This window comes from Mixophyes fleayi, chromosome 1 (assembly GCF_038048845.1).
Source record: "Mixophyes fleayi isolate aMixFle1 chromosome 1, aMixFle1.hap1, whole genome shotgun sequence".
Taxonomy (NCBI): Eukaryota; Metazoa; Chordata; class Amphibia; order Anura; family Limnodynastidae; genus Mixophyes; species Mixophyes fleayi.
In genome coordinates, this window is record NC_134402.1 from 244,667,602 (window position 1) to 244,811,780 (window position 144,179).

General features: G+C 41.0%; 1 long non-coding RNA gene across 1 annotated transcript; it reads left to right on the forward strand.

The window, feature by feature from the left end:
• Positions 1–31,339: 31,339 nt before the first annotated feature.
• LOC142107727 (uncharacterized) lies at positions 31,340–89,744 on the forward strand. The gene is made up of 4 exons (XR_012680005.1): positions 31,340–31,636; positions 42,219–42,324; positions 44,774–44,975; positions 89,644–89,744. It is a non-coding gene; the product is annotated as an uncharacterized LOC142107727 (long non-coding RNA).
• The last annotated feature ends 54,435 nt before the right edge of the window (positions 89,745–144,179 follow it).

Below are 144,179 nucleotides of genomic sequence, written 5' to 3' on the forward strand. Positions count from 1 at the left end.
AGACTCAAGCAGCCCTGCAAAAAATTAGGTCCCAGGTTCATTGGACCCTTTGTTGTTACTAAGCAGATTAATCCGGTGGCTTTTAGACTGAATCTTTCTTCTTCTCTCAGGATTCCCAGGACATTTCATTGTTCGTTGCTCAAACCCGTTATTTGGTCTCAAAAATTTAGGCCGCATCAAGCCCGCAAGCCTCATTCTGTTACAGTCAAGGGACACCAGGAATTCATAATCAAAAAAATTCTCGACTCCAAAAAGTTCCAAAGACAAATCCACTTTCTGGTCCATTGGAAGGGCTATGGCCCAGAGGAACGTTCTTGGGTGCCACAAAGACATCTACATGCTGACAAATTACTAAAGGAATTTTTCAAACGGTTCCCTGGCAAACCAGGTTGTCGGGGTTCCTTGACCCCTCCTCAAGGGGGGGGTACTGTTACGAGCCGCGGCGGTAAGTCGCATCCTGGTGTGAGGTAGCAGCCGAGCACGTGCATTAGTTTCAATGCACTGTTATATTTGTAGAGGTTGTAGGGACATCCTCCAACTCCAGGGGGAGCTCTTGCATGATTATATTGTCATTCATACATGTTCCTGGTTGTAATATGTCCTATGCTAGTTCCCAGCTAGTAATTAATCAGCAGCCTCCTGAGGCTGATTATCAGCCTGTGCTCCTCCTTTCTGATTTGACCATCATAGTATTTAAGGCAGTGAGGACTGGGCCTCACCGCTGGTTATAGTTCCTGCTCCAGTGCTGCAGCCTGCTCACTCTCTGCACCTGCTTATCCTTGATCCTGTTTACCGTTGCCGAACCTTGCTTGAATATTTGACTACGCTTGTCTGCCTGTGCCCCTTGATTTATTGCCTGGACTCTGATGCTGCCATTTCGCCTGTGACCTCTGACCTCAGCTAGTCTACTGGATACTCTGTTTGCTGCCGTTCCTCGACCCTTGCTTGGACTTCACTCTGCTGGTTACTCCTATACTCTATCGCTGGGTTCTCCCCAGTCAGTGCACAACTCACGACCCTCTGTTGTCTGCGGCCAAGTCTGTCCCCACCACTAGGGGCTCCAGCGAACACCAGACTTCAGAGCAGACTCCAGGTGTTGATGTACTGGCTGGAGGGGTTCCTAACACTGGTACTGGATTCTTGTATGAATCCTGGAATGTTGGGACCTGTTTGGAAAATGTATAGGTACATGAAATATGGAAAGCAGAGCAATAAGTGAGAACATAAAATATAGAAAATAATGAAAACACCCTTGTGACCACCACACAATACAGAGGGCACCCTTGTGACTGTCACACAATACAGGGGCACCCATGTGACCGCCACATAATACAGAAAGAACCCTTGTGACCGACACACAATATAGAGGGCACCCTTGTGACTGCCACACAATACAGAGGGGACCCTTGTGACCACCAACTCAAGTACTTAAAACCAGATCCAGATAAAATTGCGGCAATAGATCATGAGATTACGTGGAATAAATAATTTGGCATGTTGAAGGTATATTGCTGTTTGTAAAGAAAGTCTCTGACTTTCAACAGGGGTTTCAGCAGAATGAGCCATAGTTTGTTTTTTTTTCAACTTTTTTTTTACTGGATTTCTAGCCCTATCTATCCACAGTCAAATGGATAGATTGAGAAAATCACCATAGTGGAATACAGAAATACAGCTGATCGCACTGTATGCTGTCAATTACAACTAAAATGGATTCTATCCTTCACATCCCACCATGCCATATACATACATACACACAATACATATACATACACAATGTCATATACATACACACACGCACAATGCCATAAGCATACACACGCGCACAATGTCATATACATACACATGCACAGTGCCATATACTAACACATGCTCACAATGCCATATACATACATAATGCCATACACATACAAAATGTCACACATACATAATGCCATACACATACATAATGCCATATACACACACATACTGCCATATACATACATGCAGACACAATTCCATATACTTGCCTTCTGACCAGGGCCGCTGAGAGGGGGGGGGCGGGTAGTAATTACCCACGCCCGGGCATGTCAGGGGGCCCAGCCCGGGCCCTTGCGCTGCTGCTTCTTTTTTTTTTTTACTTTTTTTTTCTTTCTTTCTTTTTTTTTTTGCGGGGGGGGCTCGGTCGTTTGTGGGGGGAGCAGGCTAGTTTTAAAGAAAAAAAAAAACATACTCACCTGATCGCGGTGCCGGCATCCCTCCTCTCTGCTGCTCTGTGCTCCATTCAGACTGTCTGAATGCCGGGTGTGATGTCATCATGTCATGCCCAGCATTTAGTCAGTCTGGAGCAATGGATCACAGAGCAGCAGAGAAGACCAAGAAAGGAGAAAAGGTAAGTGCATGGAGGAAAACGAGGGGGGGGCACGGAGGAGTTAAAAAACGAGGGGGGGCATAGAGGGGTTAAAAACGGGGGGAGGGGGCAGCATGACAGAGAAGTTAAAAAATGAGGGGGGGCAGCATGACAGGGGTTAAAAAACGAGGGGGGGGGCACAGAGGGGTTAAAAAATGGGGCAGCATGGCACAGTGGGGTTAAAAAACAGGGGTCAGCATGGCACAGTGGGGTTAAAAAAGGGTGGGCAGCATGGCACAGTGGGGTTCAAAAGGGGGGGAGGCATGGCACAGTGGGATTGAAAAAGGGGAGGGGAGCAGCATAGTATAGTGTGATGAAGGGGAGCCAGATGAAGGGGGCAAAAGCAGCATGGAGGGCGCAGTGTGATCATAAGGCATGGCGATGATGAAGGGGCACATTATTGTAATATTGGAGCTGGAGGAAGGCCTAATTATTAATCGTGGATGGTATTAATTTAACGCCAGGGCTGTTTGGAATTATCTAAATGTAGCTATTTTTTCCCAAATAGGGCCCCCAGCATTCCAGGATCCAGACAAGCCACAACTAAAGAAACATGCAGCAACAGGTGGTGAAAGTGAGAAGAACAGGTAGGAGAGAGCAGGACAGTATGTGAAATGCTGTGATTCTAGTAGGGACAATGTAAATTTTTGGTGAGTGTTGTGCCCAATGTAAGGTGGAGGCCAAGACTGAACTCTTTGTGTACACACTGCATTTTTTCTATACTACACTTTGGTGCTAGATGTCCTGAAAGCCAGGAGTGCTTGGACATATGTGACGCTCGTGCAAATTGAGAGCCTAGTGATTTTGATGTGTTAGCCATGCCCCAATGGCGAATTTGCCACACCCCCAAATGCACGACCACAACCCCGAAAAATTTTGCGCCACCGTAAGGCGGCGCAATTTTTTTTACCATGCTCAGATATGAGGGGGGCCCCATGAATTTGTTGTACTGGGGCCCTGAATTCCTCTTGGCAGCCCTGCTTCTGACATACGCTGGTGAAACTTGCAGAAACAGGAAAAGAGGCCTCATCTCCAGGCTAATAGCTCTGCGGCCACGCTCTGAAATGACAGGCAGCCTGGCAGCAGTCTGATATGTTGCCTGGCTGCCTAGCTCCAGGAGTTCACTAACAAGGCTGCCCTGATTAACCCCTTCCCCTCATGGCCGGTTGAATGGAAAATAAATAAATAAATAAGTTTGTGGTCTGCAGTGCAAGCTCGGGCCCCGGTAATTAGTACCCGCTCCGCCCCCCTCTCTTGGTGCACCTCACTGTATCCAATAGTCACAAGGTTCCAATAACAAAGCTATTGCTTGGGTCGAAAGCATAAAATAAATGCTGGGCTCACTTTTAGTTGTGGGGTGCAGTGTATATACTGTGCAGACACATTACTACTGTTTTGTGTTTAAATGGTACTCTAATGCAGGCTGAGTCTTGTAATCCTACAAATTCAAATAAAGCTGTGACAGAAAATTCAGTCCCTACGCCAAATAAAATGTCTTATCCTTGATGCTGCTTTCACTGGGCCTGAGACATCAAGGAGAGAAAAGCATAAAAAAGGAGTAACTTTGCACTTGGGCAAAACCATGTTGCATTGGAGGGGGAGGTACATTTAAATTGTGGGAATAGATTTATAGTTGAGATAGGGCATGAACTAGATCAAATTTAAATCTCAGTGTAAAAATAAAGCTATCAATTATTTATGTGCTAATTGAAAAAAACAGCCAGCAATTTCCTTATGTGCAAAATAAGAACTACTTTGCACCCCTTGCATTGTAACATGGTTTGTCCAGGAGCAAATGTAGTCCTTTATGACTCAAGCACAGGGAGTGGAGCTTTTAAAGTGACAGTAACTGATCTGACCAATTGTTGGTATATAGATTCAGGAGCGGCAAGTCACGTGACAAATGACCAAGATTACTTTACTGAACTTGATATGACTCATAAAGAAGTAATCTATCTCACAGATGGGACCAGTATCACTGTGGAAGGTATAGGGCATGGCATGCTCTTTTACTGATAAAAGATGTATTATATATTCCCAGATTGGAAGGCAGACTATTGTCTGTAAGGTGCATGGCAGCTAAAAGACTGACTATTAAATTATCTAGAATGGAAGAAAAGCATTAGCCACAGCCAAAACAGAAGAACACCTGGGTCGCTTTGACACTCAACACAAGAGGTGAGATTAAGCAGGATTACAGGAGTATGTAACAATGACTAGAAATACATTTCAAAGATATCTACTTGCATTTCGTAGCGATAATGACTGTAATTTCTCAGGATACAAAGTAGAACGTTTCCTAAGACAACCTGGCGTAGAGCAACATAAGACAGCACCCTACACACCAGAGCAAAACCAAGTCTAACATTAAATTAATAACATTTACCCCCCTCCCCCCACAAACCAGCCCCGACATTCAATTACGTAGTAAGAGTGGGTACGTTATTATTTGCCCCTCTAGTTAATTCACAGACAGATGTACGTTTGAGTATGTTATGCATTTATATTGCTGATTGACAGTAGAACTCACAGACATGTTCCTTCCTTACAGTCATGTTTTATTATCATAGTTACTATCATAATTTCATATTAGCCCTGCTTATTAGGCCTTTCTATGATGTTGTATGTATGCTGTTTAATTGATATTGCCTGATATAAATAAAGCATATGTAATGTTAGTGGGAGAATGACTGTGCTGCCGAATACTGTGTGGGGATTAAGGATGTTCACTGACCCCCGTGTTTTGGTTTTGGATCTGTATTAACTTCGTGTTTTGGTTTTGGTTTTGGCAAAATCGCCTTCCCGTGTTTTGGTTTGGATCTGTATTTTTTTTTTTCAAAAATTGCTAAAAAATGCTAAAATCACATAATTTGGCTATTTTTGGTTCTTAGGTTATTATTAAACTCAATAACATTAATTTCCAGTCATTTCCAGTGAATTTTGACCACCTCACAGGGCACAATATTATTTTCATCCAGTTTAGGTCAAAGACTGCAGCGAGCTGGCTGGTTACTGGACGACAGAGCAACGACACAAACACATGGCAGTTTATAGCACAGCTAGGAAACATTGTCACACAGCAGTGGCAGAAAAGAAAAGTGGTGCAGGATGGAATTGTTCCTTTTTTTCCTCCCAGTATGTAAAGGGACAGTCTGATGTGTCTATTTGTATGCTGGCATTAAAATAATCCTCCATCATCCTTTGGATGTTGATAGTGGGATCAGGTGGAGTTAAGGCAGAGATGTCACGATTTTAGGACATTTAGTTTAGACGAGACCAGATATCAAAATGTCGTGCTAACTCATCTGCCTCATCCCTGAGTCTTTTGGAAAAGCTAAGTTTTTCCTAGTAGCAGTTGCCTGAAAAACTGAAGGAGGAGATGTTGTCATGTCATGTACCACTTGAGCTGTCAACTTGCTCATCAAATGTAGTAATCGGATTTCAAGATGTTGATAACTCTTGGATCCTGGCAAAGTGAATACTTGATATACAAGTCCAACATACTTAGCGGAATTGCTTTATTTCATCTCCTCCTTCAATTTCTCAAGGTGATTTTCCAAAAGTCTAATTAAGGGAATCACTTGACTCAAGTCAAAAGTGTTTGCTCTCACTTCACAGGTGACTACTTCAAATGGTTTCAGCACCTTGCACAACACAGAAAGTATTCTCCACTGCGCTGAACCAAAGTAAATTCCCCCTCCTTTTCGCTCTTCCTACACCTTCTGAAGCATAAAGGGTGGAATTCCACCTTGAACCACCTCTTGCTTCAGTTGGTGGCAGGACAAATTAAATTATTCTTGCAGCTGCTCCAATCTCCCACATTGTAAGGAATTACTTTGACATTTGCACCTCCGACCACTAGAGGTCTCTGTATTTGCAAACTTGCCCTTAGATTTGCCCTTATCCAAGATGGCCGGTTTGGAATCAAAGAGAAACCATCTTGGATCCTGTTTCTTGTTTGGGCCTATAAATGGCACTTCCTGGTTCAGACATATGCTTGAGTATTCTGCTTGCTCAGCTCCTGCTCCCTGCTCCTCTACCTTGCATATGTGACTACCTGCTTGTGTACCAACCCGGAAAACGTCTGACTACCCTCTTGTGTGCCGACCCAGCAAACGTCTGACCATCCGCTTGTGTACCGACCCGGCAAACGTCTGATCACCCGCTTGTGTACCGACTCGGCAAACGTCTGACTACCCGCTTGTGTGCTGACCCGGCAAATGTCTGACTACCCGCATGTGTACTGACCCGGCAAATGTCTGACTACTCTCTGGATATCTACTTGGCTATTGGGCTTCAGATAATACCACCGGTATCGTTACAGGATACTCAAGCCTTGAAATGGATCCCGCCGAAGATATACCTATTAAGCGGCGCGTGGCAGGTTTAACCACCATGCAAATTGAATGACAGGCGAAGCTGAAATTCCTGAAGGACAGTTTTGTGGCTCTCGAGTTTCAAGTTATCTCACAAAAAACTCGCGACGCACATTCTAATTAGACTGTCTCAACATGAGGAACGTATTTCAGGGTTGGAGAAGGGGTCACCACAAGTGCCTGTATCGGCACCATCCCCTGCTGCTCTCCCTCTCCCACCAGCCCGGTTTGGAAGAGACCCTCAAAAGTTTCGCAGATTTATAAATCAATGCCAGCTGCAATTCCAACTGTATGAGTCCCATTTCCAGTCTGAAAAGTCAAAAGTGCGGTGTATGCTTTTGCTACCGCCCTTGCATGGGCTTCTCCTTATATCGAAACTTCTAGTCCAATATTAGAGAAATTTGATGACTTCCTCAAAGTAATGAAACAAACCTTTGATGATCCGAACCGGAAAGATACTGCTGAAAAAACATTATTGAAATTACGTCAGGGGAGACGCTCAGTTGTGGAATATACTGCAGATTTTCGAAGATGGGTCCTTGACACTACTTGGAATTCTGAGGCACAGCTGTCTGTCTACCGTAGGGGACTTTCTGAGACCATAAAAGATGAATTATCCCCAGCAGAGGCACCAACTGAACTTGAGCCTTTCATTAACCATTGCATTCGAATTGATGCTCGACTGATTGAGAGACGACAAGAAAGGAGGCCTTAACCTGGACATACCCCAGTTATCGAGAACCCACAACTTCAAACTATTATGGGAATTCTGAGGTAAAATCCACTAAGGAATTTGAGTCTGAACCCATGCAAGTAGACACACTCCACAAACATACTTCCAAGGAGAGAAGGGAGCAACGACGTTAAGAGAATTTGTGTCTTTATTGTGGCAAACCAGGACATTATGTCTCAAATTGTCCTAGAAGACCTCTGAAGACAGTGGCTAGTTTAGCAGATGCAGACTTTTCAGATCAGGAGTCTGTGATTTCCGACATTCCTCAGCATGTCCTCCTTTTCCTCCCCAAGTTTACCATCACTATCCTCCACAAGTTTACCCAGTAGCCTCACTGCCATCTCTATCCCCACTGCCCTCTGCTGCCCCACTGCCCTTTGTTGCCCAACTACGCTCCATTGCCCCACTGCTTTCTGTTTTTCCACTGCCCTCTGTTACCCCTCCACCCTCTGCTGCCCCACTGCCCTCTGTTTCTCTACCACTGTTGCAATCCACCGTAACCAGTAGTCAAGGCAAGGCAACTACAGCTCCAAATGTTGGCTAAGGGGGAAGCTTGGCCATTAAAAAAAATTGTTTACTTTGTTATTTATAATTGCACGTGTGGTTTTGTTCTTCACTTTTTGCTGTTTTTTGTTTTTTTATGCAATAATACACAAATTTGTGGAAAAAATAGTTTTTTGTTTTTTTTCCCTTGCTATTTTGTGAATTTACTTTAAGCATTAAATTTGAAGCAAAACCCAAAAGATACATGTAAAGCATAATGAAATGCCATATTCTTTATAGCTGGAATAGTCTTGCGAAACCCATAAAGAGTGCAAGAAGGAAAAAGAAATTAGTGGTAATGAACTAAACATACAAACAATTAGGGAGGTATTTTGACATGGTGCTATTGTAATGCTACTATATTTGACAATTGATTCTACAAGTAAACCATAATGCAAAGTGTTAATATTTTGCAAAGGTGATAGACCGACCATTTATAAGTACAGAGTATACCAATGTATTTAGGACAGCAAATGGTTACTTGTAAATAATAATGTGAAAATAGCAGCTAATAGCTTTGCTTCTGTTGCAATCTGCGCTACATGCCTTACAGATTTTGTATCCTCCTTGTACATTATATTGTATAGCCATAACTACAACTAGCATAGATCTATTAATGCTCATCCCCAAGTTTCTGTAAAATAGTCGAAAAAATTAGAAAGGTAAGCATGACATGAAATTTAAAAAACATGACAATTTCATTACATTATTAAAAAAACAACCCTATCATATGTATGGTACTAAAAATCATAGAAAATAGATTACACAGATACATTTTTTAAAGCTTTTAAAGCACAGAAGCACAATGCACATGTATGCAAGCCAGTACATTCATGGCCAAAAGTTTGGAGAATTACACAAATATTATTTTTCACAAGGTCTGCTGCCTCAGTTTTTATGATGACAATTTGCATATAGTCCAGAATGTCATGAAGAGTAATCAGGTGAATTGCAATTAATTGCAAGTCCCTCTTTGCCATGACAATGAGTTTTATCCCAAAATCAACATTTCCACTGCATTTCAGCCCTGCCTCAAAAGGACCAGCTGACATCAGGTCAGTGATTCTCTTGTTAACACAGGAGAGAGTGTTGACAAGGACTAGGCTGGAGATCACTCTGTCATGCTGATTGATTTACAAAAACATACTGGAAGCTTTAAAAGGAAGATGGTGCTTGAAATAATTGTTATTCCTCTGTTAACCATGGTTATTTGCAAGGAAACACGTGCAGCCATCATTGCTTTGCACAAAAAAGGGCTTCACAGGCAAGGATATTGCTGCTAGTAAGATTGCACCTTGTCATAAACTTACCTGTCCACACTACAGCAGTCCACACTCTGCTGTCGGAAGCCGTGCTTCTGGGTATTGGTGGTTACATGATCGCAAACTCAGGGCAGGGAGTTTGAACTTGCTGGGCTATTTAAACTTCCCTCTGACACTCGATGAGTGTCAGAGCAACTTGTATGCTTCCTGGTTCCAGATTCTTCCTAAATCCTTGTGCTGTTATGTTTCCTGATATGATTCCCGTGTACCAGTCCTGTCTGTCTGACTACTCTGATTCCCCTGCGTTTGTGAACCGACCCAGCTTGCTAACGATCCTCTGCTGATATCTTATGCTCTCGACCCGGTTTGTCTGACCTTGTATCTGTCTTCTGTTTTGTGCTTCTGCCATTCGATCGTGTACTGAACCCAGGAATCCCTTCACCCTGAGAACGCCTCCTGATTCTGTACCGTGCTGCCCGATTGTGTACCAGATCCGGTTGTGTGCCCTACTCTCTACCTTCTATTCCTATTTGTTCATCTCATCCGCAAGTGCTACATCCAGAGGCAGGACCTGAGAGCTGCGAGCTCCTGGCAGCTAAGTCCATCCCGCCTTGCGGAAGTTCTTGGTGATCATCAGATTATTTGGGGCATCTGGAAAAACGCTTGCCCGGCGAAGGAAAGATGAGCGCTACCATCAGTCCTGTGTTATGCCAACAGTAAAGCATCCTGAGACCATTCATGTGTGGGGTTGCTTCTCAGCCAAGGGAATGGGCTCACTCACAATTTTGCCTAAGAACACAGCCATGAATAAAGAACGGTACCAAAGCATCCTCCAAGAGCAACTTCTCCCAACCATCCAAGAACAGTTTGGTGACAAACAATGCCTTTTCCAGCATGATAGACCACCTTGTCATAAGGCAAAAGTGATAACTAAGTGGCTCGGGGATCAAAACATCGAAATTTTGGGTCCATGGCCAGAAAACTTCCCAGACCTTAATTCCATTGAGAACTTGTGGTCAATCCTCAAGAGGCGAGTGAACAAACAAAAACCCACAAATTATGACAAACTCCAAGCTTGGATTAGGCAAAACTGGGCTGCCATCTGTCAGTATGCGGCCCAGAAGTTGATTTATAGCATACCAGGACGAATTGCAAAGGTCTTCAAAAAGAAGGGTCAACACTGCAAATATTGACTCTTTGCATAAACTTAATGTATTAGTCAATAAAAGCCTTTGACACTTATGAAATGCTTGTAATTTTACTTCAGTATACCATAGCAACATATGACAAAATGGTCTAAAAACACTGAAACATCAAGCTTTGTAAAAAACCAATACTTGTGTCATTCTCAAAAGTTTTGGCCATGACTGTAGGAAATATGCACCATGCACATAACATTTAAAAACAGACAAGCATTGGTAATGTTCAGCTTACTTCTGAGTACATTGACTATGTGCATACGTCCCTTCCCCACCTCGTTCCGCCCTTTAAATTGTAAGCTGCGCATGAAGATTAATCGGAAGCTGCTGCATTCTGTGGCGTATGGACTAACTCTGGGCATGTGCAGACTAATTGTACGCATTAAACGCAACATATCGCCATTTGCACTCCTTCATGAATCAGACCCATAAGCTTCAGTAATTTAACTAGCACAACCTGTCAGCCTATCTTGAAGGTAATGACAATCCTTTAAATACACAGAAAAGATAACAAGAAAGGATAGTGCCTGGCAGTGCTTTATATATTTTAATATTAACCAAAATAATGCAATATACCAAAATGAACTAGATGTAATAAAACATTTTGATATAAAAGTCATATAATATCATAATTCATAAGCAAAGAAATGGCTCCACATCAACAAAATTATCAAAAAAATCTTTCTTTAAATGTACATAACAATGAAAACTTAAAACCACTGATAAATGACTAAACAACTATATAAAGCCAGATAATAAAATTATATGGGGAGTATGAGAAAGTACATATATAAAGTGTATATATAAATTAAAATGTGGTAAGAAAGTTTTGAAGCTGCACCAAAGGAGTCTGGAAGGCATTACACTGAAAATTTGCAGACTTCAGCTGTTCTTATACAGTTTTAAAGGTGTGTCATAATTACTTGAAATTACTAGGGATTAAAGTAATTTCTTTACAATGAAATTTCAATAAGCATGTTAATGTTTTATTTATTAATACATTAGGCAAAGAATTTTTTTTGCAGCGTCATACACTCAGAATATATAAAACGCAGTTACCCTGCCAAGTAGGGCTTACAATGCAGTTTTGGTGTCTGGGAGCTCATCCTCTAGAATTTGAAACAGGTACAGCACATCTCACTGTTATTCAGTGCCCATAACTGCTTAACTGAACATGTCTAGCATGCTGTACTTTGTATTTTAGACAAAGCAGCCATTCTTTAGAAAGTGGCGCTTCTTCGTTTTACAGCAGTGCAAAGGCAGAGGGAGATTGGTTTGCAAGTCTCAAATGTAAAAGAAATAGAAGTACTGGCAGCAGTTTGGTAAATTCATACGCAAGGCAGGGCCAGTTATTTCACAGCAAGCATAACTGATATGCCATGCTTTACATTATAACATATCTTTGTATGCCCTGTGTAAGATCCTGTCAGGACAATCTTCCAAAGCTCTGGGTTGAGCAGGCTGACACTACCTTTAGGCCATCCCTGATAGTTATCTAGGGCGACAATAGTTATGGAGCTCCAAAAACACTGTAAAAGTGACATAATATCACTCACCCAGTGTTTTTAATGCCCCAGCAGAATTTCCACATGGAGAGCCAGTCGCTGACATGATTGAGAAGCATCCAGCATCCTTCTGGTCAGTGTTACGCTAGGGGATATATTTACTAAACCGAGGGTTTAAAAAAGTGGAGATGTTCCTATAGCAACCAATCACATTCTAGCTATCATTTATTCAGTACATGCTAGAATCTGATTGGTTGCTATAGGCAACATCTCCACTTTTTCAAACCAAACTGATGTCAAAGCCAAGTGCTATACTCCCAGACTGAGAGCCCAGAATGCAACTCCACCTCCCATCTGCTATAAAGCATGCAAGGGGGAGTTTGTGGGCCAACGCATAAGGAGGCACCATTTCAGTGTACGGTGGGAGCATCTCCTACAGTACCGCCAAGGCTTGTGCCAGCTATGGGGGTGTGCCTTTATCTGTCTGTAATTGAAGGAGGACCAATTGCTCAATCTCACTTCATGCTACATATATTTAAATGCAACTGTCCTTTAGTGTCCTGCCTATAAAATGCTGCCATCCTGATATTTTTTTTATTTCAATAGGTAACTTTTATTGTGGTCCTTTCTCTTCCCCATTAACACAGAGCTTCTCTCATTTACACATATGGGATGAACTGGTTATATTTATACAGAGCTGCATGGATTAAAGAAATTTGTTTTTGTTTATAAAATTTATCATTTAGATATAAATGTTATTTTTCACTGCAAATTTGTTCTTGTATCCCTGCTACTGGATACATGGTACCACAGTCTACCAATTACAGGAAATGTATACACAGGGAAACTTGAACACTCCATATAATAGTTTTTATTGTAATCTGACTGCATTTATTCACACTGAACTATCTTCTCCATGTCCTCTGCTTTCAAAAGTGCAAAATATGTGTTCATTCTTCTACAGCACACCCAATACACTCAACAGCAATTATTATTACATTAATGACAAGACACAGCAAATGTAAAGTTGTCTATGATACCTTGACAGCATTTATTCTTGGTTTAGAATGTAAAACGCTATATAAATGCTCTTTTGTTCTTTCTACCTACATACAAGCTCTCTCATCCCCCAGCTAATACATAAGTACTAGCAAAAAGGTGTTTCCATGTAGTTGGCAAACAGCATTCGTGCTAGTTGTGAATTTCAGCAGAAGATCTATGTCAGACATAAATCCTTGTAAACACAATCCACTTAAACAGAGGCTTAAAATGTACAATATTCCCTCAGGCCTTTTGTATCCTAATAGAATTTGATTTCCTTTGCTAAGAACATGGTAATGCTAAAGCAGAAAGTGATGTCCTCATGAAACCTCAATGACTTCTATAAGACAGCCTCTGTGTATTTGCATCATCTGTCACACTAAGAAAACAGTGTTTAACAGGACAGGCCCATTGGAGCCTGTTGGTCACTTACATGGACAGCTTACACCCTCAATACAGTTGCTCAGGATATATAGCCCAACCCCCTAAATGTCCCTGTATGGATGTAAAATAGGTATAAATGGAGAACTCTGCCAATACCATCTAGTTGTTGGACTACAGTTCCCTAAAAAAGGAATATCCTTAGTTATATTATATTAAAACACATACGTTATACACTGTATGCTAAATGACCCAATATAGTGATGAGGTTCAGCACAATACTAATATTTTAAAAAGAGATTAATTTCAGAAGGCAATATGTGTGTAGCTGGAGTGTTCCTCTGAAGGAACTTCTATATCTTTATGGCAAAATAAGGAAAATATGTGTGATCTATTACATCCATGTATATGCAAATGCAGGGGAATCAATTGCCTGGAATCCTTCTTCTATAGCTGTTAAAAAAATGAAAAAGCTGTACAACTGACAGTGTTAATTGTCGTCTTTCAATTTTTTATACATACTGTGTTTAGGATTCATCTGCATGAACTGTTATGTATCTGCATACATAGAATAATAACATTTTTGCAAAGGCAAAGATGGAATCCCACTCTCCAAATTATACACTTACCCTAGCCATGGATAGGAACATAGAAATCATAAGGACTTGACATAGATTAAAACAAATGTTTTAGAGACAAAAATAAGACTAAATAAGTTGGGCAGCACGGTGGCTAAGTGGTTAGCACTTCTGCCTCACAGAACTGGGGTCTTGAGTTCAATTCCCGATCATGACCTTATCTGTGTGGAGTTTGCATGTTCTCCCTGTGTTTGCGTGGGTTTCCTCCGGGTGCTCCGGTTTCCCACACTCCCAAAAAAACATACTGGTAGGTTAATTGGCTGCTATCAAAATTGACCATAGTCTCTCTCTCTGTCTGTCTGTGTGTTAGGCAATTTAGACTGTAAGTGCTATATAAATAAATGGTGATGATGATCTCAATAATGTATTAGAAAAGAAACTAATATGATGATGCCATAGATAGACAGCTAAACGCCATAGTGAAGCTAATGAAAAAACTTGAAATAGAATAGTCTTAATAAGCTTCATATAATACATTCACTAACTAATTTCAATGTTTTAAAAAATCTATTGAATTTCTGTGTCATTAGCACCATTGTAGGTAAAGTTACTGCAAACTCCTGGATATACAATTTGTATTATCTTCTAGAGATACTTGAACTGTTTTAAAAGTAGTTTTTGAACCAGTTCATTGACCATATTTTAATGTAAAGGCTACAATTAATAGCATTTATATGTTTTCCATGTAGACGGCAAACCTTGAACTTGAATATAGTAATGTTTGTTGTTCAATATAAAAAAATCTGATACAATACCATAAAATGTAGCCATTTAAATTTGACCAGGCGACTTTTTTATTTTAACATTTTTAAGAACTGTGTTTATAAGCCACAAACTTCAAACAGCAAACTCATATCAGGTCAATTTCCCAATTGAGCCATAAACAAATTGGAGGCACACAAACTGGCCAAGTTCAATTGAATTTCGTGCTGTTTCAATTTCTCAAGCTTTTTTATTCTCTTCCCTTTCCTTGGCTGCTTTTAGTATATAGAAAATGTTATTGTAAAGCATATTTTCTTTATGTTGGGGAAAATATTTCCTATTTAACTTTTTAGTTATTATTTTGCTTAAATGACCTAAAAGCTGCACAATTAAATGAAATGCCTTAATCGCTGTATTTAAATACATTGATAGAAATCTTTTTGCCAAAATAAGTTAGTAACAAACGTAAATAAAGTAAATCTGAGAAAAAGTCAAATTTTATCTTTATTATAAAGCAGATAAACAGAGATGGTGCCTGTTGGATCAGAATTCCGCCCAGTCTCTTTCTGAAAGACAACCAACAGTTTATTACTACTCTATGTAGTCTAACATTTATATTACCATTCTCATATCTAAACATTTACTAAAACACATGCTATATTTCAAGCATTTTACAGAGCACAATGCTATAAAGTGAAATTTATAATGGGGCTATTAAAATGTTGAATTCATTTTAATTTATTATATTACTGTATAACCTAAGCTGTATAACCTAACATAATCTCATTGTTTTTTTAATATATATTGTGAATAAGCACCTTACTTTGGGTCATGTTTTGTCTTGGGATCTACACACAGTCCTTAGATTGATAAAAGATGACTTGCATATTCCATTAGATTCATCTGGCTTCAGGCTGTTTTATTATACCCAGTGAAACCCAACAAACTATACAGCACAGAAGTAATCACAACATCTTAGCTCTGTAAGGCCCTTAATACTTGTCCCCGGGTTCCAATAACAGCACTCTGCAACAAAATACATAATACATTTAGCTACAATCTGAGGCTTTTCATTTTCAACTAGTAGGAGTAAAAGCTAGACAATATTGTTGGTCCAAAATATCTTCCTTCCACTATATATTTAAATATTTACAACACAAGTCAAGACGCTGACAACATTGCCCTGAAATTTTGTAAAAATAAATTTAAAATAAATAATAGCATGGTAGCAAGAGAACACAAGGATTAGTGGCAAGAATAAATATGAGGAATAGAAAATAGAAAAATGAATAACAAAAATATCTCTAGTTTGCATTAACAAAAGTCTTTTTGTCTAACATAATATCACGGGGTAGTAAAAGAAAAACAGGTGGCATATTCCAAATTATGTTTTTAAAGAAAGAAAAGTATGTTTGCCTAAACCTGCCATGGGAAAAAGACCAATGACATTGTTGAACATAATGTTCTGCCATGAGATTAACTGAATTTAGTATCTGCATATAGGAGTTTGTTGCGTTGTTGTTGGTCTACAGCTGCAGAGCAAAGCTTTTTGGATTTTGCTGCTTAGATATGTAGGGAGCCTGGGTCAGAACTTATGTGGTGTGGTTAAAGTAATTAAAACCTGAACTAAAAACTTGGACGTGTGCTGTGGTGAAAAGACATTTCCTTTGTATAGCATATGCGGTTAAGTGCCGTTGGAGCAATGCATGCTGTGTAAGTCAGTAGACAGAGCCAATTCCGGTATGCCAGCAAAACATTATTGGCTATACTACAGAGACTTCTCAGTTTTTCTGATAGCCAGCTGTGCTGACAATAGAATCTAAAAAATGTTATTTCAATTGCCTTTCCTTAAGTATGAAAATAGTGTAGCTTTGCCAAATCTTTTTTTTTCTTGCATTGTGGCAATCCATGCTGATATTTAATATTACACAAAAGCAGATTTGTCATCCTGTCAGTTGCCAGAAAAAAAGACAGTTGTATTAAACTATTAACATATGTATTTGTTGAATATTTTACATATTACTCTTCAAATGTTAATGCAGAATACATTATAAGCTTTGGGAAACAAAATTCTCTCCATGTGTAAAGCAACGGTCAAGATTTTAGACCACTCTTAGGTGACAGACATGACCTGAGTTAACAGCCACACACGGCAAATATATTAGCCAGTGCAACTAATTCAGATTAAATTGGTCCAAAACTGCTACATGTCTGAGGCTCCAATGACCACCAAAGATAGCCAAAACAACTGCAATATTTTTAGCCAGTGGACTGTACAAATGAAGCCCCATGGATCAAGCCTCCTATGGCCAAATTGGACACAAATATAGTTTTTCAAGAATCAGGCTGAGCACCTGGTTCTTAATGTATGTTGTCAGCTTTAATGCTGCCATTGGTATTGCCTATTACATGGAGTTTACTAGACCCAGACTGAGAATTTACAAGAAAGATAGAGTCTATGGCCTAAGTGACATAATTTGGCACTATGCTCCAACTCTCATTTGCTCACTTTTTGTAAATGAGGTAGGCCCAGTGATATTTTTTGAACTTTAACGTCCCAACTTGTAAACAATAAAGTTTCATCTCAGATTTCACAGAAACTGACTGATTGATCATTTGCACCTGTAGCTTTCTCCTGACCGACCAAGCGTTTGTTCAGTTTCTCTAAGGCCTTGTCTGTGCTATATGTTTCCTTGCTGGGCAATTGAACTTTAAACATTTACTAACCTGTCCTCCTGGATATTGGCTTTGACTGTTTTGACTTAGTTTCTCTGCTGCCTACTCCTAACCTTCCTGGATTCCCACTCTCGTATCTCATTTTTCTAATATCAGCAGTCTCCTGGTCAAGGGCACCCATGAGAGAGCAGTGTACACACAAAATGCCTCCCTTGGGGGCCTGGTAGTGACAATTGTGGTGAAGGCGAATCATGTTCTGGCCCCATGCTTAGATCATAGGCAAAGGAACATGACAGAATGGACCAATAGCTTCCTATTGTTCCACGTGGTCACATAGCTGTGTTTACAGCCTAAGAGAGGCCCACAGGATCACACTCCCATAGCCTGTGCATGCAGTATGATGGGTAGGGTCCAAAAGGTGGCCACACTGGGACCCAGAATTTCTCTCTGTGACCCTGTTGCTGGTAAGACTCCTTTGGAGGTAATGATCTGTGGTCATCTGGTAGTAGTCCATTTATCCTTGTGGGGTCCTTTGGTGTAGATCGAGAAGGCCATTAGATCCCTACACACCAAATGAGCCAGTGTTAATTATCCGAGGGACAGGAGGTCCACATACTATCCCTGCCCTTACAATCACCAAAGAATTTTATGACAATGTAAACACCATATTGTGTGTCTGTCACTATGTGTTTCCCTACTGTCACCTTCAGATGCATCAGAGCTTGTGCAAAGATGTCCTGTATCTATATATAGATCTTACAAGTTAAACCAAACAGTGCTCCAACCGTTCTACAGACCTCTGATTACATGCTGCACTGCAAACATTCCTACAAGTGTTCTCCAAATAAATATGTTAAAGAATGTGTAGGGATAAGTGAAGAAGTTGCAGGAGCTCATTTCCACTAGAGCTGGCGTTAGATACGAGCGTTGTATGCTAGCACTTTTCCAGCAACTATATCTGCAGAGCTCTCATGTGACAGCGGGGACATTCTCCTTTTAATTCAATGTGTCAACATCAGAGCAACTCACAATGAATGCCAGCACTTTTCTAGCTGTTAAAAATCTGCCAGACATCACTCTAATTTAATTAATCCAGGTGTATCACAAGACAGAAAACAAGCATTCCAAATAAAAGATTTCCAGAGACACAAACAAGAACAGATTGAAGCCGTAGATGTGTGTAAGAAATGCATAATGTTTCCTTGTCTGGTGTATGTTTTGGTTACATAAGCAACAATAAATAATATTTATTCCAAAACGTTATTTATCTCAAGATTATTTTCTACAAACACATACATAATCCAAACCAATGAGTCAGTGTTATGTTCTGCAAAAATGCCTTCAGGTAAAAGCATGACGTTACATTGACTTTACTCATTTCTTACATCTACCGCCAAAGTTATATTTTCAATGTCATCAGCCAGGAAGACTTTACATGAAATCTTTTAATACTGCATTAACACCTTTGATGTATTTGCAATTTTATTGGAGAGATAGTTGGTGGATGCCTCTGCTACCATTATTGAACAATGTAATCAATGTATTATATAAGGTTGGTAATACAAATAAAGGAAGTCTTATGCCCTTGCCTTCTCTTTCTTAGTTCTTATAATAATATGGTTGAGAAAATGAGAAATATTTAGGGTCAGAATTAATCTATAATTTTAGACTTTTCCTGCATTGTAGGTCCTCAATTGTAGGTCCCTTCTATCCTAAAGCCCTTCCGACATACAGCATGACTAGATATAGTGCCAGCTGCTGATTGACAGTGTTAGTTCCAAGACTCATGGACTTAGCTGTATGAGTGATGTACCCGAGGGCCAGAAGTAGTCTGAGTTCTTAGAAGGAGGCTCCAAAAACCTACAAGTGGCAGAGAGGAGTTTGTGATGCTGCTGTAATTAAGAGTAAAAGCTCAAAAGTACAGCCAAGCGCCAAACCAGGTGCTATCAGCCCAATTTGCCAAAGAACCAGGAATTAGGAGCTTGGATGTCCACTCTAAAAGGCATCCTGAGAGGAGACTGTGTGAAGACCACCTCTTGATTACCAAGTGCGGAAGGATACAAAGGCTTACAGGAAAGAGATACTCAGTAGTGAGGTGAGAGTGTTAAGGGCAGAGTAGCATATAATCCTCAAGTGCTAGAACCGCTACATGAGATGTTCACTTTTAGAAGCCCCCTTTCCGAGAACTTGTTACGTTCCACAGTACTCAGTTGCCCCCCAGACCTTAGGCTTGTAACGGCGCTTACCGATGTCAGCGCCGATTCCGGGTAGGTTCCGGCGGCAGGTCAGCTGATCTGGGCGGGGAATTCAAAAATCCTATTTCAGGGCTGCTCTGACACACTGTCTGTGTCAGAGCAACGTGTTACCTGTATCTGGTTGTATCTCCTGTGCTTTGGTCTCCCTGGTGTTCTCCCTTGTTTCTTCTGATTCCTGTGTACCGAACTGGCTATATCCAAAACCATTCTCCTGCTTTATCCCTGGTACTGCACAAATGGACGGATCTCTGTGTACCGAACCGGCTATACTCCAGACTACTCTTCTGCCTTATCCCTGATACTGCATAACGGACAGATATCTGTGTACCGAACCGGCTATACTCTGGCTATACTCCAGACTACTCTTCTGCCTTATCCCTGGTACTGCATAACGGACGGATCTCTGTGTACCGAACCGGCTATTCTGGACTACGCTTCTGTTCCTGGGGCTGAACAGCAGATTGATACCTGCACTCCACCAGTTTCTACTCCAGACTACTACCTTCTGAATATACGGTTAGTGATTCCACTTATCAATTTCCCTGTGGATCTGACCATGCCTCTACATGTCCATCTCATAGAACTCTTTCCTTACGTCAGTAGGCTAAACCTGGGGGCCGCGACTTGCGGTTCTCCGGCAGCAAAACCCACCCTGCCTTGAGGCGGTTCTTGGAGAAGATCGGGAGGGCCGTTAGACTCCGCGCCCTAGGAAGGCCGGCGTAAATACTGACTAAGGTAATCTTGAAACCTAACAGTTTGCTCTAACCCCCAACATATCTATCTGATGGACGGATCCGGGAACCCCTCTGCTGGGGAGTTATTGGAACATTTAGCTGCCCGGGTAGAGGAACAGGAAAAGAACCAGGCACAGTTACTTCAGTTTTTTCAGAGCATGTCTGCTCGCTTGGACACACTTCAGGGTGCGGTGTCAGCTCAGGCAATCCAGGCAGCGGTACCTGATCCGCTACCTAATCCCCCTCAACCTGCTCCTGCTCAGGAGGGTGGTGCCGCTCCTCTCCCGGCAAATTCCCAACTTCGCATCCCTAACCCTCCAAAATTCGATGGGGATCCCAAGGCCTGCCGTGGATTTTTAAATCAGTGTGATATCCAGTTCGAACTCCAGCCAGGGAACTTCCCTACAGAAAAAGCTAAAGTAGCATACATTATTTCTTTACTTACCGGTCAAGCTCTTGCCTGGGCATCCCCCCTATGGGAACACAATGATCCTTCGCTACATAACTGCTCCACCTTCCTGGAGGCTTTCAGACATGTCTTCGATGAACCAGGAAGAGTTTCCAGCGCTGCTTCTGGCATCCTTCGTCTGCGCCAAGGCTCTATGACCATAGGCCAGTATGCTCTCCAATTTCGTACTATGGCGGCTGAGTTACATTGGAATAATGAGGCCTTGGTAGCCACCTTCTGGCAGGGTTTGACAGACCGCATTAAAGACGAACTAGCAGGTCGTGAACTCCCAACTTCTCTGGATGCTTTGGTCTCTTTATGTAACCAGATTGACATCAGATTCCGTGAGCGCTCTCAGGAGAAGGGGAGTTCCCGTCGTTCTCCTTTTCGTCTGGCTCCACCTTTTCAAAGTCCGGTGATGTCTGAGGAGAAGCCAATGCAGTTGGGAAGAGCTCGGCTCTCTCAGGAAGAGAGAGAGAGACGATTCAAAAATCGGTTATGTCTTTATTGCGGAGAACCTGGTCATTTGTTAAACAATTGTCTTAAGCGTCCGGGAAACGATCGAACCTAACTTATGATGGAGAGGCCAAGTTAGGTGTATGTATTCCCTCTCCTGTTGATTCTAGTTTTTCTATTCAAGTTCTGTTACAATCCGTTGACAAACAGCTTTCTCTTCCAGCACTCATTGATTCCGGAGCAGCAGGGAACTTTATAAGAGCCGATTTAGGGGAAAAGTTGTCTGTACCTACTCTTCTGTTGGATCCCCCAATTGCTACCACAGCCATCGATGGAAACCGCATCAGTGGAGGATCACTCAAGAAACGTACCATCAAGCTCTCTCTCCGTATAGGAGCCCTGCATACTGAATCCATTTCCTTGTTGGTCATCCCGGAGGCTATTAATCCTCTCATTCTTGGTCTTCCGTGGCTCCACTCCCCTACATTGGACTGGCGCACGCCAGAAGTTCTGGCCTGGGGCCCGGCTTGTCATTCTCGCTGCCTTCCCAGGATCAATAAACTCACCACTAACGAAACCTCATCACTATATACGTCCACTGGTATTCCTCCTCAATACAGTTCATTTTCGGATGTGTTCTGCGAAAAAGAAGCCTCCAAACTACCTCCCCATAGGCCTTGGGATTGTTCTATTGAGCTGTTACCAGACAAAATACCACCCAGAGGACGTGTTTTTTCTTTATCATTGCCAAAATCCAATTCCGTGTATAAATACATAGAAGAAAATCTTGAAAGGGGCTTTATTCGGACGTCATCCTCCCCTGCAGGGGCCGGTTTTTTCTTTGTTAAAAAAAAAAAAGACGGGGGGTTACGCCCATGTATAGATTATCGTGGGCTGAATGCCATTACTGTGAAAAACAAGTACCCGTTACCATTGATCTCAGAGCTATTTAATAGAATAAAAGGGGCTGTTATTTTTTCCAAACTGGACCTGAAGGGTGCCTACAATTTGATCCGTGTTAAATAAGGGGATGAATGGAAAACTGCGTTCAATACCCATGATGGACACTTTGAATATTTAGTTATGCCCTTTGGGTTATGCAATGCCCCCGCAGTGTTTCAAAACTTCATCAACGAAATTTTTCAAGATTTTCTCTACCACTTCGTGGTGATTTACCTGGATGATATCCGGATATTCTCTCCTGACATCGTATTGCATTGCCATCATTTTTCCTTGGTGCTTGAACGCCTTCGTTTACATCAGCTGTTCTGTAATTTGGATAAATGTATCTTCGAAAAAGATCATCTTCCCTTTATTGGACACGTGATCTCTGGGTTTGGACTGTGCATGGATTCCGAGAAAGTAAAGGCGGTTTCCGAATGGCCTCAGCCGATAGGTCTGAAAGTGATCCAATGTTTCATAGGCTTCGCCAATTATTATCGGCATTTCATCAAAGGCTTTTCTTCAGTGATCGCACCCATTACTGCTCTAACTAAGAAAGCTATCAAAATTAAACTTTGGCCTCCTGAGGCAGAAAAGGCCTTCTCTTCCCTAAAGGAAGCATTCACGACAGCTCCTATCCTTCATCAACCGAATCCTACCTTTCCTTTTTTTCTTGAGGTCGATGCATCCTCTGTGGGAGTGGGGGCTATCTTGTCACAGAAGGACTCCTCTGGAAGATTGTCTCCGTGTGGTTTTTTTTCCCGTAAACTTTCTGTTGCTGAGAAAAATTATGGCATCGGAGATAGGGAACTCCTAGCCATCAAATTAGCCTTAGGAGCGTGGAGACACCATTTGGAAGGTGCTAGATTTCCTATCACGGTTTTTACAGATCACAAGAACCTTCTATATTTGCAAACGGCTTCTTGTTTAAACCCTCGGCAAGCCAAATGGTCCTTGTTTTTCTCCCGTTTTGATATGATCATCACCTTTAGACCAGGATCAAAGAATAAGAAAGCGGATGCTCTTTCGCGATCCTTTGATGCCACGGATGCTGTAGAGGATATTCCTAGACCCATCTTGGGTCCAAAATGTATACTGGCCACCACCCCTGCTCATCTAGTGATTCCTCATGGAAAGACCTTTGTTTCTCCTCATCTTCGGTCCAGACTCCTCAAGTGAGCTCACGCCTCTCGGTTTTCTGGTCATGCCGGGATCAAGAAGACTTTGGATTTCGTTTCCCGTAATTAATGGTGGCCATCTATCCACTCTGATGTTCTGGAGTTTGTTACGGCTTGTTCCACCTGTACTCAGAATAAGGTGCCTCGACAAGCCTCCTTTACCCATTCCGGACCGTCCTTGGAGTCATCTCTCCATGGACTTTATCACTGATTTATCCCCTTCAAGAGGTTTTTCCGTGGTTTGGGTAGTTACAGATCGTTTCTCTCGGCCTGCTCATTTCGTACCTTTAAAAGGCCTCCCATCTGCTCCGGTGCTGGCACAACTTTTTGTAAGGGAAATATTCCGCCTCCATGGTTGCCCAGAGGTCATCATTTCAGACCGTGGAACCCAGTTTGTTGCAAGATTTTGGAGAGCCTTTTCGCGTGTTTGTGGAATCAAACTGAATTTTTCCTCTGCATATCACCCCCAAAGTAATGGTCTCACGGAGAGGACTAATCAAGAGCTTGAAAAATTCCTCAGATGCTTCATTTCAGCTAAACATGACGACTGGGTTGATTTGTTACCTTGGGCAGAATTTGCTCACAATAATAATTCTCATGACTCTACATCAGTTTCCCCCTTTTTTGCTCTCCAAGGGTTTAATCCAAGAGTTCCTCCTTTTAATGATTTGCCTACATCCGGAATTCCTGCTGTAGATTCCATGTGGTCAAACTTCTCGTCCAGGTGGGATATGATCAAACGTAACCTGCTTCACGCCACTGCCATCAGCAAAAAGGTGTTTGATAAGAGAAGAAGACCTTCCCCATTACTCTCTCCTGGCAATAAGGTATGGCTATCTACGCGGAACCTTTGCCTGTTGGTTCCTTCTAGGAAATTCGCTCCCTGTTTTATTGGACCCTTCAAGATCTTGGAAATTATCAATCCAGTAGCTTTTAGATTAAAATTGCCTCCTACCTTGAAGATTCCAAACGTATTTCACATTTCCCTCCTCAAGCCACTTGTCATTATTACATTTTCCTCTTCCAAGAGACCTCCTGCCGCTGTCTCTACACAAGATCATGAATTTGAGGTTAAGGAAATCTTAAATTCTCGCATTTCCAGAGGTTCTCTACAATTTCTGGTTGACTGGAAAGGTTATGGACCAGAGGAGAGTTCATGGATTCCGGCACGTGATCTACATGCTCCAGTACTGTTAAAGAGGTTCCATACCAAATTTCCTCAGAAACCTTATAGGCTGTCCGGTGGCCATCCTTAATGGGGGGGGGGTACTGTAACAGCGCTTACCGATGTCAGCGCCGATTCTCCGCTCTGTGCTGCCGCACTTCCGGGTAGGTCCCGGCGGCAGGTCAGCTGATCTGGGCGGGGAATTCAAAAATCCTATTTCAGGGCTGCTCTGACACACTGTCTGTGTCAGAGCAACGTGTTACCTGTATCTGGTTGCATCTCCTGTGCTTTGGTCTCCCTGGTGTTCTCCCTTGTTTCTTCTGATTCCTGTGTACCTGAACTGGCTATACCCAAGACCATTCTCCTGCTTTATCCATGGTACTGCACAAACGGACGGATCTCTGTGTACCGAACCGACTATACTCCGGATATACTCCAGACTACTCTTCTGCCTTATCCCTGGTACTGCATAACGGACGGATCTCTGTGTACCGAACCGGCTATACTCCGGCTATACTCCAGACTACTCTTCTGCCTTATCCCTGGTACTGCATAACGGACGGATCTCTGTGTACCGAACCGGCTATTCTGGACTACGCTTCTGTTCCTGGGGCTGAACAGCGGATTGATTCCTGCACTCCACCAGTTTCTACTCCAGACTACTACCTTCTGAATATACGGTTAGTGATTCCACTTATCAATTTCCCTGTGGATCTGACCATGCCTCTACATGTCCATCTCATAGAACTCTTTCCTTACGTCAGTAGGCTAAACCTGGGGGCCGCGACCTGCGGTTCTCCGGCAGCAAACCCCACCCTGCCTTGCGGCGGTTCTTGGAGAAGACCGGGAGGGCCGTTAGACTCCGCGCCCTAGGAAGGCCGGCGTAAATACTGACTAAGGTAATCTTGAAACCTAACAAGGCTCTTGTAGTAGCAGTGTCAGAATCACTAGGTGGAATTGATGATACCTGCCAGCAGTTGGCGCTACTGAGTACTGAGGCGCGGAGTCTAACACGCCCCTGGTTTTCACCAGGAACCCCCGCAAGGAGGTATGGACTTTGCTGCAAGGACGTGCAGGTCTCGGCCCTCAGTATCAGTCAGCTGGTGAGGTAACAATTGAGGCAGCGGTGAGAGCCCACCAGGATGCAGGATAGAAGAGTAGTCAGCAAGCCGGGTCAAAACCAGAGGAATGGATATAGCCAAATCAGAAGCAGGAGAATGGTCAGGAAGCCGGGTCAATACCAAATATCACTCTAAGCCAGAATCAGGAACCAAAGGAGAAGTCAAGAACAAGCGGGGGTCAGAATCCAAATAACAGCAACACAGGAACAAACGCTGGAGCAAGGCTGAAGACCAATTACTCTGGCACTAGACATGTGTCAGAGGCTGCTTTATATACCCTAAGGTGCCCCCTGATAGGGTTAGGGAGATTTTGGCGGTAAAACTTGCTGGCTGCAGACAGGTGAGCAGAGATAGCATCCCGCTGCTAGGCAACAGGACGTGGTTGCTGAGAAGGTGCAGGCGTCCGTCTCCTGCGCCAAGTGTCAGTGTGGAGATGGCGCCTGACAAGCAGTTGTTGATCAAGCACCTGCCCGGTGGAGAGGACAGAACACAGTAGGAGGTAATGACCAACCAGGATATATTGGCAAGCGTTAATGTGAAGTACAATAAATTAAAGAAGAGAGCATAATTTATCCATCTTATGTTAAATTATAACCATCAAAGTTACCACCATCACTCACATAAATAGATATAAATAAATCCCAGTAAAATGCTAATATAATATTGATAACAACAACAGATGGCATTAACACCAAGAACATATAAAAACAGAAACAGAAATAAATATAATAGTAATAATAATAATAATAATGATAATAATAATTGTAGTCGAGGGTACACACCTAATATCCCAATATAACTTATTGCTAAATTATGTTATAGGAATTGGCTTCCTGAGAAACCGAATGGCTTCTTCAGATGTAATTGGACTGGTTGTAATATGAAATAAAAGATTTCCTAAATTGTCAATGAACCTTTATTTTCTATATAATAGAATGTATTTGTGGATTACAATATGTAGGCCATACTACTACAACATTGAAGGCCTGATTCATTAAAGAAAGTAAAGCAAAAAAATTAGTAACTTTGAACCTTGACAAAACCATGTTACAATACAAAGGGGTATATTTACTAAACTGCGGGTTTGAACAAGTGGAGATGTTGCCTATAGCAACCAATCAGATTCTAGCTATCACTTATTTAGTACATTCTACAAAATGACAGCTAGAATCTGATTGGTTGCTATAGGCAACATCTCCACTTTTTCAAACCCACAGTTTAGTAACTCTAGCCCAAAGGGTGCAAATGAGTTTATTATTTTACACATAAGGAAAATACTGGCTGTTATTTCATGTAGAATGCAAATACTTGATAGCTTTATTTTAACACTGACATTAAAAGTTTATCTAGGACATACCCTATCCCAACTATAAATCTGTCTTCACATTTTAAATTTACCTCCTCCTCCAATACTATATGGTTTTACCAAGGTTCAAAGTTACTCATGTTTTTTGCTTTCCTATCCTTAATGAATCAGGCCCTGAATGCTTGCTTTTTAGAACTTAGAAGAAATATCCTTAAAGGTAACAGGGCTGAAGGTTTTAAAATATTTGCGATTGAACATATTAAACCTACCATTAGAGCGGGCGACAGCTTTGGAAAACTTTGTAGAAGGGAAGCTTTTTGGATATTATCATTGAGATCCCTTTTTCGTGGGTGTCTCAATGAAAATATAGAATTGAACACGGTTTTAAGGAAGCAATTGTTTTATTGTACTAAGTATTATTAAAACCACTATCCCAAAGACTTCAACTGTGGATGCAGGTTCTGTTCCCCTAATAGATGAAATACTTATTCTGATTTTATGAAAGTTTTCATTTTATTTAGTCTATATTGGTTATATTAATAATATTATTTTAATTGAGAACTGAAGGTAATTGTTGACTTGTTTACTTTCCAAGTTGCCACATTGATTTTATAGAATGTAGTACAAATGTTGTTATTGAAGTTTAAAATAATCTGTAGTTAATTAAAATCCATGAAACCCAAATGGATCAATTTTGTTTAAAAGGGACAACATGGATAATTGACTTCTAATCTCTGAGGAAACTACACTAAAGAAGAAACGCATAAAAGAAGTCTATTGTTTGAAAGAGGAATTGATCACCATACTATCTATGATATACAAGGATCAAAGCTTTTTATGGGACATTTTTGCTGCCAATATGAGGAATTTGATGATTGTCTTGCTCGGTCTCGCCTGTTAAACAGCTGTAACTGAGCAACAGTATAAACAAGGTCAGAGATCTTCATTTCGGGATGTTCGTGTGATTACACAGGGACCAAAAGAAGGAGGCAGTGACCATTAACTATATCCCTGCAAGAGCCGACTTTTGCATATATTAATTCTGGCAGCTCTATGCTTATAAATCCTGTGATCCTATATATATCTTCTATATATCTGTGAAGATATTAAAGAAATTTGACTATTGTGATACTACAACTGGTACCCTTTATAGTTGAAAAGAAATATCCCCATATGGTGGTGAAATTTGGGAAATGGAGATTCTTTAATTACACATAATTATGTGAACTTAAGGGTATTTTATGCATATAAATCAAAAGACAGTGGCCGTGTAATTATAAAATAATTTAGCAACAATTTATATTGGGGTTTGAGTAGTGCACGACCCGCTACAATATTATTAATTATTATTTATTAATTTTATTATTACTTCTGTTTTTATGTGTTCTTGGTGATAATTCTATTTGTTGTTGTAATCATTATTATATAAGTATGTTACTGGGTTGGGGTTGATATTTGTACACTTTATTAGGTCAATAAATTTAAATCTATTTATGTGAGTGATGGTGGTAACTTGGATGATCATAATTTAATTTAGGAGGGATAATTTATGCTCTCTTTTTTCATTTATTGTATTCTGTTAATTATGTTATAAGATTATTGCATTATAATCCAACAAAAACAGCAGTTACAGTCCCTGCTACGAGGTGTGAATAATCTAATACATGTACAAATTGTTGAAGTGATAATCTCAATATATGACTTTTAATAATTACTGGATATAAAAGTGATAATCTTAAGAGTTTACTCTTATTTGGTGCCCGATCATTGTCCTTATAGATAATAATCGTTGTAGAGCTGATGGATGGGACTGCTCACAGTAACAGGTCGTGAGCAGCTAAAATGTATTTGTCAGAACTCAGAGTCAGACAGGCAGGGTTCAGGAGTAGAGAAGACAGCGGAATCCTTTAAACAAGCTAGGGGTCAGGACAGGTAGAGAAATGAGAGCAAACTAGTTTAACTAAGCCAAGAGTCAAAAGTGGAGAAGACAGCAATTCCTGATAGCAGAACAGATCAGGATACAAAGCACACTAGGTCAAGCAGGAACTATCACCAGCATTGGTATGTTGCCAGAAAGAGGTTTATAAAGGCAGCAGCACCAATCAGAACTGAAGGATGATTAGCTGCATGAGTGTGGTAGATGATTGCACACCTGAGGCTGCCAGACTGAGAGCTGAATGAAACTTGGAAATTATTTGCTTAGCAACTAGCTGAATCAGTGAACTGCAGGAATGATCCTACACATAGTAGTAGCAGTAATTGCACAGATGATAGATTAAAACAAACAGGAGAGCTCCTATTTGTTAACAGAGAGTAGGGGAAGTACAATGGCCCTGGTAATGCTGAGACTGAAGAAAGAAAGAGAGGCAGTCCCAACCAAAGAGATTAAAAGAACTGGAAAAAACTGTGTGGTGTGATTATGCAAGAGAGAACTGTGCAAGTGGAAAAGATGTAATAAAAGTGATTCTTTATTTCATTAGAGAGATTGTCTGGCACCCATCCAATCATTTGTCCAACTGTAATTGTTCTGCACTACCATGACAGTTTCAACTCCACATCTAACTTTCTTGTCAATAAACCGATAAGTGCAGGGACACCTATATGTGTACACTGTATCCTCAGAAGAAGAGGACTGAGGCAGGCCTGGGGGTATGAAGTAGGTGCCAGACCACTGTGAAGAGCGGTGGGTGCAGGCTCGCACCATCGGCAATTTCCATTCCTCTCCGCCTTACTATGGATACTTCGGAGTGGCCAGGCAGCTAGTTTGAAATGCTATCACATGATCACCTACACAGTGCCGACAGCTGTGCTCCTCACTGCCCATTATAGGTGCAGTGTACCTAGTCACTGTGGGTTCCTGTTCAGTATTCCTTCAAATCCTGGCCTATGTTCTTGCCTGAGCTCTGCCTAGTCACTGACTACTCTATAGATTGTCACATGTCCGGACCTCTGCCTGGACACTGTCCACTCTATTGATTGTTACCTGTTCTGAACTCTGCCTAGACACTGACTACTCTATAGATTGTCACATGTCCTGACCTCTGCCTGGACACTGTCAACTCTATTGATTGTTACCTGTTCTGAACTCTACCATGACACTGACCAATCGTTTTCTGATTATTCCTGCTAGTCACCTTCCTTACCATCTGCCTGGATCTTGGTAAAAGCATCTGCATATCTGCCTGTATGCATAATTCTTTGTATATGTTTTTGTTAATGTTACCTCTGGACCAACATTCTGGCTGTTGTACCTTCAATATTTTCCTGTGCAAATCAGACTACTAAAACCTATATTACCATGTGCACAAGACCTTGTGGATACCAAGAATCGATGAGCACAATCAGGTCTATGGGAAAAGGGCTGCTAAAGACGAAGACCACAATTAGCTAGTTCTAGAGGCTCATTTTGAAGGTTGTTGTGTTTTGACCTCACACCCACAGATGGACAGTGGGGTTTACTTACAAAACATATTTTATTTAGTTGCGCTTAATCCTTTGTATTAATTCTGCTTCTATGTAATTATTCTGTGTGTGACTGATTAAAACACATATTTATGTAGATTTTAATATTTATACACACTCAAATGCAAGAATATCGGTTGATGGATAGAATTACCCATACATTTAAATTAACAAATGAATGCATCAAAAGTTAAATAACACAATATATGCATTTTTGTTTATCATATTATAATAATGTTCATGAGAGTTGTGAATATTTGTAAAATCCACTGAAAAATATTCTTACAATACACAAGTGATATTGATATGTTGTATGTAATATATCCTGTAGATAGAACCTTACATTTGGAGAGTAGTGATGTCTCTTTTATCAAATTACTTACTTTGAAAGTGTTATATGGGGAATTTTATAACTTCCAGTGGAGGCAAAACACCGTAATATGTGGGTCAAACAAAACTTGGTCTGTTTCAAACTGAAACTTGTGTAATATACAAAGAAGCGTGGCTCCTATTGTAAAATAATAAAGAATTCATCTCAGAGTTTCTTGACATTTAAATAGTCATGGACCTGCTCAATGGCTTCTAATATTCCTCTATTTTATGGTATATTATTCATAATATAATACAGTAGTAACAGAAATATATAAAAATGTTAGAGTGTAAAATATAACTTCATCAATGCAGGATCATTGCTTTTAGATGATCACAAAACTCCTCAATGGCTATTACTGTCCTTAAATTTTGGTATTTGCCGAAGTCACCATTTTATATTTGCTTCTTAGTGATCACATATAGTGACAAAGATAATGTATTTTACATTGTTTCAGGAATAGTTCAACTCTGTGAAAGGACTGACACACTACAGAAGGCTTTTAATGCTGGTTGACCCTGCAGCAGGATGGAGGATATTTCACACGGATCAACAACAGTAAAGCTCTGTCATCACTCAACCATGTCCAGCAAAGGTAGAGAGGAAAAAGGGTCAAGGAAAGCTTCCAAACCACAAGTGGGTGGCCACAAAAAAGGAGGCGGGAGGTAGGCCGCAGGTGAAGTGGATGGCCGGGCACTGCCTGGCAAGCTTAATGAAGGTGCTCATGGATTGGGAGTCAGCACTATCTGGAATCTAGGTGAGCAACAGGTGGAGGTGCCTCTAGAGATGTTCAGAGAAGACATACACTACAACATCAAGTGGCTAAAGGAAGCCTGGTGAGGGCCCAGTGTGCAGTCGCTAGGCCAGCAGCCGAGTCCGGGAGGCTGGAGGTTCCCAGATGGTGATGACCATAAAGGTTGTTTTGCAAATATAACCACCATATTATGTCTAGTCATTTGCTCAATGTACCCTCCAGTAGAGTGTATCTAACATTTAACTTTCATGCAGACTCTCAATCTTTGGGGGACTAGGCTTATGCAGTTGTCTGTTTATGTTCAGCCTCCAGCAGTGTCTCATAAACTTGGCATCCTAGCCAGTGTCAGAGATAGCCTCTTTTGGGTCCTTTCTCTCGAGCCCTGGCACCTGTCTTAAGTGGGTATCGATCGATAGAGAGACAGACAAAGTTCAGTTGTAAGGCTGAAACTCGATCTGGTTCTGACCAGCCCCCAGTCAGAGTAGCTTTATTTATACACAGAAGATGGCATAAAAAGATGTATGGTTACACAACAAAACAGCAGTTTGACATTTAGGATCAGCAGATGTTCTTGTTTCAGTCGCGCAAGCCAGTGGCAGAAATAGCTGCGGTTTCAAAGGTGCGAGGTTTCTACAGGAAACTGTCAGTTGTGCAGAATTCTCAGAATATGTGAAGCAAACAGAAAAACAAAAAGTCAAGTATCGGTTACATGGTAATAGTCTGCAGAGCCCTGCAGACTATTGCTCAAACATTAATTATACAAAATGTATTATTCTTCAGAAACTGATTAAATGGATATCTCTCACATAAACCCCTCTTTTTATCATTTTTATAATTATCCTGCCTATCCTTTTGGTGTGCACAAAGTATTCCTGCACCTGACCTACTTCATTCAATTCAATGGAACCCCTAGCAGGCCCTTAGAGGATGGTAAATGTACATTTAGCCAGGTCTATAGTTTATGTACACCTGGGTTCTTGAAAATAATAAAACATAAGGGAGAACCTTTTTAAGTATGTAACTTATTCAGAGTCTAGTGAGAGCGAGTTGGACCTGGGTTTCTGGATCGGACTTTAGATGTTTCTTAAGTGACCTTTTTATCTTGATATCTTTTTTGCATCTTTTCAAACAGCATTGGAAAAAACATAAGCTTAGTTTAAAAGCAACATATAGTATCAATATTGAAATGCATATCTTGGCTATCCATATTGAAACATACATTTATAGTTATTGCAAAACACAGAATGAACACACCCTTCATGATTGATCCTGAGCCACCGTGGCCTTTTTACAGTGGCTGGCGTGGATCCAAGGATCTTTCCCCTCTAGTTTCACTGAAGTGGGTGTGGTCAGCAGGACTTGGTATGGTCCTTCAAATCGTGGTTCCAGAGCCCTCCTGACGTGTCTCTTCACAACAACGTAGTCTCCTGGTACTAAGACATGTGTTCCAACACAATCCTCTGGATCTGGGATAGAAGAGAAAACTCGAGAATGTGTATTAGTGAGGGACTTCTGCAATTCTTTCACATAATTAGTCAGTTCACCTTGGTGTTTTACCATAGATTGAGGAAAATAACACCCTGTTTTTGGCGGCCCCCCAAATAATATCTCATAGGGGCTTAGCCTGTGTTTTTTGTTTGGTGTCGTCCTGACTGAGTATAGGGCAAGGGGGAGGCACTGTAACCAGGGCATTCCTGTGCTTTTCATGGCTTTTTGTATCTTAAGTTTCAGTGTGCCGTTTAACCTTTCCACCTTGCCACTACTCTGTGGATGGTAGGGGGTATGGAATGCCTGACTGATCCCCAAATCTGACATGATAGTTGTCATTACTTCACCCGTAAAGGTGGTGCCCCTGTCTGATTCTATCACTTCTGGGACACCATATCTGCATACTACTTCTGACAGTAGTTTCTTTGCTGTATTTTTTGCTGTGGCTTTAGCTACTGGCCAGGCCTCCGGCCAGTTTGAGAATAGGTCAATGACCACTAGGACGTATTCATATATCCCACATTTAGGTAACTGTATATAGTCTATTTGTATACGTTGGAATGGGTAGAGAGGTTTTGGGGTTACTCTGAGGGGTACGGTCACTGTGTGACCAGGATTGTTTGTGTTACAGATGGCACAGGCCTTTACCAGATTACTGGCAGCAGTGCTGAAGCCTGGTGCAATCCAGTGTTTAAACACAGAGTTAATTATCCCATCTTTTGAGACATGTGTGGGGCCATGTTCTAGTGTGGCCAGTGTGGGAAAAAGGGCTCTGGGAAGACAGTGTTTGTCTGCTGAACCCCATAATCCCTTTTCAGGTTTTGCTCCTCTCTTTTTCCACTCCTCTTTTTCTGACTCTGTAGCCTGTTTTTGTAAAATTTTAAGCATATCTAGGTCTACAGGGAATGTGAGAGTGGCAGCGGTCAGTAGATAATGTTTGACCAATGGTAAATCTGCTGCTGCCTTAGCAGCTTGGTCTGCCAGTCTGTTTCCTTTTACCTCTAAGGTTTGTTCCCTTGTGTGCGCTTTTATTTTTATGACTGCCACTTCTTCAGGCAGTTCTAAAGCTGTGAACAATCTCAAAATGATGTCTGCATTTTTTATTGGTTTCCCATTGGAGGCCATAAAATGTCTGTTTTTCCAGATGCTTTGATAATCATGTGCTACCCCAAAAGCATACCTGGAATCTGTGTAAATATTAGCTGTTTTCCCTTCTGCATATTGGCATGCACTGATTAGTGCTTCTAGTTCAGCCTGCTGTGCTGAAAAGCTGGGTGGAAGGGATTGCTGAATCAATATTTCAGTTTCAGTTGTGACTGCATACCCCGTTTTAGGGGAACCCTCCTCGTAGTACCTGGACCCGTCTACGAATAGTAGTAGGTCAGGATTTGCTAGTGGTGTTTCTTTTACATTGCCTGGAGGTGTGGTTTCCAAGTCCATTAGGGCTAAGCAGTCATGATCATTAAAACTGTGAAAATTTTTGAGTTGCATTTCCTGCCCTGTCACAGATTGTGCACTCTCTGCGCTGTCACTGTGTGCGCTGTTTGCGCTTACATCAGTGCTTAGGCAGATGCCACTGTCATTAGTGCCCGGGCGGATGTCACCGTCTTTCTTACTGCTACTCCCCTCTTTTATATCCATGCAACTTGGGAGCAATGTTGCTGGATTTAAAACTGTACATCTTTTTAGTGTGACATTCGAGGGTGTGAGAAGTGCCACTTCATATTTGGTTAGTCTGGCTGCAGAAATGTGTTTTGTTCTGGCTTGATTAAGTATTTCCATTACTGAGTGTGGAACCTGAATGGTGAGTGGGTGGTCCAACACTATGTCTGCAACTTTTTGTAGCAGTAACGCAGCCGCAGCTACTGCTTTTATACATGTGGGAGCTGCTGTTATAACAGGGTCTAGCTTTTGAGAGTAGTATGCTAGTGGTCTCTGTTTGCCCCCATGTTCTTGTGTCAGTACCCCGTGTGCATGGCCATTTTGTTCGTGACAAAACATGTTGAAAGGTAGTTCATAGTTAGGGAGGCCAAGAGCCGGGGCACTTGCAATCAATTCCTTTATTATTTCAAAGGCTATTAGTTGTTCACTTGTTAGAGTGATTGGGCCTGTGGCTTTACCCTTAGTTACAGTGTAAAGAGGGTCTAAGAGTTCTGAAGCATTCATTAACCACTCCCGGCAGTAGCCAGCAAGTCCTAAAAAGGCACGTAACTCTCTCACTGTGGTGGGAGGCGGGAACTTTTGTATGGCAGTTACTCTAGAGCTTAACAGATGTTTAGCGCCTGCTGATATGCAGTGACCCAAAAATTGTACTTGAGGTAAAGCACACTGTAATTTTTCTTTTGAGACTTTACATTTTTCTTGTGCTAGAAATTTTAGCAAACTTTTTGTTACCTTTAAGCAAATTGTTTCAGTGTCTGCACAGAGCAGTAAATCATCTACATACTGTATTAGACGTGTATTTTCATGTTCTGGTGCCCATGCAGTTAGGACTGTATGCAGGGCTTCAGAGAAGGCCGATGGAGAAATGGCCGCTCCCTGGGGCAATCTAGTCCAACAATATTGTGCATCATCTACTGTAAACGCAGTGCATTTCTGACTATCTGGGTGTAGTGGTACAGAGAAAAATGCATTTGCTAAATCAATTACAGAAAACCTGGTAGATGATGCTGGAATGTCATTGAGTAATACATGGGGATTTGGGACAATCTCTTTTTCATGTGTCCTGTCTGTTTGCAAAAGAAACATGCTCCGAGGGTTGTGCCACTAGGGTCTCTTGCCCCTCTTTTATCACTGGTAGTTTGGATAATATAAATAGGGGTTTTTTTCTTTTTCTGCTCTTCCCTATCTTTCATTGCCCGTAATATATCAAGTAGGACTTCCATGTCCATACTACCTGCCTCTGGTCTGTTTCTGAATAGAGATTCTCTCATTTCTTGTTTAAGACCCATGAGAAAGGTATTTTTAGTAATTGTACTTCACGGAGTTCAGCAGTGCCGAATCCTCCGTCCGTGTGATTGATTAGGCACCGATCATACCACTTACGGCAGTCTTCCCCGTTATCTTGCTTTAAGGGAGTGCCTACAGGGACTTTACGTTGTTCTGCAGCTGCCCATACATTCATTTTGGCTAAAAAGGTAGTTACAGATTCAGATATTATCTACGGGACATTCTACATTATCTGAGTTTTTAAGGACTGCAGTTCCACTCGGGCCGATTATAATATTGGCTAATTCTTCCAAGTCTGACCATGTACAAGTGTAAATTCTATTCATTCTTCTAAAGTAGGCAAGACACTGGGTGGGATGTTTTCTGGGATCGGGACTCTTATCACAGATATCCCTTGACTCACTCGGGGTCCATGGTCTGTGTTGGACCGTTCTGCGTATTACTGCAGGGGGGTCTGCATTATCTAATGTGGTGGAAGTTCCCAAGGGGAACATATCCGTGGTTAACTGTGGGGGATCACACTTCTCATCAGTGGATTCCTGGGGACGGCCACAGAATGGACAGACTTCTGAATATGGGGGGACACATCTAAAACATTTTTTACAAGTGGTTCCGTAAGGGAGATCACTTTTGACTTTATTGTTGAAAGGTTTCGTATTAGGATTATATGGCGGTGGTCCGGTGACCAGAGGAAACGCCCATTGTCCATAGAAATCGGGCTGTTTTGTGGGTCTTTGTCTTAAATTCAAGTCTGATTGGTTATAAGAGAGAGGGGTCTTAAATCAGGGTACATGATGGGTCCTGATGGGGAGGGTGGATATGGGGGTAGAAATGGATTATTATTATTATTTGGAACACCAGGGACCCCCACCACTGGTGTTTCTTCTTCTGCATCACTTAAATTTGTCAGTTGTAACATATTACTGGGGATATCATCATCTTCTAACTGTTCTGCCAATTTGCACCACATCTGACACCTTTTAAAAATTCCTTTTTCCTTTAAAACTTTCTCATTGTCTTTCACAAACTGTTTCCAGAATGCAACTTTTAATGTGCCCTCTTCAGACAGTCCTACTACTTTAAATAATTTCCTCATTCCCTTAGTGAGGTCTTTACCTCCACGTTTAGACACGTACTGTATTGGACTCAGACCGTCATATATTTCGAGTCTTTGTTGTCCCTTTATGGACCCTTTATTTCCCATTAGGAATTACCTTATGGTCCCTTTATGGACCCTTTATTTCCCATTAGGAATTACCTTATGGTCCCTTTATTTGAATGAGGATTTTTATAACAAATTTACAGGACTTCTGCCTTTTTTAATATTTCTCACAACTTTCAATAAAATCCAACAGAAAAAGACAATTATAAACAATACTGTAACAATTTCTAAAGTGATTTCACTCACTTCTCCTATTTCAGATGTGGTCACATTAGACATTTATCATATAGATGTAATGCAGTAATTTTGTTAAACAAAAAATTCAACCTTTTAATCTACCTTGATACCCTTAATAGTATCTGTTGCCAGAGCTCAGAGATCCCCGTCAATCAGACTGAGGTACCCTCGAACTAAGACACTACCTCCTTATACAGAGACAGCACTGTAAAAGAGTAAAAATAAAGCTTTTTACTCACCAGCTGGATTTTGTTGATGTCTGTCTGTGTACAAAGAAGAGGTCCCAAAGGCGTCGAGAGGTCTGATGTATTGGAGATCCCGGCAAACGAGCCCCCACTGAAACTGTCAGAGATAGCCTCTATTGGGTCCTTTCTCTCGAGCCCTGGCACCTGTCTTAAGTGGGTATCGATCGATAGAGAGACAGACAAAGTTCAGTTGTAAGGCTGAAACTCGATCTGGTTCTGACCAGCCCCCAGTCAGAGTAGCTTTATTTATACACAGAAGATGGCATAAAAAGATGTATGGTTACACAACAAAACAGCAGTTTGACATTTAGGATCAGCAGATGTTCTTGTTTCAGTCGCGCAAGCCAGTGGCAGAAATAGCTGCGGTTTCAAAGGTGCAAGGTTTCTACAGGAAACTGTCAGTTGTGCAGAATTCTCAGAATATGTGAAGCAAACAGAAAAACAAAAAGTCAAGTATCGGTTACATGGTAATAGTCTGCAGAGCCCTGCAGACTATTGCTCAAACATTAATTATACAAAATGTATTATTCTTCAGAAACTGATTAAATGGATATCTCTCACACCAGGCATAGAGAAGACTATATACTGTCAGCTCTCTGAAGATGGATAGTCTACAGAAAAGTACATGATAAATACACCCCACTAGAAAGTGTATTATAGATCCTTAGGGTCTATAATAAACTGCAAAGGTGTGCCTACAGGTTCTCTGCTCCATTATTCCCTGTTATACTGCCTACAATCATATATTACAACATTTTAAAAACAGAATCTGGTCAAAATGAAGCCCCTCCCACTATCCATTGAAGCGACACCCAAATTTGCCAAACCACACCCATGTTATCGTGAGGCCTGAAAATCAGCTCTGTGACTGCTCTCTTTTCTGAAGAAAAAAAAATCCTAACAGCATAAAAACACAATACCAATCATTAAGTATAGAAAAACATAATATTACAGTAGTACAAATATTAAAATGTGTGTTGCTTTAAGATGGCATAGAATTAGTTGCTCATACACTGTACAAACAATACCTGTAGATTTGCTGGTACAGTCCTCACTCCTACATTTTATTTACTGTCAGAGATTAGATTATTTTGCCAACAATACACTGAGGGGTGGTCCTAACAACTATAATTACATATAATTCATCAGCCTTGCCCAGTCTTGTAACACAGATCGGTGGTAGCTCTGTGTCCTGTGGGGAAAAATTTAAAAAGACAAAATTTAATAAAATAGCAACAAAAATACTAAAATATTTGTATTCAAAATGCTTAGAGTGGCAAAATTCACAAATACAGTTTATGGACCACAGTTATGAGCATTAATATTACCGACATCAAAAATGGCGTGGAATCTTGTTTGCTGACTCTGCAGGCGTTGACGTGATATTATCTCTGTCCTGTTCGATCTTCGATTGTTTTCTCTGTTACGGGCAATTTGCTGATAAGTTCTATTTACATGGCGATGACGATCACGTTCGCGTTTTCTTTGCTCATCAGTCATAGTTTGTCGTTAGGCTTTATACTTATCCATCCTCTGTCTGTTTGCTGCTTCTTGCTATGCAGTTACTCCCATAGCACACATTTGAATTTTAGGTGGCATCACAGTTACACTTTTTTGCTTAAAGTAATTAGTATATTCCCATTAATTTAACACTAAGTGCAAATAAAATGAATAGCTAGAAAATGGAGTCAATTTGAAATAGAAAGGTTGTAATTAATTGTAACTGCCCCCTCTCCAACCTAAATAAAGCAAACAAAATAAGCCCAAGAAATTGGGAAAATCTAGTCAGTAGGAATAGTCAAGTACATAAAAGAGTCAATTGCAGACATTTTAACCAATTTGTTTGTGTGTTTTGTCTGTGTATTTATAAAGGTGAGGAGCAGTGTTAACCTTTTAGATAGATAGATAGATAGATAGATAGATAGATAGATAGATAGATAAGCAAGTAATGGTATGGTATATAGGACCCTCAAGGTAAGTTAGTTTTGCCACTGTAAGTCTGAGATTTCAAAAGATTTCAATTAAATTCATATTAAGTGTCAATTACTTTTTAGAATTGGTCATTAAGGCAGAAATAGAAAGAAAGGTATTTAACCTGTGCAGCAGGTATAGCATATTAATTACAGGTTGCGACACTGTTAAAAGTCCTCAGAGTAGAATGACAGATTGGATCCATTTAGGAGACCGTGAGGTGATTGGACAGCCTAAATTAACCTAGTGTCATATATACATTTTGCAATTGAGATTGAAACTTATAAGGGGCTTACACCAATCCCCCAACAGGTAATGCATCCCATTGAAGGGTCAAAGCTACTTAAAGACTTCCCACATGTACGTATCTCAAACAATAGTACAATACTTTAAAATGTACCTCTGCAAACTTTCTTGCTAATTGGGTAAGTTAGACAAATGGCTGAAGAGCACTTGGACTCTGGTGAAGGCTGGGCTAATGAAAATTAATGGGGCCCATGGATTGGCAAACAATGCACTTTGTGCATTAGATCCATTGTATGTCACAATACCAGGTTGAATGTTTCACAATACTTTGACATGCACATGCCATCGAATTGAAAATATGCAACGGTATCACCAAGAAATATTACTGTAACAGTCACCGCCCGGGAAGACAGCAGACATTGTAACTCATTGATTATAATCAATTACCTCAAAACACACTTTACATAGTTAATATTGATATTATTTAAAGGAGTTTACACATCAGTTAACATAATGGGCCTGATTCATGTTCAGACACAACTTGCACGTAAGTTGCGTTTTAAAAAAAGATCACAGAACTTGTCGGAGCATAGTTCCAACTATGTGCAAATCCAAGTGTATGCCAAGATACTTTTCAATTTGAATCTGGATGTAAGAATCTCTGCCTAAATAATACTTGCCAGATGTAGATACACACAGCAGACTGCAGTATACACAGAAGCATCTGTTCAAGAAGAAGTTACATCAGAACACATATAATTTAAAATGATAAAATAAATGAACAACGCTTAATAGTATAATCATTCATAAAAATATGGCTTTCAATTTTCTTTTTGCATTAAGTACATGAATTTTAATGCGTATGGTAAATACAATGCGTTTTTAGAATCTGTCTTCCTTGCATACACATGTTATGTGGCAGCTAGTGGTACACATACTATGAAGACTATGATATATCAATCATCACTATCAGTCGACACTTACACCTGCCCTATAGCTGGTGTAAATTATATGACTGAAAACAGGCATACTGTTATGAATATGATACTAATTTGTACCTCGCCTGCAGTATCTATGCTACCAGTGGTGTTAGTGTTTTCCCATTGGACATTTCCACCTCACCTGCAGGAGTTAACCTTCTTCCCTGATCATCACCTGCACCTGTTCCACTGCCTTATATACCCACCCTAAACATTGTTCCTTACAGTTAATTAATTGTTTGCTACTTCTGGTCCCTGTCAATATACTTGTGAATTGGGCCTTTTGTTCTCCTGATTAACTGACTTTTGCCTGTTCCACCATTTTGCACCATTGTCTATGACCCAGACCCCAGCTTCATTTGACTTTGCTCTTGTTTAGTCCCCAGTATTGTTTTTTGATCTCACGGCTTCTGACCCTGGCTTGCCCTACTCTCCATTTGCCTGATTCTCTGTTGATCATCTGGTACCTCCAGACTTCCAATATCTGCAGTCCACTGTCCAACATCGAAAACCACAGTCTCCAGCTTTTCAGCCTTATCTGGCAATCCAGACATCCAATATCTGCAGTCCACTGTCTGAAAAGGGAGGGTTATGCTAGAAATCTGATCTTAATTTGTATCTGGCCTGCAGTACCTCTATGCTACCAGAGCTGCTGCTGTTTTACCATTGGACTTGTGATGCCTGTAATAACATTAACTGCATTTTGGTATTACCTGTGTGGCTTGTGTTCAAAATAAAGACACTCCGTTTGCAGTAAATACCACTACTTTCCATTGCAGGCTTTAACACAAACTTACAAGAAACCAAGGAATTGAATTGGCTGCATCTGCGTCAGCACACACTTACAGTACATGGCCTATGATATTCCGTCCCTTCCCTCCCCCGTTCTGCCTCACAAGTTATAGGCAGTTATAAGTGTCATTTGCATTCAGACATAAATTGCAGGCAATTGCGTTCTTTAGTATACACTAAGCTACGGCACACAAACTTACTTATGTCCGAACATGAATCACACCCAATGTGTGTATTATACATACTCAGAGACGCTCTAATAGCATCTAATTATTATAAAATAAAAAACAGAACTAGAAGAGTGCTTGAACATGGACAGTTACAGCACATTGTGTCGGATGTCTATATGGGCCAGGGGAGGGTCATTACAATTTAGTGGAGACAACTCTACATGTTCTCTAGCACCTAATAATTTATCTTTCCTACAATTGACTATTGTAAATGCCAGGAGGGGAAGCTTTTAAAAGTAGTCTCCCAGAATCATTCTGTTTTTTTACTCACATCTGTTCCAGTAGCAGTGGCTGACTCTGATACCGCCATATGTCAGATGACATGCAGAGGTTCCAGGCTAGTGACACATCATTTCACCCATAAAGTTATTCACATTAGATTGGACAAGAGGTAAGGTTCGGCATTTTAGATTAAATACCCGAAAAAGCTCATATATGGCTCAACTTTGTTTACTTGTTACCATATAAGTCTCTGCATATTATATTTAGCACCAAGTATGGCTATGCATAGGGCTTATTATACATTTGAGAGCTTGGACACATTTCTAGCGGCTTGCCTATACTTTAAAGGCCCATGGTGCCTGCCCAGCTAGCGGTTTGCAGAATTAGAGCTGAATACAGAAACTGTTGCTCAATGCAGGGCACATTTTATAATTCTTTTATGAGATTAATAAGTGGTATAGACTTTAATTCTGCACAATGATGGGCTGTATTTTGTTTTATTTTTTTCAGCAGACCTTTTTCTCCTTCATGTTATTACTGATTTGAGCATTAACATTGGAGAGCATTGAGAAATGTTCAATATAGTACAAAGGGGCCAGTTCAATTACTAGCGAAGTGCCATGGAGAGCCTCCATAATGGTCACATAGACACTCCGGGACTAAGAAAAACTGCTGATTTTTTCGTGCGCACCTCTGCCATGTTGGTAGTACCAGGAAATGTGCACAGCCAGAAATTAGATGGATGTCTCATAATTGAATCAATCCCTTAGAATGTAGACAATTTTGTGCCTACAGGCTTCGGAAAGGTAAATTCAGCTCTTTGTGTGCCATTCAAATTAACTCACAGTTAGTTACTTGATGCTGCCACAGAAGGACCCTTGTAAATGGGGACAAGATTCACTGCAGCAACAAACAAATCAATGTTAAAAAAGTACAAGCAGCAGAAACTTGCTGATTGTTTTTTTTATGAAGCATAAAAGATATGGAAGACTGCTGGTAGCTATTCAAATTTTCCTTTACTTTAATAAAAGTTTCACCACAGTGTTTCAATATGTGGTTTCAGGTCATTGAAGTAGAATTCCACAGAGATCATGAAATTCTGTACTGTGTGCTAAAATGCTACATTATCAGAACATTTCAGACTAAGAGATTGCTATTGTTCCAGGTCTTGGACAGTGGAACGTGCAGCTGTTTGCACTCTTCTTTATATTACAGCCTGCTGTAAAATGTTTGATTTGACAGAGCCAAGATATCACGCTGTTTAATTAATTACTATGATCTCATTTTAACATGTTTTTGTCAAGGTAGAAAAAAAGTGGCGTCAATTTCATGCACCTAATGCCAAATGTAAAAACGTAAGAATCTTTCACTACCAGGAGGTAATTGTATATATAACAACAGGAGGTAATAGTTTATGTAACAACAAAGCAACCAAGCTGACAGTTTAGCTTCACCACTCTGACAGATTGAAAACAGACGGCCTTCTCCGCACCCAGATAGAATCATTGAGGTTCAAGATCATTGGGACCACTTGCTAAGATTTCAGAACAACACTAGAAAATTGATAGGTTAAATGATGCAAAGATTTTTTTCCATCATTTGAATCAAGTGAACTGTTAGTGACAGAATATTTTTATTGTTATTTGGAAAAGCAACAAACATGACAAAATAATAAAATCTGCAAATCTAAGCAGAATGTAATTTAATAGAATCTCTAAAATGTTCCAAGGTTAGACTCAATTGTGTGCACATAGATTGAAATTGTGGGGTTTTCCTGCTGTTTTTTTTCTAGATGACAGTTAATAATGTTTCATGTCGTACAGTCTGTGCTTTGCCTATAGTGATTTACAGAGTCCCTGCAAGATCATCCTGTGTTAGGGTACTGAATTTAGAACAGCGTATTATTTATTTCTTTTGACAATCATCATCTTCCTACCTACTGCTCTATCTATATATCTATATATCTATCTCTCTCTCTCTTTCTCTCTCTCTCTCTCTATCTCTTTCTCTCTGTATATATATATATATATATATATATATATATATATATATATATATAGTTTTCTATATTAGTTTTTTATTTTGCGCAAAAGTTAAATACAGGCTGCTTTTTCATGTAGCACACAAATACTTGATAGCTTATTTACACATTGAAATTTAAAGTTGATATTTGTGTGCTCAATGAAAAACTGACAATATTTAACTTATGTGCAAAATAGAAAACTAATTTGCACCCCTTGCATTGTAACATGGTTTGTCCAGGAGACTACTTACTCAATTTTTTTACTTAACTTTCCTTATTGAATCAGGCCTTCTGACATTCTTGCTGCTACACATGCTTTTTTATATATTATTAATATAATATAGCATTGACTTTTAGTTGCTCTCATAAACAATCAAATATCAATACAAAACCATTTCTACTAGATTCTATTGCATGGCTACCCTTTATCTTGAGAACTCTATACCAGGAACAAATATTTGTTTCATTTTAATTTTCAGGTAATACTTTAAATACTTTGTTTCTTTTTATTACTTAAGCAGTAACTGCTCTTAATTATTGTACCGTTGTATGACATTTGTTATATACCCTTTCCTGGTGTTCTACTTTCACCTAGAGATGTACAAATTGGTGACTCTCAAGCTTCATTCATACAAATACCTGGGGATCCCTACCAGCTGGATAGATTTGTGACTCAATTGGTCAACCAGACAACAAACTGCAGGATGTATTTCGTCATTCGTCATTTTTCCTTTCTTCGATGGTCATTTAGCCTTATTCTTGTGCCAAAAAGAGCATCTCCCAGCAGGAGCAGTCAGGTGAGATTGAGAGATGGGTGTTACCCACAACCATCTTTAATGATGTATTAATTATTATTATTATTAATTATTATTATTATTATTATTATTATTATTATATTTTTTGGTGACTTGTATCATGTTTGTTACATCTTTAGTAGTTGAACGGCAAAGCATATAGGAAAGAATACTTGTTTTCCTAATATTTATTGCATTGTTACTTATCTGGGGAATATTTTGTTCTACTAAAACTTTAATGTAACCTTTATCAGTATGTAAACATACAGTTATGCAAGTAAAGCTCAAATAGTTGCTTTATTATCACAGTATACTTCTGAAACTGTATTTAGTTTCACTAAGGAGCTATTTCACTAAGTAGCTTGGCTTGGTGAGATGAAAATCATTCACTGAGAACTTCCCTGTGTTTTCCTTGTATTTGATACTTTACACTAACATGAAACCTTAGCAAAGTGCGCTCATGCCGTTCATATTCAGATGCGTGATGCTTGAAATATAATTACCAATAAAGATGCATGTGTTGGTGTCAACTTTCTCAGTTTCTGCAAATTTGCTAAATTATTCACTTTTCCATGTCTATAAAATTCAAGTCAATCACTCCAGTTAAAAACTACTGCATATCACATTATATCAGTGGCCACTTGTCAAATTGCCCTGGACTGGAAACATGTCCCCCCCCCCCTCATATTCCGCTGTAACTAATAGGATTTGGCAAACATATAGAATGGAGTACATGACTAGCATTATACGAAATACGGCCAAATCTTTTAACAAGGTCTGGGACCCCTGGATGTCTTTCTTCCAATACCGCTCCCCCTTTACCTAATCATACCCCCTATCCATTTGTTATCCATTTGCTACCCCTCCCCCCCCCTAACTCACTGCTTCTGATTCAAGACTGATCTCTCCCACACCTCCCCCTCTCCTCCTTCATCTGTCTTTTTCTCACTCTTCTACCTCTTTCTCCTTTTTTTCTTTCCTTACTTCTCTTCTAAATATAAAAATATACTGGTCTTATTTCATAGAATCTGTTCTATTTTCTCTCTGTCACACACAGAGCTTTGCATTATTATTCTAAGCTCTGATTGTACTTTGTTTGAATTTACATGTATTCGTTTTGTTTTGTGAATTCTTTATGACCGTCAATAAAATCTTGGTTTAAAAAAACCCAAAAAACTACTGCATAAACCAGTGTTGTAGGTGAATCTTTTCCAAACAGAATTGATTCATGGGTCTGGAATGACATTTCTGAGTCAATCATTATAAGCCAAGTGATAAGTGTATTTGGGCTATTTTAGTTAGTTGGTTATATTATTCGCTGGTATTGGCACAGGAATGGAGCCAGTGGTGTCAAGATGTGGGGAAGCAGGTGCAAAGCACCGTGGCCTGGGCCTGACTGGGGGCCCTGATCTGCCTGTAGTGGGAAGGAGTCACTAACCTAATAGGTATGGACACACACCCCTCTATGGCTATGGAAGGGGTCCCAAGAAATTACTGTTTCGAGGCCTGAAATTCCTCTTGGTGCCCTTGAATGGAGTCACATTGCAGTGTTCGCTTACAGCTGTGCAGCCCTGGCCATGTAATAGCAGAGTGTCTTATAACTTTGTGCCAAGGAGTTATAACTAATGCTATTAGTTCCTAGCTGATACATGGAGATGGGGCTGTGATTCATTAAGCTTAAAGGGAGGCAGGAGGTTGAGGTGCAGAAGTCAAAGGCTACTGCTTTTACCTGGATGCAATTTTTTGGGTCACTACGGTGACCTTGTTTGGAAGGTGTGACAGCTAACCAGAAGGTGTGACAGCTAACCAGAAGGTGTGACAGCTAACCAGTCATTATGGTGCGACCATTAGGGTTACTGGCTGGACAATGACTTTGCAGATGCATATATTAAGACAGCAACCACTTAACTAACTAAGTAATTAGCTAACACATCTAAGCATAGAGAAGTTCAAATTACTCAATAATCATATTGCCTAAACACAATAAATGGTTCTACGGTTTTGAAAAGCTCCTCATCATACTGTGTAGAATAAAAATAGATTCTTAGGTTTCTATAACTGGGATCCTGACCTAATTAAATACCTTTCACAGGTAAACTAAATACAGGTCTGCTTGTATTTAATTTATGAAAGTTATTAATATATATTTAGGAAGTGTGATTAAGTGGGCAATATAATATTTTCCATAGAACATATTTTCTTAAATTACTGGGTTTTTTTGAGGGGGGGGGTATTTGCTTCTGTGTTAGGTTATTTGTTTTTTGGATTTGTATAAATTCAGGGAAAAGGAATCCTCCCATTTGAAAATTGAATGTGGTCACAGACATCTGTCTTGGAAGAAATGGGATATATATTGAAGTCATACCCCCAACAGTGAGAGTAACCATTATGCTGCCTAAGAAAGCAAGAGCAATAGTGTGATTCATTTTATTTTGTCATCAGTATTAGTACTTGCAAAAAGAGTAGAAACCACTAGTTAAGACATTTTCATTTAATTTGTAAATAATCCATTGTGTGGTATTACCCCTATAATCTGTTGCTTCAAGGTTTCTTATGTTTGTTTGTTTGCTTTAATTTGTTATTGGTCTGATGTAAATTTTGAGGGATGAATATGTAAAATGTTCCTTCTTTATGATTTTTCCTAGATTCTATGATGGTGTAAGTAAGTCTGTTTACAGAGTTCACTAGAAGAGTTGACAAAGTTCAACTTCTCTTTTTTATAATCCAAAATGCTGACTACTCTAACTACAACAAATTTTAGCTAGTCCATAGTAGGACTTTCTGGAAATAGTTTCACAAGAAAATGATAACGCTGGCTATATCTAAAATCAGAGAATCACGCACAGTATTGCATCCAGAAAAGGGAGTCACGGTTTGCAGAGGGCTTTGTTCTGTTGCAGATTCTGTTTGCCCTTTTGTAAGGACATAGGTGCTTGCTGAGCCCCAGCCTGCACAGAAGGATTAAACAAAATTGGTTCCCAGCAAAAGCAATAAATTATGAAATGCATTTTTATTTGCATGAATGTAGATTTATTTACAGTGAAGAGTGAATATAAAGCATATATTTTAAGCAATAAATTATACTCAATAGACATTCCTTAAAATGAATGGACAAAATCTTTTTATAATGTTTTGGTAAATGGAGACTTCCTAAATATATCAATCTGACAAATTATTTTTGATATATTAAATATGCTTGGATGACAATCCATGAAACAATACTGAATTATTTCAAATTACATAAAATGCATTAAATATTATTCTTTTTGCCCTGTCATCCAGTTTCCAAAAATTCACTTATAATCTGTCATATTTTGCAAATTTACAAACAAACTGGTTCCTAAGAAGCTTGGACTGTAGAAGTAACCTGAGACACTAAATTTCTGATTGTGCTTTTAGCTATAATATCAGTGACTTTTTTTTCCACTGTATCTTGCCCCTGTGATATGAATAGCATGATTCTTATATGTTTATGAATATTAAGATACCATAAGAAGTTTATGCTACATTATTATGATATTGGTGATTGTATTGTTATTTATTATTTGTGTTTACTAGATTGGTTTTATTGATCATGAAGCCAGTCTTTTGTGTTAATTCTGACATATTTTATATTAATTATTGGCATTTTTATATAGTGTTCTCTAGGGTTTTGAGTGTTATATAATGAAAAATAGTAAAAATTTGTTTACAAAATTATAGTATTTCCTAAATCCAAAATATGCAGACACATAGTGTATTTAGTTTTATGTGATATTTGACAGCTCTGGGTGCACATAGGTGCAACCCATTTTCAACTTTGGGAAACACTCCCATTGAACTGTTTTGTGCAGCCATTTGCGGGATTACAGACCAGGGGGTAAATGTATGAAGCTCCGGGTTCTTCAACATCCGCGAGTTCGGCGTCTTCAGCGCTTAAATTTAAAGCGGCGCTGCCTTGTAAAGGGAGGCTGTTTAAACACTTAACCTTAGGGGTCCCCACATTGCTGCTATAAATTTCTATTGACAGACATCTCGATGACATCAAGCTGCAGTGCCAAACACTTGTCCAATCGGAATAACTTGCTGTCAGCATGGTGATCCAATTGGAGATCTCCAGTGTCGGCTTCAGGATAAGTCTGTTTATTTTCAAATCAGTTTTGCAGAAATTCGGATTTTATTTGTAGGGCTTGTCGATCTCTGATTTTTCCTCATCGATCAAGCGTATATTGCTGTGAATTTTAGTTAGCGATTAGTCAACTTATTTTTAGATAATTTCGGTTAATCAAAATATTTTGCTTGTGTAGGCTCATACTTTTGTAATAGTCCATAAATAATATATGTTGATTGTTCCCAGTGGAACATATGTTCAATAATACTAGCGATTTATTAAGTGACTATAATAATCTTATTAGCAATAAAAACAAACAAACAATTAAGCGATTAAATATAATAAATATAGCTTCAAACAGTGGTCACAGTAAAGGGAACCCCATTGTCTCATTTTGGACAGAGAGAAGAGTTCTGGAATGTCACTTCCTTGTGAGTCCAGTGTGAGCCCACTCTTTCTTGTTTAACTATTTCTTTCCTCCTGAAGAAGTCTATAACAGACGAAACACATTGAGGCAGAAAGGCCTTCCTCCCCACTGTTGCATCTGTGTCCTGAAAAAGGTTCAATATTAGTATAGCAGGCCCTCGATCTCTGATCTATTGGAGTGGCCAGCAAGGACAGTAATAATCTGCTTGGACTATACCTGGACTACAGATTTTTAACAAGCTTTTGTTTCTATTTTACATTGTGAGTGTGCATTTTATACATGTTGCTAATAAAATTGATTTTAGCATAATAGTACACTATATTTGAATTTTTCACCTTTCTTATAAACATGTTGGATTGTATAAACCAGTGCTGCATCAACAAGAATGCATACAGATTAGTGCTTTATCATTTTTTTGACCTGACTGGAGAGCATCTAAACAGACCCAGCTGTAACCTACATGTGTTGATGTGCCCTTTTGAAACAAAGTCTTGGTACACATTTTATCTACACCTTATTGTTTTTTGGGGAATATTTTCCTAAAGTACTGCACTATCAGGAACTCCTGTGTCTTTCTTTTTGCTTCTTAAATGTATTGCTCATTCGGCTTTACCACCCGAAATGTAAAGGAAGGCTGCCATCTTGTTTGAAGGAAGAGCTTTTGGTGTATATGGACTAATTGTAAATTATAATCTCAGCTCTGAATTGAGCACCAGTATTTATTGTACAGCTGTATACATTAACTATTTCTTTGTTTAACTCATTCTTATATAGATGTTATCTTAATGATGGCTCCCTTGACCGTAACCAAATCAGGTAATAATACAAATGTACATATATGATACGCTTAGCACAGCATACCAGTAATGGTCATTTAAGTAGAAATAGTATACATTGAAGATATATAGTCACATAAAAAATGCTGTTTAACCCTTACAGTTGTTCCTAAATGTTACATTGACACTCATTGCTTGTTCACATTCAGCAGATGACCTACAACTTTTGACGCTAGGGAAAGCAAATGTAGATAACTGATGGTGATTCTGGAATATTGGTTTCTTAATGACTTTTTTGATTACTCTCAGATAAGTTATATGCTGGTATATCTATGAAAAAATGTGATTATTAGGCTTAATATATGTGCCCAGTGCTGGATATATCACACACATATTTACAGTTACTTTTAATTTTTGTTAGTCAATACTACAATCATTTGGATAGTTGAGTTCCATTCTAGGTGGGATAATTATCTACCTTGTACAGATGGACAACATTGCCCAATGCGATTAAACTCCTGGGTGTTTGTATTGTTTCTGTTTATTGTTACTTATTTTTAGGATATTTCTATGTGCACTAATAAAGAGGGTTGTTAAATCACTATGTAAGCCATGTAAGCTATCACTATGTTGTGCCCCTCTCTATTGGCACTGGTGTTACCCCTTTTTTCACTCCCCATCTCCCTTCTTCACTTTCCTTTTACCTCTTTGCCCTGTGCTCATTTCTCTGCCTAGCTGGTAATTATTTATACTTTTTGCACTTTGTTTGCACTGCACTGTGCTTCTGTACTACCCTGTATGCCATGTATCGCTACCCTGTACTGCTTTCCTTTGATCTATGTACGGCACTGTGGACCCTTTGTGGCACCTCACAAATACAAGAAAACAAAAATAACAATAGTAACAATAATAATAATAATAATAATAATAATAATAATAATAAACTGGCAATACACAATGATTTGACAACCCAGTTTATTAGTGCACATATCTAGTGTGCTTGTAGGTTGGTTTCCAAGGTAATAGACAATATTTAAGCAGATTTTTCCATTAATTTCAGTTAAGATGGAATGGTGCTTTACATCAATTAATACTAAATAGTTAAATGGTCCTTTATGAGGTCTGGAGATAAATCAGAGCTTTGAGGGATGATATTGTATTTACGCAAAAATACAAATTTCAAATCTCAGAACCTATTTGTCAAAACAATTAAACATGATACCCTTATTTGCAATGCTACTTAAAAATGCACAAACTGGGATAATTAATTGCTATTAAAACTAGAGATGTTCGCGGCCCCCATGTTTTGACTTTGGTTTTGGTTCATCATGTTTTGATTTTGCCCAAAAATCCTGAAAGGTTTTGGGTCTGGATTTAATTAAAAAATGTGAAAAATAGGTACAATCATGTAAATTTGAGCTGTTTTTGCTCCTGCATTACTATTTATAATATTAATATTCATTTACATTCATTTACAGTCTATTTTCCAATAACTGTCCAAATTTTCACCAACTTTGGCCAAAGGCTGCCGCGAGCTGGCTGGCTAAAATTAGTGACAGAGCAGTGGCACAAATACATGTCAGTTTAATAAAAGATACAATCCTTAGACTAGGAGGCCCGGACAGATGGGAGGGGGGGGTCTGGCCCCTAATGGCGGCCCTGAGTGCAAGACCTGTGCTGTCCTCCTGACAGTACTGAGTGTGGTGAATATACTATGGAGTAATGTGAGAACAGGACAAGTGAAATGACCCTGGTAGCACACAGGCAGGAGAGAGAGAGCAGAGTAACAGTCCCAATCAATTAGAGTGTCAGCTCAGAGGATTTATTTTGTGATACCTCAACTGTGATTGATTCAACCGAGAACTGTGCTGTATGTAATAAAAGTATTTATTTAATCAGAAAGAGATGGTCTGACACCCGTTCATTTGATATTGAGTGTGTATGGGGTGACTAGGCTTATGTCTGCCTAACATCTAACTTTGTTGTTCCTAAACCTGCATGTGCCAGGGCAGTAGTCCAGGTAGACACATACCTTTACCTGGCATGAAGGGGACTGTGTTAGACCTGGCTGATAACTGACAGTTTCTCCAGTGGCACATTGGTCTAAGAGTGCTTTAAAAGACGTAAAGGTGTACCTTGATAGTGTAAAATCAAGTGCCTTTGTTCTAAATATGCCTTCTCCACCCTTTGAATCTCATTTAAGTAATCTCATCCTGCAAAATGAAGTCTTACTTTAACATGTGGGTGTATAAGTATTCAGATTCATGTGCCTATTTAGCACTCAGCAAGGAACGCCTGCTTCTTCCAGCACCTCCCATCAGAAGCAAAATTTAGTATTCTAGCATTTCCACAAAAACAGGCACCAATGGCATTTATACTATGGTACATACATTTTTGTATCCTAGTAAATTTAGCACATATAAAAAAAATACCCAAATGTAAGTTAAGAAAAAAAAAAAATATACATGAATATTATTTGGGGAACAATAATCCTTATATAGATAAGGATCCCTTTGGCTCAACAATCATCTGCACAATACATGTTGAGTATGTATTTATAATATCACTTTACCCAGACTTTGAAACATCTTTGTTCACTTAAATACCACATTAGTATTATGTCATTTTAATATGCTGTATTCTAATTGAGACACTAAATTGTTTGTCTAACAGACACTTCGGGCCTGATTCAATAAAGCACGCAAAATGAAGGGTCTAGGACCGCTCTGGTCTAACATACTATACACTGCAGGATACGTCCAATATGTCACAAAAGAATGCACAGGAAAAAAATATTCAATTAATGTCACCTGTTAATATAATCATTAATGACAAAACATTTAAAAAAAGAAAAAAATGTTTTAATTTTTTTCAATAAAATATATTTATTAGGATGTTATGAATGTCTACTGTACATAAAATGCATTTTTACAGTTGCTCCTGAATGCAAACACATGTTTTAGCAGGCAGACGCGACCACCATCACTAGTAGTCGCCACTTACACCCGATCTGTAGCTGGTGCAAGTGATACCACTGAAAATCACGTATTTTATAAAGTACAGCATTCCAATTGCGATACTAAATTGTCTGTCTTATGAATGACTCTTTGTTACTCATAGAAACATAATGGTTAGTATGATTGAAAACATGAAAAGTCACATCAAATTACATCCTCCAACCATTTTATAACCACTGCTTTAAAGAAAAAAGTTCCTATTTTTTACCTAAAATACAGCTCGGTTTAGTCTTATTTATGGCTAAAATTAATCTAGATAGTAAGGGTACATTCTAACTGTTCTAATTACATGTAGCAATTTTGTGGATACTGAGCTTTTCACTACATTGTTCAGAGTACACCTAGAAATACATGTCCACCAAAATCCGACGGTATCTATAGCTGATTTAGTCATCCGACGCAGCTGTTTTGCGCTTCAGAAATGATCTCCATTGTCAGGGCCTGATCAACCACTAGGCTGATCAGGCTGCAGCCTGGGGCGCTGAGTCCTGGGGGGCGCAGCTCGGAACACTGACAAGCTGTTTTTTGTGTTTTGTTTTTCCTTCAAGTGCCGGTGATCGGCTTCTTTCTCCTCTAATGGAGCCGTCCCTGGCCTCAAGGGGGCGATCCTGCATGTTCCTGTACCCAATCACGCAGATAACAGCATCCGACGCTGTTAGCTGCCCTATCAGTTTATTGCTTAGTGTGGTCACGTGAGATCTCACATATCACGTGACCACACTAATCACACAGACCGTGCCTGCAGCTAACAGCGTCGGATGCTGTTAGCTGCGTGTGAAGATGACAGAAGCGCCGGCGTCTGGTCAGAGGAGAACAGAAGACAGCAAGGTAAGTGCTTGTTAAATATCAGGGGGGTGACACATCGGATGTGGAGGGGGGGGAGATGACTGGGGGGATCTTATAAATTGGATATGGGGGGATTAATGATCTGCTAGTATGGATTGGATAAGGGGGAATTAATGGAGTGAAAATGGGGAGGTAATGAACTGGCTGGAGGGGGGGCTTATGAATTGGATGGGGGGGATTAATGAAGTGAAAATGGGGATTAATGAACTGGCTAGAGGGGGGGGCTTATGAATTGGATAGAGGGGGCATATCAATTGGATGGGGGGTGTTAATGAAATGGCTAGAGGGGGGGATTAATGAAGTGAAAATGGGGAGGTAATGAACTGCCTAGAGGGGGGGTTAATGAATTGGATAGGGGGGGTCATAAACTGTCTGGTGCGGGTTGATAAAAATGACAGGGGGGATGAATTGGTGGGGAGGTGATGAAATAGCTTGTTGGGGCAGGATTTCTGTATTGTGTGGCGGTGATGTTGATGCTGATTGTGGTTTCAGCGGTCACTAGAATACTAAATACTAGATAGACAGGGCTGGTAGATGTTACTATAGGAGTGTAAATAATTTTCATATATTTTATTGTCTGTCTGTACTAGGGGGTTGTTTTGTATCATTCAGGGTTTGTTAAAATTGTGCACTAGAATACAATTTTTGCAATTTTTTTAAATACAGGGCTCCCAAGTTTCCAGAAGCCAACGGACAGCACTCCCAAGAACAAGCAAAAGAGAACACCAGGTAGTCTACACTGCAAGATCAGGTAAGAGAGGAAGTGCATAATGAAGTGTGTTTTATGTATTAATGTTTTACAATTTTATTTACGGATATATATATATATATATATATATATATATATATATATATATATATATATATAAACATTTTTTTTATTTACACACACACTGGGGGGGGGGGGGCAACTAGTGTAGTAGCCTGGGTGGCTGTGACCCTTCATCAGGCCCTGTCCATTGTATTCCCAAACAAGAGTTGAAAGATTTTGTGATGTCATTGGGCCTATATCCACTTCAGCATTTTGCGTTTGAACATTATCTGGTGTATAAATTCTACTAAAAGTACAAAGGAGTTTGTATCTATCTTTAAAACAATACTAGTAGTCAAGTTATAAACTGTATAAGACGCATAAAGCTAAGTGTAAAGGACATTTGTCAGAGATATGGGATAAACACTATTGTTTTCAACACCTGCTTGCAAATCTCAACACATTATATTTGCTACTACCTAAAGTCTTGTATCTATTATAAACATGCAAATAAACCTTTTTTCTCTGAAGCACCAATTTGTTTTCACTGAAAAACTATTAATAACCTATAGTAAAGGATAGGGAATGTGCAAATTTTGCTGGATGAAAAACTAACAAATGACGATGTTCTGTCTCCTTCACGCTCGAACTTCATTCAAATTGCTCATTTTCATGACTATGAAGCAGGCCTGTCACAACACAAACTTTGTTTATGCGTAGAAAGTGCGTTGCATGTAGCAAATAGTTTTGTGCCTTGAAAGGTGTAAAAGACCAAACACATAGTTTTGTTTATTTTACCTGTTGCATGCAAACAAACACCAAACCACTTTAACTGTTATCACAAAAACAGAGAGAGATTGCAAAAAACAAGTGCATCTCTAACACCTGTCTGTAACCATAAGCAAATGTATGGCTTCAGTAATAGAAAGTTTACTAAGGTTGCATGTCAGCCAGAATAGTGAGATCTTTGGAAAGAGATTTTATGGAGGATACATTATTAAATGTAGATTGTGATTTATTGGTTCTACGAAACTATCCAATAACATGCCGTATTCTCTACACATGTGTCTAAAGACTACATCATAATTTTAAATTGAATTCTGCACTGCACTATCACTGTTTCGCAAACTGTCCTTAAATCTTTTCTACGTTTGACTATTATATAATGCCATAAGTTCTGATTGTAGAATTTATAAATGTTTCTAGCAAACCTGAGAAAATTCTGCCAGTCCCCTAGAATCTGCACACTTTTGCTAAGAACTAAGCACACTTCTTAAAATAGGTTGTAGACCAAGCAATCTAGAGTAGAGGAGAGTCAGCTCCAAATACTCCACTTACTAAAAACAAATTGTTGTTAGGCTACAAACTGTAACTCAGCCAACATTTTGCCAATCCAAACATCTAAACGCTATCAAGAGTGCTGAGGAATGATGCGAGACTTCTTTCAAACCGGTGCTGGAAGATGATGGCATCAAACACCCTCTATACGAAACATAGCTCAAAGATCCAACTTGCTTTTACAGAAGAGGAACAACGGGAGCAGTGATCATTATGGTTATAAATCCTTCAAATATTTTACTGATAATGTTATTTTAAAATAGTCACAAATAGCAATTTTACTAATACAGTTTTTGTTTATAATGTAATATATATGAATGTTCATGTGAGGGAAATAATTAGGATAAGTGGTAGCCAGTAATTTGATATTTGGGCTATGTAGAATGTAGGTTTCAGTCAATGTTGTGACGTACCAAGCAAAACTGTAATTCTAAGGAAAGCAAGAATATTATCAACTGTTCTAGGGTAACTTGGAAATTAGGATCAATCAGCAGCTACATGTAACTGGTGGTTATACTCTATATTAACAACATAGGTATCATCAAGATATACATTAAACTTGCAAAAGTGTAAGTGTAGTAGCATAGTAGCACTAAACTAATTGCAAACTGATTGGTAAGAGTTACTGAATGGTTACACTTTTTGGACCTCATTTAGAGTCGGACGCAAAATTCGTTTTAGGCACATCCAGCAAAACAACACTATCACGCATGTACAGAAAGCACCATATCCGCCTGCATCTGGGATGAAATTAACACTTACGGCAGCTTGCGACTCACTACGAAAGAATGGGCAGAACGCAGAATTGTGAAGGCGTGACCATGTAAATACATCCTAGTCGCAGTGAGGTGCAGACGCAACACACGTCAAAACAGGGCTAAAGCTGTGCGCCAGGAATTTGGTGGCGCAAGCAGTTAGCTAGCTGCAGGAACTGCTTGCAGCTCGGTAGGGTATTACGAGTGGGATGCGACTAGGGTTGCTTGCCACTCGTAATACCCTACCAAGCTGCGGAACACTCCCACTCCTACACCTCTTAAATGGACTTTGCGTCCGACTCTAAATGAGGTCCTTTGTATCTATGTTAATAAAGAAACTCCATAATGGTTGTAGATACTATGAATGTACTTCAAAGTCAGTTCTTTAAAAAATTTAAATTAAAACACATATAGGGGGCCGTTCTATTTAGTCTTTTTACTGGCCAACAGCAGTGTGCTGGAGGATTTTGTGTGCTTCTATCCTAGATAGAGCAACTTCCATTTTTTATATAGTTTATTTTTAAATGAAACAGTATATAGCAGAGATGAGCAACATTTTCAGCACTATTCTATATAATATTCTCCTCATCCCACCTTTGTGTGTAGAATTGTGAAAGTTTCTCAAACAGTATTTGTCTTTAAGCGTTCCATGTGGAATACTGCCTATGTTCCAGTCAGACTTGCCCTATCATTTTGATTCTGCTCAAAGTTCTCGATTATTAGACCCTAACAGTACCATACAAAAGAATGTATTGAGATTGATATTGTCTTGGCTCTATTTCTAGATTATAAACTCTGCAAAATGCATAACTGACAAATTCAGTAAGGAATGAACCTTAGTTAAGTCACCTGTTCTGCTGCAAAATTGGACTCATGCAATATTTTGCCACAATTTTACTCATTATTATATTAATAATATTAATTAATAATCCTATTATATTCTTTTTCTTCGCCTCTGTAATTGTGCAATTGCCTGATACAATGTTATGCAAGTTTAGTTTTTCACTTATTTGTTCTTATTGAAAATTATAGTTGCAATGTATTTTGTATGAGCCTTTATACTTTAGACAAACAGAAAAAATGAGAGGCAATTCTGAAACGTGGTGCAAAGTTGCACTTGTATTTTGAGCTGCGTGGGCTGAAGGGGTGATCAGGGAAATTCACCTGCAGGTGCAGCAAAGAAATACGTTCTGTACCAAGCACAATTTCTGCACCTACACACGACAGGCCTGATTCATTAAGGAAAGTAAGGCAAAAAAAAGAGTACATTTTCTCCAGGGCAAAACCATGACACAATGCAAGGGGTGCAACTTAGTTTATTATTTTGCACATAAGTTAAATACTGGCTGTTTTACATGTACCACACAAATACTTGATAGCTTTATTTTTACACAGAAATTTAAAGTTGATCTAATACATGCCCTACTCCAACTATAAATCTGTCCCCACATTTTATATTTACCTCCCACTCCAACGCAACGTGGTTTTGCCAAGATGCAAAGTTACTCTTTTTGATTGCTTCACTTTCCTTAACGAATCAGGCTCAACATGTTAAGTTTCCAAAGCGAATTAGATTGCTATATACTTATTCTGGACTCATCTATACATTAAATTTGAGGTTGATCCTTATTTTGCATGGAGCTCAAAATATAGACAAGGAAATATAAGTGTGGTGATGCGTATATGGCTGATTTAAAAAAAATAAAAAAAAATAAAAAAGTTCAATGTCTTTACAGCTATCCCAAGCACAATGGAAATGTATCCAACAAATATAAACCGTAATAATACATTCAATAGTATTGTGTTTTATGCAAATGAAAAAGCAGATACCTTATCAGAAGACTCAAGTGTGAAATCTCCCAGAGAGAAACCTGACATGAAAATCATTACTTTGGTTGTATATGAGGTTAAATTTGTGTTTTGCTTTGAAACATTATATACACAATCAACATTGCAGTGTTTGTGGCAGGTGAATTTGACTGTAAACTGTGACCCTGTGCTGAGGCTCATATTCTGTCCTTAATTACATGTGTGGAAATATTTATTTGCTTATGGTTACAGAATGTTTTGTGTGGTCAATTTGCATCCCATGATGGCATATTTCCATTGTAAACTCTTTGTCAAACAAAAAGTATAGGAAAAAGCGTGAGATGATATTTTAGGGGAAAGAGGTTTAGCAAGATACACAAATATTTAAACTCACATATCAGTATCAGTGTTTTAAGTGTTGTGCGAAATAAAATTGTGGTTCTATTTCAAATGTTCTAATATAAATAAAATACTAAATATAAACATGAAAACTCAGCTGGGGGTTTGCATAAAGTATATAATTAAACAAAAAGAGACTGTCCTGATATGTTTGCACAGAAAGTAAGTTTAGCTATATAAATGCCATTAAGCCATATTCTTAATATTTTCAATGTGATAAGTAAATTGTAAGGAATGTAATGTTTCTTTGCCCGATCTTTCTAGTCTGGCTAAACTGGGAGGTCTTGGCCTCTTGTCCCGTTCATACATTCCTACAGTTGTACCATAGAGACCTGAGGATATACTGATGTTTCTGTCTGTAGTTGTTTTGCCAGGACGCCTGCTGGCAAAGTGGCACATAACCATGATTTAGGGGTGTAAGACAAACTGGACCCAGCTGTCAAGGACCCACCAAGAAGTACTGGATGGCAAAAGAATGCAAGCAGGTGGCAGGAAATAACGTGTGTGTGTATATTTATATATATATATATATATATATATATATATATATATATATTAATTATACATAACTATTATTTTGTAATCATGACTACTGTTTTGTTTTATGTTACAACTAGCTCCCTGATGATAGGTTAATGAGGAGAAAAAAACAGATAATTGGCAATTTAACTCTTATCTGGCATTAGATTTTCTATGAGCTACAATCTGTATACTTAAGAGACACAGTATAGTCTTAGTGATAACCCATTATTTGGATTTCTCTTATATTCTGTGTACTTTAATACTGCACTTTTCATGGTAATAATCACTTTATTTAGGCAAAAAAATATTTAAGATTTAACAGAATATATTTGATGTAACCTTCCTACGGCAGGCTACTTTGTTGTTTTGGTACCAGTACATTGTTATACTACACCCATCAACTAAACCCAGTGGACACAGTCATTCTTTGATAAGCCTGCTTTTCATAAATAAAGGTTCCATAAAATGGCTATACTATATGCAGGTGACTAGTGCACATTTTATTAATGACACTTTTGCCTTTTCTTATAGCAATATTTTTGTGAAAAGATATAGGGCTAGATTTACTAAGAATCAGGGGCCTGATTCATTAAGGTTCTTAAATGAAGAGGATTCTCATTTCAGTCTCCTGGACAAAACCATGTTACAATGGAAGGGGTGCAAATAAGTGTTCTGTTTTACACATAAGTTAAATACTGCCTGTTTTTTCATGTAACACACAAATATCAACTTTAAATTTCAGTGTACAAATAAGCTATCAAATATTTGTGTGTTACATGAAAAAACAGGCAGTATTTAACTTGTGTGTAAAACAGAACACTTATTTGCACCCCTTCCATTGTAACATGGTTTTGTCCAGGAGACTGAAATGAGTATCCTCTTCATTTGAGATCCTTAATGAATCAGGCCCCAAGTTTGGTGGCGGTTAGTGGTCCAAACTGCCACATTTACTATAGGGTTGCTTGAGGCTTCAATTTAAAATGACTGGCGATGTGTGGCGGATTGAAAAAGCTAAACCGCCCAAAACTATCCAATACGCCGGCGGTTTGGATGAAACTGCCATCAAAACCGCTATCCGAAACACAGGACAGTTTTAATACCTGCTTCAGAATGACTTGATAGCACAAACATGCTGTTTGAACTTGTCGAAGTCAGCATATTGGATAAAGTCATTTCAATTAAAATCAAGCAAACTTGGTTGTCTTTGTCTGAAAAGATGTGTATGGTATGCTAAGGCGTGAAAGGGCACGCAACGGCGTGGAAGGGCGTACGCAGCTGCAACACGTGGAAACAACAGTATTTAGTCTTTTACATACATTCGCACAAACACTCACACTTGTAAAATAGTACACATTAAAGGTAGTTGCAACACATAGTCATTTATGTTGAAATATAGTAGTATTTATATGTAATAATATAAATTATATGCATATCAGTAAAACATATGGTACACGTTGAAGGAATCTATTCATGTGTGGTATCATACTAATCCTCTTCGCATTTGCGACTGTCCGGTTCACTCTGCGAAGGAATCGCAGAGTGCATATGCAAGCTATTATTGTTAATGAATTATGGACTATTATGACTGAGTAATCTTGGCGGGAAGATCAGAGCTCATCCCCTGGAGAGATGACCCCCTCCTTTGGATTCATGAGCTTAAACTAGCCAATGATTGACAACCCCTTGGACCTTCCTGAAACCTGGACCAATAGAAGCAAGCTATACCATCTACATTGTTTTACTGTATTTCTGTGTGCATATAAGCAGCAGCTCCTCATCTAGTGTTCAGACATCTTGTCCCCAGACTTCAGGATTGAATGACTGCACACTGGATCCAGAGCGCCTGCGATAAGTAACGGCTGTACTTATTATAATTTTCGCTTGAATATCTACTGCTACTTTAAGAGAATAAATCTTTGTGCGTTGGAAACACAAAATCGAGATTCGACAATCATTATTGGTTAGCGACAATACGCACTTAACAATTTGGGGGCTCGTCAGCTTTGGAGGTTTCGTTGCCGGACGATACGCAAGACCAACGGATTTCGGTTCCGCAACAAAGGATGGAGACGTGTCATATACGGGTAAGAACGCAATGTGTTCAAAACCTGAATTTTACTCTGTGTTGTGAAACCGAATGTCCGTTTTGCATTGTCTAGGGCACGCTAACTAGAACCTAGGGACAAAAGAGAAAACTGTTTCTTTTTACTGTCATTGTGTGTTTTGATATATTGTATTGCATAGCGTATGTGTACTTCCTGCTTTGCGTATGTGAACTTCCGGTAGATTTGCCACGTGGTTAAACAATCGTTTTGATAGTTATACATGTATAGTATAAATCACTTGTGAAAGTCTCTGAAACGTTATTACTATTGTTGGGAATATTGTTGATTTTCTGCGCAGAAAACCAAGGTGTATGTGTTTGGTGATTGTATGATTTTGAAGTGAAAGTTGATTTACTGTTGAAAAGACAGGGATATCGGTTGCCGCTTGACGAGGCGGGCTGGACAACCGAGGTAGTATACAAGGCAGGTATACTGGCAGCAAAAGCCCTGTTTGAAAAGAGAACAGTTAAAAAGCTTTTGGAAACTTTCTCCCCAAGAGTAATCGCAAAGTTTAGCGATAGTTAGTACTGCTAAGCGGTGCGATCGAACCGCATGGTTTATTGTGCAACCGTTCTTGCGACTTGGGTTGAACGGCTGGAGGAATTACGCTGGTACAAACGGGTAAACTCCGGTACTACCAGTTCAGTAATACTCAACAGAATTTTGTGGAGAGCCAGGATATCGAGGAGTTGATATTTCTGTTGTCCATAGTGATATTTCTGTGTTAGGAGGTGTGTGGGCGCAGCCTGTGAAACCGTCCACGGATATAAATCTCTAGTAGGTTCTGTTTGAAAGGAGAACAGGTAAAAAGTATTTTTACGTAGCGTTGAGAAATAGGTTGTTTTCACAATGGGTGCTAAGCAAACGCTAGAGATGGTTGATGTTCTACTGCCTAAGGAAGGGCCTATTGGTTCAGCGAGATTTCTCATGTGTAAGAAATATGGTGCACACACGCAACTGCGTATTGCGACACGTCGGTCAAGATGACCAAAGATTGTGATAGGCCTTTCCCAACAATAGGGAGTTTTAATGCAGAGGTACTAAATACTGTAAAAGATAAAGTATGGTTGATTAAGTCAACGAAAAAGAGAAATAGACATAATGATTGTTTAAAATTGTGGAAAATGGAAGGTGACACATGGCAGAGCAGCGAATGCACAGCGGAAGTAGGCATGGCGAAAAGCGCGCGCACAACGGAAGTAACCGTTGAGAAGCGTGGAGAACTCACCGCAAGCACGCCCCGTCACCTTATGTGGCGGGAGGGGTAAGTACAGCCGTTATTAAAACTGAAAAAAGAGAAATTGCTAAGTTATATCCTGTTTTAAGTCAGTTTAAAACCAGTGTATCAGAAGATGAAGATGAACCCACTGTGATTTCAGCCATTGCTCATGCTGTTAATATGCTAGAGGTTCAGCGTAAGTATGGGAAAGGAGCAATGGCTGAGATAGGTGAGAGTAGTGTGATCACTAGGAGTGATAGCGTTCTAAGTCTTGAAACAGCAGATCTGGTAGTGACTTCTAAAGCCAGGGAGCCAGTGGGTGCGTACCCAGTCCGCACAATATCAGTTCCCAATGGGAAAGCGGACAAAGATGGTGTAGTCCCTTTAAAGAATGTTACAATGCATTGTCCCTGGACTAGATCACAATTACGTTCCATTATGACTGAATTCCCAGACCCTAGAAAAGAGTTGGCTAAGTGTCAGAAATTTGTTAAAGACTTAGGAAATGCACACGAACCAACCAATAAGGATTGGCGTGTAGTGTTGAGGGCTTGTCTTCCTCCCAATACTGACATACAAAAATTTATTAAAGATTGTTTGTTGGACAAAGATGACACCTTGACTGATGAGATTAACCAAGAGAATATAGAACAAATTGTCAAACATTTAGCCATCTATTTTCCAGTAGTGGTAAATTGGAGTAAGATTTTCACCATAAAATAAAAAGATAGTGAAACTGCAGTGGACTATTTTGGTAGAGCTCTTGCATCAATGACACAGTTTACTGGGGTATCAGATATAAGGGAGAACCCACATCATAGGGAAGTAGCGGTAACAGTACTGATGGATGGTTTAAAGGAAAATCTAAAAACAAGAGTACAAACCTCAACCCCTGGTTGGAGAGGCAACACGGTAGATTCTCTTAGAGAAATTGCTGTGGAACATGATAAAAATATCTTTAGAAAGAAAGAAGAGAAAGGTGATAGGTTGATGACGGTGAGAATTCAGGCTTTGGAGGGAATATGCACACAACCACAAACATACCAAGCATACGACACAGGTAAGAAGGTAATGGTATGTTTTCGCTGTCATAAAGAGGGACACATAAGGAGATTCTGTCCAGAAGCAAGGAAAGAAACATCAAGGGGGGAATCATATAGGTATCCTCCACGGAGAAACACACATAGGCAAGAGAACACACAGCTACCTGCGCATGTTATAGCAGCAAATATTGCGCAGGAAAATGATAGTCAGCGCTAGGGGTCAGGTCATACCTGCAGTCTACAGCCAGTGAGGTTAACTGAGAGTCTGAGGGAAGAACCAACAATGATAGTTGACATAGCTGGTAGGAAACAAACTTTTCTTGTAGATACAGGGGCGGCCAGATCTGTGATAACCTCTCCTTTTAATCTACAGATGTTCAGTAAAACTATTCCAGCTATGGGGGTAACGGGAAGAGTGTTACATTATCCTCTAACTAAACCCGCTGAAGTTACTATCGGGCCTCTGCATACTAAGCATTCGTTTCTCTTGGCTGCAGCGGCTCCTACTAACTTGCTAGGGAGAGACTTGTTATGTAAAATGGGATGTGTTATATACTGTACTTCAGATGGTGTGTTCCTAGATATACCCGAGAAGGTCGCTCATGAGGTACAGGACATATTGGACACCCCTCAAAGGTTAATGTTACACTCTACTGTTATAGAACCAAGTCCATCTCAAGTAAAGGGGATGTTGCTGGAAATACCAGGTTCACTATGGACCAGAGATGGACAGGACACTGGACTGATGGCAAACGTAGCCCCTGTCATGGTAAATCTAAAAAGTGGTAGGATAGCTCCAAAAATCCCACAGTATCCATTAAAACCAGAGGTGGAACTAGGGGTATATCCTGTTATTGAGAGGCTGTTACAACAAGGGATCTTAATTCGTGCAGCCAGTACAGCAAATAGTCCCGTTTTTCCTGTGAAGAAGAGTGGGGGGAGGGGCTATAGATTAGTCCAGGACTTAAGGGGAATTAATAAAGTTGTTGAGATCCAATTTCCCGTAGTGCCGAATCCAGCTGTCATCCTTATGCAGATTCCACCGTCTGCTAGTCATTTTACTGTCATTGACCTGTCATGTTCTGCTTTCTTCTCAGTCCCCCTTCACCCTGACTGTCAATACCTTTATGCATTCTCCTACCGGGAAGTGCAATACACATGGACCAGACTACCCCAGGGGTTCATTGACAGCCCCAGTATTTTCTCGCAAACCTTACATGACTGTTTGCAATCTTTTCAACCCCACAATGGGTCTGTTCTAATTCATTATGTGGATGATTTGTTGCTGTGCTCTGATTCTTTTATGTCATGTTTACATGATACTAAATTGTTGTTGCTCCATCTCTCACAAACAGGGCACAAGGTGGCAAAGGAAAAATTACAGCCATGTCAGACTAAGGTCAAATACTTAGGACACTTCCTCACTAAGGGGCTAAGACACCTGACAACCAACAGGATTGAGGCCATACAACACCGCAGAGCCAGAAGCAGATTCGTACTTTCCTGGGGATGTGTGGATACTGTAGATCCTGGATCCCAGGTTTTTCCATTCTGGCATTACCATTGCAGGAGCTAGTCTCTTCCTCAAAACCAGAACGTGTTGTACACACAGAAGAGTCAGAGCAAGCGTTCTTTAATCTTAAAGACAGTCTGACTAGAGCACCTGCATTGGGAATACCTGATTATGAAAAGCCTTTTGAGCTATACTGCACGGAAGCTGATGGTTGTGCAGCAGGGGTCCTCACACAGAAACATGGTGACGCCAGCAGACCAGTAGCCTACTACAGTGCATAATTGGACAATGTGGCAAGATCACTCCCAACATGTCTCAGAAGTGTAGCAGCAACTGCTCTTCTGGTAAGTAAGAGCGAGGACGTAGTATTAGGACATAATTCAACTGTCTATACACCCCATGCTGTATCAGCTCTGTTAAATTCAGCCCAAACCAGACATGTTTCTTCAGCTAGATTCACAAAGTGGGAACTAGCCTTGATGGCACCCTCAAACATCACCAAACGATGTAGCACCTTAAATCCAGCTACATACCTTCCATATGTGTCTCTACAGACACAAAGGGTGGGAGGTGAGGAGACCCTGGACGATGATGAGTTAGGCAAGAATACTGACATGCATGACTGTATGGAACACCTGAATCAGACCTTTACTGCAAGGCCCGACATACGTGACACCCCCTTAGAAAATGTAGATTTTACGTTTTATACAGATGGAAGTTGTCATAGACAGACAGAGACGGGAGAGCTATGTACTGGTTACGCTGTGGTAGAGGATCAGGATGTGGTAGAAGCTGAACCCCTTGGCCCACCTCACTCAGCCCAGGTGGCGGAACTAGTAGCATTAAGGAGAGCGTGTGAGTTGGCAGAGGGTAAATCAACCAATATATATACTGACTCTAGGTACGCCTTCGGGGTGGCACACTCTCAACACATAAAAAGACTTCTGACAGCGATACAGTTATCCAGAACAGTAGCCGTCATAAAGTGCAAAGCCCATACCTTTGAAGAAGACCCAGTGTCATTGGGCAACAACAGGGCAGACGAAGCTGCTAAATGGGCAGCAGGGCAACCTATGACTGTATCGACCGAGACTATGATGGTTTTTCAGACATTAGACATGCAGAAATTAATTGAAATGCAAGATTTGTGTTCCCTGCAGGAAAAGGCGGTCTAGAAGGCGAAGGGATGTGGTCAAGAGTCCTCAGGACTCTGGAGGGGTGGACAAGGTAAGCCTGTAGCTCCTCGAACATACTATCCAAGCCTGGCTGAAGCAGCACATGGTCTGACTCACCTGGGTAAAGAAGGTATGTGCAAACTGGTGAGAGCATACTGGTGTGCTCCTGGATTTTCCTCTCAGGCTGGTAAGAAAGCAATGTCATGTCTTACTTGTTTGAGGAAAAATGTCGGGAAAACTATTCCAACTGAGCCATCCCACATCCCTCCTACAGAAGGACCTTTTCAGGTAATACAAATTGACTATATCCAATTACCACCGCGCAGGAATCTAAAGTATGTGTTAGTGTGTATTGATGTGTTTTCCGGTTGGGTAGAAGCATATCCGGCAGCCACTAATACTGCTGTGTTCACTGCAAAGAAAATTGTACAAGATTTTGTATGTAGGTTCGGTATCCCTAGAATCATTAAAAGTGATAGGGGTACCCACTTTACTGGTGATATCTTCCAAAATATGTGTAAACTCATGGGAATCGGTAGCAGACTTCACACCCCTTACCGACCACAAGCCAGTGGTAAGGTGGAGAGAGTAAACGGTACTATAAAGAACAAGCTTGGTAAGGTAATGGCTGAAACTCGGTTGGCATGGCCCGAGGCTTTGCCATTGGTCCTCCATAGCATTCAGACCACTCCCAGACCTCCTCTTAATCTGTCCCCCTTTGAGATACTGTTCGGACGACAACCTCATTTGATCGTGAGTCCACTAGACGACTTGCAGTGTAATAATGAAGTGACTGTACAATATCTTATAAGAATGAGTAGACAGCTAAAGCAACAACAACAAAAACTAAAAATGCTGTCACCAGGTATGCCAGAAACGAACTGTCATGATGTTGAACCTGGAGACTATGTTATGATCGGCAATTTCTTTCCTTCAGGTTGTTTAACAGACCGTTGGGAAGGCCCGTACCAAGTGCTGCTGACCAGTACTACATCATTGAAAGTTGCAGAGAGAGACACTTGGCTCCATTCCACCAACTGCAGGAGAGTCCGTAACCCGGAGAAAGTGCAAGATAAAACTGAGACCGACGACATAGATTTGTCACTTGTGAGTCTGTTCCGGGAGACCTAAAGCCTGCAGTCGAGACACCTGAACCAGAGACGTTGCCCCAGAACTATCTTTCCAGAGATGGAGTGGGGGTTTTTGTTTTTCTTTTGTTCCAGGATTTTCCTTGTTTTGACTTTTTCTAGGACATTCTATTTTTGTGAAGGAGGATGGAGGATGGAGGCGGGTTCTGGTAGTGATGCGGATGAGATGGAGGCAGAGGAAAAGTTATTAGAATGCTCAGAGCAGCCCATTATCAAGCTTGGTCCGGGAGTTATGAAAAGTTCTGCTAGCTCAGGAACTCGGAGGCAGTGTGAGGGGCTATTGTCTGATGAGTATTGTATCTGCAAGTTCTGCGACTCCCTCGTTGAAGAGAGATGCATCCAGAGATGTCAGTCCACCGGTAATTTGAATGTGGGCGGGCATCCTTTGGAGGATTATCACTCCCTGGTGGGTAAGGTGCTAAACCAAACCGAGTGCTGGGTGTGCTCTCATGTGCCACAGGGGCAGCATAACATAGGACTAGTGCCATTCCCTTTAAACATCTCCAAAGTACTCGAATTGAGGGGTGGGAGGCCCTTAGAAGGAAGGTACAATAACACTAGGTCCCCTAGTCTAACGCTTCGACAATACTCTGTAGACAGATCTTTGCTATGCCTGAATATCTCTCATGCAAAACGTCTGGAGAATTGGGAAGCTGATCCATCAGATCAGACAGTGGCTCGCCACACTCATTTTAGAGGGAGACTCACAAGGTCACCAATAGGCAGGAATGTTGATGGAAGTTATAAATAAGGGCATATAACCAAACATAAGAAAATGTCCATTGGTAAAGTCTCTATAGATAATTGTAAGAATGTCATCCATGCTGACACGTGTCTTGAGCAAATGAAGACTCTAGGCATGGGTAGTTTCGTCAAAACTCTGTGTGATATAATTAATGGGCATACTGTTCCTAATGTTCTCCCTGATGATGTGTATTTTGTTTGTGGAAGAAAAGCTTATTCCTGGGTGACTCCGAGTTCCAAGGGCTTGTGTTTTTTAGCTAAACTGGTTCCTGAAATCATGACTATTACTCATGAAGAAATGGTTGGTATTCACAAGACTACATCACCACCATACATACACACACAGTATGAACACCGTGGCAAGAGAAATATGATTCCTGGTGAGGAACCCATAGCTACAAAATTGATTTACGAAACCGCTAGGTTTCAAGTTATGGTTGCTCTAGATCTCACCAGGACCGCTCGGGGAACATTAAACTTTAAATATATCCAAGACCTAGCTAAATTAATAGATAATATCACCGAGATGTATGATGATACTTTTAGGTATACTGGAAGGGAGCTACAAGCGTACAAGAAGAAGTTGGTGCAACATAGACTGGTACTAAATTATCTCACCTCTATTACTGGTGGGTACTGTGTGACACTGGCCACCCAGTTCGGTGTTAAATGTTGCACGTACATCACTAATAATACAGGTGAACCTAAGGAGGTTATAGACTGGAAGATGGATGAAATTCTGCAACTGAAATGGGAATTTCGAAGGAACCATAATTCTTCGTTATATGAGGTCGGGGAAAAGGTGGCAGGTTGGTTCTCATGGTTGAACCCTGTGAAATGGTTCTCTGGTCTGGGGGAATGGGTACAGGAAATGGTTGCTAGTGTAGGTAAGCTCCTCCTCCTTATACTGGGTGTCATCTTAGCAATTGGTTTAGTTGTCAAATGTGTTCCTATTGTGTTGAAGTGTGGGAAACAGTCTTCTAGGAGAAACACTGAGAACGAGACAGAAAGGGTGGTGCAAGACACAGAGATCATGGTATGTGAAGAAGTGTTGTATAACCCTGAACTTGAAACGGTGATTAGGTGATAGTTTATTATACTATCAAAGGGTGGAGCTGTCGAAGTCAGCATATTGGATAAAGTCATTTCAATTAAAATCGAGCAAACTTGGTTGTCTTTGTCTGAAAAGATGCGTACGGTACGCTAAGGCGTAAAAGGGCACGCTACGGCATGGAAGGGCGTACACAGCTGCAACACGTGGCAACAACAGTATTTAGTCTTTTACATACATTCGCACAAACACTCACACTTGTAAAATAGTACACATTAAAGGTAGTTGCAACACATAGTCATTTATGTCGAAATATAGTAATATTTATATGTAATAATATAAATTATATGCATATCAGTAAAACATATGGTGCACGTTGAAGGAATCTAGTCATGTGTGGTATCATACTAATTCTCTTTGCATTTGCGACTGTCCGGTTCACTCTGCGAAGGAATCGCAGAGTGCATATGCAAGCTATTAATGTTAAGGAATTCTGGACTATTATGACTGATTAATCTTGGCGGGAAGATCAGAGCTCATCCCCTGGAGAGATGACCCCCTCCTTTGGATTTCTGAGCTTAAACTAGCCAATGATTGACAACCCCTTGGACCTTCCTGAAACCTGGACCAATAGAAGCAAGCTATACTATCTACATTGTTTTACTGTATTTCTGTGTGCATATAAGCAGCAGCTCCTCATCTAGTGTTCAGACATCTTGTCCCCAGACTTCAGGATTGAATGACTGCACACTGGATCCAGAGCGCCTGCGATAAGTAATGGCTGTACTTATTATAATTTTCGCTTGAATATCTACTGCTACTTTAAGAGAATAAATCTTTGTGCGTTGGAAACACAAAATCGAGATTCGACAATCATTATTGGTTAGCGACAATACGCACTTAACAAACTATTTTGCCATTCTGAACATAAGAAAAAGCACCATTGACATTTGAATTATGTTGGCAATCATTATTTATTGATTAAGGGGCAAAATTAATTAAATATTCGCCATTCACAACCACCTCTTTCATTTTGGCCGTTTGGATGGCTGTTTTGCAGCGGTTTTAAAAAAAAAAACCCAGCTTAGTAAATCCGGCTGTTTGTATCTTCATCATTGTTAAAATCGGGATGGCAGTTTTTAAAGTGGTGGTTTTGAAAAATTTCAATTCTGACTGTTTTAATGGCGGTTTGGGCTTTAGCAAATCCAGCGGTTTCAAAACCACCGGAAAAATAGTCAAAAAGCGGCGGTTTGAGCAAACCGTCCTTTAGTAAATCTAGCCCATACTCTGTACCAAACTGGCTTGTTTTTCCATGTTTGTTTGCTTGTAACCATGACTTTTGCCGTGGTTCTAATGTTTATACGTTCTCCCCGTGTTTGCGTGGGTTTCTTTCAGGTATTACAGAATTTAGGCTGTAATCTCCAATGTGGCAGAGACTGATGTGAATGATACCATAGAATAGCACCTGAGTACACCCAAGATGGCTGCCTCATCCTCTGCAACAATGTAAAATTCTTTGAGTCCTGTAGAGAGGTAGGCACTATATAAATAAAGAATTATTACTTATAATAATAATAATAATAATAATAATAATAATAATAATAATAATAATTATTAAACTAGTGCTGCTGGCGGCTGATCTTGGCCTGTATCTACAATCCCCTGTCTGTCAGCAGTCACCTCATAAGACTAGGTTTGGGGCTGCAATTCCCCACAAAGTACATTACTCTCTTGCGGGTGAAGACTTGGGTTCCCATTAGACATCAAATGCTAGTAGCATAATGAGTCTGGATGTCTTGTGACAAGTTTGCTCCTGCCCTGATAACATTCCATTCTGGTCTCTACTTTACAGTACATCTTTATATGAGGAGAAAAGCAGTGAAGAAACAGGATATTTAGTCTCTGAATAGCCTAAAGGAGCCTTTGTCATTTCATTATTAACCTCATAATCTACAATAGTATTCTTTTCATTTCAGAATTTTTTAAAGTTGTCTTGTGTAGTTGCCAGTCTTATATATCATAGACAGGGCACCACGACTCTGGATCATTATGCTGTACAATTCAGAATTGTAATCTCTGAATTAAAGTGGAACAATAAGGCTTTGGTCGCCACCTTCTGGCAAAGTCTTGCTTAACATGTTAAAGCTGACTGTGATAACATTGTTTAATTCATCACTTTATTCAATAATGTAGATCTACGCTTCAGGGAACAAAGTTTGAAAAAAGAGCGATTTACAAATTATACTCTTTTAAGATATTTATTTCCAACAGCCTTTGCTTTCCTGCGGACTACATGCAACTGGGCCATCCTCACCTTTCCATGGAGGAATGCCCTCTTAGGAGAACACTTGACTTGTATCTTTACAAGGGAACTAAGGGTCACTTTGTTAAGCAATGCTCTTGGGTGGTATCAGAGAAGCTATACTAGGTGAAAAGTCATTCCTCCCCTGTAAATTAAGATTATTTGAATTTGTCGCTTTGCCTCTTTTGGTAAAAATAACTTTTCCCAACTCTGCCTTCATGGGCTCTGTAGCTACAGATAATTGTATTATTCCATGAGGTTTTGCTGAATTTCTGACAGTTGTACTTACTCTTCAAGTGCGCAATCTACATAAAAAAAATAATTTCCTATCTTGCAATTGCTAAAGTTTTTAATCATCTGCTTCTAAGCATACACTGGCTTCATAAACATCTTGAGTCCTTAACTAGAATTCAAGACAATTCTTTCTTGAGGTTCTTCTTATGTTACCTCTTGCCTGGAAAGTGAAGTTTCCATTACCTCCTTTTCTGTGTCACCGATGGAAATCCTTCAGGGTCTGCCTCTGTAATACTCTCAGGTAAGCATAACACTGAAATTCATCATCTATATATGCTATTGACCTTTTGCTAAGATCTCCTCTCCTCCAAGGCCAAGTCTACTCAGTGCCTACTGCTGAAAATAGGAATTAAGGCCATGTCTGAATATTTTAAAGGGAACCTGGACAGTGGATTTATTCAAAAATCTACTTTCACTGCTGGTGTAGCTTATTATTTCAGGGAAAAACGTAGAACTCACTCCAACCCTGTTTTGATTAAAATCCTCGAATAACTTCACCGCACAAAAATGCCTTTCGATGTAGCTCACTCTTTTTTGCCTTGAAAATGGGAGCCACAGTGAAGCGCACATTGTTGTTTTCTGCTGAGTATACATGGTCAAAATAGTTTAAAATTAAGAGGTATTTTTAAAGAAGTAATGATTATGACAGATTAAGCCTAAAATGCAGTCTAGCAACCATGAGGGATTAGACAGTTAAACTAATTACTGGCTATCATCATCATCATCATCATCATTTATTTATATAGCGCCACTAATTCCGCAGCGCTGTACAGAGAACTCACTCACATCAGTCCCTGCCCCATTGGAGCTTACAGTCTAAATTCCCTAATATAGACACACACTCACACAGACACAGACAGACAAAGAGGGGGATAGACAGAGACTAGGGTCAATTTTTGATAGCAGCCAATTAACCTACTAGTATGTTTTTGGAGTGTGGGAGGAAACCGGAGCACCCGGAGGAAACCCACGCAAACACAGGGAGAACATACAAACTCCACACAGATAAGGCCATGGTCGGGAATCGAACTCATGACCCCAGTGCTGTGAGGCAGAAGTGCTAACCACTAGGCCACTGTGTATGCTATGATACTTTCATTATAGAAGCATAACAATTATACCAGTGCCTAGTAAATGTAAATGCTGGAAACAATGTCTAGACTTTTCTGATGTTAAACCCTTTGTAAAAAAACATTATAGAGCCGGCGGGTCCTCGCATTGCCCCTTTAATACTAACAATGTAACTGTCAGTATTTGAAGTGACGCCATATTCTACAGTCGGGGTTGATAGCAGAGCCAGAATAGCTCTCTATAACTTTTTCAGTAAGTCGCTATTTCCTACTTGTCTAAATTAGAGCAATCAACATTTTTTTGTCACAGTTACTGATGTCGGAAAGGTGGTCATCACACCAATGACTACCACCTACATCTAAAACCCAAGCTTGTTGAATACTTTTCTTTCCTGGTTTGACTTTTTCTCGACTTGAAAGCTGATGCTCTTTCTCACTCACTTGATTGCAAGGATTTGAATTCCCTTGGTTGAAATCGCTCATATAGTTGATCTTGTCAAATCCTTGTGTTTATGGCTATTTCTTTGTTGAAAATTCCGTCAGGTAAATCGTTTCAGGGAAACAGGGAAACTTTTATTTAAATAGCAGTTTGCTGGACATTAAGCACATGGATATTGTAAATTGAAGTTACTGGAAGCCAGATCTCTGAAGGATGTTGCCAAACTCTACCTGTTTGGTGTGTGTAACATATCATGGACTCATATCTCTATGGATTCTATCACCGTTTCAAAGGATGTGCAGTGATCTGAGTTGTTGGTCTGTAGCTGGCATATTTTGTTCCTTTAGAAGCCTGCTCTACTGCCTCTCTCCTTGCTGATCTCTCCATTAAGGAAATCTTTAGATTACCTGGTCTTTCATATGAAATTATTACAGATGATGAAGTTCAGCTGAGGCACAAGTTTTTGGGAGCATTCTGCTAAAAACTTTGAGGAAAATAAAATTTCTCTTTGGCCCACTGTCTTCAGTTCAATGTTCAGACCCAAAAATTAGTCAAATCTTGAAACAATATTTGAGGTCTTATATTTCAGTGACAACTTGCTTCCTTGGGCTGAGTTTGCTCACAATAATCATATTCATGATTTCACTGACAAAACTCCCTTCTTCATTGCTTATGGTAACCATCCTATACTCTGGGGTCCTTTCCTTTCTTCTGTAATTCCTGCTCCTGATTCCTCTACAACAAATTTAGTAAACATCTGTGCTGAAGTCCAGGAAGTCATAGGCAAGCTACCTTTCCTTATACAAAATGACAGATAGGCATTGAAGATCTTCTCCCCAACTAAATCCTGGAGACGTCAGATTAAAAGTAGCTTCTATGACATTTGGTCCATGACTCATTAGTCTGCAAACAATAAATAATCAAGGTAATTCCATTGATTTCTGGCTTAAACTATAGCGTGTTAAGATCAGCAGGTGATAGCCGATCAACAATTAAAAGAGAGCAGAATCTCACAATAGAGTAGTTGGGATTGTATCCAGGGAAATATTACTACTAACAGCTATTGTAAAACTGATGGAAATATATGAAAGGAGCATCAAAATTAATAGTCAGGCAGGCCAGGGCCAATACTAGCAATTGAAATAGACATACAACAGGACACAGACAGGTAAGATAGAGGCTACATACACAGGGATGGGTCTTGTCACCCAAACCACTACTGGAGAACAGAGTTCCTCGTCACATCTGCCCTCACGTACTCAGACATCCCCACAAAGAATACCGGAGCTCCAGTAGGACAAACGGAAGGTGACAGGGCCATGAAAGGGAAGCAAGTAAGACAGCTGCAATAACAGATCAAAACAGACACAGGAACAGGAAAACCAGGAAGCACAAGGCTAAGGACAAGAACAGAGACAGAACTAGGGCAATCACAAGGACCATGAGAATTCAGAAATGCAAATACAAGCAGGGTTGGACATAGAGGCATGTCACACAATAAACCAGATATATCTAGTGTTTGAACAGGCCCTATTTGGGCCTGGAGTTTTGTTGGAATTCACTGCTACTGTGCTTGTTAAGCAGAGATCACAGACCAGAAAGAAGAGACAGCAAACAATACAGAATATAATGAAAAACATACCAAGCACCTTACACCATAGCCCCAGCAAAACCTTACACTTGACTGTTGCAAATACCCAATGTCTTCCATGTTTCCCTACATCTTTTCATTTTTCCATATATAGTAACCTCCCAAATCATTGTCTTTGAATGAACAACATGAATTTGAGGTCAGTCACTTTCTGGACTCATAAATTTCTCAATTATTCCAGCTAGCTGATTAGAAGGACGATGGACCAGAAGAATATTTGTCCCTACATACATGCCCCTATTTTAATTAAAATGATTTATTCTAAACACCCATTTGAGTTTAACAAGGCATGCCATAAAAGGGGCATTATCACTTACTTGTCAGTTACCTTTCTATGCAATATCATAGCCTGAAATGCTCTGCTCCACCTTACCTGGCTTCTGCATGTTGTCTCAGCATCTTCACTACTGTATTAATGTGTAATAACCCATCTTGCTTGACCAAGTTTGTGACCCTGATTCTTGGATCTGTTAATTGCGTATGAATTATTGATGCCTGCAGATGACCTTAGATTGAATTCTGATCTTGCACCTGATGTGACAGTCTTGACATCAGCTTGTATCAATGTACAATTTTCCTGTCTGTGAACAGCCATCTACCAAGATTAGCCTTGGGGCCTCGATCTTTGGGTCCCAGCAGAAAAATCCATTACCTTCTTGCATGGCTCTCTGGTGAAGACAATGCACTGTGTGGTGAAAAAAGTAAATATTTAGCAGGAGAGTAGAAAAAAGTAAACATTGTGTACAATGGACCCATTTGTCGATCAAATATAGTCTTATGTTCTGCACATAAAGTGATTCTCCTTGCCTACCTCATACTGTTCATAACAGGTAAAGTTACAGGTAACGTTTTATGGCCAGCCTAACATCTCCTGGCTAAAGATATGCAGTCCACTGTCACCATACAGCATCATCATGCTGTAATACACCCTAGAATGACATTATATAGATCTCATCAAGCAACCATATAGCCCCTTATTGTCACCATATATCACCAGATAACCTCTAAATTACACCATATAGACTCACAATGCCAAAATATAGCCATGTACTGCCCAAACATGCACATATTGAAATCATATTGACCAATAATGCTATGACAGTTTTATAGTGCTCAGCCATCACTTCCAGGTCAACTGTTCAAATTTATTGGCATTTTTGGCATTAGTTGTTAACATTAGTGCTCTCACTGACTAAAGACATAAAGTGGCATTTAACTTGTTATCCATGCCTGTTCTCCTCTGTTTCCTTTATTCCCCGGTCCTGCCTCTCGCTTCTCTCGTGATTGCTCCCTTCTGACTCCCTATTGTGCCTCCTGTCTGTTTGCCCTCCCTTTAGGATATAAGGAGCAGGGCCCTCTTCCCTCCTGTCTCTACCTACAGTATTCTTCTGCTCCATCTTCAATGCATATGCTATGTTTGGAGCTTTGAAGTCCTGAAAATTTTCGCTTACTGTTCTGTATGTTTTACCCTGTATGGTCCACTGTCTATAACCTGTACGGCGCTGCAGAAACCTTGTCGTTCCCTATAAATAAAGATTAATAATAATTGTGAGGAAACGGGGTGCTACTGGACTGAGAACTATGTAATCATCACCCGTTTCTCACGGTTTATTGTACTTTTTAATCCTTGGCCCAGTCTAAGTATATACACCAGAGCATTGGTGTATTATGTGTATTATTATTTCATGTTATTGGATACATTTTGCCCATACTATTACCTGTGATATTGTATGTAGTATAAATAGAAACAATATTGCTATACTGTGTGAAAATATCAGAACAACAGCAGTCATTTTGCTTGTGCTAGCTAATGTAATTACCATTTGTCTCAAATGTGTATTGTATGGGGTGCAGCTGAGATGAGGTTTGTAATCAGAACAATGTCTGAGTTAACTAGCTGGCAGCCCATGTTAATTAGCTAGGTCAACAGATAACCTGAGAGGTAATGAGGTTAGAACTTCTACTCATATGTAATGTGCCTCCACAGTAATATATTTGTTGAAATAGCATGGGGAAATGTATCTATATGTGTCAATATAAATGTAATTGTATCAAAAGGTATCACAGACTTATATTGTGTAACCCTGCTGATATAATGTGTCAAAAGTCTTATTGTTCCATGTAAGCGTGCCGTGTCATTCCTTGATGTACTATTGTAACCCCATGTGTAGTGTATCCAGCCAAAACAGCTAATTGAGTCAAGCCATTCTATTGTCTAATCAAGGTAACAGGGACAGTATGTCTAGCAGCTAAATTGTTGACTGGGAGGCCCCTTCTGTAAAGGGGAGGTTTGAGACATTTGACCCGACTTCCTGGGTACAGCGAAAATAATATAGGGGAGGAGAATGCCAGGGGAGCGAGGCTAGTTTGGAGGATCCTGGTGTAGAAGAGATCAGTGAAAAGGACTCTGGGCCAGGCACTGTGGTGCTGCTGGAGGGAACCCTACCAGGACAGGGTTGGTGTGAGCTAGTAACCCAGGCTAGGAGACACCATAACTGTTTTGCTAAACGGTAGTGGTAATATTGCGGGAGGATAAGACCCTGAAAGGGACAGAGATTATGACTTTGGAGTGCTGACTGCAGGAGGCTGCTGGAGGATACGTGCTACCATTTACCCTGTAACTTGTGAACGTCTTGTGGTGTTGTGCTGTAGTAATAAAGTCTTATTTTAGATATATCCTGGTCTACCCGAGTGAGTTGAATCCCACAGAGGGTAACTTCCATCCCAGCTAAGGGTGGTATCCTCACAATAATAATTAATAATTTTCTTTAGTGGTCTTCAACCAGTCTATTTCACTATAGCCTATAATTAACTCCAGTGGGCTTCAAATAATTATATAAGGTATAGCTTATAGCAAATTCTGATTGGTTAGAGTTCACTATAGAAGATGCAACCTTTGCACTGTAACCAGGGGCGTAGCGCAGGAGGAGTGGGAAGCCAGAAGCGAGTGGAGGTGCCAGCAGGGGTAAAGAGGACATCATATTTTTTTACACCTAAGAGAAGTGGGGACACCATGAGGACATTGCAAAAATGACACAGTCACATCATTTGCATAATAACCTTGATGACGGCTGCAGCGGGCCCACCCCATTACATTATTGAGCAGCGTCCTCCTACATTTCCCAGGGGGGCACAGCCTCTTCCTGTGCACCGTGCACATGTATGCCCCCTGACCTCTGCTCCTCCTTCACAGGGTGCCTGTTCCTGAGCACCTCCACTCCTACTTCACTGGGTGCCTGTTCCTGAGCACCTCTGCTCCTCCTCCACAGAGTGCCTGTTCCTGAGTACCTCTACTTCTTCTTCACAGGGTGCCTGTTCCTGAGCACCTCTACTCCCCCTCCACAGGGTGCCTGTTTCTGAGCACCTCTGCTACTCCTCCACAGGGGGCCTGTTCCTGAGCACCTCTGCTACTCCTCCATAGGGGGCCTGTTCCTGGGCCCCTTTACTCCTCCTCCGCAGGGTGCCTGTTCCTGAGCACCTCTGCTCCTCCTCCACAGAGTGCCTGTTCCTGAGCACCTCTACTCCTCCTCCACAGGGTGCCTGTTCCTGAGCATCTGTACTCCTCCTCCACAGGGTGCCTGTTCCTCAGCCCCTTTACTCCTCCTCCACAGGGTGCCTGTTCCTGAGCACCTCTGCTTCTCCTTCACATGGATGCCTATTCCTGAGCAACACTGGTCTTCCCCCTAGCTGTATGTATTCCCCCCCCTCCCCACAGTGTATATGTCTCTATCACCCCGTCTCTACCTTAGTGTTTGCTTCTCTGTATGTATACCCATCTGCCACATATGTGCATCTGCCCCACCTGTTTATGCATTTATGCCCTATGTGTGTGTGCGTGTGCCTTTGCCTCTCTTTCCCCCTCTTTATGTGTCTGTCTCTAGTTCTGTATGTTCACTTATGTCTCCCTCTCTGTTTCTCATTGTTGTTTACCCTTTGTGTTTGTGTGTCTCTGTCTTGTGTTGTCTGTCCTTTTTCTCCCTCTTTGTGTCTGTCTCTTGTCACGCCTTTTACCATATCCATATCTATCACCTTCTTCTACCTTGTGTACCACCCACCACCCACCGTTTCCCTGTGCCCCTCACAACCCACTTTTCTTTTTGCCCTACACCACCTCCTGCCTCCCCCTTCTTCTCCAGAGTTTATGTGAACAGTTTTAAAGGTTAAAGTATCATGTAGAGCACTGATCACTTTGTCCTTCTTGAATCTTACACTTTACCACAAGGTGGAGATATAATTTCACTTTGCAATATAAGTGTCTGGGTGTATTTTACATGGAATGTTACATATATAAGATCATGGATGTATTTGTAAATGGAGTGTTATGTGTATAAGAGACAAAATGCATTTGAAAGGGAATGTAATGCAAATGCATGTTTTGTATATGACTGGAAGTTTTGTATATGAAATATGTGTATATAGGAGTCAGACAGAATACATTTTATGTGACATATTATGTGTATATAAGGATCAGAATTCATTATATTTGAAATGTTATGTATACAGAGAAATCAGGATGAATATTATATGAAATGTTATGTGTTTATAAGAATTAGAATGCATTTTATTTGGAATTTTCTGTGTATACAAGTCTAACTAAATTGTTTACCATTTAGGAAGCATTGTTTTATGCTATTTGAATAATTTCAAAACTTGTATGTTTTAGTAGGTGAAAACTGAGATAATCAGTTATTTTGTACTATAATTGATTGATTATTTTGTTACATTTGCTGAAATTACAGCATTTTGACTCCACTGTATAACACCGCACAAAATAATTTAATTCATCTATTTTGTTTCTTTTAAAGATAGCACTAAGGAAACATTGCAAAACAAAGGCGTTTGAGAATATCATATCACGCCAGATGTTCACAATCCTTCAAAAGCCTGTGTCATAACATTTGAATGTCTAGGCAGGTGCATGTGTGAATGTCATGCAGCACAGCCTCTAAACAGATATGTAGAGCACTATATTGTAATGTACAACTCAATATGTCACTACCATAGTATTAGGGAATCAGGGTGCATGTCACAAATCCTGGGTAGATTCTGGCTTCTTACCCTCTGCCTGCTTTCCAAAAAAGAGTTATTACCATGTACGGCTACAGCTATGCAGAGACTTTTCCCAGCCTTACCCCCTCCCAGTACTCTTATGAGGCATAGACTCACACCTAGACGGGTATCCATGAAAATACAAAACACTTTATTTAAAGCAAATTCCACCAAATACCACCAAAATGTTAACAAGAAAAGACAAAATAACCACCACACTGGAGTTCATTTAGGAATGGCATATTTCCACTCCGAGTGTACATGGGAAAAGATACATGTAAAAAAAAAAAGCATATTTACATACATATGTTCAGTTAGAGACATTTTAAGATGTATCCAGCTCAAAAGCAGAATCATTTGCGCCAGACTACTTCAAGTGTACAAGTGTGTATATTTGCTCTCCATGGAAGAATACAGATAGCATTGAGATGTGGCTTGACAGTGTTACTACTAAATGATAAATTGACATTACCCTCTTGTACACAATATAATAATGTAATATACAAAAACTTTAGAAAAACATATACACAAGTCTTAATTTTGTTATAAATAAATGCACAAGGCACATTTGCAATATAAGATATAATTAAATGCAAACAAAAATACAAATTTAATTGGATCAAATTAAATACAAATATGTTTTCCATGAAAAATCCAATGGGAAACTTCTTTCCTGCACTAATCCAAATGGAAATGTCAATTAAGTAATGTGAGTAGACAGCTGCAGCTTTATATAATATAGCTAAGACATTAATGATTTCAGTACTATTAGCTGGAGAGATCAATATACAAGCAACTAATCAGAAGCAACAAGATAGTGTCATCATCTTCATTGGCATCCTCAAGAGATGCGCCTCTTAAAATGCGTATCTGCTGATGCGTCCATGTCATATTGTGTCATAATTACGTGAACATACCTTTACAGTATTCAGACTATACATGCCCACTATTGCCTGCCCCAGTTCTACCTCCTGAGGAGTAATGAGATGCAAATATATATATGGAAGTTTGTGTATGCATTGTTGGTGCTCCTGTGCAATACAGAAATGCTTGTCTTACACACAAAAAAAATTGATGTACATCCACTTCTAAACAAGCGCTATTGTTTACAGTATTAAAAACAGGTAAAACAGATACCATGAAAGAGAACCACCCCATAGACCTTGTGTGGAATAGCCTGGACTTCTCTGCAATTACTGCTACATGTAACAGTGGGTCAGCCCAGGCATCACCTGGCTTTCAGCAGACATTAGTGTGAAAATCTTAAAGCTTTACCAGGAGTGATGAGGATAACCATGGATGATCAACTTCTTCCTGTGCCAGTCCATGGGAACCATACGCCCTAGCCAGTATTGTGTCAAACAACACAGATCCTCCTAGGAGACCAATCTTTATGTGGTACTCTTTATAGTGGTAATCTTTGAGTACAGGAAGGAATTAGCTCTAGGACATATGGTCAGTACACTTTGCTTACCTCAAGAGTGTAGCAAGTGAGGGAATTATGCCTAGGGCCTACCTGGGTTCCCTGCTGTGACTGGCTGCTATGAGTAATAATAAGTCCGGACAACACTTGGGGAACAATGGTCAGTGATCACTTTCTCGTGTGGAAGATTTATTTCCGTCTGGCCCACAGAGAGAAGGGGCAGACTCTTGCACCATACACTCTACTGGTATCCTGGGCAGACTGCAGCTCTTTAGGGAAAGGTTGACACATGCACATTTTCATACATTCTTTGAATTAATCTTTGAATGCAAGGCTGGGTGAAGCTGTTCTCAGGCACTTTTTAACATTAATGGCATTCCCTATTTGAGGCCCAATTTGGTATATCTTTCTTTTTTCTGAGAAACAGGTAGCTGAGCACTGTTTAAATGAAGCTTATGGGTTATATGGTAACTTCCAAACACGTTATTACATGAAAAAAGTCCAAAAACTTACATTAGCTCTGCAGAATAACTTATGTCTTCTATATCTTCTGTTGGCTGTGCTGTAATAGGTATGAGTACTGGGCCTATTTAAGTTGTCTATCAATATTTCTCCGATTGTACACGTATTCATCAGTTTCATTTTTCAATACCATCTTTATGCTAATTGTTACCTAAATCTACACTCAAAGTCAAACTTCTTTGTTTTCCCACTTTCCATTTTTTACATTCATGTCATGGGGTTAGGTTCAAATTTACTCTTTCCTACACCCACTATTGTCAAGCAAATGCATGTTTCTACCTCAAAAACACACTGTGGGCCTGAATCATCAAGGAATATAAATGCCGATACGTGTCTTATTTTGCATAAAATTGCTTGCGCATGTCCAGAACCGGATCATATGCCAGTGAACGCAGAAATGTCCAATTCTTTTTCAAACACAAAGGATCCTTAGTACAGTCTACGATTTAAAGGGCGGAACGGGGAAGTGTCCAGATGGATTGCTTTTACAAGGTGACTATGGACCAATTTAGGGATTTATGCTCCTCTAAAAATAGAAAATAAGTTCTGTAACCTTTCACATGATGAACAAGTGGACCTCAAAGAATTACGATCAGACCCCTCCATAATTATTAAGAAAGGAGGTGGTGTGTTGGTCCAAAATATGCTATATTATAAGAACGATGTTTCCAGATAATTGGATAACAGCAGTTTTTGCAAAAAATTAGGAATTAATCCAAATGAGAACTGTAAATTGGAATTGAAGGATATTTTAGACCTCGCCGTGGATGACGGGGTCATCTCTAGGGATGTATTCGGGTTTTTGTTTATCACCCTATCAAACCCATTTGTTGCCACCTTCCAAAAATTCACAAGCAACTTTTCAATCCACCAGGGCGCCCCATCATCTCTGATATTGGGTCACTTACAACTAACTTATCAAGTTATGTAGATTTTTTTACCTGCAGGCTCTCGTGACTAAATTGATGTCCCATATCCGAGACTCTGCACATCTTTTAAAATTGATACAGGATATAGGGTGGGTGTAAAACTTTGCATTCTTAACCCTGGACGTTGAGTCCCTATATACAAACATTCCACATGATAGAGGTCTACAACTTATTGAGAAAGGGTTACATATACAAAATGAGACCTCTTTGGAACACCAGCGAATCCTTTCAAACTCTATATCATCATCATCATCATTTTCATTAATTTATATAGCGCCACTAATTCCGCAGCACTGTACAGAGAACTCACTCACATCAGTCCCTGCCCCATTGGGCTTACAATCTAAATTCCTTAACACACACACACACACAGAAAGAGACACAGACTAGGGTCAATATTGTTAGCAGCCAATTAACCTACCAGTGTGTTTTTGGAGTGTGGGAGGAAACTGGAGCACCCGGAAGAAACCCATGCAAACATGGTGAGCCGTGCTGCCCCAATCCTTTATATTATCACATAATTATTTCTTATTTGATGGTGATTATTATTTACAGGTGATGGAGACGGCCATGGAGATGCGCTTCGCCCTGAGCTACGCCAACCTGTACATGGGGGATTTTGAAGAGTCCCGTGTGTGGGGCAGTGAGTTCGGGACAGACCTCATCCTCTATGGCCATTATATAGATGATTTGCTTTTTATATGGAAGGGAGGTGAAGCACGGGCACCGGATTTTGTTAACTTCTTAAATAATAATGATTATAATTTGAGAATCACCCACACGTATCACGCCACACAGATTGAATTTCTTGATTTGACCCTCTCATCTACTACGGGGTCTATTTCTACTTTTTTTTTAAAAACTTGATTGTAGCAACTATTTGCATTACTTTAGTGCCTATTATCCAAAATGTAAGCAAAATATTCCTAAGGGTCAATTCATGCGTCTCTGTAGAAACTGTTCAAACTACAAGGTAATTTTACAACAAGCAAAGATAATGTCTGATAATTGAATTGATTGCGAGTACCCTACAACTCTAATTTCTCAGGCAGTCAAAAAATTGGACGTAAATGTAAGAACCTAGGGCCTGATTCATTAAGGATCTTAAATGAAGAGGATCCTTATTTCAGTCTCCTGGACAAAACCATGTTACATTCCAAGGGGTTCAAATGAGTGTTCTGTTTTGCACATAAGTTAAATACTGACTGTTTTTTCATGTAGCACACAAATACTTGATAGCTTATTTGTACACTGAAATTTAAAGTTGATATGTGTGTGTTATATGAAAAATCAGTCAGTATTTAACTTATGTGCAAAACAGAAGACTCATTTGCACTCCTTGCATTGTAACATAGTTTTGTCCAGGAGACTGAAATAAGGATCCTCTTCATTTAAGATCCTTAATGAATCAGGCCCCTAATGTTCTTACGATTAGAGGATGTAAGTAGCATCAAAAAAGAGAGACAGATTAGGTGCACTACCTCTCTGTAAGTATCGGAGATGAGACTAATAAAACTTAACTTTTATTAACTAATAAAGCGAAATATATGACAACATATTCCTCATATAAAATAAAAACAATGTATGTTATTAAAATTCGCTGGATGCGCTCCTAGCTCTGACTTATATGATGAGATAGATTAGCTGGTATCTGAAGTGAATCAAAAATAGGTCTATAATAAGACCACCCAAACCACGTCTGGTAAGTGTAAGATTAAGGTCCCCTATTATCTAGTAGAATAAATTGGCAGGTTTGTTCTTAGCAATTTTGCATTACTATAAATCGTGTCTTGCTAACTGCCTAATATGAGCTCCATCTAACTTGGGACCTAATAGGAGCAGTACAGCTTTCGTATCTTCAATATATGCAGGCTATTAGAGGCATTCAGCTGTTGCGCGTTTCGCTATGTGTGCTTAGTCGTGGCGTTTCGAGGTTAACGGAGTCTCTGTCAGTGTTAAACATACTACCGGCTGCAGACAATCGATATCTCTCCCCTCTAGTGATCCAATTACGGCTTCTTTATGGTAACATTCAATTTTATGGGCTTTTTCTCTGCATGTTTATCACCGCTTTTTAGACCCAGGTCTTTGGAATTGTGTGTTGCAATTAATTGCCAGTGCAGCAAAGTGAAGTCCTGCATCAACGAGTGACCAGCTTTTTTACGCGTTTTTTAACATCTGTGGTTTCATCAGAGGGTCTCTGATGAAACCACAGATGTGGAGAAAAATAGGTAAATCTCACCTAAATAGGTAAATACTGTGTTAATATAAAGCTTTACCTCAGTGTCACCCTATTGTACCTGGAAAATATAGTCCTATTTTACCACAACATTGGTGTGTTTGAATGAAACAAATAAGTGTATGAGAAGAAAGGGCCTGCAAACTACATCTATTTGGTATCTTATCAGACATCTTACAAAATCATTACCCTCTTCCCAGATTATTAGAAATGTAATGACTGTGAGCACGACAGGGCTATATTGAGTAGGGAGAGTATTGCTGTGCCACAATAATTCAAAGAGCACTGAGCTGTGGTGGGACATACAGTATTGTGCATAAGGTAGATAGCCTCTGTACTTTCAGTGAAATGGCCAGAATAGGTTGATAGTCAGCTGAGTAAACTTTATTGTACTGGTTATATACCCATGTGGTAGGGATTACTGTTGTTCACTTTTGCCAACATTTAACAGCCAGGATGATTTGTATTGTGGTTGTCACTGTGTCTGGTTTACTGTGACAAAAGTCCCGTTAGCAAATTTTGAGAATATGCTGTGCATTATGTCCATGCTTTATTTATGATTAACTGCATCCATACTTTAGGCATTGCTGTGTAAGATTTTTCTTCTGTAATGTATAGTACAGTATCTAAAATCTACTAACTTATTTTCCCATTTTGCCTCCAGCATTGCCCTACTCATTACTTGTGCTCTACACTGTGACTCTAGGAGGAGTAGGGTGATCACGTCTGGGTGTATATGATAATTGAGCTTATGCAATTATTTTCTGTATATTAGGAAAATGCCATTCTGTCCCCTTGCCAGCCCTATCTTCATCACCAGTTCCAAAGAGGAAATTTAGAAGTGGTGGTATGGAAAATGTTAGTGAATGGAATGTGATAGTGTGTAACAGGGTGGATTGTTGTCACCCCAGAAATAGTGTAAGATAGGTTTCCATGGGCTCTTTGGTATGATAGAAAGGAAAAGATTCCCCTAGTAGTGTTGGAATGAAACAAGGGACACAACGCTAAGATTGTATAAACTTGTGTGGGGGGGGGGGGGTTTCTTTGTTTGCGGCGTAATGTTTTACCACAGCAGCAGAAAAGTAGCAGTAGACCTTCAATATGCAATGTTATTCAGCATGTCACAAAATAAGTAACAATTTAGGAATATTGTCTCAAAAATATCAGCAATATGTAACCATAGATCATTATCCACACATAAGTAACTGAATAAATATATATCACTGGGAAAGTGAGGCACTAGTGCTTCAGTGAAATGGGTTTCACTGGATAAATACTTTTGAAAGACAACCTGGTGCTAATGAGTTAATTAGACAATTACACTAAGTGCTGATGCAGCAGATTATCTAGCCAAATCAAGCACAATAGACTTTCACTGCAAGTACACAGTATACACTTATCACTCAAAAATCAGTAGAGATGCAATATAGGCTAATCAATCTTGGTCAGATTAGATGCTTTAGAAGAAATGACTGTAAACTAGGGTCACTTTACAATAGACAGAACCACGGGGGTAAAGTGTAATCCACATTCTAAAAGCAAAGTTTCAGCTGGACACATGAACCCTATTAACTTGTAAAGGATGAAATCAATACTCGACTGCATGCATACATGACGCCTGAGCTCAGTGTAAGAAACACTAATTCTAAGGAACACAATCTTCACTTAGTAATCCATCTAATGGACTAAGCAGATCTCTCCCAGCCACTGCAGAGTTAAACAACTTGCAATTGTCTCCTCAGTAACCATTTTAGGCATTTTCACAAATAAGATCAAGCTTCTGATGCAATATAGATAAACTCTTGAATCAATTTTCAGACAAACATTAAATACAGCAGATATGGTTTTTAAAGCTGGAACTTTAGCTGCATCCCTCAAGGCAATAGTCCAGCAGCAGCACTCAGTGACTCCTTATGGGTAGATCTTCCATGATCACAGGCAGCAATAACACAGCACAAGAACAGAGCAACCACCCACTAGCCTCCAACAGTCCATTTATGGCCCCTCCCCTTTTCCCCAAGATTATTCTGGAGCCTTCTAATACATTCTGGAGCCAAAATGCTTTTGTTGTTGAAATCTGGGCCTTTAGTGTGCAGACTGGGACTCTAGTTTGCAGTTTGCCCCAAGCAAAATGTCAGACTCAGTAGGCCAGTGTTGGCTAACCTGTGACACTCCAGGTGTTGTGAAACTACAAGTCCCAGCATGCTGTGCCAATATATAGCAGTTTATTGTTGGAAGGGTATGCTGGGACTTGTAGTTTCACAACACCTGGAGTGTCACAGGTTAGCCAACACTACAGTAGGCAATGAACTTCCCAGAGGCACTCTGGCAGATGTAGTTTTCTGAATGAGTGCATACGGTAATATTCCTGTAATTTGCACGGTATTATAATAGCATTACAATGAAGTAATAGGAGGAGAGGCAGTATGGCATACCATAGTGTACCAGCCCACTTCAACCACTACTCATCTCAGTATATGAAAAATGTAATTAATTCACAGTTGTTTAAAAGATAATTAAAACATTCAGTCTTGGGTGAAAGTGAAATCTAGGCCCAAATAGTTACTTACCTGGGGTCTGGTTTTCAGGCTTTCATGTGGATCACCTGGCATCTTTTACAAGTCTTTGCTCCCCTTGTTTCTGTATGCTCCAGCAGGCAGCATGTTACCCTGTGTGTGCTTTATTTTGCTTCCCTTCATATGTTCCCATAGGGAGTGTCTGCCACACTCCACAGGTTGTTCACTGAAAACATACTCCTGCAGGAGTGTGCAGAAGAGAGAGAAGCAGCAGCAAATGCTTGCAGGGTATCGGGAGACCCACTGTAGAACCTGAACACCAGACTCCCAAGTAGGGACCATGTTTCACTTTGGATATTCCGCCCAAACTGAATTATGCTCTTTAAAAAACTGTGATTTCCACCTACGGATTTACTAAAGGGTAGTTTTGCAAAACCGCCTGTTTTCTGCATTTTTTTTGCAGGTGACATGCACTGGGGCACATTTATATAATGGGGCCCGCTGCATGGTAGATGCAGAGAGTCTAGGGCCCCGGTTCCCTCCTCACTGCCTCCCTGCACCGAGGCCCTAGATCCACCTCTGAAGAACCCTATTACAAATGCCATCTTGATTTTTAATAGGAAAAATACAAACCGTCTTGTTTATTACTAAGCTGCGTTTTGACAAAGAAAAGCAGCCCAAAAAAAGAGGTGGGTGTGAGAAGCAAGATTTCTCAGACAGCTTACTGTTTGAGCTGTTCATTCAGAACATAAGATTAAGATGGGCAAAATGAATTTATAAATAACTTATGGGGTCAAATGTAATTTTTCATTATTTTAAGTGGCAAAATTATTATTCATTATATTAAGGGGCAATATTGTCATATTATTACATCATGGGGAAATATAAATATATAACTAAATGAAAGGGGAAATACTATTTAATTAATGGCAATAATTATTATTTCATGATGGGTGCACCATTTATACCGCACACATGGGGCACTACGCAGCATTCTGGAGACAGTACCCACTGATGAAGCCACACAACATGCTAAAACACATTTGAGAACAATCCTACAGTTTTATTATTTAATGTATTGATTTTTATTTATTTATGTTTTTTTATATTTGTATTGGCTTTATTTACTTAATTGTATCTAGATATTTAGTGCATTTTTACATGTGCTGCTAATACTTATTATATTCTCTAACTGTCAAACAATGCATGCAATTCCAACCTTAATTTAAATTCTGTAATACTTATTATATATTTCATCTTATTCTAATCTATCTGCTATCAACCTATATATACCTACCTCCCCATACTTCACTTCTAATCTGCCATTTTCAAAACACCCTCCCTACATTTTTCCACCTCTACACTTAGCAGGATACTATACTGCACTTATTCCACTGTACCTTCATTTCAACATTTCAGCATATTTTACAATATATTTCTTTTTACTGTATTTGTAACTCCAATAGTGCTCATTCCAGTACTCATGTTACTACCTTTTGCACCCCACAGTTCCATACCAAGAGCCATCTACCTCCTCTCATCTACCTTCTACAGACCACGATTGCATCTCTATATAAATTATCTATGGACAACAATTTCTGTACAGCTACACCACGGTAATCTAACACACGCAGCACTCCACGTCAATAAGTATTTCAGTTTGCGGCCTAGATAAATAAATACATGTACTCGAAGGGGTAGATGTTGTGCATATTTGAAGGGGTACTTGATACTGTAGAACATTTTAGGTACACAAATAATCAGAAATGAAAAAGCCATTTCATGGCAGCATTTTTCCCTGGTGTAGAGCACTGAAGTGTGACAGGGAGAAGGCCGTGGCTACAATTAGCATTTTAGCCTTGCTGTTTAGCATATTAGGTGGGCCATAACCGTGCTAATTGCCAGAGGCACAGAGTTTCTCTCTCTTGCAAACGGGGAGTTCAAACCCTGTACAAAAAAATGGCCTTTCACAGCTCCTGTTTAGTGAGAGGGGATCCAAATGTGATTGTAGCAATTGCTTGTGAGCTGATTTTTACACACTTGAAAACCATGAAAACTATGTCTAAATGAATCTTTGGAGAATATGACTATGACAGTGTGTGATTAGGCTGAGTGACTAGGGAATAAGGAGTTTGAAGATTATGCAAACTTCATCTTGGAGGCATGCACTATAAATTTAATATTCAATGAAAATCTACACTTAATTTTTTTTACTAGCAATACACATAAACTCATTCCATCACCAGATTGCTCTGTTGTAATAAATAGACAAATCTGTTTCTCAGTAATCCCATGCACATGTATGCATGTAGTTCTGTACCAGATTTGCACATGAAACTGGAGCATTAGTGCTTGTCCATGAATGTATTTTAGTTCATGTATGGTAACATTGATGTTAAATAGATTTCTTATCTCTCATGTGGCTTCGTTTCTTTTCCAGTTCCCTATAGAGTCAGGCACAGGTTCTGCCAGCATCCAGAGTAATACCATAAGTTAACATTATTGCACTCCACGGGGTACCCAACAACTCACTCAGCCTTCTAGCCTTGGACCTATATCACCATAGCAACCCACCCAACTGTGTGCATCACAAAGCAGCACATTAACTATTTCTCAGCTACAGCAATATGTTCATTTCTCCTTTGTTTCTTTTTTTTTCAAGGCCAGAGAATTTAGAATTCACTTCGTTATTCACTTACTTGTTAATAATCATTATTTCACACGTATATAATATTATGCCAGGGCTATAAAGGGGCAGCAAATAACTTAGAACTCCCAACATTCACGTAGCTGGTTAAGAATAAAACCATTATCATTGCTTAGCAAAAATCTTAACCCAAGTAAAACAATGCAGAACTGAAGTGAAGCGTAAGATTTCTCTGAAATCTATATGCAGGAAAAGGCAACTGAAAACTTTACATAAAACAATTGTGTATTTTTTTTTATCTTATTTTTTATTGTATATTATCTGTCATTACAACTATTGTATTAGTTTGGTTGCTTATATTTTAATCATGTGTGACAATGCGACTGACCAGTTAATAAAACGTTAATAAAGACATATGTCTAATGCTGGTCACACATGCTGCAATATTGTACATAACATTGAGCCATGTACTATCTCGGAGGTGTGTGGCACAAAAATGATTATGATGCGCTATAATGACCTAAAGAAAACAAACAGTTAACAATTGGGAATGTTAGTACATGTAATTGGAAGATGACTTCAAATGACCACTATTAGTTTATACATACAGTCATCTTCTGACTGCATTAACAAGCTTCAGTCATAGCAGAAATTATGCGTCCACACAATCCGGATCTTGTATAATTTGGCTATCTATAAATGTGACCAAAATGGACCTTGATCCTATCAATTGGCTCTGATGTGTGGCCACCAGATTAGGATGTGCATGTGATGTGGTGTGGAATGCACAAAATGCCCCTAAAGAAATAGAAACATATCTATGAAACTGAACAAAGTGGGAACAGTGGAGCTGAAAACCTAACTCTAACAAATGTATTCAAAAATGTGTATTGGAAATACATGCATTGTACAGAAGATTACAGGATATATTAGACACTGCCTACTCATGCACTCACCTGCAAAAACACAATTTAATTTTGAATACATTATGTAAATAAGATCTAAAAAGTGGACAAAGCTCATTTAGTGTGGTGTTCCATGGTTAGCATAAGGGAGGTCATTTTCCTCCTTTTGGCCATGCCTATTCTGAAAAGTCCAGATCACATTGCGGGTGTGGTCACGTAACATTGGCATACCTCTCAACTTTAGAAGTTGGGGAATGTGGACAACAGCGCTCATAAGAAGGGGCATGGCTCTGCATCTGAGGGCTGTGGTCTCTTGTCATATGGGCATGGCCAGGTCGCGTTGGGGCATACTATGTCCAATTGCGAGGTTGGGCGGGTCCAGTGCTTCTGATCGCTGGGACACCGCCAGTCCCCTTCAAAACACACCTTCAATGATGAAAACATAAGCCAGTGGCTTGTGGCATCTCTGTTCTGCAATGCCATTCCTGGGTGGAATGGGACTGTTCCACCTTAACTGGGACAATTGGGATGTAGGCCACTTCCAAACTCTATTGCGTTCCCTAAATACACCCCTGCATTGTTGTGCCCATACCCATCAACATTTATGACAATTGGGACAAAAGTCCTGATATGCAAGATGGCAATATAGTCTGACTAAATCATTACAACTGGCAGGTATGTGACAGCAAATAACAAGTGGCAGACACAACTCCATAAGTTTTTCAATAGCTTATACAAATCATTTGCCTGTTCTGGGAACAATTAAGCACAAAAACATTTGACGTTACTGTCCTTTTAAATGAAAATCACAAAGGTTTACATTTTTAGCAAAAATAATCATTGCACAATTAGTTATTGGCTCAACCTGGCCATTGATCTTCCCAGAGGATCCTCTGATGGAGCCAAGCCAATCCCAAATGTGTATGTTTTATACAAGGAAAATACTTTTAGACAATTTGATTATATTATAAATGTATTATTTGGTGGCCCAAATAATAAATACAGACTCACAAAACGACTTTCAATGATAAGTTGCCCTATTGTCATTCCTGCTACTCCAATAAGAGGGAGTGGTCAATGATCGGTCATTAAGTAATACAATCACCATACATGTTCCCCAGACAGTGCTTAAGAAACATATATATACTACAATTTTTGTATATTAGCAAATTATTTGGTAAATAGACCAAAAATGTTATTTAGAAAATAAGATTTGTAGGTTTGTCGCATTGTCGTTATGTCATGTTGTTGCTATGTGGTCTAATAGGTTACTTTTCAACACTAAATAACTATGTAAGATTGGTCAGCTTTTCCTTGAGACCTGTGAAAGATATTCATCAACAAACAAACAAACAAACTTCTTTATATTGTGGCAAGAGCCCGCTACTGCAGAAGCACACGCGAACAGCAACTTCCTTTTTATGGTGCTTTATTGTCAGAATGGTAAATGTTTGACACCGTATACATGCACAGCAATCATGGAGACCCTAAACACTAGCTATACATAGTCCAGCTCTCTCTCAGGACCAGCCAGCTCACCCAGCATTGGTCTCTCTGAACAAATGAAACAAACAAGCTTTTATACATGATGCTCCTCCCCCAGCCTTAGCTTGATGGACAGTTGACACACCCACCTTCTCTTTAAAAGAAAACACCTATCACTGCCTCTGTTTGCACAACCAGACACGCCCTGTCTGTTTGCTGAGAGGAAGGATTTCCGATCATGTAAGTTTAACCAAATTTAAACTATTGCTTTTCATACATAAGTCTTCACTCTAGGTGCATTACTGCACAAATGTTTTACTCTACTTCCCTGCTTTCTCTGTATATTGCCAGCTAAATGCCTCCTTTTGTTACATATCCCTCCCCCTAGTGTCTCCAAGTCGGGGGACGCGGACTTCGCGAGGGGCGCATATTTTCGTGACAATGCATCTGCATTCCTGTGCAGAATCCCAGGTCTATGTTCTACTGAGAACTTGAAAGGTTGTAGCGCCAAGAACCAGCGGGTTACCTTGGCATTTACCTCCCGGTTGCTCTGCATCCATCTCAATGGTGCATGGTCTGTTATTAAGGTGAACTCTCTGCCTAGGAGATAATAGCGCAGAGCTTCTGTAGCCCATTTTATGGCGAGACATTCTTTCTCCACAGTGGCATATTTTTGTTCCCTTGGAAGCAACTTACGACTTAGGTACAGGACAGGATTTTCTACTCCATTATTCTCCTGTGACAAGACTGCACCTAAGCCAATACCAGAAGCATCAGTTTGGAGGAAGAACCTCCGGGTAAAATCCGGTGCTTGTAGACCTGGGGAGGAACAAAGAGCTAACCGAAGATCAGACCAGGCGGTTTCTGCAGAATCAGACCAGGTTAATCTATCTGGACAACTTTTTTTTTACATGTCCGTAAGTGGAGCAGCTCTAGTGGCGAAGTGGCTTACAAACCGTCTATAGTAACCTACTAAGCCTAAAAAGGTTCTTAACTGCGACTTTTTTTCTGGTCTTACCCAATATTTGACTGCCTCCACTTTGTCTAGCTGGGGTTTTACATGCCCTCGACCAACAATGTACCCCAGATATTTGGCTTCTCTCATGGCTATGGCACATTTCTCTGGGTTAGCTGTTAACCCTGCTGACCTTAATGAAGCTAAGACCGCCTCAACTTTGGCTAAATGTGATCCCCAGTCTGGGGTATAAATCACTATATCGTCCAAGTAAGCGACTGCATAAGCTGTGTGAGGTCATAGCAATTTATTCATGGCCCTTTGGAAGGTGGCAGGTGCCCCATGCAACCCAAAGGGTAGGACTTTATATTGATAGAGACCATCAGGGGTGGAAAATGCAGTCTTTGGCTTGACCGTGGAAGTCAGGGGAACTTGCCAATAACCCTTTGTTAGATCAAGGGTTGTTAAATAATTGCTACCAGCAAGATTTTCCACTAGTTCATCCATACATGGCATCGGATTGGCATCAAACTGCGACATACTGTTTAGGCGCCTAAAGTCATTGCAGAACCTAATTGTCCCCATTGGGTTTCGGTACAAGCACAATGGGACTATTCCATTCACTAGTGGACTCTTCAATCACATCTAACTGGAGCATCTTCTCAACCTCCTTTCTCATGTCCACCTGTCTGGCTTCTGGAATACGATACGGCTTCTGCTTTACAATGACTCCTGGTGCAGTGACAATGTTGTGTTTGATTAAGGTAGTGCGCCAAAGGAATGGAAGAGAAGACATCCCTGTTCCGAAGGAACCATTTCTTCTATGGGCACTTCAGACTTTTCAATGGCAGTACTCACTACCTGAGGAGAGGTTTCCTCATCATGCCAAGGTTTAAGGAGGTTGACATGATATATTTGCTCCTCCCTTCTCCTACCTAATTGGCGGACTCTGTAATTGACAGGACCGACAGCCTCTAGAACTTCATATGGACCCTGCCAATGGGCAAAAAGTTTGCTTTCCTTGGTGGGAACCAGGACTAGGACCTTGTCCTCAGGCTTGAAAGATCGAACAACAGCACTTTTATCATAACTTTTTCTCTGTCGTTCCTGAGCCTCTTTTACATGTTGCTGCACAATGGGCCCTATCTTTCCTAGCCTCTCATACATTTGTGACACAAATTGTACCAGATTTGGCTCCCTGGGACCTTGCTGCTCCCACCCTTCTTTTAACATATCCAAGATACCCCTGGGCTGTCTCCCAAACAATAACTCAAAGGGACTAAACCCTGTTGAAGCTTGAGGTACCTCACGGATGGCAAACATCAAATAGGGAATAAGAGTGTCCCAATCTTTTTTCTCTTGAGCCACTGCTTTCCTGAGCATTTGCTTTAATGTGCGGTTAAAGCGTTCCACCAAGCCATCTGTTTGTGGATGGTATACAGAGGTGTGAAGCGCCGTAACCCCTAGCAACTGGCACATGTCCTTCATCAGTTTAGACATGAAAGGAGTACCCTGATCTGTGAGAATTTATATATATACACACAACAAAACAAGTGGGAGGGGGCACCACATAGTGTAATACTGTATATAATAATACAGAAAGGTGTACCACAAGCCACAATTTTAGTCACCAAGTGGGTATAGACACTCAGATAATATTGGTGAATCAGTAGGAAAAAAGATCAAAAGCACTCTGGAACACCAACACCATGCCAATATATACAATTCATCTTCCAGTGCAAAGGATTCTTACGCCAGCTTAAGATTTTAGGGAGGGAATAGGGTGGGGAAGGGGCATATGCACATAGTCAATGTACAAGAGGGTGTACCAAGCACGAGCGTATACAGCAACATCTGTTTGAAGTTCTGGGCGTCTCTTGCTCCAGTTACAGGTCTAGCCTAAGTGCTGATTACTGTGCATTCTTTTGTGAGTTTATATTCCTCATATGTATTGGGCGTATATCCTACAGCGTCCTGTCTAGTACAGCAGAGCAGACCTACACCTGTATTCATCACCACACATATCTTTATATCCGCTCCTTGTTGAATATGGAAGTGCGTATACCCGTTTCATGTGCATTTTTAAAAAAAACTCATATTACATTTGTTTTGCGAGCCTTAATGAATCAGGTCCATAGTATCTCCCTAAATACCTTTCACCAAATAATATAAAAAAGGATCAATATTATTCATGTTGTCACTGTAAAGTGTCTTGCAAACTAATGAAATTAGCTCAAACATTACAATGAAATGTCATGCATATAAAATATATAAAATATGACAAATTGCAAATCATTGGACATATACAAAAATGTAATTAGACTTTGAATAGTGCACTATGAGCTTTTATAAATGTAAAACGAAATAAGTGGTTTGAAAAATGACATTGCAAGGGTCTGCTGCCATCTACAGGCCAATTTCAGTTTGTTGAGTTTGTACTCTGTAATATTGTAATAATTGAATGAATATAATATTTATGTATATTTAACGTTCGCTTTTTTGCTTTAGAAACCCAGCATCATAAATCAAATAGATAAGAATAGCATTCTTCATACATGAAATAACATGTACAAACTAGGGTCAAAGAGAAACCCTAAGCTAAAAGCTCATAATTTTAATTATCATCATTTATTGTGTATTAGGCAGCACTGAATATTGAATTATTATCATCAGTCCCTGCCGCATTGGAACCTACAGTCTATATCCCCTAATGCACAAACTAAGGCACCAGGAGGAAACTCATGCAAGTATGCAACCAAAGGGAGAACATTCAGATATCTGCACAGTAGTCCAGATTGAACTAATGGGGGCATTTTTATGAGGGATGTGCACCGGCCACTTTTGGTGTCTCGTGTTTTGTGATTTGGATTCGGATTTGCTTGAGGTTTTGGGTTCGGATTTGTTTTGCAAAACACCTGATGAAAGGTTTTGGTTCGGATTTAAGGTTTTGGATTCGGATTTATTTTGAAAAAAACATAAAAAGTGTTAAAATCAAGTTTTTTGGGTTTATTTTCACTCCTACGCTGCTATTAACCTCAATAACATTCATTAGCAATCATTTCCACTAATTCCCAGTCTATTCTGAACACCTCACACCTCATAATATTGTTTTTAGTCCAAAACGTTTCACCGAGGTAGCTTTCTGGACTGCATAGTGCAGTGGTCCTGGTACCCAATTTGATACCGGGGCCACAATATAATAAAAAAAACCTCAACTGGTCTGAATTTTACCAAAAAAGTATCTGGACTGCGTAGTGGAGTGGTCCCCACAATATAATAAAAAAACCCTCAACTGGTCTGAATTCCACCAAACAAGTATCTGGACTGCGTAGTGGAGTGGCCCCGGTACCCAATTTGATACCGGGGCCACAATATAATAAAAAAAACCATCAACTGGTCCGAATTCCACCAAACAAGTATCTGGACTGCTTAATGGAGTGGTCCCCACAATATAATAAAAAAACCCTCAACTGGTCTGAATTCCACCAAACAAGTATCTGAACTGCGTAGTGGAGTGGTCCCCACAATATAATAAAAAAACCCTCAACTGGTCTGAATTCCACCAAAAAATTATCTGGACTGCGTAGTGGAGTGGTCCCCACAATATAATAAAAATACCCTCAACTGGTCTGAATTCCACCAAAAAATGATCTGGACTGCGTAGTGGAGTGGTCCCCACAATATAATAAAAATACCCTCAACTGGTCTGAATTCCACCAAAAAAGTATCTGGACTGCGTAGTGGAGTGGTCCCCACAATATAATAAAAAAACCCTCAACTGGTCTGAATTCCACCAAAAAAGTAAATTAGACTGTGTAGTGGAGTGGTCCCCACAATATAATAAAAAAAACCTCAACTGGTCTGAATTCCACCAAACAAGTATCTGGACTGCGTAGTGGAGTGGTCCCCACAATATAATAAAAAAAAACCTCAACTGGTCTGAATTCCACCAAAAAATTATCTGGACTGTGTAGTGGAGTGGTCCCCACAATATAATAAAAAAAAACCTCAACTGGTCTGAATTCCACCAAAAAAGTATCTGGACTGCGAAGTGGAGTGGTCCCCACAATATAATAAAAAAAAACCTCAACTGGTCTCAATTCCACCAAACAAGTATCTGGACTGCGTAGTGGAGTGGCCCCGGTACCCAATTTCATACCGGGGCCACAATATAATAAAAAAAACCTCAACTGGTCTCAATTCCACCAAACAAGTATCTGGACTGCGTAGTGGAGTGGTCCCCACAATATACTAAAAAAAACCCTCAACTGGTCTGAATTATAGGGAACAGATGGCGGACACCGGATGGACGTCTAAACCAACATAGCAGTTAAGGGCGCAGTTCCTCTTTTTTGTGACTGCACAAACAATTAACGTAGTAATAGAAATGACAGGTTTTTTGTTTTTTTTTGTTTTAAATATAGAAAGAAAGAAGGTAGTACTAGAAATGGAAGTTATTTAGTTTCTTTTAAATAGAGAAAGAAAGAAGGTAGTACTAGAAATGGCAGTTTTTTTTTGTTTTAAATATAGAATGAAAGAAGGTAGTACTAGAAATGGGAGTTATTTTTTTTTTTTTAAATATAGAAAGAAAGAAGGTAGTACTAGAAATGGAAGTTATTTAGTTTCTTTTAAATAGAGAAAGAAAGAAGGTAGTACTAGAAATGGCAGTTTTTTTTTGTTTTAAATATAGAATGAAAGAAGGTAGTACTAGAAATGGGAGTTATTTTTTTTTTTTTAAATATAGAAAGAAAGAAGGTAGTACTAGAAATGGCAGTTATTTTTTTTTTTTTAAATATAGAAAGAAAGAAGGTCGCAATAGAAATGGCAGTTCCTCTTTTTTGGAACTGCACAAACAGTGATGAAAATGAAGGTGGAGCTGGTGGCATGTCACGGTCCTCTTCAGAGGAAAATCTGCTGACCAGCAGGTCTTTGCACCGCTGTAGACTTGTGTCCGCCGGAAACAGAGACACAACATACGCTTTAAACCGAGGATCGAGAACGGTGGGCAGAATGTATCTCTCTGACTTTAAAAGACTGACCACCCTCGGATCCTGGCAAAGCGTACGAAGGGCTTCATCCACAAGAGCTACATGCTTGGTGGAATCGCAATGGTGTACCAGCTCCTCCCTCACTTTCTCCAGCTGCTTCTGCAAAAGCCATATCAGGGGAATCACCTGACTCAAGCTGGCAGTGTCGGAACTGACTTCTCGTGTGGCAAGTTCAAATGGCTGCAGAACCTTGCACAACACGGAAATCATTCTCCAGTGCGCTTGACTCAGGCGCATCCCCACTCCTTTTCCTATGTCGTAGGTGACTGTGTAGGCTTGAATGGCCTTTTGATGCTCCTCCATCCTCTGCAGCATATAGAGGGTGGAGTTCTAGCACGTCACTACCTCTAGTTAATTTAGATTGCAAGGCTTGTAAATACTTTGAAGGTAAAAAAAGCAGGCTGCACAGACTGTGAAGCTAGAAAGTGAAATTAAATGGACCACGTTACTTTGGTGGCTATCTATGCCCCCCCCGCCCTACACTTGTAGTTGAATATAAAAAAAGCAGCCTGCATACACTGTAGAACTAGAAATTCAAATATACAAAGAAATGGACAAAGGCAGTTTGGTATCTGTCTGCATCAGATCCCCTCTCCACTAGGAGTAAAATAGAAAACTATTCAGCCATTATATAATCTAGAATATAATTAGAAATTGAGAAAGGCAATTTGGTATCTGTCTGCATCATAATCATCAACATTCTCCTCAGCGCCAGCTACATCAATATCCTCCTCCCGGTGTACAACATTCACACCTTCATTAGCCAAATCTGTAACTGGACTGTGGGTGATCCTTCCAGCATATGCAGAGGGCGTGCTGCAAATGCTGGATGGAGTCACCTCTTTCCGTACAGTGATGGGAAGGTCAGGCTTCACAACCACCAACACCCTTGGACTCGCCTTGGGGATTTGTGATATCATCTGTTTAGAAGGCAGAGTTCTTTGCTGTTTTGTTGTTGTTGCTGACAGCATAACTCTCTTAATTTTTTTGTGGGGGGGGGGGAGGAGGAGGGCTTAGATCCTTGGGTGAAGCTGGACCACTAGTCATGAACACGGGCCAGGGCCTAAGCCGTTCCTTGCCACTACGTGTCGTAAATGGCATATTGCCAACTTTACGTTTCTCCTCAGATGATTTTAAGTTTCTCTTTTTGCTACTTTTTGAGAACTTGGGCTTTTTGGATTTTACATGCCCTGTACTAGGAGATTGGGCATCGGGCTTGCCAGACGACGTTGATGGCATTTCATCGTCTATGTCATGACTAGTGGCAGCAGCTTCAGCATTAGGAGGAAGTGGGTCTTGATCTTTCCCTACTTTATCCTCCAAATTTTTGTTTTCCATTATATGTAGCACAAGAGAGCGTACCCCTAAGCCACTCACACTCGGCAAAGCCTTTAAAAATTATATGCGGCACAGGAGAGTACCACTGGACTTATACTGCTGAATCAGTGAACTTTGTAATAGCAGTACCACAGGACTTATACTGCTGAATCAGTGAACTTTGTAATATAGCAGTACCACTGGACTTATACTGCTGAATCAGTGAACTTTGTAATATATCAGTACCACTGGACTTATACTGCTGAATCAGTGAACTTTGTAATATAGCAGTACCACTGGACTTATACTGCTGAATCAGTGAACTTTGTAATATATCAGTACCACTGGACTTATACTGCTGAATCAGTGAACTTTGTAATATATCAGTACCACTGGACTTATACTGCTGAATCAGTGAACTTTGTAATATATCAGTACCACTGGACTTATACTGCTGAATCAGTGAACTTTGTAATATATCAGTACCACTGGACTTATACTGCTGAATCAGTGAACTTTGTAATATATCAGTACCACTGGACTTATACTGCTGAATCAGGGAATTTTGTAATATATCAGTACCACTGGACTTATACTGCTTAATCAGTGAACTTTGTAATATATCAGTACCACTGGACTTATACTGCTGAATCAGTGAACTTTGTAATATAGCAGTACCACTGGACTTATACTGCAGAATCAGTGAACTTTGTAATATAGCAGTACCAATGGACTTATACTGCAGGATTGTTTTGGGATATTTTTTTATTTTTTTTATAATTACTTTTTTTGTAATTTTTTTTATAACTTTTTTTGAAATTTTTTATAATTTGGGAATAATGGGGAAATAACAATGCCCTTAGAAGGACATAACACAGGACACAGCACCACTGGACTGAACAGGACACAGCACAGGACCCTGCAGCACCACTGAACTCAGAAGGACAGAGCACAGGACACAGCACCACTGGACTGAACAGGACACAGCACAGGACCCAGCAGCACCACTGAACTCAGAAGGACAGAGCACAGGACACAGCACCACTGGACTGAGCAGAACACAGCACAGCACAGCACAGAACTGAACAGCGCAGCACAGCACAGCACAGCACGAGATATAGCAGGACAGAGGACCACCTAACACAACCTCCCTCTACCCTGATCAATGCCCGAGTGAAGATGGCGGCGACTAGCGGGGAATTTATAGGATCCGAGTATCGCGAGATCCGACAGCGGGATTATGACTCAGAGCCTCGGTTTCAGTTTTGCAATTGGCGGGAATACCCGGATCTGTCTCGGATCCGGCTCGGATCGGCAAAGTTCGGGTGGGCTCGGATTTCAGATATCCGAGCCCACTCATCTCTAATTTTTATGAAGGAGTGTTAGCAAAGCTACACTCAGTTACTGGAACTCCAACGCAAGTTGGAGTGTTGCGCATATTTAAGAAAGGTGCATTGCAGCAGATATTGTGGATATATGCTGCTTTGCATTCTGTTTCGTTTTGGGAAGCAGTCACCATACAACAGTATGGAGCTGGTGTACATTATTATAATTGAAAAATGTCAGTGCTTTCAGCTCTGCTCCGAAGAGCAGAGCTGGACAGCGCATGTGTGGAGGGATCACATGATCCCTCCCTGTCACTCACCGCTCTCGCTCTGCAACTATAGTTGAAGAGACAGAACGGAGATGTTTGTGCGCATGTGCAGTTCTTCGTACTGCACATGCGCAGTTGCTGTAAGAAAAGAAACAAAGAGGACCAGGAGGAGATCCGGAGACAGCGCATTCCGAAAAGGCGGGGTATGATTTATTTTTCACAGAAACAGCAGTTTATCGGAACTGCTGTTTCTGTGTTGGGTTCTTCATAAATTTGAGAAATAGTTCAATCCTTATCAATGCGATGATTGAAAACTATTTTCCACTTTATGAGAAGATTGCTAAATGTGCCCCATGGTCCCAGGCTGTGAGACAACAATGCTAACAATTGTGCCACAGCACTCATGATGAACCTTGATGGTAACAAGTGGAAAATATGAAACCTTTTAAATAAGGGTTTCATAATCTGTCAAGTACTAGGTGCATCTTTTGGTTAAACTTATCTAGTTTTCATATGTATGAACAGAATATATGAGTGGATATTGTGGGTGTGGCAAAATATATTATGTGAATTGTGTGCTGCCCATTCCGTGGTCACTGACTAGCTTGTGAGCTGACTATGCTAATCATGTCAAGTGGGCTGGGCAAACTGTGTCATAATGAGAATTGTGTCATCAGCCCCTGCCCACTCAGTGTTCACAGAGGTGAGTGGGCTTGATGACACTATTCTTGAATTAATGACATGTCCCTGCCCACTTTACGGCAGGTCAGGCTCTTCCGGGAGAATTTTTTTCTCGCCCAGGAGGTCTCACCCTAATTTGAAACTCTACTGGATAATCTGGTAGAATAGGTAACCATAATTTATTTACCATTTAAAAAATAAATGGTTTATTTAACTATGGACAATATTACATCCCATGCTACCTCACAGAAGCACATCAGTGGGGATCACTCAGCCCTTTTGCCTTTCTACTGCATTACACAAGTTGTCCAGCAGAGGTCTCTGATCACAGTTTTCACAGGATCAGCAGCATTGAGAAAACAGTGGCGGTCCAAGGGTAAGTGCCCCTTCTGTACTGAAAAATTGTTTAAAAATTGGAAGGAAAAACACTTAAAGGCGGGGCTATGGGATTTTTTCACATCACTGATCCAGTATGCATGTATGCATTTTATCACTACACTCTTAACCTCACTGGGCCTGTTTGATTAAGGAAAGTACTGCAAAAAAAAAAAAAGTAACTTTGCACCTTGGCAAAACCACATTGTTTTGGAGGGGGAGGTAAATTTAAAATGTGAGGACAGATTTATAATTAGGGTAGAGCATGTCCTAGATCAACTTCAAATTTCAATGTACAACTAAGCTATGAAGCATTTGTGTGCTACATGAAAAAACAGTCAGTATTTATCTTATGTGCAAAATAATAGACTAATTTGCACCCCTTGCATTGTAACATGGTTTTGTCCAGGAAAAAACGTACTAATTTTTTTGCCTTACTTTCCTTAATGAATCAGGCCCATTGTATCTAGTCTCTACTGTTTTGTTTTGCATTAACAGATCCACAAAGTAATTATTGTATTGCAATAATTGGTGGTACAGGACAGTTAAACCAGGTAATACAGCATCCAGAACTTATTTTCCAGTCATTCAGCCTGTATCTAGTCTTCCGTATTAGTTCTGCCACATGGCTATTCTGTGTCTGCTTATAGGACAGATAGGATGGTATTTATGGAAAAAAAAAAAGTAATACACATTGAACATCACGAGTAACAGTTTTAACAACTTGATGCTCATAAATTGCCATTGTACATTATTTTATACACCCAACCGTATTAACTAGGTTTACATTATCTATTTAAAGGATAACCTCAGTCTGGTGAATAATTATATATCAAACCACTAAAACTCTAAAAACCCTAAAACTAGTAGAACCACAAGTCACAAAGCTGATTCTCATATATGATCTAGGTACCTTTAAAAGCAAGTAAAAAAAAATCAATGAGCTACAGAATTATTTTCAAATAAGATTTAGATTAATAATATAATATATTCATGTATTACAAACTACCCTTAAGTTTCTTCACATTGCTGGTGTCTGGCTAGGGATGTGTGGGCAGATTTCTGAAGGGGCAGATTGAGAACTTAAAGTAGCCCTGGAAAAATGTAGCTTCATGTTGGCGGGGCCAAATCTATAGGTGGTGCCAACAAAAAACAGGCAGGATTAAGACACTGTTAACCCTAACCACATCAGTGGCACATGTGGACAATGCAACGCAGTAGGCAGAGTCACAGTAACTGCAGGCAGAGCCTGTCACAGTAGGTGGAGCTAACACACAAGCAGACAAAGCACTGTACTGGTAGGTGAAGCACACAAGTAGGCAAAGTCAGCACACCAATGGGTGGAGTAAACGTGAGTGGTACAGCTTGTTTCAGCAGCAGGGAGTTTCAGGATTAGCAAGTGATAATAGTTTAGTCACTGTAAAATAGAATAATTCTTACTGGGGTCTCCTCTACTTTTAATCAACCTCTGGTTCTAAATTTTAATTAGCACTGTAAAAAAATCAAAAAACATAAATTACATTGCCTCTGCCTACCTGTACCTAAACGTTTAAGTTGTCAAAGGCACGGAGGTGGGTATGCCCAGATCTCCAAGCGTAGGTTCTACCCTTCCAATGCCCACTGTACCTCTTCTTGGGCACATGGGTAACTTTCAAACATAAAAAAAAAACATACTTTTAAATATGGTTGTGATTACTTGTAAACACTGCCATCAGCAGATGCTACTTATGTTTGAATTAGGCAAGAATACTCCCATGAATGTGCCATGCAAAATGTATTTCAATTAAGACAAAGCAGATATAATACTATTTTGCATAATAATTTGCACAGTACAAGTGATAGATAAATATGTACAATATAGAGAGCATCCTAGTGACATAGAATACAGAAAGCATCCTAGTGATCAAAATACAATGCAAAGAACATCCTAGTGACCACCTTACAATGTAGAGAGCAATCTAGGGATTTAGATAGAATGCAAAGAGCATCCTAGTGATCACCATGCAATACAGACTGCACCCTAATGAGTGCCATACAACACAGAGAGCATAGTAGTGTACAATTCAGACTGTATCCTAGTAACAACATACAATACAGAAAGCATTCTAGTGATTACTACACTATACAGAGAGCATCATAGTGACTGATATATAACACAGAGAACATCCTAATGATCAATATACACTACAGAGTCAATATACACTACAGAGAGCATCCTAATGACCACCATAAAATACATAGAGCATCCTAGTTATTACCATACAATACAGATGTAATAGTGCCACTAGCAGCAATATAAAAACGTGTTGAACCCCACCAGGCTGGCTTATGTGCAGGCTGATTGAAGCAGCCTGGATTGGTTAAAGGGGCAGGAGTCTAGAGTACTTCCTGCAAGGGTATGTGTGTAAAACTATATAAAAAGAGCTATGATTTATCAGGTAGTATTATTCCATCTGTAACTTCTGGAGATCGTTAGGACCTCAAACTAGTGTGTAGTTGTCCTTATTAAAACTAGAGATGCTTACTGACCTCCGTGTTTTGGTTTTGGTTTTGGATCTGGATAACCTTCGGGTTTTGGTTTTGCCAAAACCGCCCTTGTGTGTTTTGGTTTTGGTTTTGCATCTGTATTTTTTTTTAGAAAAATTTCTAAAATATGCTAAAATCACATAATTTTGCTCTTTTTTTGATCCTACATTATTATTAACCTCACTAACACTAATTTCAAGTCATTTGCAGTCAATTTTGACCACCTCACAGGTCACAATATTATTTTCATACACTTTCAAACAAAGACTGCAGCAGCTCTTGCCAGTGATAAGAAAAAGGCCATTGTCATGCCTGGGCATAAGACCAAAAATCCACCTGTTATGTGTGGAATTATTTTTACACAAATCCTGACAACAGTTGTCTAGCCAATTGTAGCATTTTTAAAGCCACACTCAGTAGAGGTAGGGACCTTAACCATCTAGGAACCTCATCCATGTTACGGCATTTCAAGCAAGTTCATGGAAAGCTTTTGGGAAAATCAGAAACTTATGTTAAAAAAATAACAACATGCAGTCCAGCATCATCTACCTCCCTTCTCTCATCTAGAGCCCAGCACCTGCAATCTACACCCCCAACACCTTCATAATCATTATGCTCACAAGTGATGGGAGTTAGTCCTGCATCCAAGTTGCTAAGGCTAGATGACTCCTCCACTAACCATGATTCCGCTGAAGAATTATTGAGCATTATTCCTGCTGCTGCTGCTGCTGGAGGGGGATCTTCAACCCAGAAGAATGCTGCTAGTAGTTTACAACAATTGACTGTTAAACAATCCTTTGCTAGAGGAAGAAAGTAAGAAAGCTGCCACCCAGTTGCAAAGTGGATCACAGGCGCCATGGGGACTATGCTAGTATTAGATCTGCGTCCAATGTCCACTATTAATGCAGCTGGTTTTAGACAGTTACTTAAGGTCTTCTGTCCCTATTACCAAATTCCATCACTACACCATTTTACTAGAAAAGCTATTCCTGACCTCTACCAGAAAGTTCGTAAAAATGTAATTATTGGGCTAAAAAATGCCATTCTACCCACTGTACACTTAACCACAGATATGTGGACAAGCGGAACTGGACAAACTAACGATTATATGACTGTGACAGCCTACTGGGTTGGTGATATGCCTTCACCAGCAGGAACAGCAGCAGCATGTACCCAAGTACGTCACATTTTTCAGAAGTAGGCTACTCTGTGTATCAGCGGCTTCAATAAGAGGCATACAGCTGACAATCTGTTACAAAAAGTAAGGGATTTCATTGCAACATGGCTAATCCTGCTTGGACTCTCCTGAGGATATGTGATTTCTGATAACGACACCAATATTGTTAGAGCATTACAGCGGGGGGGGGGGAATTCCATCACATTTCTTGTTTTGCTCACACAATCAACTTGGTGTTACAGGACTTTTAAAAAATGACAATGACATGCAGGAGATGCTGTTTGTGTCCTGAAAAATTAAGGGTTATTTCAAATTTAGGGATTCTGCAACAGCATGTAGGAGATTGCAGCAGCTGCAAGAAGACTAGAATTTCAGGGGAATGTACTTTAGTCCAGCGAAGTAGTCACCTGTGAAGAGAGTGCAGAAACGGTTAGCTTGAGTCAAGTGATTGCCTTAATTAAACTTTTTGAGAAGCAGCTAGAGAAATTGAAGGATTAAATAAAACTAAGCAAATCCGCTAACTATATTGTAATTGTAAATCTAGGACTTAATTTGCTTCACCAGGATCCAAAAGCTATCAACATCTTGTAATGATGTCTCCTCCTTCAGTTTCTCTGGCAAGTGCTTCTCGGAAAAAACTTAGCTTTGCCAAGACACCCAGTGGAGATACAGATGAGTCAGCACAACATTTGGACATTTGCTTTGCTGTAAAAGAATTGCCCAAAAATCGTGACAGCTCTGTCATAAAATGAACTACAAATTCCATGAGGAAGGCCATTATCAACAATTACATCAAAGTACACAGACTTCTGTGATGGTGGATTCCAGTGGGGATGAATTCGTATTGTTTGAGGAAGATGTACACAATGATGAAGGTAAATATGATGACAGTATAGATTGCAGCAGGTGCTGAAATCTAGCTAAGAGAAGGGAGCTACCTGATGCTGGTATGCCTGGTAACATTTTGGGTAGAATGGTATCTTGGCAATTTTATGTTTTTCTAGAGTAAACTTTCAGCTATTTGTAGAAAGTTTTTTTTTTCTTTAAAAAGGTACAAGCTTTTTATTTACATTTTTGTTTCCCTGACTTAAAATCACTATGCACTTGAACATAGGCTTTAGCACATGAGTTAGAGAGATAAAGTATCATCATGACTGAGACTGGAGAGTGAAAACAATAATATCACCCCTCCTGTTTATGTATGAGCTATGACACAATACAATGTCACTGGAGACTTTGAAGAACACTGATAGCCCTATTATTACAATTTCGGTTTCAGCACTGAACCCTGCCACCTCTCCTGTTTCTGAGTGAGCTATGGTACAGTAAAATGTAACTGCAGATATTTGGATTTCAGCAATGACTCTTAGCAATGGAGCACTTCTCTTTGTCTGTTACCTATATAACGCAGTAGAATTTGCCTGCAAATTCAGGAGACAAACCTGCTAGTCCTCCTATATGTAGTTCAGCAATGACTCTTAACAATGCAGCACTGCTCTTTGGCTGTTATCTATATAGCACTTCTAAATTTGCCTGCAAATTCAGAAAAAAAACCTGCAAGGACTTGTATATTTGGATTTCAGCAATGACTCTTAGCAATGGAGCACTCCTCTTTGTCTGTTACCTATATAACAACTTCTGAATTTGCCTGCAAATTCAGAAGACAAACCTGAAAGGACTTGTATATTTGTATTTCAGCAATGACAAAATTACCAATGCATCTCTTCTCTTTGGGTGTATATTAGACCCTACACTTATTGGTGCCAATTCAGAAAAAAGCCTGCAAGGACTTGTATATTTGTATTTCAGCAATGGAGCTCTTCTCTTTGCCACTCTATCCTACCCCTTCTGTATCCCTCTCTCAAATGGCGCTAGATCGCCGTGGAGGGCGGTATTTATAGATTCCAAAACTCGCGAGATCTGAGATCCGATGATGTCACAATGACGTTTTGCCTCGTATTGGAATCCGAAATAGTGCAAAAGTACCGAGCTGATTCGGCTCGGTACTCGGATCCCCGAAGTTCGGGTGGGTTCGGTTTTCAGGAAACTGAGCCCACCCATCTCTAATTAGGACTACTTGAATAAATAAAACATCACTGCTTAAAGATCCTGCTTTGACGCCTACTTACCTGCTGTAATTCCTCTGAACTACAGATTAGACCAATCTAATCTGTTATCCGGCTGTTCTGAGGTTGGGACCCAGCATCTAATAACAATGCTCTGTCCTCTACCCTGCAGTTCTGGCCATTGTGAGTGGCCGGGTAAACCATCCACAGCAACCCTGAACTTAAGGAAGAGGTAAGGTGTACCAGCCTTGGTGGCCAGCAAGGGAGTACACTAGCAGTGAGAGTTACCCAGAAGGAAGCAGTTCTAGATGCCAGTGAAGGAGCCTAACAGTGGCAGCAGGCTCCTCCTACTACATTTAGGGGGGCACTATTGAGATAAAGAAAAGGGAGAGTGACAAGGCAAGCCCAGTTGCACCCCATCATCATGACAGGGTGGCATAAAAGGTCCATCCTGTCACAGATTTCTGGTGGCAGCAGTGGAATAACACCATGTGGTTTTTCGTGCACCAGTCAGGAGAGCCGAGTTATTCAGGAGAGGAATAACTGCTGCCAAGAGAACGCACAAGGGGGCTGATACATGAAGGAAAGTAAAGCAAAAAAAGGAGTAAATATTCTCCGGGACAAACCATGTTGCAATGCACATTAGTTTATTATTTTGCACTTAAGTTAAATACTGACTGTTTTTTCATGTAGCACACAAATACTTTATTGCTTAAATGCTTTATTTTTACACTGAAATTTAAAGTTGATCTAGGACATGGCATACCCAACTATAAATCTGTCCCCACATTTTAAAGTTACCTCCCCCTCCAATGCAACATGGTTTTGACAAGGTGCAAAGATACTCCTTTTTTTGCTTTACTTCTTGGGAAGGGGAACTACACACCCAGGATGACTCTGTGGTGTAATATGTGCTAAAGTTCAAAGATCAGTTAAAGAATCTCATAGGGCTAGTGCAAGCTAATCTAACGAAAGCACACACCAAGCAGAAGACATGATATGATCAGGGGGAGACACCAGAGTGTTTGAGGTAGAGCAGAATATCCTTGTTCTGATGCCCACGCATCAGAACAAGCTCCAGGCTACCTAGGATGGACCGTACACGGTCTCAAAATGCCTAAGTGACATCACCTACATAGCGACGGCAGGCAGCAGCAGACCTACCATGTGAATATGTTGAAGGCATACCACAAGCGTGTTGAGTCGGTAGACACAGTTTGCTGCTTACCAACTGAGGAACCAGGAAGTGATCCACTGCCTGATCTCCTCACGGATGCGCCATAAGACTGATGATAACCAGCATGAATATTGCAGAACTCATATTAATATTAATAAAAAAATATTTTATTAAAACATCATTTGTCAAAATCAATAATCAATAAATAGCATAAATAATCTCAATAGTACCAATACTTATTCTCAAATAACTCTGATTGCAATAATGTACATATCCTATTTGTACAAAATAGCCAAGGTCTCCCAAAAGATTGTATCTTATGATTAAAAATGTGAAAACTAAGTTCTTCAAAGTCACAATTTTAAATAGATACACAGGGGTAGGTCTCTCCCTGGAGGCATGGATGTATACTCCAAAATGAGTGGCCAGCTGACTTGGTTAATAAATGTATATCAATATTTTACACATGCTTCTTATTTTAATGCTTTAACGACTATATTATTAACAGGTGACAATAGTTAAATATTTTTTTCCCAGAATTTTTTATCCCATTCATTCTGTTGGGACTTTCTATTCCACATATGTATTGTATTTTCTTATTTTAATTACATATTTTTCCCATGAAATACATTTATCATAGTTAATTAATGTAGACTATTGTACATAAAATGCATTTTTACAGTTGCTCTTGATTGGAAACATATTCTAGCATGTATATACGACCGTCATCACTATCACTCGGAACTTACACCTGAATTGTAGCTGGTGCCAGTGATACAACTGAAAAACACATACCTTAGAGATGTCCAGAGCTTGAATTGGACACTGCAGCGTATGCTCGAGCTTGACACAGCCTTACTGTACATTGACTATGTACCATTCCCCTCCCCGTTTCATGAAATCATAGGCGGTAATAAGTTTCCTCTGTGTTCGAAGATGAATTGGACGTACTTGTGTTCACTGGCATATAGTCCATTTCTGGGCATGTGAAGTGCAACTTAAAGCAAAATACGACACGTATCGGCATTTAAGTTCCTTAATGAGAGAGTAACAGTAGTAGTTGGTAGGCTTACCTGTGAAACTGCCAGTGGCTAGGAGTGTGGAGCTGGTTTATGAAGTCACAGCCCAGCAACACACTCCCTGTCTGACACAGAGAAGCAGGCGATGTCCCCTCCTTTCTACACGTAATGCAAGAAGTGTGGGGAGGGAAGCATCCTAGATTAGGTAAAAAGGTTTGATTGACAAGGAGACTGTGGGTGCAAGCAGTAGTAGAAATACTGCCGTTACAAGGGGTGCAGAAGGGCCTGAGGGTAAGGGTGAGGGGTAGTCACTGCACACCTGTCAACAGCAGGAGTACCTGTACCCATACTCAACTAAGAATCTGTGCAGTGAAGCCCGAACAGAGCTTCATTGCATTCAGGCCCCCCGTGCATGCTCAGAGGAGCAGAACAGGAGCTGGAGAACGGCTATAGCTATGGGTCCAAGCAAAGTAATGTTCTGGCGCCGTGCCATGGCTATGCTTTTTGAACTATATTCCCATTGTAATTGTGATATTTTTTGAAATTGCTTGCAATCTGTTTGAATATATTCAGCATACCAGTATTTGTTCTGTACTGAGACAAAACTAATGTATGAATCGTCTTTTCTATTATTAATATGCTTAGTTCCACTTGCTAATAAGTCCCCTTGGATATATATTTCTCCTCTTTTTAAAGAGTATTTTCTATCAGAAACATTAAGTTTGTTGGTTTAAAAAATATTTTCTTCTTTCCCGAGACTGTTAAAGAAACTTTAAGTTCTATATTTTGATCTAGATTATGGTACGTACATTTTCTGATATATATGCTTCAATAGCATAAGTAGGTTCCTGGTGTTTATATATATTGCACTGTTTAACACATTTGTCAACTCAAAATATTGAGACCTCTACAGATATTTTTTATAAGACATTGTATTAAAGTATTTAAAATGTACCGACACCAGAAATGGTTAAAAACTAGGTATCTAATATCATTACAGGCTGTACAATATGATGTCCTCTTGTTATAGGCTCAAACAGACCCTGTCCCTGTTTTATTTTAGATGTTTTTGTCCTATGAAGATCAGGTAAATTGGAAGGGGAAACCTCAGAGGATACAACCATATTGGTGCTTTATAGTTGCAACTAAGTTGGGCACAATGTGGACATTGGGCACATTTGCACAATCAGTCAGTGTCGCACTGGGGCATGAAGGGCTTACAGAGGGAATACAATGGTAGATGCCCACCAGAAGGGGTGTGGTCAGCCACTAGAGAGGAGTAACCAAACCACTAAAGGGGGTGTGGTAAGCCCACAAGGACAACTAGCATCAAAGTGTAGTATATAAAAAATGCAGTGTGTATATAAAGAGTACACAGACTTGACCAACCCCTTAGATTGGGCAGAACAGTCACCAAAAATTGGAATTGTCCCACTAGAAACAGAACATTTGACAGACTATCCTGCTCTCTCCTACCCGCTCTTGTCGCTTTTACCACCTGTGGCTGCTGGTTTCTTTAGTTGCGGCTTGTCTGGATCCTGGAATGTTGGGGGCCCTATTTGGAAAAAAATGGGTACATTTAGAAAATTCCAACCAGCCCCAGCGTTAAATCAATAGGACCCACGATTAATACTTAGGCCTTCCTCCAGCCCCAACATTAAAATAATACTATTCTCATTTAATAAATAGATTTATATCCCTCAAAACAACCCCAACATTAAAGTAATAGTATTCCCATTTAATAAATAAACCTATTCCCTCCCTCCAAACAGCCACAGCAATAAATTAATAGCATTTACCTATAATAAATATACCTATTTCCCGCAACCGTCACTGCCATTAAATAATTTATATTCACATTTAATTGCTCCTCAAACTCAGCCCCACATTCAATTAATAGCCCCCAAACCACCCCATCTTAAATTAATAGTCCCCACTGTAAAATTAAATTGCCCCACCATCACCCCACAAATTAAATAGCACCCATTAATTAGCCCCCACCTACCTCATACACACACACACACACACACACACACACACACTATATTGCCACAAGCCCCCTGTGCCATCACACACACACTACATTTCCACCAGCCCCTTGTGCCATCACACACACACACACATACTACATTGCCACAAGCCCCCTGTGCCATCACACACACATACTACATTGCCACAAACCCCCTGTGCCATTACACCCACATACTACATTGTCTTAAGCCCCCTGTGGCATCACACACACATACTACATTGCCACAAGCCCCCTGTGCCATCACACACACATTACTGTGCCCCTTCATCACCATGCTGTGCTCCCTTATAATCACACTGCACCCTCCATGCTGCTTTTGCTCCCCCCTTCTCCTGGTCCCCCTTCATCACACTGTGCCGTGCTGCTTTTGCCCCCCCTTTCTCCTGGCCCCCCTTCATCACCCTGTGCCATGTTGCTTTTGCTACCCCTTTCTCCTGGCCCCCCTTCATCACCCTGTGCCACGCTGCTTTTGCTCCCCCCTTCATCACACTGTGCCACCCTGCTCTCCCCCTTCATCGCAATGTGCATCCTGCTTCCCTCCCTTTATCACTCTGTGACATGCTGATTCCTCTCCTTTCATCACTCTGTGCCATCCTGCTTCCCCTCTCTTTCATTACTCTGTGTCATCCTGCTCCCCACCATTCACGACTCTGTGCCATCATGTTTCCCCCCCCCTTCATCACTATGTGTCATCTTTCTCTCCCCTCCTTCATCACTCTGTGCCATCCTGCTTTCCTCCACCACCCCAACCTTTATCACTATGCACCATATTGTTTTCCTCCCCATGCCTCCGTTCCTTTTCTTACCTTCCTATTGGTTTCTTTCTTTTCTTCTCTTCTTGTCTTCTGATTTCTTTCTTGCTTGCTCCTCTCTGCGCCACTCCTGACTGAATGCGGGGCATGGTCGTGATGACGTCACGTCCAACATTCAGTGCGAACAGAGCAGAGAGGATGGAGGATGGGTGCCGTCGCCGAGATCACATAAGCATTTTTTTTATTAAAGTACTGTTTCCCCCACCAATGAAGAGGGGAGCCATCAGGTGTCGGGGTCCCCCGGGGAATCCCCTGCTCTATGGTGAGCCAGTCGGACCCTGGATACAGTCTTACTAATATGGCAGAAAATAATGGTTTGCGCAATGGTTAGAGCACCATAGCTGTTGGAGAGGGCATGTTATTATAAGTGTGAAATACAAATGTATTGCACATTCATATATTTTCTGATTCATATAGGACCTTTTGTAACTCTTTCATACAGTTATGGATGCCTTATGATGAAGAAGCCATTAATGAATGTATGAGCTACAGCAAAGAATCATGACGCCTGCTTAATCTCTGTTAAATTCCTTAAAATGTTGGAGTTCTATCGTAGCTCCACTGTCTCTCCTCTCCTCCAAAGTCTACATATGAGATTTTGGAGGATAGAAATAACAGTAGAAGTATGATAGAAGGGTTTTAACTCAGCATATTTACACATAGTACCAAGAGGACATAGATGAAATTAGATGGAAAAATGATATGTAAAATAAGTGGAACAGACTCAAAGCAGAAGTGGTGAGAAGTCAAACAGTTGCATGGAAGAAACATAAACCTGTTTAGTACTTATAATCAAACCCCTGTGCCCTCCTAACCCATATATATATATATATATATATATATATATATATATATATATATATATATATATATAAATGTATGTATTAAAAAAGAAACATAATGGGGCTGATGAAATTCAGCACGATGTGCCACTGGACATCACAGCGATATCCGGCTGCACACATTGCCGTTTATTACGGTAAGGAATCTCCGCTCATTTTTATGCCAATCTGTATGAGGTGCGAGGAAAAAGGAGCAGAGAAACACTGCCAAGAAGTGCCTTTACAGGCTGTTCCGGAGGTATCCCGCACTATGTCATGCTGAATTGAATCTGCCCCTATAAGTAAAATCTAGGCACTGAATTGAGCAAACTGAATTGACCAATATGTTATTTTTAGGAATGTGCACCGGCGACTTTTCGTGTCTCGTGTTTTGTGTTTTGGATTCGGATTTCCGCGATGTTTTGGGTTCGGATTTGTTTCGCAAAACACCTGCCGAAAGGTTTTGGTTCGGATTTAAGGTTTTGGATTCTGATTTTTTTTTGAAAAAAGCATAAAAAGTTCAAAAATCAAGTTTTTGGGCTTATTTTCACTCCTACGCTATTATTAACCTCAATAACATTCATTAACAAGCATTTCCACTAATTTACAGTGTATTCTGAACACCTCACTATATAGTTATTAGTCCAAAACATTGCAACGAGGTATCTTTCTGGACTGCGTAGTGGAGTGGTCCCCACAATATAATAAGAAAACCATCAACTGGTCTTAATCGCACCAAAAAATGTACCTGGACAGCGTAGAGGAGTGGGTCACCACAATATAATTTAAAAACCCTGAACTTGTATGATTCGCACCAATAAATGTATCTGGACTGCGTAGAGGAGTGGGTCACCACAATATAATAAGAAAACCATCAACTGGTCTTAATCGCACCAAAAAATGTACCTGGACTGCGTAGAGGAGTGGGTCACCACAATATAATTAAAAAACCCTGAACTTGTATGATTCACACCAATAAATGTATCTGGATTGTGTAGAGAAGTGGGTCACCACAATATAATAAGAAAACCATCAACTGGTCTTAAACCCTCCACGGCTCTGAATTTCCAAAAAAAAAATTCTGGACTGTGTAGTGGGGTGGCCCCGGTACTAAATTTGTTACCGGGGCCACAATACCTCCTCCAAGTTCCAAGTGTAGTGTTTATAACATATTAACACTACACTAATTATAGCACGTCAAACCCTCTTGTTTTAAATAATGACAGGGCATTTAACTTTTGATTAAATTTTTTGAATTTGTTGACATTTTCTTTTACTTTTTGAACATGGCAAACGACTGTTGAATGGTCACATAATGCCAAAAAAATAGTTGCAAGATGGAATTGTCCTTGGGCCCTCCCACCCACCCTTATGTTGTTGAAATAGGACATGCACACTTTAACAAACCAATCATTTCAGCGACAGGGCCTACCAAACAACTGTGGCTGAAATGATTGGTTTGTTTGGGCCCCCACACCAAAAAAACAATTCATCTCTCCCTGTACAAACTAAACAGGCTCTACTGAGGAAAGATGTCGTCCTCATCCTCAACCTCTGATTCCTCTCCCCCTACAGTGTGTACTTCCTCCTCCTCACACATTATCAATTCGTCCCCGCTGGACTCCACAACCACAGGTCCCTCTGTACTATCTGGAGGGCAGTGCTGTACTTCATTGAGGAATTGATTACTCATTTTTATAAACATCATTTTTTCAACATTGTGAGGAAGCAACCTCCTTCTCCGCTCACTGACCAGGTTCCCCGCTGCACTAAAAACTCTTTCCGAGTACACACTGGAGCCAGTTTGTACAGGGGCTTCCAAACTGCCTTTTTTTCCTGCCAGTAACAATATGGACTGTCTGACATGTCTATAAAGGGCTCACCGTGTATGTTTCGTAAACGTTACATCAACCTTATAATTCTAAAAACCTTTGCATGCAAATAAAGACACGGAGACTTGAATAAGTTATTAAAAATTGCCAGAACTTTTATTATGATTTTAATTTTAACTAGACCTATGGTGGCGGAGAAAGGGCACTGCGAAACAACTCTCAAGCTGACAAACACTATCACGAATGGACTGGCGCAAACCGCCGTACGTCCACCACCACGGGGAACAAATCCCAACATAACTTTAGCGCTGAGTTGGCATCAGAGTGACTGCCCCTTTTAAAACTCACTCTGCCCTCCCTCACCGAGTCGAACAGGGACCCTCCTCACCGAAGGGCCAAAAAGGGAGTTACTGGTGCCTCAACGGGGGGCAGTGACCTACGACAACTACCAATGCGCCCACAAATCAGCTGCTGAACGCAGTGCCTTCCTACCCCGCTGCTCCCCACAGACGCCGCAGCCCGCCACCACTAATCTAAACACGCCGAAACTCCACCGCAAATGCTATCTATAAACAACCCCATACCTTCCTCCGTTAGATGTACGCCATCACTTCTAAACAATTGAGGTGACTCTACCCCTAATCCCGGGTGATTGATAACTAAACCTCCCATGAACCGCACTATTTTCCTAATGGCGCTATTCAGCTTCCTGACCATAACTGTCATCTTTTTTAAGGGGATAGTTGTTCTCCAAGCCAGCCGGGGGATTAATGCCGACCAACCAATAATGATATGTGGCCATGCCTCGTGAATTCGCCTAAGGTCTTCCCGAATCCTCCTGCGTGCACTACTAATATATTTGGCGGGCCATGCTGTTTAATTAGTCTCGCCAACCATGGAACCAAATCAGGCCAACCTAATCCCCTTCTACCCAACCATCTTATTACGGTGCCATCGTGATTCGGTATAACATTAGACCTGGGGTGGCCAGCGGCCCAGAACACAAAGGAATGAGCCATGATCCACACCATCTTAGTTGGAACACCATCACCTGGAAGCAGAAAAACATTGTTACAACCATGCCACCATAAATTGGAAGACAGGCCAGGCATAGCATAAAAGCATGAGAAGGATAGTATAGAGGAAAACCGTACAACAGAGAGGGATCAGGGAAGAGGAAAACAAATGGGGAGCAGGCCACCCAGGCGAAGGTAAACAACACCCGGAAAAATCCCGGCAGCACACCACTAATCAGGACTTACGCCCAGGGAAACCCGGGTGAAAATTCCTTCGCACCCCCGCTTCAAAGCGATGAGCGGAAAAGCCCAGGGTAGCCCACCAAATGGAGGGAGAAGGTGGGGTAGGGGAGGGCAGTGGTGGTGGTTAGGGTAACAATAAGAGAGTGAAATTGTAGAAAAAGAAAAACTGCAAGGCAACCTTTTGATTAGTGGAACAAAACATTCAAACATGAACATTGTCAATCCTGACATAAGATTTATAAGCCGTGGATTTCCAGCGGCCCAGAGCTTTTATCGTCTCAGTGGAGGATCCCGCCAAAGCAGCAGATGTGGCCCCCCGATCCTGAACGAATGCGTTCCGTACATAGAACTGTCTAGATTTAATGACTGTAGGGACTTCTTCATAATGGCCGAAAATTGATATTTCGTCATGGGCATGCCGTTATGGTGACATAAAAACAAACGAGCCTGAGGTCTCATATTCATAAACCGTGACACTAAATTAACCGGGCAGATGTTACTATTAGGCTGCCTATTTAACTGCACCCATGCTCCCCTGCCACTCTGATCAGTTTTAGATCTAATTATTTTACATGAAACCACCCCTCCGCATAAGCTGCCATGCTCTGCCTGCAAACCTGACTCTTGATGCCCCCTGGATTTAGCCACCAATTCAGAAACCCGAAAAGCACCGAAAAAGGCCATAGAGAAAGCAGCGCTAAATAAGGTCTTCTCATATTCATCAACTGCGATCCCTCCCAGGGTTCCTATCAACTGGTCCAGAATATTGTCGGTGATAGACAAGCGCGCATCTGCCTGGGAGGGTCTAGCCCTAGCCCACCCCTTTAGGGCCTTACTGATCATGAAACCCTTTGTGACATCCATGTAACCTTGAAGCCTGGCCATTAAAGATATCCCTGCCAAAGTAGACGCCATAAAGGCTCTAGATTCCCCTTTGGAATAGCTCTCCCACATAAATGCTAACATAGCATCACGCTGACCTGCCTCAGATTGATCTTTTTGCCCGCTGAATAGTGACCACCGTCTCCATGATGCCTGATACGTCCTCAGGGTGGAAGGGGCTACAGCCTGTTCTACGAGCCCCCTTATGCCGGCTTGATGATCTGCCAAACACAAGAGGGACACGGAATACCAACATTGTCCGCCTGGGGAGCCATACTACGAAACTTGCTCCATTGTCCTCGGGACAAAGCATCGGCCAAACTATTTTGCACCCCTGGCACATGTCTAGCCCTGAAAGAAATATCGTACTGCAGGCAGCGCAACACTAGGTGGCGCAGCAGAGATATTGCATGATGGGAGGATGCGCTTTGTTTATTGATCGACTGGACCACCCCCAAATTGTCGCACCAGAAAACTATGTGCTTCCCCCGCAACGTGGACGCCCACAGTTCAATTGCCACGACAATAGGAAATAGTTCCAGGACCAGCAAATTCTTGGTAATTCCTACCCTATGCCATTCCTCCGGCCAGCTTTCCGCGCACCAATGCCCGTCCAGGTAAGCACCGAAGCCGCATGCTCCGGAAGCGTCCGTAAACAGGTCGATATTAACGTTTGTTACGGGTGGTGAAGGCCAGATTCGCGTCCCGTTGAAGTCACTGAGGAAGGTGAGCCAAATCTGCAAATCTTCCTTGATAACCCTGGAAAGACGCACCGCCGCGTGCGGCCTACTCCTCCCCGCAGTGGCTCTCTGTAGCTTTCTACAGAAAACTCTACCCATGGGAATCACACGGCAAGCAAAGTTGAACCTCCCTAACAGGGACTGAACCTGTCTGAGCGGGCTGGAGCTGGACTCCAACACTTCTGCAATAGCCTCGCACATCTTGGACACTTTATCAGTTGGGAGCCTGCAAATCCCGGCCACCGTGTCGATCTCAATTCCAAGGAACGAGAGACACGTGGCTGGACCCTCCGTTTTATCCGCGGCAATAGGAACGCCTAGCACCCTAAAAAGAGCTTCAGTGGAAAACAGCGTATCCCGACAACAAGTGGAATCAGGAGGCCCGATAACCAAGAAGTCATCCAGATAGTGTACGATCCACCGACACCCCGTTCCCGCCTGAATGCACCAATGCAAGAAGCCACTGAACTTCTCAAATAGCGCACAGGATATCGAACACCCCATAGGCAGACAGCGATCGATATAGTATCCACCACGATGCCGAAAACCCATGAATTGATATGATTCCGGGTGAAGGGGCAGTAACCGAAAAGCCGACTCGATGTCGATCTTAGCTAACAGGGCAACCCTCCTACATTCCTGCACCAGTGCCAGTGCGGATTCAAACGATTGATAATTTACAGAACTAAGGGTGGCGTCTATAGCGTCGTTCACGGACAGACCAGCCGGGTACGACAAGTGCTGTATCAACCTGAATTTACCCGCTGCCTTTTTGGGTACTACCCCTACCGGGGACAAAATAAGATTTGGAATGGGAGGAAGCGGGAAAGGGCCAACCATGCGACCCAGACCAACCTCCTTCGCGATTTTAGCGTCTAGGACTTCCGGGAGAGCGAGCGCCGATTTCAAATTGATCGGCGTCGCCGTAGAAACGCTGCCCTGCACTGGTAATTTAAAACCTATATGAAAGCCGTCATGTATGAAAGCCGCGGTGTCTCTATCTGGGAACCAAGCGAGCCATTTGTCCAGTTCAGCCAAATTAATTGGCAATGGACCCTTGACTCGGCACAGCTGGGTTTGCACCTCTTCCGCTACCCCCACTCCGTCGGGCCCTTGCACATTCGGTAGCTGGATGCTGACCTCCGCATGCCTTGCAATTGTGTTTAAATCGGCATGATGTGCCTCGCTGGCAGGCGCCTGCGTTGAAATCAAAACATCGACCTTTTGTGGGGAGGGTTGCTTGTATCCTCCCCGGCCCTTGAAACCTCCTGCCCGTGTAACCCTCGGCCCCTTGACTGCTTGGTCTCATGAGTTCCAGCCAGGTGTCGATGTCTTTTGACCCCAGCGGGAACTTCTCGCGACCACTCATCCGCTTGCGGAAGAGCTCGTCATATGCTCTCCAGATTGAGGGGCCATCTTTTAACGCCATCCCGCTAATAAGGTGCATATACCTCCACACCTCATCCTGCTCGCCGGGCCTAGTTTCCAGATAAATAGTAGCAAAAATAGAGAAGGAATTCGACCATCTAGTAAACGATCTGAAGCTATGCTCCCCCATGCCGGACCTTTCACAAGCCGCGGCAAGCTCCTTCTTTCCCTCACCTGTCAGGGCGAACATGTCCACGTACTTTCCGCGTTTAATCCTACCCCGTACGCTCGGCCTAATACCATGTGTTATCTCTAGGGTTTCAACCTGCCCTAAGTCCCTCCTAGCCACCGTCCGGTCTTCGCCCCCCGACTGCGGTGCCTGCTTGCTGCGTTTACCTAGCAATTTCGTTTCCAATAACTTGATGAGTTTTCTGGGCCTATCGCCCGAATCCGAAGAACCACTGCTCGTGGAAAGAACCGGTGACCCTAACAACTGTACATCGTGTGTAGTACCAGAAACGGACTCACCATGAGGAGCAGGATTCCCGGCCGCGACTGATGCCTCCACAACACTGGCAGACCCCGGCTGGGCATCTGTTGATCCCGGGATTGGTTCCACACGAATCCCCGCCGACCTCTGGTCTCGAGACTCGGACCCGGAACGACCTTCACCGACAGCCCTCATCTCCTGGTTCGCGACCGCAGGTTCTGAAACACAAAGTGGAGCAGTAAGCTGAGATCTAGGAACGTAGTCCAGTCGTCGCCGCGCCGATCCCAAGGCTGGGCTGAAAGGATCTAATCTAGAAGGCAAAATGGGTGACGGGCTATAGGAACCCCCCGATATGACCCGACGCTGAGGGGGGGCATAGTCGTAAAGGGCCCAGTATGATTCTTCGTAAAACCCACTTGGCCTGCACTGGGTGCGCCGCGGGGGGGACCATTGGGACGTATTACCGCCGCTGGAATGATGGTAATCATATACCAGATTATCTCGCGTGGGCTCTGGCCTAAATTGACTGGTGCTGCCATATGCTCCAGACGGCGATGGGGTACGCCGGGACCTGTACGTCCACTCGTCTGTTGCTGGCAGAACGTGGTGGGAAAGGGAGGGCCTCACAGGCGCCCGGGAACTGTCCCCAAAAACTTCCATGTTCCCCCTACTGGTCCTATCTGGCCCCACGTGTCTCTGCCCTGCCTAAAACTCTGAACCCTGTCCGCCCCGGGGGTGTAAGGTATAAATGGGCCTCTGTCAGACAAAGGGGCTCCCCCATAGTGAGCACCCCAAGAAGAACCCCTGCCACTTTGGGGTAAAAAGGGGCTGGGCGGGAAATGTAACTGGTGAGGGGCAGGGGGGTTATCAGTCTGTCTGTCCCCTCTGCGAGACAGGAAGGGTGGGGTGATGGGGTATAGAATAAAAACCTAAGAGCTGGTCCCCCTTTCCCCCCCTTGAGGGTCGCTGCTTATAACCCCTCTACCCCCCGTGGGATTGCCCCTAGAGGGCGACACCTGAGTGACTTGTGGTATGGAGGGCATAACTGCAGCTGGGGGAAGCACAGGAGTGCTGGCTGGAACCACCCCCCCCCTCCCCCTCCCCGCTGCTGCCCACAACGGAGGACACAATGGCGCGGGATGGCGGCCTGGGTCTGCGCATGCGCGACCCAGACGATACCGCCGGCTGAATGGAGCGACCCCGCCGCCCGCTGTGTTGGCCAGAGGTTGTGGAGGAGCCAGTGTGGGGCTCACGCTGGAGCAAGGAAGGGAGGCCAGAGTTACCCGCTGGGATAGGAGGGGGTGGGGCAGAGGCCGCAACATGGCGCCCGGACGCGAGGAGGGATGGGGACCTGTAGCGTGCCGGGTGGGCGGAGGAGCGTCTAGGACGGGGCATGGCAGCGGGAGCTGGTGGGGGGGAGCTGGGGTACAACGGAGTGGAGGCTGAAAGGATGAGGGGAAAACAAGGGAACAACGGAGATAAAGGAAAAAAGATCAAGGGAACAACGGAGATAAAGGAAAAAAGATGGGATAGAAAAACGACTGGAAAGAGAAAAATAATAAAGGTGGAGACAGGACAATAAAGGAGAAAACAAGAGATATGCAAGGAAAAAGACAGGCAAACTGAAACAGAAAAAACAGGGTACTTATCCGATTCCTGGCTCAGGTCCTGCTGCTGCAATCTCGTGCTGTGGAATGAACCAGAACAGGAAGTGCAGCCTCCTATAACAATCAAGGTCCCTCCCACTGGATTACAAATTGGTCGGGCCAACCCATGTTAACACCTTCAGGTCAGTGTTCAGCTTACTACAAACCCTGTCGCCCTTTAAGTGCATTCGTCCTATTCAGCCTCATTTGTCATTTGGATGGTGTCAGCAAAATAATCCTCCACCATTTTTTCAGTTGTGACAGCATCCAATGCAGCGACAGTAGACATGTCTGCAATGGTTGGCAGGTCCTTCAGTCCGGACCAGATGTTATCAGCATCCCCGCCAGCGGCTCTTTTAGGAAAACTGAGCTTTTTCCTCGCAGCCATAGATGTGGAAGAAAATGAGGGTGGAGCTGTTGGCATATCACGGCATGACAATCTCCTGACCAGAAGGTCTTTGCACCGCTGTAGACTTGTGTCCGCCGGAAACAGAGACACAACATACGCTTTAAACCGAGGATCGAGCACGGTGGCCAGAATGTATTCCTCTGACTTTAAAAGAGTGACCACCCTCGGATCCTGGCAAAGCGTACGAAGGGCTTCATCCACAAGAGCTACATGCTTTGTTGGATCGCAATGCTTTACCAGCTCCTCCCTCACTTTCTTCAGCTGCTTCTGCAACAGCCTGATTAGGGGAATGACCTGACTCAAGCTGGCAGTGTCGGAACTGACTTCTCATGTGGCAAGTTCAAACGGCTGGAGAACCTTGCACAACACGGAAATCAGTCTCCACTGCGCTTGACTCAGGCGCATCCCCACTCCTTTGCCTATGTCGTAGGTGGCTGTGTAGGCCTGAATGGCCTTTTGCTGCTCCTCCATCCTCTGCAGCATATAGAGGGTGGAGTTCCAGCACATCACAACCTCTTTTTTTAGGTGATGGCAGGGCAGGTTCATGCTTTTTTGATGTGCCTCTAGTCTGCGGTAGGCACTGGCTGAATGCCGAAAGTGTCCAGCAATTTTTCGCGCCACCGCAAGCATCTCCTGCACACCCCTGTCACTCTTGAGGTAATGCTGCACCACCAAATTAATGGTGTGTGCAAAACATGGGACGTGCTGGAAATTGCCCATATTTAATGCCCGCACAATGTTACTGGCATTGTCTGACGCCATAAATCCCCATGAGAGTCTAAGTGGGGTAAGCCACTGGGAGATAATTTCCCTCAGTTTCTCTAATATGTTGTCAGCGTTGTGCCTCTTATTAAAGCCTGTAATACACAATGTTGCCTGCCTTTGCACGAGCAGCCATTTTGTAGATGCTGCTACTGATGCAGCTGTTGCTGTTGCTGCGGAAGGGGATGCATCTTCCCAGTGGGCTGTCACAGTCATATAGTTCTTCGTTTGCCCAGAACCACTTGTCCACATGTCCGTGGTTAAGTGGACAGTGGGTACAACCGCATTTTTCAGAGCACTGAGGACACTTGATCGTACTTCTCTGTACATTTTTGGTATCGCCTGCCTAGTGAAGTGGAATCTCGACGGATTTGGTACCGGGGACACAATACCTCCATCAACCCTCTAAATCCCACTCCACTGATGGCGGACACCGGGCGCACGTCTAACACCAACATTGCAGTTACAGCCGCAGTTATACGCTTTGCAATAGGGTGACTACTATCGTATTTTGTGGTCATGGCAAACGACTCTTGGACGGTCAATTGTTTTGTGAAAGACTTAGCGGTCTTACGATTTCCCCTCTGGGAAGATGACCGACTAACAGCAGCAACAGCAGCAGTGGCAGTAGTAGGCGTACCGCTGCAGGATTCCTCGGATGAATCCCGTATTGAGGAGGACTCAGTCTGGCTGCTGACTTGGGCTGCAGGACTCAATCTGATGGAGATCGTGGAAGAAGTTGACGAGGAGGGTGTTGCTGGTGTGTATCCAACTGGACCACGGGATTTAGGTGTCCCTGTACCGATGACGGTCCTAGCCCCAGTTCCTGAACTAACCACTGAACTATGAAGGTTATTCAGGTGACGTATAAGGGAGGATGTCCCTAGGTGGGCAAGATCCTTACCCCTGCTTATTTGAGCTTTACATAAGCTACATATGGCCATACATTGGTTGTCTGGATTTGGATAAAAATAACTCCAGACCGAAGAGGTGCATTTTTTGGTCTTCTGACCAGGCATGATAATGGGCTTTTTCATCCCATGGACATCAGCTGTTTCCCCCCCTGGTGCCTCATTTACAATAACCACATCACCATCCTCATCATCAAGTTCCTCCACAGCGCCAGCTACATCAATAGCCTCCTCCCGAGCCACCTCTTCCCGTACAGTGATGGGAAGGTCAGGCTTGACAACCACCAACACCCTTGGACTCGCCTTGGGGATTTGTGATAATTTCTCTTTAGAAGGCAGAGTTGTTTGCTGTTTTGTTGCTGACAGCATAACTCTCTTCAATTTTTTGTAGGGGGGGAGGAGGAGGAGGGCTAAGATCCTTGGGTGAAGATGGACCACTAGTCATGAACACGGGCCAGGGCTTAAGCCGTTCCTTGCCACTACGTGTCGTAAATGGCATATTGCCAACTTTACGTTTCTCCTCAGATGATTTTAAGTTTCTCTTTTTGCTTTTTTTTGAGAACTTGGGCTTTTTGGATTTTACATGCCCTGTACTAGGAGATTGGGCATCGGGCTTGGAAGACGACGTTGATGGCATTTCATCGTCTATGTCATGACTAGTGGCAGCAGCTTCAGCATTAGGAGGAAGTGGGTCTTGATCTTTCCCTACTTTATCCTCCAAATTTTTGCTCTCCATTATATGTAGCACAAGATACTGCAGAATGTGTGAACTTGGTAATATTGCAGTACCAATGGGCTTATACTGCAGGATTGGTTTGGCAAATTTTGTTGTAATTAAAAAAAAAAAAATTCGTTTTTTGTATATTTTTTTTATTAACTTTTTTTAAATTTTTTAAACACTTGGGAATATTGGGGAAATAACTATGCCCTTAGAAGCACAGAGCACGGGACACAGGACCACTGGACTGAACAGGACACAGCACACAGGACCCAGCAGCACCACTGAACTCAAAATTGACAGAGCACAGCACACAGCACCACTGGACTGATACTGCAGAATGTGTGAACTTTGTAATATTGCAGCAGTACCACTGGACTTTTACGGCTGAATGTGTGAACTTGGTAATATTGCAGTACCAATGGGCTTATACTGCAGGATTGGTTTGGCAAATTTTGTTGTAATTAAAAAAAAAAAATATTATTTTTTTGTATTTTTTTTTATAACTTTTTTTAAATTTTTTAAACACTTGGAAATAATGGGGAAATAACTATGCCCTTAGATGCACAGACCACAGGACACAGCACGACTGGACTGAACAGGACAGAGCACAGGACCCAGCAGCACCACTGAACTCAAAATTAACAGAGCACAGCACACAGCACCACTGGACTGATACTGCAGAACAGAACACAGCACAGCACAGAACAGCACAGCACAGCACAGAACTAAACAGCACAGCACGAGATATAGCAGGACAGAGGACCACCTAACACACCCTCCCTCTACCCTGATCAATGCCCGAGTGAAGATGGTGGCGACTAGCGGGGAATTTATAGGTTCCGAGTATCGCGAGATCCGACAACGGGAGGATGACTCGGAGACTCGCTTTCAAGTTTTCATTTGGCGCCAATACCCGGATCTGTCTCGGATCCGACTCGGATCGGCAACGTTCGGGTGGGCTCGGATTCAGGAAATCCGAGTGCGCTCATCTCTAGTTATTTTCTGCTTTTCTGCCATGAATTTGTATGTTTCTATTACCATGAGTGCCAAATGATCTATTACTTGTTACCCCCAGTAATAGAAACATTTCTCACATTTTTCTCCCCCTAGTCAGGGTCTTTACGATTGCTCCATCAAACAGGATCTGAGCACATTGTTCCCACCTTTATATGTTTTCATTGTATATGAATTTAAAATCACAAAAACAAACAGAACAGTTTCTGTTTAATGTCCCCATGATCTTTTAACAAAGGGTTATTAAAAAGAATAAAGCCTCCTTAATGAGCAAAAATTCAGATGACACTAAGCGACCACCCAGCAACCTATGTGACTGTGGCAACATGGAGTGGTGAGCTGGTTACACACTCATACCATGCTTAGACTGCTGTCCAGGGAAGGCGGCTAAAATCAGATCAAAAACATGTAGATATAACTATATCAAAACTGGATCTTCTCAATAGATGACGTTGAAGATGCACTGTCTAAGAGCATTATTTATTTTGTTTGTGTATAGGATATTACATTTGTAAAATTTTTACCTCTTCTTAAATGCCAACCAAACGGCAACATACTGTCACGAGCCGCGGCGGTACTCACAGCCGCCGCGGCTCGCTTCTCATGTGCCCCAGCGTCCCGGCCGTCACCTTGACGACCGGGACGTCATTTCCTCTTCCTGTCCGGCCGTTACCAGGGCAACGGCCAGACACTACTACACTAGCGCTGCGTCCCGGCGGTGCTGGTAGCCGGGCGCATGCGTATAGCAGGCAGTCTGTGGGCTGATTAGGCTTATTAACAGGCATTAGCCTGCAACTGTGTAGGTCAGGGGCAAGCCCTGATTGGCCCTGCTGGATACTAGTAAATTAGCCTGCAGGAGTGTGTTCAACTGCTGATTGGTCTGTGTCTGTATTTAAGGCAATGAGGTCTGCTGCCTCATTGCCGGTTATAGCTTCTGTGCTCCAGTCTGCTGACCTGCTTGTTCCAGTTCCTGTATCCTGTTACCTACGTTTTGACTACCCGTGTTTGACCCTTGGCTTGTATTAGACTTCGCTTGTGTTTCCTGTGACCCTGATCCTTGGCTCGTTTACCCGTTCCGCTTCTCTGCCTGTGACCTCTGACCTCAGCTTGTTCATCGATACTGATACCTGCTGCCGGCCTTTTGACCTCTGCGTGGACCTGACTCTTCTTGCCTGGGTTCTCCCCAGCCGGTACACACTCCACGACCCTCTGTCAGTCTGCAGCCCAGTCTGTCCCCACCATCAGGGGCTCCAGTGAACACCTGACTGACAGAGTAGACTCCGGGTTGTGTTGTGCCGGCTGGAAGAGTTCCTAACATTATAACCGGCCCACTCACGGAGACAAGATTAGGATGGATGCAAGTGGATCCACACCGTCTCCGGCACAAACCCTAGCAGGCCATATTGAGTCTTTGTATCAGATGATGCAGGGATTGGCTGAACGTATGTCTGTTCAAGAAGAAGCCACAAAAGCTTCACAATCTCCTCCAGATCCCATCTGTGAGCCCAAAATGAATTTACCGGATCGGTTCTCCGGAGATAGAACCTTGTTTCGGAACTTCAGGGAGAGCTGCAAGCTCTATTTTCGGATGAGACCCCGCTCCTCCGGTTCAGAGCAGCAACGAGTTGGGATTATTATTTCCCTTCTACAGGGTGACCCCCAGTCCTGGGCGTTTTCTTTGCCACAGACCAGTCCGGCCATGCAGTCCGTAGACTCCTTCTTTGAGGCATTGGGTTTACTGTATGATGACCCGGATCGAGTGGCCTCCGCGGAAGCTCACCTACGGTCCTTGAAACAAGGCCGACGGTCGGCAGAAGAATACTTCACGGAATTCCGTAGATGGTCACCTGACAGTGGATGGAACGACCCTGCCTTACGTAGTCAGTTCCGTGTCGGCCTATCTGAACAGATTAAAGATTCGCTGGTGCAATACCCGTCTCCTAGCTCTCTGGAGGATCTGATGCACCTCTCCATTAAAATTGACAGGAGATATAAAGAGCGGAGAACTGAAAAGGAAACGTCATCACCTTCATCCGCCTTCGTTCCTATCTCCCAGGATGGTGAGGAACCAATGCAATTGGGAGCATACCGTCTTTCCTCTGAGGAAAGAGACAGGAGATGGTCACAAGGCTTATGTTTATATTGTGGCGCAAGAGGCCACTTCTCCCGTTCTTGCCCAAACAAGTCGGGAAACGAGCATGCCTAAGGAACGAGGGGAGAGTTCACTTAGGTCTACAAATTGTCTCCAAAAAAAAATGCGGTATTGGTTCCTGCACAGCTCACGTTCAGTGCTTGTTCTGTGGGTCTGGCGGCCTTCATTGATAGTGGAGCTGCAGGTAACTTCTTGGACTTCGAGTTTGCCCGCTCTGCTGGAATTCCGCGGGTTAAACTCAAAACCGCCATCACGGTATGTGGCTTAGATGGTGCTCCATTGCCAGGCGGTAAGGTTACCTGGGAGACCACGCTACTACAATTGAGGATTGGGGCTCTCCACTCCGAATCTATAGTCTTTCGTCTCATTGAATGCCCGTCAGTGCCTTTGATTCTAGGTCATCCTTGGCTATCCTGTCATAACCCTGTCATAGATTGGGCAAAAGGAGAGATTGTCCAGTGGAGCTCTCATTGTTCACAGTCCTGTTTGACAGTACCTCTACGTGTGGTTCGGTCCATTCCGGAGCAGCTTCCCTCCCAGTATCATGACTTCTGGGATGTCTTCTCTAAAAAGGCTGCTGATATTCTACCACCGCACCGGGAGTTCGACTGTGCCATCGAGTTAATTCCTGGTACTAAACTACCCAAGGGACGTTTGTATTCTCTCTCCGGTCCAGAGACCAAATCCATGCAGGAGTACATTGATGAAAATCTGGAGAAAGGCTTCATCAGGCCATCTAAGTCTCCAGTAGGGGCTGGGTGCTTCTTTGTGTCCAAGAAGGACGGTGGACTCAGACCATGTATCGATTATCGGGGACTGAATATGATTACGGTTAAAAACACCTATCTGCTTCCTCCCATCTCTGTACTTTTTGATCAATTAAGAGGAGCAACGGTCTTCACAAAAATCGACCTTCGTGGTGCTTATAACCTCATACGCATTAGAGCAGGTGATGAGTGGAAGACGGCGTTCAACGCGCTCTCGGGCCACTACGAATACTTGGTCATGCCGTTTGGCCTTAGTAACGCTCCTGCTGTGTTCCAGGATTTGATTAATGAGGTGTTACATGAGTTCCTGGGACACTTTGTTGTTATCTACTTAGATGACATTCTCATATATTCCAATTCATTGCCGGCACATCGGAGTCATGTCAGACAAGTCCTACAGAAACTACGGGAACATCATCTCTACGCGAAACTCGAAAAATGTGAGTTTGAGGTTAAGAAGGTATCCTTTCTTGGCTATATAATCTCTTCAGAGGGTTTCTCCATGGACCCCACCAAGGTCCAGGCAATCCTGGATTGGGTACAACCCAATAACCTCAAGGCGGTCCAGAGATTCCTAGGATTCGCCAATTATTACAGGAGATTTATTGGCGGTTTTGCTGACATCGTGGCTCCTATCGTTTCCTTGACTCGCAAAGGGGGTGATCCGGCTGTTTGGTCACGGCAAGCAATAAATGCATTTAAAACCTTAAAGGAAGCTTTTGTGTCCGCTCAGGTCCTCAGACACCCGGACCCAAAGGTACCATTTATTCTCGAGGTAGATGCTTCTGACGTCGGTGCTGGAGCTATCTTGTCACAAAAGGATCCTCAGACTCACCGCTTGCATCCATGTGCGTTTTTTTCCCGCCAATTCTCCTCAGCAGAGACCAATTATGACGTGGGAAATCGAGAATTGCTAGCAATTAAATGGGCCTTTGAGGAATGGCGACACTGGTTGGAAGGCGCTGCACACCAGATCTCCGTTATAACGGATCATAAGAATCTGCAGTATATTCAGTCAGCTAAACGCCTAAACCCCCGTCAGGCTCGGTGGTCACTGTTCTTCACCCGATTTAACTTTATTATCACTTATCGTCCTGGTTCTAAAAATATTCAAGCGGACGCTCTGTCTAGAAGTTTTCTGGCACATCATGCCCCAGTCACTAACCCAGAGCCTATTGTTCCTGTATCCATGATCCATGCCGGATTAACTCAAGATCTGAGCTGTACCTTACAAAGGTTTCAGAAGTTGGCTCCTGACAACACTCCGGTAAGACGGTTGTTTGTCCCAGTTCATTTAAGGAAGACAGTTCTTGCTGAAGCACACAACAGTCGGACTGCTGGACATCCTGGCATCTACAAAACACTAGAGATACTTTCCCGTACCGTATGGTGGCCGTCTCTGTCTGCCGACGTCAAAAGTCACGTCCTGTCCTGTGAAGTTTGTGCCAGGAACAAGGTTCCCAGGACTCGCCCGGTAGGGCAGTTAGTTCCGTTAGCCGCTCCTGCTAAACCTTGGACACATCTATCCATGGACTTTATAGTTGATCTACCACCCTCTGCGGGACACAATACCATTTGTGTTGTGGTAGACAGGTTTAGCAAGATGGCGCATTTCATTCCACTAGCCAGGCTTCCTTCTGCTCGAGATTTGGCCGTCCTGTTCATTCAACACATTTTTCGCCTCCATGGACTCCCTACAGACATCGTCTCCGATCGGGGTTCTCAGTTCATTGCGCAGTTCTGGAGATCATTCTGTACCCTCCTGGGAATCAAGATTAGTTTGTCATCAGCGTACCACCCTCAGTCAAATGGGCAGACGGAGAGGGTTAACCAGTCTTTGGAGAAGTTCTTGCGATGCTACACGTCGGAGTTCCATGACAACTGGTCCTCCTTGTTGTCCTGGGCGGAATTTGCCTGTAACAACTCCTGTCACTCCTCCACCAAAACCTCTCCGTTTTTTTGCAATTATGGTTTTCACCCCAGATCAAACTCTTTGTATTCTCTCCAGTCCGTTGGTATCCAGGAGATCCGTTCCACTGCCAGGGATCTCAGAGTTATCTAGAAGAAAGTGCACTCATCTTTAAGACAAGCCTCACTTGTTGCAAAAAAAAATTCGGACCGACACCGTACCATCTGCTCTCTTAAGGTTGGCCAGAAAGTCTGGCTGTCTACAAAAAATATCAGGCTGAAGCAACCTTGCAAGAAGTTGGGTCCTAAATTCATCGGGCCGTTTTCCATCATCAAGCAGGTAAACTCTGTTGCATTTAGGTTAAAAATTCCGGGCTCGTTAAGAATTCCAAACACATTTCATTGTTCTCTGTTAAAACCAGTTCTTTATCCAGCTCAAGCCCAGTCTTCAGGCAAGCCACAGAGGTACAGTGTTCAGAAAATCTTGGATTCCAAAAAAGTGCAAGGACAGGGGCACTTTTTGGTACAGTGGAAGAACCGCGGGTTAGAAGAACGCTCTTGGGTTCCGCAGAGACAACTCCATGCTCCCAAACAATTGAAGGAATTCTTCAGGAAATTTCCAAGAAAACCTGGGTGTCGGGGTCCCTTGACCCCTCCTCAAGGGGGGGGTACTGTCACGAGCCGCGGCGGTACTCACAGCCGCCGCGGCTCGCTTCTCATGCGCCCCAGCGTCCCGGCCGTCACCTTGACGACCGGGACGTCATTTCCTCTTCCTGTCCGGCCGTTACCAGGGCAACGGCCAGACGCTAGTACACTAGCGCTGCGTCCCGGCATTGCTGGTAGCCGGGCGCATGCGCATAGCAGGCAGTCTGTGGGCTGATTAGGCTTATTAACAGGCATTAGCCTGCAACTGTGTAGGTCAGGGGCAAGCCCTGATTGGCCCTGCTGGATACTAGTAAATTAGCCTGCAGGAGTGTGTTCAACTGCTGATTGGTCTGTGTCTGTATTTAAGGCAATGAGGTCTGCTGCCTCATTGCCGGTTATAGCTTCTGTGCTCCAGTCTGCTGACCTGCTTGTTCCAGTTCCTGTATCCTGTTACCTACGTTTTGACTACCCGTGTTTGACCCTTGGCTTGTATTAGACTTCGCTTGTGTTTCCTGTGACCCTGATCCTTGGCTCGTTTACCCGTTCCGCTTCTCTGCCTGTGACCTCTGACCTCAGCTTGTTCATCGATACTGATACCTGCTGCCGGCCTTTTGACCTCTGCGTGGACCTGACTCTTCTTGCCTGGGTTCTCCCCAGCCGGTACACACTCCACGACCCTCTGTCAGTCTGCAGCCCAGTCTGTCCCCACCATCAGGGGCTCCAGTGAACACCTGACTGACAGAGTAGACTCCGGGTTGTGTTGTGCCGGCTGGAAGAGTTCCTAACACATACCAGTAATTCATATAAACAATGGCTCAGCATTTCCATGAATGTGAGGGAATTAACATTACATTTTGAAATAGCTCTTTCCTCCTGTCTCCTCACCTGCTCTTCTGCTCTGTACTTATTGCATCAGCCTGGCTGGAGTTTGTGAAGTATTGGTATTTTTGTTTATTGTTCTGTACTGTTTCTCCCTGTATAGTGTACTGTTTGTACTGTGTACGGTGCTGCGGAAACCTTGTGGCGCCTAACAAATAAATGATAATAATAATAATATAGATGGCTTATATTTGCAACAAGACTGAACTGCGAATCTCCATCACACATATTGTACTCAGATAAGTACAAAGTGTTTTACACAATAACAATGCTTTTAAAAAAAAAAAACCTCTATATATACATATATATATATATATATATATATATATATATATATATATATGTGTGTGTGTATATATATATATATACAGAGAGAGAGAGAGAGAGAGAGAGAGAGTGAGAAAGAGTTTTGGTTATATATATACATATATCATCATCATCATCACCATTTATTTATATAGCGCCACTGTTTCCGCAGCGCTGTACAGAGAACTCAGTCACATCAGTCCCTGCCCCCATTGGAGCTTACAGTCTAAATTCCCTAATACACACACACACACAGAGGGAGAGGGAGAGAGAGACTAGGATCAATTTTGATAGCAGCCAATTAACCTACCAGTATGTTTTTTGGAGTGTGGGAGGAAACCGGAGCACCCGGAGGAAACCCACGGAAACACAGGGAGAACATACAAACTCCACACAGATAAGGCCATGGTCGGGAATTGAACTCATGACCCCAGCTCTGTGAGGCAGATGTGCTAACCACTTCGCCACCATATATATATATATATATTCATACAAAAATATACATTATATATATACATATATATATAATGTATATTTTTGTATGAATATATATATATATATATATATATATATATATAGATATATATATAAAAAAACCAAAACTCTCTCTCTCTCTCTCTATATATATACATATATATATATATACATGTATATTTATGTATGTAAGTGTGTATAAATATATATATATATATATATATATATATATATATATATATATATATATATATATACATACATAAATATGTATATATATATATATATATATATATATATATATATAATTGAGAGAAACTACAAAATACAATAATGCTTGTTTTTGATCAATGTGTTAGAGCGTATCTCATACTAGATACAGTAGTAAGTGTTGCTTTAAATCTCTGTCAATTTAACCATGGAAACAGAAATATGCTCCTGCTATAATAAGCTGAGTTATGATGATGGAGCATTATCAGAATCATATCACTAACTACTAAGCCACTAAAGATGATTACAGAAGATGATTACAGAAACAGGGTCACCTACATGCAGATGATCTTTTCCATTTCCTTTATTAAACTCAATCTGGGCTTTTTACACCCAAAAGTAGAAGCTGATGAAAGAGTTAAGTAACATGTTCAAATAACTTGAGCAGGAGATTTGAAGCGTCTTTGCTCAGAATACATCAAAGCAAAAAATGACACGCGGTGCCCTAGAGCTCTCTGCTGCATACTTTTAGGTTTTGGAAATTTCATTTTCTAGCTTATGGTGATTACATGAGAAAAGATAAAATGCCTGCTTTGAGCTTCATTTTGGAAGGCGATGTAATAAGAGTTTGGATTCCTACTGCTATGGATGAGGATGCAGCCGCCTGATTGCACACATGACCAGATTTGAGCATAGCTGCAATGTCTTGGTTTGGGGTTATTTTCTATAAATCAATACATGTTGCGTTTAGTACAAATATTGATTAGCTACAAAACATACATTTTAAACCAATGACTAAAGGGTGTACAGTAACATTCAAGAGGGAATATATATATATATATATAATTTATTATAGCCTAATGCTGTTCACAGAGCTTTCAGTGCTCAAAGCCAGAGACCAAGCACTATTCTTATTCTTTTCTTCTTTTTTTTTTTTTTTTTTTTTAAGAATTCACAGATGTACTCAGTATGTGCTTGATGTGTACATTTAATGGGGATAGTGAAAAACACTAAAGAGATAACTTGATTCCGATTTTTGTGGTATCTCAATTTTGTCGATATGAGACATAAGACACTAAGAGGCACGCCCAACATTACACATCAAACACTGAATTTCATTCTGATGTGTTGGCTCAGATCATGCTATGTTTATGTATGATATCAGCAATCTCAGCACACTGCTAGAGATGTGATGGATGAGCGAGTTGCAGGGTGACAGTGTGGTAAGCAACGTTGGAATGGGTGATCCAAAATGATCAGGCTCTTACTAAGGAGACAGTAAAAGAAGCAGAGGAGGTTCTGGGAAAGGTGCAGAGAAACAAAGACATTAGAAAATGCATGATGAATGTATGATGCACCAAATTAAATCACAGCCCAAATATTTGCATAGCTAGTGGTTCATAGGGACTAGCATCAAATTTGTAGTTTATTGACATCCTCATTGCAAAGATTGTATAGTTTATTGATGCTTTTCATATATATATTGTAAAAATATAATAATATTGTAATAATAGGATCTGTATATCTGCATTTGTTGCAGGAGATAGGCTATAAGAATATACTTAAAGGTCTTTTGACAATATTTGCTTGATATTGTAGCTAACATATAATGGGCCTGATTTATTAAGGCACATAAAATGAAAGCAAATTGTGTCTTTTAAAACCGCACATAAATCCGGCATGCACAAAGCGGTATTCAACAAGGAGCCGATTTGAAGAAACGTCTCCTGTTGAATACAGGTCTAAGTACACTGTGCTCTTAGGCAACACACTGCAGGATACGTCCAATACATATGTGGTATATAAAGTCCCATCACAAAGCACAGAAGAAGAAAAAAAAGTATTTAATTAATGTCACTTGTAAATTATATAGTCATTAATGACAAAACTTTAGAAAAAAAACTTTTTTTTTTTTCTATATTTTTATTTTTCCATAAAACACATTTATTATAAGGATGTTAGTAATGTGTTTTGTACATTAAAAAAAATGTTTTCAGTTGTTGCTGATTGCAAACACATGTTCTAGCTTGAAACGTAAATGGCATCACTAGCAATCAGCACTTACACCTGTTGTGTAGCTGATGCAAGTGATACAACAGAATAACATGTTCCTTTGAGATGCCCAAAGCTTGAATCGGACACTGCTGCATGCGCTCGAGCTTGACATGCCCTTACTATAGATTGACTACATGTTTATGCCCAGTCCCCTGTCAGTGTTCTTGAAGATGAATTGAATGTTGATGTGTGTTGAATACAGATGTGCGTATCCGCTCCTTGTTGATTATGGACGTGTCCAATTACGTGTGGGGTTTTTTTTTTGTGTTTTTTTAAACTTTTAACTTTTAAAATAATTTTATGTTTATAATGCGTGCCTTAATGAATTAGGCCCATTATATGTTACTTACTTCACTGGTGTATAGTCCGGTTCTGGGCATCCGAAGAGCGATTTTGCGCAAAATATCGCACATATTGGCACTTACATTCCTTAATGAATGTGGCACAATATGATTAATTTATGTATAGGAAATATTTAGGTGAAAATATTTATATGTGTTCTTTAAACTGATTCACATTAATTTATCACATCGGTGCAGTAGTAAATGTATTAATGTCTATTCGCATTTTTTCTTCTTTAGATTGACTTTTTTTAAAATGCTTACTTTTTATGGTAATTTGGAAAGATTGCACATATTGAGTAATAGGTGATAAATTAATTTAAAAAGTTTGATCTGTGATAAATTTAGACATAGAAAATAATTTGCAATTACATGATATAAATATGCTTGTATGTTTAGCAAGTCTTATTTTTAGTGGGTTTTGTGATAGTTCTCTCCCCTGCGTCTCTCTGTCTGTCCACCCCTCCCCTTAGATTGTACGCTCCTCTGAGCAGGGCCATCTCTCCTCCTGTTTCCACCACTTCTAACTCTGCTCTCCAGCTACTTAGCCCTCCTCCTCGAGGGTCCTCCACCCCACGTCCACTCTCGCTCCCTCCTCCCCCTGGGGGTCTCCCTGTCTTCCACGCCCTCCTTCTTGGGCCCCGTCATTTGCGGATCCTCCCTCCCCCTTCCCTGCCCTCTCTAGCTGTGCATTGAGCTTACTGAGTTGCTGTGTTTACTGTACTGTGCTGTCTCCCATTGTATTGTAATTTTGTTTGTCTTTGTACGGCGCTGCGGACGCCTTGTGGCGCCTTATAAATAAATATTAATAATAATATATTAATAGTTGTAAGTAAGTGAGTTTATTACGTGAACATTTGATCATCACATTTTTTGGTATGACTGTGTGTTTTACATATAAAAACTATTGATGGGACATATATAATATAATTTATCTAGCAACATGGGGAAATTGAACAAGTGATTGCTTTTTACACTGTGATGTGTTAGGGTGATATAAATACATTTGGTCATTTGTCAAGTCCCTCTTCTGATAGGATTTTGAGTAAATTTTTCAAACCAAGGAAAGTGGAGGTGTTGCCCATAACAACCAATCATATGCTAGCTATCATTTTCAAGAATGTACTGGATAAATGATAGTTAGAATCAGATTGCTATGTGCAACACCTCAACTTTTCCTTCTTAGAAGTTTTAATAAATCTACCCAATAGTGTTTGGAAATAAGGGAGTTTATGACCTGAACAACTGATTACCTTGCCTTGATTTGAAGTGCTAATGATTAAATTGACAATCCTCTTATTGAGACATGCTCTATCTAAGCTATTTAACAATATAAAGAAATCTGATGTAATCCTAGTTTGAACTGTGCTATGACTATTTTCCACGTGTCTGTTTGAATGATTGAATTATTATGGCCTTGGGTCGCTGGGTTCTATTTTTATGATAATGATTTTATCAAAGAAAATTATTATGTCAAAAGATTCTGGTTCATATATGTTTTCATTCTTTTTCTCACCTTTCCAATTGTATTTACATTAATGTCTTAAATATTTGAAAAAATATATAACCTTGTCATCTCTTTAACTGGTCAAATGTTTCCATCTGTAGGTTTCACTATTTCTAATTACAACTTTTACTGTTCTTGAATAAAAGTATTCTAGAGGAGAATTTCCATCCTCTCGGTTGTTTTTGTGCATCAGGAGACAATCCATCCCTCTATCAGTGATAGTTCCCTTAAATCTGCTGTATAATTAGAACTGGGTTTCTAGGCCAGCATTATAAAGATATACACGGATGCTTCTAAACAAGTAAAATAATAGTAGGGCTACTGATTTTTACACATTAAACTAGGACAGTTTGCTCATACTACAAATTCTTCCCTTGTTGCTAGTGAACTTGCAGTTCAAACACATAAAGTGCCTGATTCAGAGTGGAACGCAAGCATAAGCGTAACCTGTGATTGGAAAAGTAGTACGCAAGTTTATGTGTATGTATGCCATGTTCAGAACTGAAGATGCATCCAGGTCTAAATGAGTAGCAAATGTGTCTGCTTGACAACAGACACACCCCTCTATTAAGACTAGACTAATGTTCAGGTTTTGGAGGTCTTCATGTATACCATAACCACAGGAGGGCTCTGCAGCACAGGGCTGCCATCAGAAAATGTGGGGCGCAGTAGAAATTAAATAAGCAAGACCCTCCTCCCCATGCTTGACCCCCATCTTCCCGGACCTGGTGGACACAGAGATGGAGCTATGGCACATGGAGCAAGGTTCCAGGTTTCTCTGGAAATTGGTCTCACCTCTCTTGTTCAGAACAAATCTTGACATGTGGCTTCTCCTCTGGGGAGTGTCCAGGACCACGGACACCAAGGTTAGACTTAGGGACCCTTTGCCTACCACTTTAACTATGATCACAAACACAAAAATCACTTTAGTGGGACACAAGAATGGTGTAGAAGCCACCACGGCACATTTAGTAGATGAGGATTCAGCGGCTGCTATTTTCCTGTATTCTATAGCAAAAAAATATTTTTGACATGAAATCATAACAGGCCATACAACAATTCAACATACAAGAATAAAGCAACAGTTTCTTAAATATTTAAAAGCAGTTTGAATAGCAACTCTAATATTTTCCCTTGCACTACCTTTACTTCTAACTTAGTGCCTATTGATGAGGTGCCTCTAGCACTCTAATTACTGTATCTGGTTTGATTGAACAACAGCCTGCAGCAGTACTTTCCTGAATAGTTTTATGCAACATTTTCACAGTATTTTACACAGTTCTCCACACACTGTACCACACCCAAACCCTTTTCTACAATACTGATTTTAACTCTCATGTTGGTGCATACTGGTGGCCAGTGATACTTCACAGTATATGCATATGTCTAAACTAGGCAGATAATCCCTGGACACATTACTTTACACAGGTGCCTTTGAATAGAGACCTCTTACATCCCCGATGGTCCAGTTATCACTCTTCCCTAGAAACAATAGCACAGTTCAACACACTCACTCAATGCAGATGAGCAACCTGAACTCAAACACAGTCAGTTGAATAAATGATGTGTAATCAAACACAGCAAGTAACAGGATAAATCACTTGACTCTTGAATAAATGCAACTACAGATCTCCATATCAAATAGCACAACGTTCTCTGTAATCTCAAACTGGCTTCTCCTCATGGGCTCAATTGTATTTACACATATTGGTGAGAGTTAAGCTTAATTCTCTCTGTTCAGCAGCTTTATTTTCCCTGTTGTCCTAAAACGTCTGACAGCAGTAGCAATTTGTTAGCTCAGATAACATCTATATCACTTGAAGCAGGTCAAACACAGTCTCTGAAACCTAACTACCCTCTCTCCCTTGCAAATATATCTTAGTCCAGCACTAGCAAAAAGGCATAAAAGAAATCCCCATCTTCAGGACTCCCCACACTATCCATATTCTCTTTATTTTAGGAGTAGTATCTCAGTCCACCAGCAAATAACTATCTATATTTATCTGGAAGTGCCTTGTTTGAACTGTCCTTCAATGATTGATGTCTTCCACTGTGTCCTAAATGGCAGCTTCATGCATCTGTTTATTCTCTCTTCACAGTATCTTTCTCTCGCTGCTTTGATGCTGTGTCTCTCTTCTTCAGCTCTGTTTTCTCTCCTCTCCCAACCTTGGAGTCTTCCTCCCTCAGCTTTTCTGTCGTCACAGACTTCTCTCTCAGATTTTTCCTCATACACTGACCCCACCCATATGCTATGGTGCCTTTTTGTCTCTCTTTGAGCAGGCATATACACTGGCTGACTTAAAAGAGAGCATGAACGTCACACAATACAGAGATCATAACCCCCACACCAGCCAATTCATGACCCCCCAGCCATTTCATTACACCGCAACGTCCGATTCATGACTCCTCTGGAGACTATCCTCCTCAGAACACACTCTGTCCCCCTTTCTGCATTCTGTACTTCTCAGAACACACTCTGTTCACATTCAAAACATACGCTCTATCCCACTTCAGAACACACACTCTGTCCCCCTTCAGTACACACGCTCTGCCCCCCTCAGAACACACCCTGTCCCCCTTCAAAATACACGCTCTGTCCCCCTTTCTGCACACTGTCCCCCCAGAACACACACTGTCCCCCTTTCTGCATGCTGTCCCCCCAGAACACACTCTGTTCCCCTTAGAAAAAGTAAAAGAAAAATCTTACATGCTGTCTGCGTTACGCCCCCCCCAGGTCCCAGCGCCCCAGATCAGCCTATTGTTTGATCAAGCCCTGGGTGTTTTTCATTATTATCATCCTATACTTACACCTGCCCCTGACCACACACAAATTAAAACACTTTTTCAGACATATCTGCAACTGTCCCAGTCTAAACCCATACACAGTATCTTGACCATACTGTTACTATACATTGATTACATTAGAACACCATTTGCCATTCAATGCTAATGCTTGTTTTGCTACCTTATGTTGGCACCAATTAGGGATACCTTTATCTAGAACTGCCAATCTGCCTGACCACAAAGTCTGAATCTCTCTTAGATTTGGCCGTTCACATAAGTGAGCAAATGTGAATGATCTGACTATTCAGCACTAGGGCCAAAATGCTATTAGTGTAGTGAGATGTTGGCTACACATAAGAAAACATGTAGTCATCATCCAACTGAAACACATGCTGATCAGCTTTGACAACCTTTTATTGATATTTGGGGACAATTAGGTCTAAAATGGGCAAATTGATGATCAAAAGTACAGTGTGTTAACATCTTAACGGGTTTAAACATTTTACTAAAGGCCGAAGAGATCTGCAGGGTATGTATTTCATTTTTATCTTTATTGGCAATTTTTTTTTATCTTTCAGCTCTGCAGCTTCCTACCGCTGCCTGCACTCATCGCTTTGAGGCCAGTCCCAATACTATTCTGTGTGTAGTATAGTTTCCCCTACATAACAGTGACAGTCACATAGGGCATAGGGCATGGAACTCTGGATCTTGCAAGATGAGCTAATCCTTATCTCTCAAGACTAAGGGCTAGATTTACTAAGCTGCGGGTTTGAAAAAGTGGGGATGTTGCCTATAGCAACCAATCAGATTCTAGCTGTCATTTTGTAGAAGGTACTAAACAAATGAAAGCTAGAATCTGATTGGTTGCCATAGGCAACATCCCCACTTTTTTAAACCCGCAGGCTAGTAAATCTAGCCCTAAGAGTCTTTCTAATCATCTATAGAGGAGACCCCAAGAAGTGGCTGACCCAGGGCCCTGAAGATCTGTTTGACTTTCTGCCAATGTCTGTTGTAGTAAATGCATAAGAGCTAGGGAAGCATTCTAGACTTCATAAAGGTCATCAAATACATATGTCAAACAGATTTACTATGTGTGTTATTTCAAATGTCAAAAAGAAAAATGAACAATACATTTAACACCTTGTAATTGTAGGAAATGGAAAATATGACTTGAAAAAAATTGAGTTCTCTTTTAAGTATCATGCATATACTCAGTCTTATATGTAGAATATGTGACCATGTCTACAATGTGATCCCTGTTGTAAATAGGTAAGAGCATAATTTGACAAAAAAGAAATAAATAAATATATATATATATTTTTTATATATTTATAGTAACATAGGCAAACCGAGGGGGGGGGGGTTCTAGTGCCTGGAAACCACCCTCCAAGCCTGGAGCACTGTATAATTGAGGTGGCTGGACCCTGCCCCCATTAACACAGCTCTGCTTGAAAAGGGAGAGCAGTGGTGCATGCAGCATTGCCCATGTATATTATAGGGTTAGGAAGAGTTGGAGAGAAGCCAAGCACTGTCTAATATTATAGCCATGCCCCCATCCATGCTGGTCACGCCCACTGGTGGCGTGGTGTGGAAACTCCCTTCTACAAATCCTGCGTTTGCCTCTGAGTAAGAAGATGGCTAGATTCTGGGAAGTGAGGTATTTTTGGCCCGGTAAATTTTGATATGAGTTATTGGAAGGAGTTCATTATGTTACAGATCACTGGGAGACTGATCTCTCATAAGAAGGATGTGTCTGTCGAACTTGTGAGTTGAGAATTTGTGAACTGAACTGATACACTGGATAGTTTTGATTTCTTTTGCTGCTAGTTACAGCTTAGTCAAGCAGGATTTGTTTTATGTTATTGTTTGACTGTATCAGCCAGGAAAGCACTGTAAACTTTGTTTTGAACATGGCCATCACAGATCCATTCCTCGAGAGGGAGAATATAAGTGCTGGGGGCCAGGACTAAGTGTCAGACACATAACTAGGACTGGGGGGTCCCCGTTGCCATGAAACCACTTCCCCGAATGGTGGGTCACGTTCCCTTCCTCCTCCTATAAGCCCCTGTGCATTGGGCTTGTTCCATCTAAGTACAGGCTGGCTTCCGTACAGGCACACACAGCTCATTTGCTCCAGGCTGCTAAGAAGCACACAAAAGATGGATTCAGCACAAGAAATGCACAGACACAAGCATGGTTACCATGGAAGCATGTGGGCAGAGGCACCTTACTCATGCAACTTCTAAAAGAAGTAAACTGTCATTAATACATTAAACCACCATTAGGATGTCCAATATAGCAATGTGTCAATGTGTGTTTTTGGTGCATGATAAATTCTGCTGATTGTAAATAGACTTTTTTTCTTTAGGCTTTGATTGTTCAAGGGAACAAAGATAGTGTAGTCACTAAATAGAAGTTGACACTTAATGTGTATGAACAAGTGTGAAATGTGGACTGGGTAAGACTGATTATCCTCAGGTTGGAATAGGCAGTAAGGATGCTTGTGCTGCAGTGAATTTAGGTGGAAGAAATGTGGCCACACCCCCTATGAGAGTCTGCTGTGGTGCACAAACTTAACTCTAAGCATCTCTGGAGGGGTTGCTGTACTGGGGTATGAAATTCCTCTTGGCACCTTCCCCTGTTGTAATCACGTTGAAGGGATGACTATGAAGATTAACACAGTTCAGTGACTACAGTCATGGCCAAAAGTTTTGAGAATGACACAAACATTGGTTTTCACAAAGTTTGATGCTTCAGTGTTTTTAGACCTTTTTGTCAGATGTTGCTATGGTATACTGACGTAAAATTACAAGCATTTCGTAAGTGTCAAAGGCTTTTATTGACAATTACATTTAGTCAAATAATTAAGTTTATGCAAAGAGTCAATATTTGCAGTGTTGACCCTTCTTTTTGAAGACCTCTGCAATTCACCCTGGCATGCTGTCAATCAACTTCAATTCACTCACTCACAATTTTGCCTAAGAACACAGCTATGAATAAAGAATGATACCAAAACAACCTCCAAGAGCAACTTCTCCCAACCATACAAGAACAGTTTGGTGATGAACAATGCCTTTTCCAGCATGATGGAGCACCTTAAGGCAAAAGTGATAACTAAGTGGCTCGGGGATCAAAACATTGAAATTTTGGGGTGGGGTATGGGTTAACGGCTATGGGAAAGCCGACATAGTTTTAAACGTAGCCACAATAACGATTGCTATAAGAGCGATAATAATAAAAAGCCTACTTACTATATAACAGATAATACATTTTTACAAAGGTTTCAAGGATTGTCCAGTGTAAGATCCGAATGGAGTAAATAGCCACAGTAGTAAATAACGTCATT